General features: G+C 39.1%; 1 protein-coding gene across 2 annotated transcripts; it reads right to left on the bottom strand.

Annotated features, from left to right (window-relative positions):
- Positions 1-40,076: 40,076 nt before the first annotated feature.
- Positions 40,077-122,146, bottom strand: Sod2 (superoxide dismutase 2). Of its 2 annotated transcripts, XM_067136323.2 has the most exons (6): positions 121,989-122,124; positions 100,813-100,897; positions 68,307-68,500; positions 68,107-68,220; positions 45,269-45,448; positions 40,077-40,905 (listed from the first exon to the last, which is right to left on the bottom strand). In XM_067136323.2, exons 1-6 carry the CDS (start codon positions 121,996-121,998, stop codon positions 40,760-40,762), a joined length of 729 nt encoding a protein of 242 aa, XP_066992424.1. In that variant the 5' UTR covers positions 121,999-122,124; the 3' UTR covers positions 40,077-40,759. The 2 variants fall into 2 exon arrangements, with proteins under 2 accessions (XP_066992424.1, XP_066992426.1); XM_067136325.2 differs by lacking the exon at positions 100,813-100,897 and having other exon boundaries at positions 121,989-122,146.
- Positions 122,147-144,179: the final 22,033 nt, after the last annotated feature.

Here is a 144,179-nt window from a genome sequence, read left to right as displayed (position 1 = left end):
AAAAGTTTAACAGAACCTGAATCATTACCTACTACAGATGAAAAGAAAGGTTTCTTTAAGTCACTGCATAAATTTTATAAACCTAAGTCAAGATCCAGTGTAGAAACAGATGCCAGAAAGGTATCTGGAAGTGAACAAGATTATGGACATTCAAGTGATAAATCTCATGGCAGGGCAAGTAGAGTAGATAGACACAGTGATTCTATGAGGAATGATTATAACCAACCATTTGACTTACCTGCCGATGTTTACAGAAATGAATCTCTCAGAAGTAAAGAGGCTGAAAGACAACAGGACTTGATGCAAGACAATGAGGAGTCATCAGCTCAAGCATTTAGGTACAGACCAGATGGTGACCGATACGATACAGGTTATGATGATAGACATATCGTAACTGAGGAACGACACAGTATGCAGCGAAGCCGAAATACTCATGGATCTGAAGATACAAGACCTTATCATCCATTACCAGAACAAGATAGAACTGAGGAACAACATAGTATGCAACGAAGCAGAAATACTCATGGACCTGAAGATACAAGAACGTATCATCCATTACCAGAACAAGATAGAACTGAGGAACAACATAGTATGCAACGAAGCAGAAATTCTCATGGATCTGAAGATATAAGAACTTATCGTCCATCACCAGAACAAGGTAAACCGATCACTACTAGAAAGAGCTACCATGAATATGAACAAGAAAAGGAGTATGACCAAGAAATCTCTGAAGACAATGTTCAGAATGACATCACCCTTCTTGATGAACACAGTCGTCAGTCATCTCCAAGACTAAGGAGACGTGTGAATACTGAAGAAATCTTTCAAAAAAGTCAGGATATGGGATATGACCAAGAACCTTCAAGAATAAGAGCACACAGAATTAACTCAAGGGCATACTCACCCACAGTACACATCTCTGAGCATGGAAGTTACCAGTCATCACCAAGACAGACTAGAACTATTAGCAGAAAAGGAATGGAATATAACAGATCTCAGGACAATGCTCAGAATGATTATACTGATGCAAGAAATCACATTTCACCTCAGAAGCCTATTGCTTCTATAAGGAGCAATCAGGATGGTCAAGCTTTTGATTCTAATTATAACCGTGCCTCATATCCACTGCAACAAATACCACAAAGTCAAAGAGGTAGTCTTCAGCCTGCATTTCAAAAGTATGAAACTAAGGATTATGAGCGAAGAAGTCAGAGGCAGAGGTCCCGTAACGTTTACCCAGAACAGTTAGCTGAAGGCGATGATCTAGTTTCTTATACATCTCACAATGACAGACCAGAATCATTTGAGGAGAGAATCCATAACCATCAAAGTCATGACCATCAAATTGAATCACTTAATGATGATGTCTATGACCAACCAGGTTACAGATCAAGGGACAGAAATTCTTACCATCATCAAAGAAGGTTTGGATCAAAGTTACATGACAGAGATACCCACAAAAACTCACCATCCCCTCACAGACCAAATCAAAATGATGCAATGCTCTCCAGAAGGCATACACATTCCAAACATCACAGCAATGGTCCAAGGGGCTTAAAAACTCCACCATCAATGGCAAAATTATCTGAACATCATTTAAATCTCGAAATGACAGCTCGTGATGTGCAAGGTCATGATTATGATCGTCAAAACTGATTCATGTGCATTAAATCGGTCAATACCTATCTGAATATGAATATAAAAAAGGTATTGGATATCAAAATTGACAGTATGAGAATTAGCTTCTATTTCAATGAGTAAAATCAGGCAAAACAATGCAAGAAAAATATTCCTTATTCCAAAGGCAAATATGAGACTTGTGATAGAAGATAAAAAGCTTTTGATTAAAGAAAATAGTTTTTGAGCATCATTTTTTCCCCTGTATTACAAATTTGCATTCAGACTGATTATTGAAGAATCATGAATATGCCTGCTCTACGACATTAAGGAAAAATTGTTATACCAGTAGTGGAAGCCATTTCTTTTTGGTTTCAGCTTAGTTAATGTCAGGGGTGCCAACTTGTCAAAATTACTATAAAAAAGGTATTGGATATCAATAAAAATAATGATAGGAATTTTAAAAATAAATATCGAATGTAACTGTATAAAAAATGCTGCAAACTGATATTTTATCTTGACAGATTTATTAGAGATTCAATTCTCGCAAAACAGGGGACAAAATCATTGTAATCCATTGTAATGTCATTTGTCTGAAAAATAAACTAATAAACTGATGATGATTTGCTTGTTGTTTAAAGGGGCCTAACATCTAGGTCATCAGCCTCTAATGAAACAAGATGAAACTAAATGTAATGATAATTAGAATTTTAAAATTTAGCCACTGACTAGAATTTAAAAAATGATAATGAAAAATGAATATGGATTTAGAATAATCAGTGGATCTCATTTGCAATGCCTTACTTTCTTATAAAATTGATTTAAAAATAGGTTAAAATGAAGTGAAATCATTTTCATACAAATTAAAAAACACAAAAAGACAGACTAAAACAGAGTAGTTAACAATAAAATAAAAATTAAAAAATAGAAAATGCACTTTTAAACACGATAAAACAGGCAATTATCCCTCATAAAATGGATGACAAGTTCTGATGACTGCTTATTGTCTTGTAGAATGACAGAGATTGTACTCAGAAGTTTAAGACTACGGCGCAGATCAACCAGGTCCTTGCACTCCGTAAGGATGTGTACTATGCAAGTACACACTGCCCTTCAGTAAGTGGGAGTGAGTCACTATACGATGGCTGATCCGAAGACGACATAATACCACTGCTTCTCTCCAAGAAACCCTTTAATTGTTCCCAGCTTATTTGAAAGAGGAGTGGCCTGCCACTCTAGCTCCCAATTGGACATTACCATATGTCTCAGCTGTGAACAAATATCACTGACTGGAACCTTGTAAGGCAACAGCAGCAGTGTGATCACCTCATTGATAGCCCTATCTGTTAACTTGTTTCCCACTACACCCATGTGGCTTGGGAGTCCCAGAAATATAATTCTGGTGCTAGCACTCCAACACCCGGCCAGCAGGTCCTGGATCTGCTACACCAGAGGGTGCCGCAGGAAACATGCATCAACAGATTGTAATGAGCTCAACGAGTCAGTACACAGCACAAAGTGTTGACGTTCACTGGACAGTACGAACTGTAGAGCCTCAATGATAGCATATAGCTCTGCTGTGTACTCATTACAGGCTTCCGGTAGAGGAAAAAGAAAACTATTATTATCAACAATGAATGCACAGCCTACTTTCACTTCCGCCCTTGAAGCATCTGTGTAAGTAACTACTGAACCTGGATACTAGCCAACAACAGACAGAAAACGCCTCCGATAAATGGAGGGGTCCGTGTTCACCTTAGGCCCAGTATGCAGATCCGGGATGATTTGAGGTCGTCAAATGAACCATGGAAGTACCTTACTTGGTCATCTAACAAGACAAAGAACTGAAACATCTATGATCTATAAATGCTCTCCAAGTGTTTAGCAACTGGCTGCATTGCTTATGTATAAGCAGCATAGAGCCGATGGTTTGCATTGTCGAATACGCAGGGGTAGCTTGGGTGAAGTGACATCTGTCGCAAATTTGCAGCATAGGACAATAGTATTTGTTGGCGCCTCAGATGTAAAGGCGGGACACCAGATTCAGCGAGCAGGCCAACAACGGGGTTTGTACGGAATGCTCCCATTGCCAAACTAACTCTGCTGTGGTGGATACTATTCAGTTCCACAAGGACGCTTTGCCTTGTTGATCTATATGCTGCACTGCCATAGGCTAACCTGGATAAAATATGTGCCCTATAAAATCATAAGAGCACTGTGTGATCTTCCCCCCACTTTGTGCCGCTAAGAAACTTCAAAATACAGTAGAACCTCGATTACACGTTCCCGGAAACTACGTTTTCCCGTATTATTCGTTCAAATTACGTGGTCCCGCGAGCATCCTAATTAAATCACGTTGTAAAAATCCTGCATTATCTGTTCCTCGGAGAAACGATTTCCTGGATCAACCGTCCAGAAATTTCAGTCCCGTCAACACTAAATCCTCGATCATGCGTTTTTCAAGAAACTGTATCTCACGAAAGGACGGCTACGGCATACTTGCGGATCTTTGTGTTAACGTCCAGTCATTGCGCTAATTTGAGAAAGTACTGTACGGTACTGGAAAAGTGATCGGCGGTGAACTTGCATAAGGGACCATCTTAGCATCGAATTCGGGTGGTATTGCTTAGAGAATTCTTGGAAATCCTAAAGCAGAGTGTGTCCACAACAACTGGATGGAGACACAGCGCATTCTGACAGCTCAACATGAAGGAGGAACAAGTTTCATCAAATGTTCGTACTTTCAAAACGTCTACATTACGTTCAGGGTTACGGTATATATTTATTTTCTTAATTTTTTCGAGTGTATCACCAAACACATTTTCGGCATTTCCCTCAGAGCAGTGAATAGTCACTGGGCTTTCTGACAGGAATCGAAACTGCTCCTTCATAACCCACTAATGCCCACCGTATGATATATCATACGCAAAACGTGCTTTCCAAATTGCGTTATACCTTCGTCACCGTAACTGTTTTGGAAGTTTCAAAGGCATCATTTAGCGCGTCGGGGACGCAAATAATGTTTCCTATCTAATGGCATTGTTGTTTTCCTCCAGTTACGACGATAGTTGGCAAGAAAATGTGGGTAGCACAGCAGGCTAACAAAAATGACGCACCGGTGTGGCCAGTTCCTTTCCGCTCCTCTATTCCCTTACCCCCACCAACAGCGCGTGGCAACCCATCCAACTCCTGACCACGCCCAATGTTGCTTAACTTCGGAGATCTCACGGGATCCGGTGTTTCAACACGGCTACGGCCGTTGGCACTCGATACATGCATTTCTGAAAATTCGGAGAGAGTGTTTAACTGCAGCTGATGAGAATCAAATACCACTACAGAAGGCTCCTACAACTACGGAATCCATTGATGTATCTTCCGAATGAAATAAATCCACGAATCTACAAAAGAAAGTAAGAAAAGTAAGAAATCGGGTAAACAACGAGCTTAAGAAGTCGGCCATGTTTACAAAGAGAGATGTGCCAGAACCATCATGCATTCAAGGGTGGAGTGTCAGTAAGTTCACTCCAGTGCTTTGTTCAATTCCATATGATGAAGTGATTACTAAATGGTGATGGAGAGAATCATAAAAACAAACAATACAATGTTTTCTGTGGTTACTGTTACTAATAAGTGTGTTGAATTACAAAAACAACAGTAGGCTTCAAAATTCGTTTCAGATCATGCTGACACATCATATGATATGTAGGAAGTAGGGACTCTCCCCACGAGTATTCCTTGTCCCAGAGGGTTCTGAATTATTTAAATTCCATCTATGAGATCAGAATTCTGTTTTTAGTTCTAATTTATGTTGCAATAAATTTTGTTCTCAGTATATCATAAATATGTTTGGTGTAATATGTTACCCCCTACTGCCCAGCGTATGATATATCATAGCCAAAAAAGTGGTCCTTAAAATTGAAATATTCAGATTTTTTAAGTACCCTTGCTTCAAGGATCAGTTATAGATGTAATGTTGAAAAAAGTACAAGAAAACTCGAAAAAAATATTTTCTGGGCATTAATGGGTTAAGTAACACAAATTTAGTATTATCGTATACGATTATATGCTATCGAGACCAGAACAGATGTTGCACCTTACATACATAAAGCCATGAGAGGTCTTGGGATTGCGTATTACTGTTGTCGTTCTAATATAAGACTGGGAATTTCATGTTTTTGTGTTAAAATGTTATAAAAACCACAGCCGTTTTATTTGTGCACGTTACATTTAAAAACTTTGTATAATTTCGCACTTGTACCGACTTGTACAGCGAGCGCGCTTTCCAGCTGAGCTCAAGGTCGCAAATTCATAATTTCGGAAGTATTAATGATATTTTTTCTCATTCCATTTTGATTGTGATTAGTGACGGGCAGAATTGAATATAATGCATTCGAGAACTTGAGAATTGATACTTACATACGAAACCATATTCTCGAGTTCAACATAACCTTTAAAAGTTGATGTAGGCTTAATTTACACGGTACAAGATTTCCATAAACTCATAAACTGATTACGAACAGTATTGGTGACCAAATTACAATGAAAGATATTTAAAAAAAAAAAAAAGAGGGATTTCGCCATAATGTTGAGGGCTTTGGTATGTAATGTGCCTTTATTTTATTAGATTAGAGAACTAAAAACTACTTGTGGTCAATTGTTGTTTGGCTTGGCTTTACGGGTATTAGATTTTTTGAAGAGTTTGGCTGATTAAAGTTGCTGAACTGAAAGAAGTTTTTGGAGGACACTGAAGAAGTTTCCCCGGTAAAACTGAATGTAAAGTTTCAAGATTTTTAAGTCGCGTACCGGTAATTAATGTTTGAAGCCGGCCCTGCGGACTAACTTGCCTGCGTCTCACCCATAGGGCCCAGGTTCGATTACCGGCCAGGTCAAATTTTTTTACCTGGATGTGAGGGCTGGTTCCAGGTTCACTCATTCTACGATTACCTTTAATTGAGGAGCTATTTAATGGTGAGACGGCGACCCCGGTCTAAAGAGTCAGGAATAACGGCCGAGGGGATTCGTAACACTGACCATGCGTCACCTCATAACCTGCAGCCCTTCGCCTTCGGCGGTAGGTTGGTAGGCGGAAGGCCCATTGGGGCTATAGTTTGGTTTGGTTTAGGGGTGTTTGTAAGATTGTAAGTATACACGTTTCATTTTTGTGATGTTTAGGCAAATTGTTGATGGTTCATTCGTTCTGGGATTTTCCGTTTTCCCATGTTGTACTTTTTTTTTTTGTGGTCCCACCAAAAGCGGAGAATCGAGGTTCTACTGTATTCAGTTTCTTAGCGCATTTCACGACAATCTATCAAGAAGAAACCCAAGAAATCAGTATGTGTCAACACAGGAAGAGCGACCCCCACTAAATAAAGCTCAGGATGGGGGTGAAGAGTGCGCTTCTGGCAGAAGTGAACAACAGAGGACTTTGCAGTTGAAAACGGAAAGCCATGTTCTACGGTTGACTGTTCAACTCTCGTAATAGCTTGCTGTAATTGTCGCTCTGTGACTGCCATACTTTGTGAGCTATAATGCAGAGCAAAATAGTCTACATATAGTGACTGTATTACTGCTGAACCAGCAGCAGCGATAATACTGTTTATGGCAATCGCAAACAGAGTGACACTGAGAACCGATCCCTGTAGTGCAAATATACCCTCCTTACTCGGACATGGAATAGACAGGACAGAAAATTTGCAATAAAAATCGGCAAGTTACCTTGGGATTTTTTACTGATGCAGGACTTAAAGTATGCAATATAACCACGTGGTGTCATAGGCCTCCTCTAAATCAATGAAAACAGCCACCAAATGCTGTTTTCGGAGAAATCCATCCTGGATAGAACTCTCCAGGTGTACTAAGTGGTCAGTGGTGGAGTGGGCAGCTCGAAAACCACATTGGTACTTAGACAAAAGTTCTCTTTTCTCTAAGTACCACATAAATCGACGATTCACCATCCTCTCAAATAGCTTCGAGACAAATACATCTGTAACTTCCTGAATACTTAGGATCTTTGTCAGGGTTGAGAAGAGGAATTAGTATTCCCTCTCATCACTGTGATGGAAATTCACCCTGTGTCAGATGTGGTTGAACACCCCAAAAAGATATAAGGTGTTTCAACATCTGGTTAGGGACGTTATCTGGTCCAGGAGCAGTGTCCTTGCAAAGCGCCAAAGCACTGCGGAGTTCCCACTATGGAAAGTGTACGTTATAGTCCTCTGAAGCTCGAGTGGCAAAACTAAGATGATGACTTTCTGCCTCCTACTTCAGAGCCAGGACATCAGTATGATAATTCCCAGAACCAGACACATCTGCAAAATGACATGATAGATAGTTAGCAACCGTGGGTGGATCAGTGATGATACTGGCTGCAATAGAAATTTCAGCTACCGAAGATAGTCTTTGTACTCCCAAAATACATCGAAGTTAAGTCCACACTGGAGATGACAGTGCATGTGACATCATAAATGACATATTTTTCCCATGAAGCTTTCTTACTCCGTTGTAGAAGTGGAGCCTTAGCGTGCAGTTTTTAAAATATTACCAAGTTCGCCACAGTAGGCTGCCTTCAATAGCATTTATGAGTTTGATGACGATCTTTTATTGCTGCTGTAATTTCTTCATCCCACCAAGGAATGAGTTTTTGCCAGGGAGTCCCAGAAAACATAGAAGGCTGCAGCATATCTGTTAGTCTCTCTAACAATAACATCCACTAACGCTTCATCAAAATACAATCAAAAAATATCGTAAAACACTCGTAGTTACAGTATTAGGGCCACACTTACCCGTGAAAATTATTTTTTTAGAAGAAAATTCGAATCAGCAGGTGCCCATGCCCACTCGGGTGAGCATTTACTGATATTACTATCATTATTTACATCCTAACACTTTTATTATCTTTCAAATCATGCTCATCACTGCTTTCACCGAATATGCATTCGAGAGTTGCTTTAGATAAATACAGACCATGCGAAGATGCTGCCATGTTGTTTACACTGATCATCGTTGATGAAACAAATTCTTTTCACGCCAACACAAGGCCGTATTATGGTAGAAGATGTCCGACTCGTTGGCTGAATGGTCAGCGTACTGGCCTTCGGTTCAGAGGGTCCCGGGTTCGATTCCTGGCTGGGTCGGGGATTTTAACCTTAATTGGTTAATTCCAATGGCCTGGGGGCTGGGTGTTTGTGCTGTCCCCAACATCCCTGCAACTCACACACCACACATAACACTATCCTCCACCACAATAACACGCAGTTACCTACACATGGCAGATGCCACCCAGCCTCATCGGAGGGTCTGCCTTACAAGGGCTGCACTCGGCTAGTAATAGCCACACGAAATTTTAAAAAAAAACCGGTAGAAGATGCTCCCCTGCATAGAAAAGTACCCTATGCTGTGAGCTGTGCTAAAAGTTCACATTGGCAACCAACAGATGGTACGCAGAGGTATAATATGCAAACCTTTTCTTGAGTCTTGAGCTCCATAGTGCTGAATGGGAACTAGGGCTCAAGAAAAGGTTCGCGAACTATACATCTCTGACATCGCTAGCCTAGTCAGCACAGGTATACATCAAACCACTCCTTCAGCGGCGTATACTGAGGGCTACCGAGGCTATCAGTGAAGCCCGAACCTCAAATGAGGAAGATGGAAATAGAGATCACATTGTATTGTAAGCATCTGACACATCTTTCCATTTGCTAAACTTGAAAGCAATGAGAAAAAACATTGCTCGTATTTTTGAGTGCAAAGCATTGGAGACTGATATTGCAATCCAGGCTCTGCGTCCCTCTCCCCTTGCCTCACCTTGTGTGGCTCGCTGCTAAATGAATGATAGGTGCAGGAACTGAAGGGATAGGTGGCAAGTCTCCAGTCCTTCAGATCGCCACTCGCCCTGCCACTGCTAAGGAGGGAAAGAGCTCATTGACTCAAAGTTCTCCGGAAGACTCAAACAGACAAGTTTCACCCATGTACTGTGGTGTCATATGTTTGCTGTTGCATGAACAAGATATCTTACTGATTGTTTACAGTTGAGAAAATTATTTGTGTATTTTAGTAGTATTACTGTTTTCAGAACAATTTTACTTTATTTGAAGTTACTGGTACAGTGTATACCATGACTGACTGTATGGGGTTACTTTTATAAAAAGGCTGAACCGTATGAAACAGGTACTGGATAAACTTTTCTTGAAACTGAAGTATACAGATAAATTGTTGATAGTTTCAGATGGTAAGCCTACCCCATATCTTCCCGAAAATCAACCTGGCTTGGGGACTGGGTGTTTATGATGTCTTTTCAATTCATTTCATCCTTATTATGTCACCACCAAGCCTTTTCAGAAGACATTTATTATTATAAAATTAAAATGTAAATTTTTACAGTATTATCAACGGTCGTACCCGTTGTTCACGAGTTTATTATCTTCCGCGGTAGATCAGTGGTGGTCACCGACCCACAACCACGGGTTTGATTCCAAACAACCATGTCTTCCTCATCGTATGTACTTCCTGACCTCATACTTCTGAATTATATAGATAACAGACCGCTGGTATTTCACTTCCGTTTACTTCTGTACCCTTGTAGGAAGACACCCGGGCTGCTGTTATAGGAGTAATATAATTTTCTTTTTATTGGTCGATCTACTAAAATGAAATGCAATCTTTTAGGGTTAGTGTTCTCTTTTATTGTTTGGATCATGGGTCGGACACCACCACCGATCTACCGAGGAAGCTACTAAACCATTAAACAGCGTGTACGACCGCAGGTAATGCTATAAAATTCTACATTTGAATTCGGTGATTTATTGTTATTTAGCATATGATCCTTAAAGACGGTAAGAATTACATTAAATTATATTGTTACATAAATACATTTTACAGCATTAGGACCACTTTTCAAATATGGATAGTGTTATAGTTGTAAAATGGGTGAATTGATTTTACCCTCAATATTGACTGTGTGTGTGTAAAATGTGTACCCTCAAGACTGACTGTGTGTAATATTTTTTAAAATGAGCAAATACTAAATGAAAGTTTATTTGTTTGTTTTTATGTATGTGTGTTTTATGGGGAAAATGTTAATAATTTTAGGGTGGTTTGTTCGGCAATTTTATTATGTGTAGATCATTTTTTCTGTAAAGGTATTGTCTTTATAACATTCGGGGCACAGTGTAGTCGCACACGCCGGGTTTGGTAAGATGCTTTTGGTAGTTTCCGGTTGCATCAGAATGGAAATGACTCGAAGCTAGGAATGGTATTTTCTCACCAAATTCTCTGGGCCCTCATTGGACAAAATAAAACCCCTTTCTATTGGCGAATGTAAGATATGCGGGTGCGCTAATTGGTTATTTCTCGATTTCACCACTTCCGGCACTTGGCCACTTGGCCAGAGCCAAGCTTATTCCCTGTCTTTGTGGTTGAAACGGCGAAGGGAGAAGTTGTCTCCTCCATCTGATGGGTCTCCTGGCCCTTCGAGGTAGGCACTGTTTAGTTCATGTTTTGGGTTTTAACTTTCAAATGTAGTTTCTTAATTCAAATCTTCTTTACCCTCCGGAGTTTGCCTGGAATTTCTTCCATTCGCCAATTTTAATTTCAAATGACTCAGTCTTTGTGGCTAGTCATACCCATTTTGTTTTAGAGGCATTCCTCTTTTGCTTTGGAATTTATTTACTGTGTAGTAATTATGCAAAATTTAATTCCCCTTTTCTTTTGTTTTAATTGTGTAAAATATGTCAATTTTAAATTCCCCTCGGGTTTGCCTCTAGTAGTGCTGTTTTGTCTTAGCATACTCCCGTTCAGGATAAGCTCCTTATTCTGAAGAGTTTTAGAAAAGGTTGCTTCCTGAGTGGGCTCTGGGTTAAGATTTTAATTATTTACACTCTTTCTCTCCTTCTTTATATCTTAATATGTAGGTGTGGTTTGTTAACGTGTGTTCCTTCTTTTAAAACATATTTGGTTAAATTATTTCTGTATATTATTTTAAACTCACCGCCGTGAAACTTGTACTCTTGGTATTATGCATCTCTCTAAATTTGCTGTGTTAACCTTAACTTGCATCATTGCTGGTCCCGTTTGTAATATTATTTTCCAGTTGCTATCATTTTAGTAAATGTAATATTTAATGGGATTCACCGTTAATTTCGTTTTGGGCCCAAATCGTCGACCGGGGCTGGGAATCCATTTCCCAGCCCATCTAAACAAGAAAAAGAAGGGTGCTCCTCCACCCCTCCTGCGAATGGAGACACATGCCCTCCCTCCAGCGGGTCTGTATCAGCGCGAGAAGGTGCAACCGCTGAAAAACCTGAACCCCTTTGTATTAACGTTTTCTAATTATTCCTTAGAACACTTTTAATAATGTTTAAAAAATTGCTAACTTCTAAGCCAAGCCAAGCACAGCTGTCTCGACAATCCGCTCACACTGCCGCAATTCAGCTTCTCCAACTCGTAATTTTGTATTGAAAAGGTTGAACCTTGAAAAACTAATCTCTGTGATCTCAGTTCAAGACGGAAACAAAAATGAAGTTTATATCTTTGAATAATGAAACTCATCAAGCAAAATTCAAGGCCTGTCGTTATAGGAACCTTAAAATCAAAATTGTGAAATTGTGCAAGGACATATATTTCTTAAAGCAGTGCTTAAAACATAATCTGACGCCTAACTTCCTCAAAGTGAATGTCAAAACTCACCCCAGCACAGGAGCACTCAAAACAAAGTTAGTAAGATTTGGATTAAGAACAAAATTAAATTCTTATACAAGAAAAATTATTTTCTAAATAACCAGTTATATGCAACACACCTTGAGACAGTGTGCCTCCTTTCAAAAGCTCAATGGAACATTTTCCTTGATGAGGTTAATAGTAAATTGTTCGAAGAGTTAGCTCAAAAACAGCTCATATTAGACAAAAAGCTCAACACAAGGCTAATGCAACAGAAAACAGGGGTACAAAAAGGGAAATAGAAAATCATAACCATTTAAACAACTTGATTGAGAAATTTCACCCTTCCGTTATAAATTTGTCAAAAACAGTACTAACAGAGCAGGACAACAAGATACTAGAAAAAGTTGCAAAAGACAATTGGCCGAACACTAATATAATCAATGCTACTAATAAATTGATTATAGAGTCAGAAGTAGCTGTTAATAAAATGCCTCTGGAAATACAAGATTAGGTCAGATTCGATATTAGGAGAAAACTAAATAAAATCCATGCATCTAAAAGAACAACATTAGCTATGAGCAACAATAGAAACCAAGAACATTTTGTAGAATGGGAACAGGTAATAAACCTAAAAAAGAAAATTAAAGATAAGAACCTCATTATCACTAGGGCAGATAAAGGGAATACAACAGTAATAATGGAAAAAAACAGATTACACTGAAAAAACTGAAGAATTTTTCAAGAAGAGCTGTTTTATGGTGACTAAAAAAGATCCAACCCAACAGATACGTCTTCTAATATCAACCCTAAAAAATACGTCATTCTTATTTACAGAATAAGAGACGACAATACTAATAACTATATTATTATTATTATTTCGTGTGGCAAAACAAGGATACATTATAAATACATATAAATACATATTTCTTAAATAAGTATGTAATTTACAGGCCAGCATTCAAAACTTAATGTCCAGACTTTTCAGCCAGTCCACTGCTTCTGTAGAGGCACTATGTAATTCTTGAACAGATCCACTGAATCTTCTTTTTGGGCAGTCCATAGCAACATGCTGGATGGTCTGAGGCACATTATCACAGTCGCAGAATGGGTCTTCAGATTTTCCCCACTTGTGAAGCCAGAATTTACACCTTCCATGGTTTGTCCTGATTCTGTTTAGAGATGTCCATTCCCTTCTCGCTAAATTGAAACCAGGAGGAGCTCTACAAGGATAATGGATTAAACCCAGGTGGTCAGGATTTGAGGAGGTCCATTCATCATGCCAGATCTCATCAGCATCAAAATGTGTTTCCAGGAGCTTCTCGCCTAACTTCCATGATGGGTTTCTGGACTTTAATCTCTTCGGTTTCTGAGGGTTGCAGTCCTGATGTAAGGGCAGTTGAGGATTACTGCGACATTTCTGCCATTCTCTTACAAGAGCCAGTTCTCTTCGTATGTGAGGGGGATGGATGTTGGATAAAACAGGTAACCATTTTAGGGGTGTCGATTTGATGGTGCCTGATATTGTCCTCATGGTATTATTCAGTTGTGTATCAACTTTTGAAGTATACACACTGTTAAGCCACACAGGGCAGCAGTGTTTTGCAACTGGATAGATCAAGGCAAGTGCTGATGTCCGTAGTACCGTCGCGTTTGCTCCCCATCCTGTTCCACTGAGCTTGTTTAATATGTTGTTCCTTGTTTTTATCTTGGCTGCAGTGTTAGAGAGGTGTTGCTTGTATGAAAGTGTCCGATCCATTGTGACGCCCAGATATTTTGAATATGGGTTATACTTAAGTTTTTGGTTTTTGAATTCGACTTGAGGTACATAGTTGGCTTTTTTTTTTTTCTAGGTGGAAGCAGCTTACTTCAGTTTTCTTCAAGTTAGGTTTGAGTCGCCATGTACTGAAATATTTGTTCAGGTTATGGAGATCCTTTGTGAGTATAGTTTCTGCTGTTTTGAAGTCACTCGATTGGGCAGCCAGAGCTATGTCATCTGCATATATGAATTTCCTGGAAGTAGTTTCTGGAAGATCTGCAGTATAGATGCTGAACAGTAGAGGAGCAAGAACTGATCCTTGGGGTAAACCATCGTTTAGTATATAGGGCTTACTCTTATTGCCATTTAAATGTATTTTGAACGCTCTATTGCATAGCATGTTGTTCAGCAGTGTTGCAAGATTCTTACAGGGAATGATCTTCAAGAATTTCAAAATCATCCCTTGTCGCCATACTGTGTCATAAGCTGATGTCAAGTCCACAAAAACAGCAATGGTCTTCTTCTTGTCTTGAAATCCGTTCTCAATGTGGCTGGTGAGTGCCAAGACCTGGTCACAGCAGCTTCGGTTAGGTCAGAATCCTGCTTGTTCAGCTGGTATGTGTTGGAAGGCTGTGGTTGAGATTCTGTTGTAATAACTATGAACCCCGGACTGCCAGTAGCGAAAGATTTACTTAAGATTCATAAGGCTGGCGTCCCCATACGCCCCATCATCAGTTATAGGCCAAGCCTATTGTATAAATTAACACAATTTATCTAGAAATTTCTAAAAAATAATTATAATTTTCTGTCGAATAAGTCTGTGAAAAATACCATTGAGTTAATTAAAAAACTAGGTGGCTTTGAAATACAGCCTTTCCACTCGTTGCATTCTTTCGACATAACAAATATGTATCCAAGTATCAATACTAAGAAACTTTTTCCTATTATCCAAAACAATTTAAATAAATATAGCAACCTCAGTAAATTCGAGATCCAAGATTTTATGGAAATTTTGAAACTAGTAGATAAAAATAATTTCTTCCGTTTCAATAATTTCATATATCAACAGGATGGTTTGGCTATGGGGTTGTCGGCCTCAGGGATATTAGGGGAAATATATATTGACTATTTAGAGCACACGGCAATTAATAACAATAGAGACTTCGCGAACATAAAATTTTGAGCCAGGTTTGTAGATGATACTCTCGTTATCCTTGATGAAAGAATAATTGATGCAGTCTCCACTCTTAGCAACTTTAACAATATTGATCTGCAGATAAAGTTTACTCTGGAATCTGAGTCAAATGGAAGCATAAATTTTCTAGATCTCACACTAAACAGACTTCCTTCTTCTATAGAATACAATATTTACAGGAAACCGACACAAGGCAGCTACTACCATCAACAAAAAAATTTTCCACCCCAAAGCACACAAATGTGCTACCTACAGCAGTATGGTAGACCGGGCATTCAGTATACCGCTAAATAAAGAAAATCTAAATATAGAATGCATTTATAGAACGCATTATCAATAAACGCAAATATCACTTAAATACAACTTTAACTATAGAGAAAACTAAACCTGATCATTATTCACCCTTTACTTTCAATGAAGATATTTACAGCATTACAAATATTTTGAAGAAACATAACACTAAAATCGCATATCGAACTGATAATAGAAATACGACATCATATTACTAAAACTGACATTTATCAATAGGCGGGTGTCTACAGATTCCAATGTCAAAACTGTGAGTCCTCGTATATCGGACAGACGGGGAGGAGCTTCAAAATCAGGTACATGTAGCATGTAAATGCTATAAAACACTCGGCAGTCGCACAACACATTCAAGATTCAAAGCATAACTTCAGTAGCATAAAACAGGATTTAGAGGTTCTTATGAATGTAAACAAAGGGCCTGTTCTCGAGGTCACAGAAGAATGCTTCATTCAGTTGGATTAGTTGTTTAACTCCAATTCGAACCTGAACAAAATCTCAGAAAAAAACTATCATACTTTCTGATTTTTTAATTAAAGCCTTTAGGTGTGTCGATCTTCTGAATAGGCGGTCAGTATTTAGCGCGATACACAATACCCTATCACGTTACAAACCCCTACCACACCGTTCACAAGACCCGCCTTAAACCCCTCCTCCTACCCTCTCCTCCTCCAACCCGCTCCTTCTCCCCTCCCCCTCGATATAACCTAATTCACCACACTCCACCCATCAGCACTAGTCCGTACCTTCTCACAACTTTAGCCTCTCAATACGCTGTCCAAGGTGAGCCACATATACCGTATATTAGACACATTTTAGCTTGTTCAGGCCCATCATATTTTAAGACTTATAGCTCCTTTGTTTTGATTTTCCTTCAGGCTGATTCAAATCCTTCTGACTGAACTGAGAAAATTTTTGTTCACCTGTACTACATCAGAAGAGAAGACAGAAGGACAGCCAATTACCATTAACGAACACAACAAGCCTTTCGAGACGTGTGTAATGAGATATACTAATGCATAGTTTTACAAGTTCTTTACATGAACAAGGTGTTATCAACTAATACAGTAATTATGTTTTCACTTTGACAACATTTGAATAGCAAGTGTCTTAACGGACTGACAAATTATAGCCAAAGATTCAAATGCAACCGTAAATATGATGTGATGATTTGAGTATTAGCACATAAACAGACCAACAAAAACAGTGTATCAAGTGACTGCTATAAGTTTATTACTATTTTATTTAGCACATGGTGTGAACAAGCATTTCAAAAGGCTTTTATACATTAATAACATGTCAAAACTATTCATTAATGTTTTATTGTTAAAAAACTATGTATATATTAATGTGTCTTAACATCAATTTTAATTATCGTGTCATTTAAATGTCAAAACCGGCACCATTATTAAATAAAGATTGTAAATAATATCTTATACAATAAATATGTAGGACGATGGTCCACCTGGTCAATACTAAGTATTAATTATTTACATAAGTCTAGTACATGTTTCGAGAATCTGTATTCATTCCCTTCATCAGCTAGTCAAATTAAAATTCCTGTACACAAAAAGACCTAATAAAAAGGGGGGGTCACCATTAAAAAATCCAAAACTATTGCCAATACAATTTAACATTTTAGAAATCGAAGGGTGGATACAAAAATGAAGTTTATATCTTTAAATGAGTTACTGTAACAGTATTGCACCATATGTTGTAATATTTTAAAAGTAGTATTACAAATAATATATTCACATCTGATATTAGGCAGTAAGTCTCACTCTTTATTTTGATGCTAAAAAAAAAAAAAAAAAAAAAAACACACACACACACAAAAAAAATACAATGAAGCAAGCAATAATTAATACACAGTGAAATTATATTATAGAACAGAATCAAACAATAATAATAATAATAATAATAATAATAATAATAATAATAATAATAATAATAATAATAATACAGATAAATCTTTGCAACGGGATTTGAACCGTTACAATTTGCCTCCCTCATAAATAAATCGAAGAACAAAGAATCAAGTGATTTATGAACAACGTAATACATAACACTGAAATTGACACATACTGTAACAGTATTAAGTGTGTAGAACCTTCCCAGTAAACCTTTTGGACTGGTATTTTTACCATTGGAAATTCATATCAACCGGCTTTTAGCCAAAGAACTCTAATTAATTCACATAAAGTGGCATTCGCTGTCTCCTTGTGTTTTCTGCAACTGCCTCTGCACATCTGTGCACGCGCCACGAGCTCCTTGGCGAAGCTACTCTGCCTAGTGTGCTGACGCTTTAGTCCCAGCCGAGAAGCCATGATGTGTAGACATGTAAAGGTTTTCTACGCGATGGCGTGGGACCTTATGGTAGACCCTGGGTGAATTTCACCTTCCACGGGTATCATTACCCGTTGAGTTTGTGGTTGACCTCTGCTGCCGTTATGTTAAACTACCATTAGTTTTTATAAAATAGCTTCTTCTGCATTTCTTTGCGGGGACGGTAAGCTGAGTCACCTTGTGGTAACAACATCAACAATGGCAGGTTTGAACATTAGAACGGAATTCTATTCTGATATCAAGTGAAGGAAAAGGTGTGTTGTGTGTGCCAAATGTACTTCAACCAGGTCGAGTATAATAATAGTAATAATAATATTATTGAATTCTTACTTGGCGTTGTGAGTGCTCACGTGTTACTGAGTGGTGCTTTCTATTAACCAAATTATTCCTTGGAGCATGGAAAATGCACGGTGGACAGGTTGACAAAGTTTAATTTTACATTTAATAAATTTTTTTAGGCCAGAAATTGTAATGTTTTCTTGCTTTTCCAAGGTATTGCCCTTATCACGTTTTTACTTTACCTGTTTTTAATTTTGTGTGTATTTCTGCTCTGATTCTTACGTTTTCTTTGCCGGTCTGTGTATTTCAGGGCATATTTATCTTTTGTGCTGGGTACTATTCCTTTTTGCTTCGGAAAGGAGGCTTTGCGTTGTTTTTGGTTTGCCTTAGCAACGTGATGTTGATTTGATTGTTGTTAATGATTGAACTGAAGTGAACCGATACGTGTTGATTTGCTTGGTTTTCGGTAGATGTTAATTTTTTCTTGTGGAGTCTGTTGGTGATATTATTCTTTTAATTCATTTTCACCACCTATTTATCTTTCAATTTTTTTTTTGGTGTGTGTTTTAAGTTTGTCTTATAAGTAATTACCAATCTTGGGACGGCCCCTTGGTAATAATGGGTGTTAACTACACGAAGTTGCGCAGTTGAAGTGAAGTTCTTAGCATCTGATTAAACCTGTAGTTAAGTTTATTTGAATTGAAGTTTAATTTAAGTAACTTTTTATGAGGTGATCGATCACAATTTTATGTTAATTCTTTCATATTTTCCGAGTTCTCAGTAGTATTTTGTTAATAAGGTGTGGAGGTCAACATGTTATCTGTCTTATTGCAAATAATTTTTCAACTTTCTCAATTAATTTATGCTTTCCTAACCTAGTTGTTTTTATCAATTTTGAAGTTTATCAATCTTACATTAAAGGTTTTGAGTATTTAAAGAAGGTTGATTTTTATTTCATTGGATCAACGGAGCACTGTCACTGTTTCTTTTTTTAATTTTGACCACGTCCTTATGCAGCTTCCTCCCACCTTTTTAGGTAAGTGTGTATTTTTCTCCTATTTAGTGAATTTTGTAAGTTGATGTTTGTTTTACCTGACTATTTTTGGTGTCTCTCTCTTGTGTTCGCTTTAGCTCCCTTTTGGGGCGAATACGCTACCAACCTTCTCACCTGGGGGCCTCACTCCTAGGCGTGTAAGGTTATAAGCCCATCGTCCGATGGGTTGTTTGGAGGGCCTTAAGGACGGTGCCGGTTTGAATACAAACACTTTTAAATGAATATAGAACAATTTCTTTTAACACATTACATTTAAAAAGATCATTTATATGAGAACTTTTCTCACACACTGTCATCATAGATGACCGTTAAGTGTCCTGTTCTCTCCATATCATACAATTTACAACAATATAGCATTTATTTTTCCATGTACTGGAGTTCAGTGCACCAATACGACACTAGATTCACACGCAAATTCACAGAAGTTACAGTTTTTATGCCAGCTTGTTACAAAAGTTAGTCATCTTTCTAATATTTCAATAACTCTCACGTGACGTACTTCTTTATACTCTGATACAAAAGAAAGAATTTAGACATATTTCCCACCTCAGCTGATGAAGGAAATGGAGCCCTGAGTAGCACCTTGTCACCCAAACTGAATTTGTCCAATTTTGCCCTTTGTAACTTATATATCTTAATAGATCACTTCTTACATCTAACTTACTACTATTGATTACTTTATTAACTATGACTACGTCATTACTTAAAATATCTCACTTAATATTACTTAGGTCACAATCACAATGTTCTTTTAAAACCACTTTCACTACACAATTATTTATACTACTTACTGTTCAACTTCTACCTTCGGCCTGTCCACGTGACTTTCTTTATCCAATCCCCTGAGAGTTTCAAATACTCTGGCTCAATGACGACTCCTGAATAACATTCAATTTAGGCCTATCATTATCTCTCTGATAACTCAAGTTCACATGCCTCCCATCTTCGGATTGTCTCTGGTTACTCTGCTGATCCCTATCACCATTGAAATGAAATGGTGTATGGCTTTTTGTACCGGGAGTGTCCGAGGACATGTTTGGCTCGCCAGATGCAGGTCTTTTGAGTTGACGCCCGTAGGCGACATGCACACCGTGATCAGGATGAAATGATGATGAAGACGACACATACACCCAGTCCCCGTGTCAGCGAAATTAACCATAGATGGTTAAAATTCCCGACCTTGCCGGAAATCGAACCCGGGACCCCTGTGGCCAAAGGCCAGCACGCTAACCATTTAGCCGTGGAGCCGGACACCATTGAAATTACTATTAGTCCTCTGCTGATCGTACTTATTACCTCCCCTCTGATACTTGTCCGACATGTTTCCCCCTCCCTCTACTTCTCAATTTTTATCAAACATAATACGTTCTCTCTCATGACTTTGTATATTTTCATCCCAAAACTTATCAATAAACTTCTCTTTAAATTCTCCTAAATTTGACATATTATTCCTGTATACTTGAAACCATATTTAAATTTTACTGATAATAACATTCGGCAAGATCTCCAACACGTATTCCCATTCAATAATGTTATTCCTCAACTTACTTGCAAATCTTTTCTCAACTAGCTTTATAAATTCCATAGGATTTAACTATTTTCCAGAAAACTTAGGTAAATCTTGGTCCCTACTGAACAAAACACTTGTTACTACCACTTCTCATGCCGTGTGACCTCTAAATTCTTGCCATTGCACTCTATTCAAAACTTCTTCTTCTGCTACTCCCTCAGCATTCCACAGTTTCACTTCTTCCTGTAATTTTTCTTCTTTCTCTGTCGCCTGCTGTGATATTCACTGACCCCCCCCCCCCTCCCAAGCTTGCTTTCAATCTGTTCGATTCTATTAACCTGTTCCCTTGTCTCTTACCCAACTGCATTGTAAATCTTGCCTAATCTTTCCTCGACCACCTCATGAATTTCTTCCCGATTACTAGAAATCTTATTACTTAATGGTACGATATTATTACTGTCCTCTCTACATGTTTCCTTGACTTGCTCGGTCTGAATGTGAAGATCATTCCTACTTAACTCCATTTCACCCCTAAGTTCAAGACACTCTTTATTTGACTTATTTTCTAATTTTGATATTTGATTAGTTCCCTCTACTATCTTAGTACAGTTGAACCTGACTTATACGTATATCAAGGGGAAGAGAAAAACTACTTGTAACTCAGAATTACTTAGAAATCAGACTTACACAATATATCACATATTTACTGAAAAACCAATGGAATACACCAACATGTGTAAATCCTTGCAAATAATAAATACATTAAGACAGAAAATATTACTTTGAACGTGGTCCAGCCTTAAAGAAATCAGATAGTTGGCTTGTTTCACTTTTCTTGCATTAAAAGTATAAACCTCCTTTTGCAAACTCAGTAATGAATTTAAAGCATTTTTACTACAAATTTTCGCACTGATGTAATGCCTACACACATCGATTGCACTTAACACTTCACTCAGTTCAGGTGTTTCAAGATTCAAGTCGTTATCTCCATCTCCATCAGTCACTATCACTTGTAGCTGGTCTATCTCCACCGCGTTGTTGACATACATCAGCAATAATATCTTCATCCGGTAGTTCTCCACATACAGCCAGATTATCATTGAAATGCACAAAAGTATCGAATTCTACACGCTCTGGTAGCGTTAGCTCATTGCCAGACAAAACTTCGTCCTTTTTCATTTTAATGTCCAGTTTTTTCAACCACTGTTCCATTAGAAGCATAGCCGTCCAAGCATTTCTGTTGGATTCATATTCCATAGGTTTTGTTTTCACACCATGAAAACACCTCGGATTCTTCGATTTTCCTATCACAAGTGGAGAAAGTTCGTCAGATCCATCTACATTGGTGGCGAGAAGTACTTTTACACGAAGTTTACTTTTCTTCCCTCCATGGCATGAGTCACCTTTTTCAGCTAATGTTTTATTAGGAAGGAGATTGTAGAATAGGCCGGTCTCATCACAATTGTAGATGTTTGGAGGCTGATAATCGACTACGATACCCGGTAGAACCTCTTCTTTCCAGTGTTGCACCGTGGCGTCGTCCACAGCTTTTGAGTCACCACAAATTGTTTTCCCTGTGATTCCATGATGATCTTTAAATCCTTGCAACCATCTTGATGAAACCTTGAAATCAGCAGTGATACTCATCATTTTAGCTAAATCTATCGCCTTTGCCTTCAGCACGTCACCACTAATTGGTAGAGCTGCAGCCCGCTTTTGCTGGAACCACGTATAAAGTGCTTTCTCCAAATCTACGTGCCTTCCTTCTTGCTGACAGCTGGACTTTGCTGATTTTTAACCCGGTTTTAAGAATTCATCCAAAATAGCATTTCTTTTACTGATAAGTGTTCACAGCGTGGTATAAGCAATCCCTAAGTCTGAAGCAATTTCAGTTTTTGTTTTGTGTGGATTAGCATCCACTTCTCATATAAATTTTACTTTTTTATCTAGGGTATAACTTTTCCTTTTTTTCTGTTCTCCATGGCTAATCAATAGCAACTGAATGACAAAACTATTGTTCAACAGTAAACTTCTCCGTTGTTCCCATTAAAGAAATTCTCATATTCAAACAAATTTACTGTATTTTCTTTTGTTTCCGCACCAAAACCGCCCACTTTGCTTGTAATGTATCTTAATCTTTGATGGCATTGTGAAGGTCAAAAACGGCGAAGGTAAGAGTGAGATAGAGAGCGAAGGGGACTCTCTCGGTTGGCCTTTGTTAAGACGCCAGTAAGTAAGGGTCAACAGTGTCACTCGGCGAAACTCTTTGTGTTCTGTTTCAGCACCAAAACCTGACTGCTCTACTTCCGCCTACGCCGATAAAGAGGAAACTTCGTAAATACAGTAGTTTTTTTAAAACACACGTTCTCATTACAGTTACGCAAAACTCAGTTATATTTCACTGATACTTAATACGTATAACAGCTAATTACATTTAAACGGATTACTTATAAATAAGGTTTAATTAACACGCTTTTAAATTACATTTTGCCGGGACCTAAAGGAAATTACGTACGAAACGAATTACGCAGAACAGAGTTACATATAAAGCAGGTTCAACTGTATCTACTTTACAGTTTAGTGATTCACTTAACCCATCTATTTTATTATTGATCACATTAACATTTTCGTTACTACTGCCAATTCATTTTTGCATCTTACTGTTAATCTGTTTACTTATAGAGTTAATCTGTTTATTACAATTTTCATTACTAGTATCAATCATTTGTTCCATTTTGCTACTTATCTGTTTCTTACTATTTTCATTACTACTATCAATCTGTTTCTTACAATTTTGACTCCAACTACCAATCATTTCCCTGAGCTCGGTCATTCCATCTATCAGCAAATTAAAATGTTGTAAATTCATTCCCCCTGAGACTTCCTTTTGAGTTTCAACGTGCTTCTCAACTTCTGCACTTCCCTGAATTACCTCAGAACCTCCCATCATGTTCATCAGCTCCCTATTCTCAACTTCACCTTGGATGTCCGTAGAAGCAATAGCCTTCTCATCACGTGACTTGCTATTATCTTCCTTGTTCATCTTTGGTTCACTAGTAATAGTACATAATCTCAAATTAATTTCCCTCTTTAAATCCTTTGAGATGCCCCCAAAATACAAATATATAAGACAAAATTACACTCCTCACATTTACCGGTCATAATTCCGTTGGCTTATATGTGCATATTCTTTCCAAAATCAACCTATGGTATCAATCAATCAGTCACTACTGATCTGCATTTAGGGCAGTCGCCCAGGTGGCAGATTCCCTATCTGTTGTTTTCCTAGCCTTTTCTTAAATGATCGCAAAGAAATTGGAAAATTACTGAACATTTCCCTTGGTAACTTATTCCAATCCCTAACTCCCCTTCCTATAAACGAATATTTGCCCCAATTTCTCCTCTTGAATTCCACTTTATCTTCATATTGTGATCTTTCCTACTTTTAAAGACACCACTCAAACTTATTCGTCTACTGATGTCCTCCCACGCCATCTCTCCTCTGACAGCTCAGAACATACCATTTAATCGAGCAGCTCATCTTCTTTCTCCCAAATCTTCCCATCCCAAACTTTGCAACATGCTGTCATTCAGAACAAGTTCTGAATTATTCGAGTCCCACGTTGCGGTAACACTTTGTGATTACTCCTTAATAAATGAGACAATATATGAATGAAATAAAATATTCAATCGCTGGACTATGTCCTCACACTTAGTACTTACCTAATTACTTACAGACACAACTGTTGATGGGCGCCAGCTACAAATAAATGTAACGATAATAGAATGAGAATCTTGAATATCTCTAGGGTGTGAGGTAATAAGCTTACTTTGACAGCATAACATATACATTCTGGGAAAAGGACGTTGAAGTTTGGTTCCTCCATTAAAATTTGAGGTACTGGGCAAGTTGGCCATGCGTTTAGGGGCGCGCAACTGTGAGCTTGCATCCGGGAGATAGTGAGTTCGAACCCCACTGTCGGCAGCCCTGAAAATGGTTTTCCATGGTTTCCAATTTTCACACCAGGCTGTATCTTAATTAAGACCATGGCCGATTCCTTCCCACTCCTAGACCTTTCCTATCCCATCATCGCCATAAGACCTATCTGTGTCAGTGCGACGTCAAGCAACTAGCAAAAAATAAAAAAAATAAAAATAATCTGATTTACACTTGAAATAAAACAATTAATTGTATTTGATACTAAACAAAATATATTCTTTAAATTTATAATTGAAATGGCAAGACTTTTTGCAATAACACTGGTACAGATGATAATATAAAATTCTGAAATTACAACTGAAAGAAACTCTAGGCGATAAATTTGAAATCCTCTTGACCGGACATTTAAAAGTTGTACAAGAAATTTATCCCTCACTGGTTCACTTAATTGTACCTTGAACAAGCTGAGTGCTTTTACGACATATATTCCTTTGAAGTGGTATCAGCTGTACGTATCTCAAACCTAATTTGGTGATGTATCCTTTTAGTTTCACAAACGAGATATAGCATGGCTTGAAATTATATTCACACTTCACAATAAACTTTACAAGTAATTCACTGATAACTGTTAGTCTGCATTACGACAACTCAATATTTGGCTCTCACCGAACTGACACAAGAACTCGACCGAACACATACACGAAACACACTCTGAACATATAATCCATTTGGTCACTGACAATTACAGTACATATCACTGTTCACCATCCGTCTCACTGACCGACTCACTGAGAGTCCATTTCCATCTGACTACAACACTCCATGGCAAGTCTCTCCTTCCAACTTACTCCCTGACCAACTGTGGCCTCACTCTCCTTCCAACTGAACTCCTGCTATAGCATACACCTCTATATGTAGACACTAGCACACCCATGTCATCTCTCAAAGAGTACATGACATCACTCCCACCCAGCTCCAAAGTGTTCAGACTGTGATTAAATAGCCTCAGGCAAAGTAGGAACTCCCTAAATATTATCTCATCACTAACTGCATACAATGACAGAGCAATGACTCGACAGTTACTGTAACAGTATTGCACCATATGTTGTAATATTTTAAAAGTAGTATCACAAATAATATATCCACATATGATATTAGACAGTAAGTCTCACTCTACATTATTTTGATGCTAACACACACACACACACACATATACACACAATAAAGCAAGCGATAATTATTAAATACATAGCAAAATCAGATTATAGAATAGAATCAAACAATAATAATAATTACAATAATAGTAGTAATAATAATACAGATACAACAGCAACAACAATAATATAAATAAAATAATAATAATACAAATAACATAATAATAATACAGATACAATAATAATGATAATAATAATAATAATATAGATAAATCTTCGTAACGGGATTTGAACCATTACAGTGCTGATTGGCCGAAGTTCACATCACTAGCTGTCTTTAACAAAATGAATAGCCGGAGCGTAGATAGCAATATAACTTATATCATACAAATTATTCCTGCTGCAGCCTTCTATGTTTTCTGGGACTCCCTGGCAAAAACTCATTCCTTGGTGGGATGAAGAAATTAGAGCAGCAATAAAAGAACATCATCAAACTCATAAATGCTATTGAAGGCAGCCTACTGTGGCGAACTTGGTAATATTTTAAAAACTGCACGCTAAGGCTCCACTTCTACAACGGAGTAAGAAAGCTTCATGGGAAAAATATGTCATTTATGATGTCACATGCACTGTCATCTCCAGTGTGGACTTAACTTCGATGTATTTTGGGAGTACAAAGACTATCTTCAGTACCTGAAATTTCTATTGCAGCCAGTATCATCACTGATCCACCCACGGTTGCTAACTATCTAGCAAGTCATTTTGCAGATGTGTCTGGTTCTGGGAATTATCATACTGATGTCCTGGCTCTGAAGCAGGGGGCAGAAAGTCATCATCTTAGTTTTGCCACTCGAGCTTCAGAGGACTATAACGTACACTTTCCATAGTGGGAACTCCGCACTGCTTTGGCGCTTTGCAAGGACACTGCTCCTGGACCAGATAATGTCCCTAACCAGATGTTGAAACACCTTATATCTTTTTGGGGTGTTCAACCACATCTGACACAGGGTGAATTTCCATCACAGTGACGAGAGGGAATACTAATTCCTCTTTTCAACCCTGACAAAGATCCTAAGTATTCAGGAAGTTACAGATGTATTTGTCTCGAAGCTATTTGAGAGGATGGTGAATCGTCGATTTGTGTGGTACTTAGAGAAAAGAGGACTTTTGTCTAAGTACCAATGTGGTTTTCGAGCTGCCCACTCCACTACTGACCACTTAGTACACCTGGAGAGTTCTATCCAGGATGGATTTCTCCGAAAACAGCATTTGGTGGCTGTTTTCGTTGATTTAGAGGAGGCCTATGACACCACGTGGTGATATTGCATACTTTGAGTCCTGCATCAGTAAAAAATCCCAAGGTAACTTGCCGATTTTTATTGCAAATTTTCTGTCCTGTCTATTCCATGTCCGAGTAAGGAGGGTATATTTGCACTACAGGGATCAGTTCTCAGTGTCACTCTGTTTGCGATTGCCATAAACAGTATTATCGCTGCTGCTGGTTCAGCAGTAATACAGTCACTATATGTAGACTATTTTGCTCTGCATTATAGCTCACAAAGTATGGCAGTCACAGAGCGACAATTACAGCAAGCTATTACGAGAGTTGAACAGTCAACCGTAGAACATGGCTTTCTGTTTTCAACTGCAAAGTCCTCTGTTGTTCACTTCTGCCAGAAGCGCACTCTTCACCCCCATCCTGAGCTTTATTTAGTGGGGGTCGCTCTTCCTGTGTTGACACACACTGATTTCTTGGGTTTCTTCTTGATAGATTGTCGTGAAATGCGCTAAGAAACTGAATACAGTGGAACCTTGATTCTCCGCTTTTGGTGGGACCACAAAAAAAAAGTACAACATGGGAAAACGGAAAATCCCAGAACGAATGAACCATCAACAATTTGCCTAAACATCACAAAAATGAAACGTGTATACTTACAATCTTACAAACACCCCTAAACCAAACCAAACTATAGCCTCCGCCTACCAACCTACCGCCGAAGGCGAAGGGCTGCAGGTTATGAGGTGACGCATGGTCAGTGTTACGAATCCCCTCGGCCGTTATTCCTGTCTCTTTAGACCGGGGTCGCTGTCTCACCATTAAATAGCTCCTCAATTAAAGGTAATCGTAGAATGAGTGAACCTGGAACCAGCCCTCACATCCAGGTAAAAAAATTTGACCTGCCCGGTAATCGAACCTGGGCCCTATGGGTGAGAGGTAGGCAAGTTAGTCCGCAGGGCCGGCTTCAAACATTAATTACCGGTACGCGACTTAAAAATCTTGAAACTTTACATTCAGTTTTACCGGGGAAACTTCTTCAGTTTCCTCCGAAAACTTCTTTCAGTTCAGCAACTTTAATCAGCCAAACTCTTCAAAAAATCTAATACCCGTAAAGCCAAGCCAAACAACAATTGACCACAAGTAGTTTTTAGTTCTCTAATCTAATAAAATAAAAGCACATTACATACCAAAGCCCTCAACATTATGGCGAAATCCCTCTTTTTTTTTTTTCTTTTTTCTAAATATCTTTCATTGTAATTTGGTCACCAGTAATACTGTTCGTAATCAGTTTATGAGTTTATGGAAATCTTGTACCGTGTAAATTAAGCCTACATCGACTTTTAAAGGTTATGTTGAACTCGAGAACATGGTTTCGTATGTAAGTATCAATTCTCAAGTTCTCGAATGCATTATATTCAATTCTGCCCGTCACTAATCACAATCAAAATGGAATGAGAAAAAATATCATTAATACTTCCGAAATTACGAATTTGCGACCTTGAGCTCAGCTGGAAAGCGCGCTCGCTGTACAAGTCGGTACAAGTGCGAAATTATACAAAGTTTTTAAATGTAACGTGCACAAATAAAATGGCTGTTGTTTTTATAACATTTTAACACAAAAACATGAAATTCCCAGTCTTATTTTAGAACGACAACAGTAATACGCAATCCCAAGACCTCTCATGGCTTTATGTATGTAAGGTGCAACATCTGTTCTGGTCTCGATAGCATATAATCGTATACGATAATACTAAATTTGTGTTACTTAACCCATTGATGCCCAGAAAATATTTTTTTCGAGTTTTCTAGTACTTTTTTCAACATTACATCTATAACTGATCCTTGAAGCAAGGATACTTAAAAAATCTGAATATTTCAATTTTAAGGACCATTTTTTTGGCTATGATATATCATACGCTGGGCAGTAGGGGGTAACATATTACACCAAACATATTTATGATATACTGAGAACAAAAATAATTTATTGCAACATAAATTAGAACTAAAAACAGAATTCTGATCTCATAGATGGAATTTAAATAATTCAGAACCCTCTGGGACAAGGAATACTCGTGGGGAGAGTCCCTACTTCCTACATATCATATGATGTGTCAGCATGATCTGAAACGAATTTTGAAGCCTACTGTTGTTTTTGTAATTCAACAAACTTATTAGTAACAGTAACCACAGAAAACATTGTATTATTTGTTTTTATGATTCTCTCCATCCCCATTTAGTAATCACTTCATCATATGGAATTGAAAAAAGCACTGGAGTGAACTTACTGACACTCCACCCTTGAATGCATGATGGTTCTGGCACATCTCTCTTTGTAAACATGGCCGACTTCTTAAGCTCGTTGTTTACCCGATTTCTTACTTTTCTTACTTTCTTTTGTAGATTCGTGGATTTATTTCATTCGGAAGATACATCACTGGATTCCGTAGTTGTAGGAGCCTTCTGTAGTGGTATTTGATTCTCATCAGCTGCAGTTAAACACTCTCTCTCCGAATTTTCAGAAATGCATGTATCGAGTGCCAACGGCCGTAGCCGTGTTGAAACACCGGATCCCGTGAGATCTCCGAAGTTAAGCAACATTGGGCGTGGTCAGGAGATGGATGGGTTGCCACGCGCTGTTGGTGGGGGGTAAGGGAATGGAGGAGCGGAAAGGAACTGGCCACCCTACCGCACGTAAACTCCAGCTCAGGAACACCTCTGCGGAGGTTCGGACCTGCGCCTTCGGGCAGAATAACCCTTACCTTACCTTACGATGTATCGAGTCACTCTTCTAAGCCACACAGAGTTTCTTTACACCCCTGACATTGATAATCCTGTCTAAGTACACCCTTCCCTACGTCCCAAGCTGTAGCACAATAATCATCATAATCATCATCATCATCACTAGGCCCATCATCTTGATCACTGTCATTGCCATCAACAGCTCCTGTATCTCATCTGCTTCTGAAAACGGGTCATCATCACAATCATAATTTTCTAAGCTGTCTAGAATGTTCAGAATGGTCTCCCCATCTGTTATTGTATTTTATTTGAAATTGAAAAATTTCATCTTGCGAATGCCCAGTGTATGACATTTCATACATTAAAAGATATTTGTGTTTGAATGCCATCTCGATCAGTGAAGATAGTAACTATAATTATAAATACACACAGGTGCGTCATTTTTGTTAGCCTGCTGTGCTACCCACATTTTCTTGCCAACTATCGTCGTAACTGGAGGAAAACAACAATGCCATTAGATAGGAAACATTATTTGCGTCCCTGACGCGCTAAATGATGCCTTTGAAACTTCCAAAACAGTTACGGTGACGAAGATATAATGCAATTTGGAAAGCACGTTTTGCATATGATATATCATACAGTGGGCATTAGTGGGTTAAGAAGGAGCAGTTTCGATTCCTGTCAGAAAGCCCAGTGACTATTCACTGCTCTGAGGGAAATGCCGAAAACGTGTTTGGCGATACACTCGAAAAAGTTAAGAAAATAAATATATACCGTAACCCTGAACGTAATGTAGACGTTTTGAAAGTACGAACATTTGATGAAACTTGTTCCTCCTTCATGTTGAGCTGTCAGAATGCGCTGTGTCTCCTTCCAGTTGTTGTGGACACACACTGCTTTAGGATTTCCACGAATTCTCTAAGCAATACCACCCGAATTCGATGCTAAGATGGTCCCTTATGCAAGTTCACCGCCGATCGCTTTTCCAGTACCGTACAGTACTTTCTCAAATTAGCGCAATGACTGAACGTTAACACAAAGATCCGCAAGTATGCCGTAGCCGTCCCTTCGTGAGATACAGTTTCTTGAAAAAACGCATGATCGAGGATTTAGCGTTGACGGGACTGAAATTTCTGGACGGTTGATCCAGGAAATCGTTTCTCCGAGGAACAGATAATGCAGGATTTTTACAACGTGATTTAATTAGGATGCTCGCCGGACCACGTAATTTGAACGGATAATACGGGAAAACGTAGTTTCCGGGAACGTGTAATCGAGGTTCTACTGTATTTTGAAGTTTCTTAGCGGCACAAAGTGGGGGGAAGATCACACAGTGCTCTTATGATTTTATGCAGAAAGAAATTCAGGAATGCAGTCCCTTGAATAAAAAGTTTCAAATGAGATAGTGGAAATAATTGACAAAGGAAGAAATCCATGTATTTCTTGGCTTGTTTATGCTCAAATCGTATTTTAGTAGGGATACCTTACTTGAAACCTCAAGGAGAGCATCCACTGGTGTCCTGATTGTGAAGTAGGGCTGTGTTTTGAAATAAGCTTCAAAAAATTTCACACCCAACTGGATTTCTAAGAAGGTAATTAGGATTATTTTTAGCTTTGCATGCAAGGTTCCACCTTTTTGAATGCAGATAGTACATCTACATGCTATGAACTCTATATCCACTTAATTTGAACAAAATCGGACAAGTCGTATAGAAGTTAGAGCAATGTTTGTGACAGCATGTAAAATTGTGATATTTTTCTAAAATTTATTACCGTTTTAGGGTAAAACTTAGCCAACTTTTAATACCAGCTTGATGGGTTAAAGAACTGCAAAACATACCATCAATAGGGCCAGTTTTTATATGGTCTTTGACCTTTCCTTCATGAAGGGGCAATATTGGCAAACTTCGAATGTACTTATGGAAAATACATCTTACAGGCTATATTGCAATTTCTTGGTGCTATAAATTTCATGGCAAAAATTATTTAAAACGGAGGCAGACTCAACCCAGCAAATGGGCTTGAATCAGCCACCCATTTAAAATATGCAATAATACTACCCTCGCCTGTTTTGGCCACAATTGTAAAGAAATTACTTTTGTTTGTTTTCTTTGGTTTATTGCAGACTTTGAATTTCATTTTTAGCATGTTTTTCAATATAATTTTTAAAGTTTACTGTTTGTTATACACGAGGAGTTAACCATCAAAAGGCGTTTTCTCCACCAAATCACGTTTTTCAGAAAATGAGAAAAACTTATATTTCTTGGAAGAACTATGATACACGCACAATTATTTTAACATTTGATTTATGTTAACATATATTTACATTGTAACATGTTGAAACAAATCTAGAACAGGAGTATTTCTTGTAATTTAACTCAAAACTTTGGAGAAAACACCTTATAATGAAAGGAGTGGAGGAATTACCTTTTGATTGAAAGTGAAGTGGAGAAAACTCTTTTTAATTGAACGATACCAAAATACTTGAAAACTGAGTTACAATCTTAAGCATGCCAATTCTCTGGTTCATAAATTTTCTGATACTACTGGTACGTAACAAACTGGTTCATCATAGCAGTCAATCCCTACCCTGAGGCACTGATTGGAATGCGCAGTGTGTATGTTTAACGGAACAATGGCAGAGGAGTGTTCATGGCTGTCTGCGGCCTGGTCATTCCAGCACTGGAACTTTGGATTGTTAGATCGGCATCGTAGTACTGTTCGTTAAGTGAGAACATATGCGGTTTTTCATTTGATCGAGTATTTTATATGATAACATTGCTTTTAAACCCTACATTCCTACTGACGTTTCTGTAATGGCCTAAGTTAACTGTAGTTAGGAAAATCACAAAGACAGTCTTTCTGAGAATCCCGTAGCAAAGCACGGGTACATCACCTCGTATAATCATAAAGGATACGCATTCTGGCATTGTATGCAGTGATAAGTACACAAATGAGTAGGCCAAGTACAGAAACTGGTGACTACTGTAGGTACGCCTACCTGGATACTAGAGGCGTGCATTATTCAAACTCGAGACAGGGCAAGATGCGTCTTGTTGCATATGCAACCACCATTACACATAAGTGGAATGTGTAATCTAAAATGCCTGAGTTTGCTCCAATTCTTTTGACAGATAGGTGTACATCGATATCAGACCCCACATTCAATATCATATGACCACTGCTTGTGTTTAAGAATATTTTGGTGACGAAGGACATAATTCCTTGCAATGTTATTAGAGTATTCGCATCATAATTAGGTACTTCGGTATATGACGGTGCAATGTGCAATTGTGTCTAATTGTATATAACAACTTTAAAACTATGTCCAAAATGCAAAGTAGTTGTGGATGTAGGTTATTTTGAAGAGATGCCACATAGCACAGCCCGCAGTGTTGTTTATTGAAAAGAAGTAACACACATCGCAGCAATACTTCTGGGATGATCCGGAACTTAAAAACGTATAATATCGCTGAAGGGGAATCCTCACAGAGAACACCTCCAGCCTGGCCTGCATAACAAGAAGCTATCCTGTCGACAACTGTGAGGTATCCTATCTACAGTTATTCACAAATTAGGCAGGGTTATTCAGCTACAATGTCCACCACAAGTAAGTCGTGAACAGTTTAAGATACTGACATTGTGTTTTCACTTTTGTTAATGGTATTAAGGGATTCATAGTTGAACATGTCTGTAACAAATTTTTTGCCATTAGCACAAACTTCTTGCCGCCCATCTGAGTCAAAAAGAGTAAAACTTTCTTTCTCTGATACTGAGGTTAGCATTTATCTGACGGATCCAAGTCCGTAAAAGGCGTTGGAGTGGCATTCTTTATTTCCAATTTCCATACAATTGAATCATTTCATTTACCAAATAATTAATCAATATTTTCTACGGAATTATTTGCGATCAGACAGGCTCTTATTCACGCCAAGCAAAATTCTTACAAGAGAGTAAACTATATACACGGACGCTAAAAGCGTACTACAACCTTTAGCCTCTCACAAAACCTCCTACAATTGGTATCTATATAACGTGAAATACTTGTTGGAACTTGAACAATCTGGAGTGTATCTTAGAGGTGAAGCTTCTATGGTGTGTAGAATTAAGTTTACTTTCCAGGTTGAACCGTATTGTTGTTTTCTGCACATTATGTACATTTTGCCAACGTTTCGAATACATTACAGCATTCTTTGTCAAGGCGACTGAAATACCCCTACTCGATCAGAGGTAATCAGTCTCCTAGGCAGCAATCACACTACAATGAGTGGTTCCTGACCTTGGTCTATATATTCTAGCCTATCTGGCTATTGTAAGCCCCCTGGCCGGGTAGTAATAGAAGGTTCGACTTGTGTGTTTATGTTGTGGTCTGTATGTCTTTATGTATGATAGGCATCCAAGAATTACCAATTTTATATCCTTCTAAATTCATATTGTTCGGATGTTTCTTGATTTCGATAGCCTTGCGGATTTTCCTTTCCAGATTCCAAGGGATAGCTGCTAGGATCTTGGTCTTGTCAAATTATATTCCATGTCTTGTTTCGTAGGAATGCTTGGCTACCGCTGAAATATCTGAGTTTTGATTCTTGGTGTGACGGATATGTTCTTTTAGGTGGGTGGAGATCAGACATTTTGTTTCACCAACATAGCACTTTCCGCAGCTACATTCAATGTGGTATACTCCAGGAGCCTGTAGTTCTATTGTATCTTTTACTGGTAGTAAATAACGGGCTAGCTTTCGATGTGGTTTATAGATGGTTTTTATGTCGTATTTGTCCAGTATCTTGCCGATCCTGTCTGTAGTGTTTTTAATGTATGGAAGTATCACTGTTTTCTAGCAGGTCAGTTCTTGTTTCCTGTTTTCTCCTACGGTGGCCTTTTCTTTGTTTTCTCCCGAGTTTCTAGTGACTCGTCGGATGTTATTCAGCAAGTAGCCATTTCTCCCGAGGTGTTCTTTCTCTTCTTCAAGGTGTTCTGCGTCTGATATCACTATGGCCCTGTTAACCAGTGAGGTTAGAATTGCCTGCTTTTGTGATGGGTGGTGATGAGAAGAGGCGTGCAGTGCATTGGGGCTGCCGGTGGCTCGAAGTGGCCTCCACGCTATGCACTAGCCATTACTATCACTAACTTCACTAAGCACAGATAACAAATCCACATCACTAGATTCACAGGTAGAATTTTCCAATATATTATAATCTTCTTCACAATCACTATTCAGTAAAATATCCACGACTTCTCGCTCGGTAATAGCCTCGCGCGTGCTCATCTTTACTCACTGAACACCCGTGACATCAGCTCAATGCTATCTTCAATCTATGTTGTTAATCCCCTAAACATGACTCAAATACAGCGGAAGAGACTTCCTTCAGATATAAAGAATGATTGTAATGCCATCTGTTGAGTTTTTAACGTACTACCTTCCCTTTACCATCGATAAAGCAGGATACTGCACCTTCCCTTTACCAACGATAAAGCAGAACGCTGCATTATCCCGTCGATTCGATGGTTAGGTAAGCCAGTGGGTTAACGGAACCGTTGTTTATCATAGGAATTTGCATGTCTGGTTGTAATATTAGAAGTGACAGGAACAGAAAACCCAGCATTGCTTTTGAAAGGTAAGTTTTCTTCTCACAGGCTAGTACGCATCAAATCTAAACAAGCATGTTCTTTTTCACATGGAGAGAACGTCATTGTTTTAAAATATGGACTGATGCAGATTCTCTAACAACCTAGACAATTGGGCCCTGTGGACGAAGGCAGTTATGAGGAAGAACTGGACACCTGGTGTTCATAGCGTTATTTTTACGGAGCACTTTAGTCCTGGCCAAGTGAATAATGCATACTTATCCGGGCCCAGATAGAGAGAATGCCTTCCCGAACGTATTCCCTGCCTACCCAAGCTACTTACAGCCATCAGTGCCTTAATAATAATAATAATAATAATAATAATAATAATTTACTTTACATCCCACTAAATACTTTTATGGTTTTTGGAGACTGTAAGCTGCTGGAACTTATTCCTGCAGGAGTTCTTTTAGGTGTCAATATATCTACCGACATGAGGCTGACGTATTTGAGCACCTTCAAATACCACTGGACTGAGCCAGGATTGAACCTGCCAAATAGGTTTCAGAAGGCCAGCGCCTCAACCGCCTAAGCCACTCAGCCCGGCAGGACTTAAATGAAGATAGTTACTGATATGCTTTATTGTTCCATTTGAATGCCGGTCTAAATAATAAGAGTCCAAAAGGACCGGGCAACCCGTTGAACTTCCTTCGTGCTAGGGATTGGTGCTTGCAATTGTTCCCTGTGAACAAGGAATTCCCAGTACGGCCGAGTCACAAGCTCGCGTTGATTACGTCCCTGCCCTTTGTACCCACTGCCCATCGCTACTACCGATTGAATGATTTGGTGAGGTCTTCGGAACGGTGCGCAGGATCTGCTTTGCGCAGTTTCCGATGTGCCTGGAAAGATGACCAAACTTGATTATTTAGAGGAAGTAAAAGTCGTAACAAGGTTTCCATGACTCATATGCTTTATTGTTCCGTTCGGATGCCGTTCTAAATAATAATGGTTTGCAGAAAAGGAAGGTACCACAATCCAGCGATGTTGACACACCCGAGACAAATAATATCGTATTGTAGTGGACTACCAGTGCCATTAATACTGCTCAGGTGCAAAAGTTAAGAACATTTCCTATTTTATTACAGGAAGAGCTTTGAACACAGTATACTTGTATTATAGTTCGGTAGTCCCCATTTTAACTAATAATATTCTCGTTTGTGTCCATCTCTGTGGTGTAGTGGTTAGCGTGATTAGCTGCCATCCCTGGAGGCCTGGGTTCGATTCCCGGCTCTGCCGCGAAATTTGAAAAGTGGTACAAGGGCTGGAACGGGGTCCACTCAGCCTCAGGAGGTCAATTGAGTAGAGGTGGGTTCAATTCCTACCTCAGCCCTCCTGGAAGTGGTTTTCCACTTCTCCAGGCAAATGCCGGGATGGTATCTAACATAAGGCCACGGCTGCTTCCTTCCCTCTTCCTTGCCTGTCTCAATCTCCCCCACCCACAAGGCACCTTTCCAGCATAGCAGGTGAGGAGGCCTGGGTGAGGTACTGGTCATCCTCCCCAGTTGTATTCTCTGACCCAATATCTCACGCTCCAGGATACTGCCCTTGAGGCAGTAGAGGTGGGATCCCTTGCCGAATCAGAGGGAAAAACCAACCCTGGAGGGTAAACAGATTAAGAAAGAAAGGAAGAAATATTCTTGTTTGTTAATACAGGGTGTTCAACCCCAGACGAGGAAAATGGAGAAAACTTTGATCATGCACAAGGTCAAATATTTTTTTTCTATTTGCTTTACGTCGCACTGACACAGATAGGTCTTATGGTGTCGATGGGATAGGAAAGACCTAAGAAGTGGAAGGAAGCGGCCGTAGCCTTAAGGTGCCTGGTGTGAAAATGGGAAAACACAGAAAACCATCTTCAGGGCTGCCAACAGTGGGGCTCGAACCCACTATCTCCCGATTACTGGATACTGGCCGCACTAAATGACTGCAGCTATCGAGCTCGGTAGAGTGTCAAAAGAAAGATGACAAACTGAAATGGAGAAAACTTTGAACATGCACAATGTCAAAAGAAAGATGAGAAATTAAAATTGATAGTTAGAAAAATGAGGGCTTCATTGAGACGTATGAGAATGATCATTAAAAATTCACGAAGAAGGAATGTTAGAATGACAAAAAAGAAAGCTACAGGTATGGAAACTATTTCACAACTTGAAATCAAAAAGTTTGTGATTGCAATGTTGGTTGTCAATTTGTGGTCTGTGAGCAGGTTTACTTTGATCAAAAGTACAGTTTTATATGTTACAATTTTGTGTACAGTGTAGTATATTATCATTAGATGCCTTGTGCTTGAATAGGAAGCAAACAAAGTTAGTTTTAACTGCATTCTCCCTCATTTGGTAGCGCAAGGTTGTGCCGAATGGGTGTGGGCTCGAGGGTTTCCCCATCCTGTGAAGTGGGCCCACTTTCCCCACAGGCTAGCATTGGTGAGGGGCCACTCCACTACTCTTCTCACCTCCCTGCTTATACAGTAAACATAAGTTTAACAGGAACAATGTTATATACCCTCATGTTCATAAAACACACAACACAAAGACTAGAGATAGGAAGTTCATATTCACAGGACAAGTTCATTAGTATGTTCTGCAGAAATGATTAACATTTCAGTCACCTAGGTTCAACATGTTGCCTAGTAGGCAAGGGGTCCCGCATGGGCATCGGTACCTTGCTTCATGCATGACCAACGCGTATAAGGTGCGAATGGCATCCTAGGGTACAACCATCCATGCTGCATTCACCTGGTTCCACAGAACATCTTTGGGAGTAGGCACTGGGCCACAGCGCCGCATGCATCGATTCACCATATCCCACACACTTTCAATTGGCGACAAGTCCGGTGATCGGGTGGGCCAAGGTAACAGTGACATCCTGCGACAACAAGAAGGCACGTATTCGTGCAGCAACATGTGGTCGCGCATTGTCCTGCTGAAATATGGCGTCTGGGATGTCGTGCAGAAAGGGTATGGCTATGGGTCGCAGGATGTCATTCACATAGGTCAAACTGGTCACAGTGCCCTGAACACGCACCAACTGTGATTTGTGGTTGTACTCAATAGCACCCCCCACACCATAAGGCCTCGAATTGGCACTGTATGTCTTGTACAAATGCAGTCAATATGGTGCCTCTCCCCCTGTCTGAGGCGAACCAAAATGCGGCCATTATTTTCAAACAAACAGAACCTGGATTCATCCAGAAACACTATCTGCTACCATTCCTGTCCTGAGTGACATCGTTCCATACACCATTGCAGTCTAGCATTTTTATGCACATTAGTCAAAGGTAGGCGGAGAAGTGGACGACGCGCCGGTAACGCAGACCGAAATAAATTGCGACTACAGCCTTCTGTGAACCATTCTGTACCAACCCGTTGCTCTGCCAACACACTTCGTCCCACACGAGCAGCGATTTCCCAGATGGATGAATCAAGATTTCTTGTGCCAATAATGTGCCCTCTTTCAAATTCCCTCATTTCACGGTACAGTTCTTGCATACATCTGCTCAAAATTGATTATTTTCACCAGTGTCTGCTCAAGTCACACTGAACCATTACCTTCGGTTCATAGCGACAACGAGAGCATATTTTACCAGTCGGTGATGGTACGCTGACATATCGATGTGGACCTTGAAACTGAGGGCCGACATGGTTCAAATGCTAATAATTTCCTCAGAACATACTAACGCACGTGTCCTGCATATATGGACTTCCTATCTCTACGCTTTCAAGGTGTTCTGGTTTTTTATGAATATGAGTAGTACACACTCACTAAGGCACACAACAGCCAACTGGAGATGAGCAATGGGTAGTGACAATCTTGTCTTCATCAACTGGGTTGGTAGATGGAGAGGTGGAATGGGCTTGGGTTCTTTCAACTTTTCTTTGATGCAGATCCAGCCACCCTGCACTCTGTCGTATTGCTATATGGCAATTAGAGTCGAGAGGGCTGAGAGTGAACTTCGTCTGTGCTTTCTCAAACACACATTTTAAAAAACTACAGGTTCAGATTATCAACGATCTACGGTACTTTGCCAATGGCCGTAGCCGTGTTGAAACACTGGATCCCGTGAGATCTTCGAAGTTAAGCAACATTGGGTGTGGTCAAGATTTGGATGGGTTGCCACACGCTGTTGGTGGGGGGTAAGGGAATGGAGGAGTGGAAAGAAACTGGCCACCCTACCGCACGTAAACTCCGGCTCAGGCACACCTCTGCGGAGGTTCGGACCTGCCTTCGGGCAGAATACGCCCTTACCTTACTGTACTTTACACTACAATTAATGAATTAATATACTTTAAATTACTTTTCTTTACACCATTATTTCACAATACATAAGTGCGAGTTAATACTCACCTACAATGCTATCTCTCGTAGTCTGCATGAAGGTAATGAACCACTTGCGGCTCATGAAGCAGTAAATGTCCATACAATCGCATACAACATTTAATTTTCAAATTTCATTATATTTCTTACTACATTTTAAAGGCAAAAGGCAAATCACACTCTTCTGTACAAGCAACCGGCTACCTAATACAAAATTAAAGTTGTTTTCTTACCACCTGCCTACGCCACTAAGGAAAGAGTAGGTAATTTACTGCATTAGGATAGGATGTGAAATCATATGTGTACTCTCTGTAAACAAGTATTTTATTATAGTATGATCACATATCACTTCAAAGGTGTATAGAAAAATAACAATGTGTACATAGCCGCATTTAACACTTCAAGAAACCAATTGCTAACAACAGAAAATGCATTCTGTAGAAAATAATATATTACTTTTGCCCTAAAATGCCACCTTAATATTATACAAATGTCAGTTATAGGCAGCACATGATGAACACAAGGGCCTTTACAATAAGGACATTTCTTCATGCAAAATATATTCATGTTTTAAAGAATATTTAACCTCAAATTTCCCAATAACTGAAGCTTTCTTTTCAAGGAAAACAGTAGGTCAAAGATGAAGGCCAATGCATATATAACAATAACAGAATGTAGAATGAGAATGTATCCTGTTATTAATCAATTCCTTTTCTGAATTAATGGCTGCTTAAACTTGCCTTCTCTACTATCCTCTAAATTCCTGCACGATATAATTTCCTCCTTACCATTCTTTTCTTATCCTTCATATAAGGGTCAGTTATCGCTTGATAATTACTCATTCTATTAACCAAGTTTCTCTAGTGCAATACATAGTTTTCACCTTTACACAAAGGGTAAATTAAAACATTCACTTTCTTTAAATAGAAGTGTTCTACCAAGCTTCATGGAAACAAAGCATTTCACAATTTTAAGGTCTATTTTCTTCTTCAGCACTTAACCTTTGCATATCTTTCTGAAATATCCTTCCAATTGGCAACATCAAATATTGCCTTGACGTAGTCAGGACGCACATTCTTATACTGCAAATAATAAGCGTGTTCCCACACATCAATTCCAAACAGCGGAATTAAACCTGGAAAAGAAATCATTCATTAAGTACCTAGGCTAATTTGCTTTATGTCGCACCGACACAGATAGGTCTTATGGTAACGATTTCATTAAGTACAATGAAAAGTAAATTATAAGCTAAACATTAAAGTAAATGATGGGCTGAATACAAAAAGGATTATTTTAATTTCTCACATTCAAGCAGAGCTGTAAGAACGATCAAAAAAATATTCACTAAAACAACACATTTTTCATAATCTCTTTACAAATAGAATTTGGATAAATTTGTGTTCCTAGGTTGGTCAAAAAATATTTGCTAGGCAATAAATAATTCTTTGGTATTTTTTGTTGATACTGTTTTGAAAATACTTCAAGATAAATATTCTTGTTTTCATAGGCTATATAATACATTCAATCATCCTGCTTTGTACACGTGAGATTTCAATGACCACAGGCAAGCTTGGGGATATGAATTTGAAGACAATGTGTCTACCTAAATAATTGGATGGAAAGTCCGACTCGTCTGAACGGTCAGCGTCCTGGCCTTCGGTTCAGAGGGTCCCGGGTTCGATTCCCGGCCGGGTCGGGGATCTTAACCTTAATTGGTTAATTCCAATGGCACGGGGGCTGGGTGTATGTGTTATCATTTCATCCTCATCATGACGCGCAGGTCGCCTACGGGAGTCAAACAGAAAGACCTGCACCTGGCGAGCTGAACCCGTCCTGGGATATCCCGGCACTAAAAGCCATACGACATTTCATTTCATTTCATTGGATGGAAATAAACTCCATTCACTCTGGCAGACAGCAAAAAGAGCTTTCTTCTAACCTGTGCATATTGTCCCATTTTTTACTTGTGCACTTCTGGGAATCAACCATGGTGCAACGAAAGGTCGTCAAATCAAACCACTGTCTTCAAACTGACACAATCTCTACGGCAAAGATGGATAAGGACTGTTAGGAAACAACTAAGAATTAAAAGATAAGACCTTGACACCCCATCCGGAGTATTGCCACAACTTCAGTACCGAGGAGCTGGAAAAAGCCTTAAGCAAAAAAAAAACTGCGGGTCTTGGAATCTATCCTTAGTTTCTGAAAGTCATAGGACCTGGAACAAAACAATAGCTGGTCAAATTATTTAATGAAATCTTACCAACTGGTAAATTACCAAAGTTGTAGAAAGAAGCCAAAATAACTGTAATCTTAAAACCGGGTAAAGACTGAACTAATACTTCACATTATCAATCAATTCCACTCCATAGTATAATCTACGAGTTGCAAGAAAGAATGACACTCAACCGTATCCACGAAGCAATTGAAAGAGCCATCCCAAATGAGCAAGGGGTTTTCAGCAAGAATCAAAGTTGTAAAGATTAGGTACTAATGTTGACAAAAGAGAGTGAAGCAGGGTTCCAGAAAAAGCTAAGACCATTGCAGCTATTGTCAACTTTACATCAGTGTATGACATGGTCTAAAGCGAGGGTTTATTGGTCATATTTGTTCAAGTCATACCTCATCAAAAGCTAGCATGTTTACTGTACAACATATTCTCCAACCGCTGTATTTCTGAATGGTATAAGAATTAGATTGAGATCTCTAAATACCCTGCCTGTTGTAAGAGGCAACAAGAAGAGGGACCCAGGGCTCACAACACAGGAGCGTGGGTGGTAACCACAGGGCCCAAGTTGAGTTTGGCACTGTTTCCACTTGCGCCAGTATATTTCCTATCCAACCCTCCCGTGGACAACTCGTGTTCCCTTCCGACCTTGAAGGAATTAGGTTTGCAAGGCCTAGGGAGCCTCATTTTCACACCCATTTCATTTGCAAATACCCCTTCCTTTTTTCCCCTCTGATTAGTGTTAACATCAGATGATTACCCAGAAGTACTTCCTCTTACAATAATAATCACCACTACCAGAATGAGTACTAGCTCCCATTCCATTCGTACATCAATGACCTGCAAAGAACGACTTAAAGGATGATACAGTTTGCAGATGATCTAGCTTTAATCGTAAAGAAAATGCATACTGTGAGGATACACTTCAGGAGGTCGTGGCTACCATGAGTGATTATTTCCATAAATGGAGACTTCAGCCAAATCCAAATAAAACTAAAGTATCAGCATTCCATCTGCATAATATGGAAGCTAATCGAAAGCTACATGTGCTTTATAAATGAACTGAAATCTCCAGAACTTCTTCACCAAACAACTGGGAGTCACACTGGACTGATCCTTGCCATTCAAACAGCAGTGCCTGAAGCTGTCGAAGAAGCAGAGTACACGAGAATCTGCTACATAAACTAGTGCGCAGCAACTCGAGAGCAGATGCTAACACTCTTTGCACTGTTTCACTTGCTCTTGCAGACTCGGCTGACGAGTACTATACTCTTGTGGGAAAACAGCATGCATGCAACCAAGATTGAGGTGAAGCTCAATGAAGCCATGAAAGTTGCTATGGGCACAGTGAAATGGACTATCCAGTGACTGCCTGTGAAGGAGCAATTAATGCCTTTCTGATAATGGACACAACGAGTCAGGTTTCAATCTTCTTTTACACAAGTAGTCAAACCTCAACCAGATCACAACAGGCCACGGCACATTATATGACGAGAAAGTAGGAAAATTGTGAAAGTGAGGAGTGTCCATGTGCTGCTGAGGAACACACTTTGTTGAGAACTATCCACTGCCAGCCTTTAAGAATGGATTCTCCTAGTTCTGCATGAAGCGACAACGAAGTGCGGTGGACTGGTTGTCGAAGTTGGACACCTCCATTTAATGTACATATTTTATCCTGGTATATATGGTGTATATGGTGTATAATAGGTCTATTTTATATTATGCTTGTTTATGCCACACAATGACTGATAACGATCATATACTTTAAATACATTCTCCAAAAATTATCAGAAATGTGCTATCACATCACAAATTGGAATGTTTAGATTCTTCTGGAGAAAAGGTTGCAGTGTGAAGAAATATACTTGGTAGAAGATGATTAGTGGTTAAGTGTTAGACCAGCATCAAATTATTACAAGCAACTCAGGACACAAATACTAACCTCTAAGACAATTCTCACTCAGGATGACCATTGCACACAGCTTAAAAAACAGCTACTTGCCAGCAACTGTGAACTGTTGACAAGCCTTCATATCCACTAAGGTACAGTTACTATCCATCTGAACTCAACATAGAGTAAAAGAGCTACAATCATACAAAACCTTTTCTAAACAAGTAAACAACTACACCTTTTTTGACAGAACAATGTGCTCATTTATTTCAATTTGTACAAAAAATGATATGGTATAGCCTAGAATCTGTGTAGCATGTGTGTTAATCAACACTTTTTTTACGGTTTTAATCGCCCAAGAACTTTTTAAGCAAGCAAGCAAAATTTTTTATAGAATAATGAGCCTAATTATTTTATTTGTACACAAATGTTTCAATGTGCATATCGTGTTTTTAATAAGTCACTGTCATGTGATTTAAGAGAACAATGTGAGGATGGCCACAAGAAGGCCAAAACATGTTCTAGTTTTAGGTATGACTTTTTAATTATTAAATGCTAGAACAGGTGGAGCATTTATAATAAATTCTTTTTAAGTAATTTTTCCACACAGCTTTATAGGCGTTTCATTATTTTGTACTACTACAGTGTATCTTTAAAGTTTCCGGAATATAATTCTGAAAGTTAATCTGTCATTAACTTGATCACCACTAATATATATTTTTTTTTTTGCTAGTTGCTTTACGTCGCACCGACACAAGATAGGTCTTATGGTGATGATGGGACAGGAAAGAGCTAGGAGCGATTAGAAAGCGGCCGTGGCCTTAAGGTACGGAAAACCATTTTCAGGTCTGCTGACAGTGGGGTTCAAACCAACTATCTCCCGAATACTGGATACTGGCCGCACTTAAGTGGCTGCAGCTACTGAGCTCAGTACTAATACATTTAGAGGAAAATAGCCACTGGAAGAGCTGCTTGCACCATAAACCTCAAACCTACAACAGTTGTGATCAGAAGAGAACAAGATTTGACCAAGAGAAGTTGGATAGGAAAAGTGAGGAGCCAAATGTAAGTAGAAGCAAGATCAGGCTCAGCTACAGGCTCATGGTTACCAACCCATTCTCCCAAATTGAGAGCCCTGAAATCCCCCTTATGACAGGCAGGGTATGCTGTAGATTATTCAATGCCTCCAACTACAGTAGACTGTATATTTACTGTATCATTGACCTCTGTTTTATGCCAAAACACTGCCACTATCCAGGAAAAAAATTCCCTTCATGAACATTTGCTCCTTTGATTTGCATAATTTGTCACAAATAAAACTGATAAGTGCATTTTATTCATATTTAAATAAAATGAAAATATTTTATAGAAACACAGTACCTGTAGTGGCTTCCAAAGGATCCTGGTTAGCACATGCTGCTAACTGCAGTCGTTTGGTCTGCTTGTTGTATCCTAGCCATCCCCATCCAGAACCCTGGACACCCACACTGAGAGCTGTCAGTTGTGCCTTCATATTTTCCAAGGAGCCAAAGTCACACTTAATAGCTTCCTCCAAGGCAGCTGTGGGAAGTTACATAGTAGATAAAAATATTTCTCTCAAAAAACTAAGTGATATCTTTTAAGGAGTACGAAATATATATAAAATTTACAATAAGCTAAAATTTCCTATCTTTATTTGTAAAATTATATAAACTATTTTCAAATATTCCATATTACTTGGTACAGTCTTCCCCCTAACCCAAGTTGTCCTTAGAATTTGTCTGCTAAAAAATGAGGGGTTAAGATGACAAAAATTAAATTGTTTGAAAAAAAAGAGAATGATAGATTTAAAATATACTCAGTCACAATGCTGAAACTGGATTAACACTTTTTCACTTAAGACATTAATTCATGCACTGTGAAGCATCTAAAGAAGTACAGAAATTTCCAAAGAATGATGAAGACAAATCAAAATAAATGAAGCAAAATTCCATTCCTATACATCTAATATAATGCAGGGGACACACTCTTAACTGGCCTGGAGTAAACCATCCGATTAACTGGGCGACCCAGTGAATAATGCCACTTCCTGTTTTCCATGGTCACGAGCATCTGCCTTCCACCTCACCTTGGTCAACAAAAAGATGCAACTTGCTTAATATGGCTTATTGCTTACAATAGCAGATGATGTTCATAGTCAGCTTATAAACCTAATATGTTTCAAAATATTGTTTAAAACATCTAAATCATGTACTATAAATGACAGATACATCCTTTATAATAACATTGTCTGTTTCATTATCCAATCACAGGAGTCATCCTAAGCAGCCTGGTTAAGAGGACATTCTCTGTATGATTTATTATTTTTAATGATATTACCATACACTACAATTGGGATATTTCCCATTACCCTAGTAACATTTGCTTAGAGAAGAATAACAAATGACTTTAAATTTAGAAGTCATTTGTTATATCATTAGAACAATACCCTCCAGCTACAACAAATCACACATAGAAACATTCACAATATGAAAAGACTAAAGACCAAACATTATATATTATTTAAAACCAAATATAGGTTCGAAATTGACGAGATAAAACTACTCCAAACAGCAGCAGTTAATCATGTTCATAAAAACCAGAACACCTTCAAAGAGTAGAGATAGGAAGTTCGTATTCACAGGACCTCAGGTTCAAGATCCACATCGATATCTCGGCGCACAACCACAAACTGGTGAAATGTGCCTGCGGCTCTCGTGCTCGCTATAAACCGAAAGTAACAGATCAGTGTGACTTGGGCAGACATGCAGGATGTCCTGCAGACATATGCGAGAACCATACCGTCAAATGAGCGAGTTTGAAAGAGGGCGCATTACTGGCATGAGAGAACGCGATTCATCCATCCGGGAAACTGCTACTTGTGTGAGACAAAGTGTCGGCAGTGCAACGGGTGTGTACAGAATGGTTCACAGAAGGTCGTACAACATGACAAGATGGGTCTGGTCACACCCCTACCCCCCCCCAAAGATCGAAACCTCATCCGAATGGCATTGCAGGACAGACCTGAGTCGTCCTCAGCTCTGGCACAACAGTGGAACAGTGTAAAACATCATACAACACTATCAGGAGTGACAGTCTGTCGCCGTTTATTCCAGTCTGGTTTACCAGCGTGTCATCCACTTCTCCGCCTACCTTTGACTAATGTACATAAACATGCTAGACTGCAATGGTGTATGGAATGACATCACTGGGATCAGGAATGGCAGCAGATAGCGTTTTCAGATGAATCTAGGTTCTGTCTGTTTGAAAATGAGGGCCGCATTTTGGTTCGCCACAGACAGGGAGAGAAGCATCACATCGACTGCATTTGCACAAGATATACAGCACCAACTCAAGGCCTTATGGTGCGGGGTGCTATTGGGTACAACCAAAAATCACAGCTGGTGTGTGTCCAGGGTACTCTGACCAGCTTGACCTACGTGAATGACATCCTGCGACCCATAGCCATAACCTTTCCGCACGACATCCCAGACGCCGTATTTCAGCAGGACAATGTGTGACCACATGTTGCTGCACGAACATGTGCCTTCTTGTTGTCACAGGATGTCAATGTTGCCCTGGCCCGCCCAATCACCGGACTTGTCGCCAATCGAATATATGTGGGGTATGGTGAAACAATGGGTGCGGCACTGTGACCCAATGCCAACCACGAAAGATGAACTGTGGAACCAGGTGAATGCAGCATGGATGGCCAATCACGCCTTACACGCGTTGATGCCATCACGCATGGAACAAGTTATCAGTGCCCATGGAGGACCCAGTGCCTACTTAGGCAACAGGACACAAGCTGTACCTAGGTGACTGGAATGCTAATTGTTTCTGCACAACATACTAATGAACATGTCCTGTGAATATGAATAGTCTTTCAAAGTGTTCTGCTTTTTATGAACATGAGTATTTCCATCACAGAACATTTGTATTGTTTGTAGTAATCCAATTACTTCCATAACATTATTATATAGGAATCCTGATTACTGTATACGAAACTCATACTATGAAGTTCCTACGAACTACCCTCCAAAAACCACAAAGATAATGTAAGGAACGATGACATCAGAATGGAACTGGAAGTTGACTCGATAGAAGAGAAGCTAATGACTTCAATACTAACATGGTATGGACATGGAAAGCAAATGCCTGGCACAAGAACACACATGCATACCTAGAAAAAATGGTTGAAGGAAGAAGGCTAGTGGAAAGACCTAGGAAGAGATGACTACACCAACTGGGAGACGATGTGGAGAGAAGAGGAGGGAAATGGAAGCATGTGCTGAGAGACAAGACATTTCTGGACAGACAACAATGGCAAAGGCTCGTTCAACAACACGCTACCCAGCATGCTGGGGGGGTTCTACAATGATGATGATTGCCCCAACTGCATCAGAGTTTAAGTGTTTGGCTCGACTATCACATAGTGTCGTGCTCGAGTGGTATCTGGATTAGCCTGGAATTGCATGAAAGCACTATTCTACATGACATCACGAAACACATGTGGCACTCCACAGCAACCGAGTGGTACGACCCGATGCTACATGATTATGAACAGGCAGTAGAACACTAGAAGGCAGTTAATATTTATCTGTCTGATATTATTCTTAATGCCCTCTGTGGATCAGTGGCAGAGTGTCGGCCTCCAGATACCAAGATAGTGGGTTCAACCTCTGCAGAGGTAATCAGATTTTTGAAGAACCCAAATCCCATGGTAATATAGCCCTTGAAGGGCATTGGTCTACCAAGCAATCGCTGCTCAGCCCAAAGACCTGCAGATTACGAGGTGTCATGTGGTCAGCACGACGAATCCTCTCGGCTGTTATTCTTGGCTTTCTAGACCGGGGCCGCTATCTCACCGTCGGATAGCTCCATTCTAATCACGTAGGTTGAGTAGACCTCGAACCAGCACTCAGGTCCAGGTAAAAATCCCTGACCTGGCTGGGAATCGAACCCGGGGCGTCCGGGTAAGAGGCAGGCACGCTACCCCTACACCACGGGGCCGACTCAGATTTTTTGAAGAGCGGAAAAAATCCATTTAACACTATGTCGTACAATGTCGGCATGAAAAAGATCACTGATGACACATTTGGTGTTTACCTAGCAACATTCACTAAAACTCAAGTCATAGACACCGAAGAGAGCTTTGGTTTACTCTGCCAACAGGCCTAGAGTAAAACACAACGTCAAAACTGACGAGCAAGCAGCAAATTGGCATCAAATTAAAATGCTTGCACACTGAAATTATTATTATTATTATTATTATTATTATTATTATTAATGTACCGGGCGGTACACCTCCACTCCGCTAATTCAAACCTTGCGCCAGTTGAAACTCCTCTACTGGAGGAAGCCTGAACTTTATCCACAGTGTTAATTCTCAAGTTTCTCAGAAGATGTCCCTACTTGTAAATTCTGAAGTTTTCTGAACTGGGTCGTTTTTGATGTATTTTTGTTTTGCCTGTAGTAAGAAGTGTGGACATTCTCTTCTAGATGGCACTACTGAAGGACTACAATTATGCACCCTAGTGCGAAGTGAAACAACAGTGTTTTTGGAGAAATTTTGGGTTCATAAGTTTGTTCTTTGTTAAATTTCTTTCAGTCATTGTTTAAGTTGGCAATATTAACCCTTTCTTTCCGCTTGTTTTGAATTTGACCAATAAGGAATTTCTGTAATTAATTTTCCACCAATAAGGTGTTTCTTCTTCATCTACTGTAGTAGTTTTTGCCATTATCCAATAAAATGCTTGTGGGCTGGTGGTATCATTCACGAAACGCCTCGAACTTTCCACGAGGGTATATATAAACTGCTGATTTTCGGGTCTCCGGGCCACTTCAGCAACATCTATCATTGTGTAAATTATGTAGCAGGGGGCGGGAAGCGCCTCTTTCTTCGGGCAGCAGTTCAACCACCAGGTAATGACCTTGAAATAACTTCTTTTCTTGCTAGCTCAGCAGTTTAACTCTCGGGGCAGGTCCGAAGCCTTTTACCATGTAACTTTCCTCTAAAATGTAAAGACACTTGGTATCAATTCTATCTTTTTAAACTACAAATTGGGATAGAGAGTGCTTAACCCTCTCGAGCTCCCACTCATATTGCTTTGAGGTGAACTTATTTTCACAACCGTTTCTTCCCTTCTAATGTAATGTAAATCGTTTTCTTATATAAGTCACCTCTTTAGTATGGGATTAGCCCTTGCAATAGCGGCCTAGTGCCAAGTAGGTTTTAGTAAAGTATATTAGGAGTGCAGTTTCGCCTCCTCTCAAGTTGGTATTTTGGAGGCCACGTAATTGTCCTGTTTCTTCACTGAATAGGCCTCAGTAGGGTGGGTATTTTTACCCCTGTGTTATTTGTGTTTGGAGGTCAACTTGAAAGTGGAGTTTGGTGTGGCCTTTGATAGGCTTGAACTTAAGAGCGGGTTGCTCTTCCTTAAAATTTGTTTCTGCGTGCCTCGAGGAGGCTTTACTGTGTAATTGGGAGCAAGAGCTCCTGGGCATGATTGGGGTCTTTTGCCCCTTTGTTGAATCTTGTATATCGTAAGGTTGGGCTTATAGCTCAAGAATTGTGTGTCTGGCTCTCGGAGCCCAAATCCTGTAACACTGTAATTGTACACTCTCAATTTGTTGTTTAGCTACTGAGTACCTGTTATATTTGTTATTTCTTGCTCTTGAAAAGAAAATATAACCTTGTTAAATTAACTTTAATTTCGTATTTTGAGACCTGTTCACCCCAGCACCTTCTTTCACCTCTGCACATCCACAATACTCCGTAACAATTATTATTATTATTATTATTATTATTATTATTATTGATGCCCTGAGGGGAATATTAATTTTTTATGTAGTATTCCTCGCCCAGCTATATATTTCTTCCACCTGGCTGACGAAAATTTCTGGGAGAACAAGATATGTTTAGGTTAGGTCATTTCAATTTTTATACTGTTAGTATAATTTTAAATGTTGAAATTCCTAAATTGTAAAATTGATATTGTAAATTAGGTGCTCACATATGCACACGAAGTGGTTAAGTGTAAGAGAGGGCCAGGAGCCCAACTTCAGCACAATAAAGTTGCTTTAATAATAATAATAATAATAATAATAATAATAATAATAGCCATACAGAGGATGATGGACTTCTCGGATTAAAATCACTAAGAGTGAGTGATCATCTTTCCCCATACTAACTTCAGTTCATTGATAAGCCTCATTTGATATGGACTCAATATGATAGCTCCATATACAAGACTGGTTTTGCAAATGAGATAACTTTGGTACAACTGACCTTTGACATCACAAAATGCAGCAATTTGTATGCTTTTGTAATTATTTCATTTATTTCATACCACCAACAGACATGTTTTGCCAGTTACAGGTAGCTTTGTTACTATACATTAATTATTGAAAACAACAAATGTTAGGAAGAACTAAATATCTAAAAGTATACACAAGCATTATTAAGAAATAAAGCAGCAATTGGAATTCATAGTGCATTAATACTTTTCAAATTCAAAAAGGATTTCTCATCTAAAATAGTATCTAAAAAGAAAAAAATCTAAGAGAAGAAATAGAGAAAACATCAGAGAAATTAACAATTAGTATCTACAGCACTCTGCACTATGCTTAAGACTCAGATTATTACAGACTACCAAGGGAATATCATCACAAATGCAGCGGGCATCGCCAAAGTATGGAGAGAATACTCCATCAAGGTGTTCAGTGATGACCCGCAACCAATGTCAGGTCACCAAAACCCAACAGACATTGAACCAACGATCCTTAGAGAAGAAGTGGAACGTGCAATAAAAAAAGCTCCAGAACTGCAAAGCACCAGGCCAAGATGGAATCGCTGCTGAAATTCTAAAGAACATGGGTGACCTAGGTGTCGACATCCTCCACAAGTTATGTCAGAAGATATGCCTATCTGGAAATTGGCCGGACCAGTGGTGCCACTCCATCTTCGTACCACTGTTCAAGAAAGGTTCTCCACTTGACTGTGCAAACTATCGAACAATAGCCCTCATCTCCCATGCCAGTCAAATCATGCTCATGGTGCTGAATGGGAGGCTGAAGACCTTACTTTCACAAATATCAGTTCCAGGCAAAGGAACTTGTGAGCAGATCTTAAACATCCGGCAGCTCATAGAGAAGACAAGGGGGTACAATATCAAGATGTTCCTGTGCTTCGTGGACTAAAGGAAAGCCTTCAACAAGGTAAAATGGTCAAAGCTCTGGGCTATACTCATTGAGATGGGGACACTGAGACATTTAATGTACCTAATTTAACTACTGTACTCTTTGAATACAAGACAGTGAGAGTTAATAGCAACTTCTCAGACATCTTTTCTACTACTGCTGGAGTGCGACAAGGTTGCATTCTCTCCCCTCCCTCCTATTTAATGTACAGCGAGTGCATTATGAGGGAGATTCTTGAGGATTGGACTGACAGTATCACAGTTGGTGGCAGGAAAATTAACAATCTCAGATATGCAGATGACACTGTAATATTTGCAACAGATGATCATGAAAAAGAAAAAATCATGTGGAGGTTAGACGAGCGAAGCAGAGAATATGGTCTTGAAATCAACATAAAATGACTTAAGTCATGATTGTAGATCATTTTGATAACTACAGACCTGCCACAACAAGAATTGCCGATTATGAGGTTGTCAGTCGCTTCGAGTATCTTGGATCTATTGTCACAAATACCACAGACTGTTAACCTGAGATCCATGAGCACATTGCAATTGCGAGAAATTGCACTTACTCGCCTCTGGAAGGACCCCTCCATCATTTCCAAGACAAAGCTCACCCTCATTTGAACTCTGATCTTCCTTATCGCGACCTATGCAGCAGAAACTTGGACGATGAAGATGGCGGATAGCCACAGGATTGATGCTCTAGAAATGTAGTGCTCTTGGAAATTACTGCGAATTCCATGGACAGCACACCGTATTAATGAATCAATCAATCCTGCAATAGCTTGGCATCGGAACAAGACTGTCGACCCTTATCAACCAAAAACAACTGACAGAAGACAGGAGGCAATGGAAATACTTATCATGAAGGGAAAAGTTGACGGCCGAAGACCTAGAGGACGAGCACCGCTACGATGGATGGACCAGATCAAGAGCTTGACCAGGATGAGCTTACAGCAAGCAAGTCACCATGCCCAAAGCAGAGACTCCTGGAGGCAGATCAGCAAAAAGATTGTCGTGTGATGCCACTACACCCTTACGATGGGTTGGACTCTGAGATCTACAGCAAAAAAGCAATAACTCATCTTAAATTAACACCAGTTAAAGCAACTGACATATAAACAGAAAATCCTGGAAAATAAGGTATGAGATAGATATGTTTGATAATGGCAATCGGTATTAACAGCATATAAAATCGTAAGTACAAACAGATGCTAGAAATGGCATTTTTTGCAGTTTTCCTTATTTTTGTTTATTTACATTTAAATAAATATTCTGGTCTTAGTAACACGTTCATAAAATAATTCCTTTAGCAATCGAATATAAACATTATGATTAGCAGAAAAGTCAAGATCAGAATGGTGGGGTTATTTACAAGCAAATTAAATACGTAGAACATTTCTTGAACAGTGGGGAATTTTTATAAAATAACTTCCTCGGAATAGTGGTTACAAAGTGACTTCTAAAGCATAGCTTTGATTTATTAATGTTAAACTGTAATTGTGCAAGTAGTTTAGCACTATTATATTATTTAAAAGTTTGTGTAAAAGGTTTGCTGTGAGATTTCCTTCCTGTTGGTTAATGTTATATACTCAAATTCTCCTCGCCTGCAGTACCTACTGGGTGGATTGATTAGCTCAGTAGTGGCTGTTGTCGGTCGCAAGCCCGGGAAAATGAGCAGGGTTGGCTCAATGCCGTAAAATGACAGCTAGAGAACATCTTGAGGCAACCTCTATGGTTCACAACCATAGTTGTAACTCTGAGCTTGCTCCATCCAAGGCTATATGCCTTTGACAGTCAAGAATGGACAGAAATCTTTTCGGTAAATTTCCACTGCTTGGTACTAGCCAGGGAAGACTGCATTCGGATACGGTGGGCAGTCGCTTGAAAGATGAGTCAGATGAGTCCGAGCATCTGGAAATACCCAAGACAAACCAACGACTAAACCAAAGACTAAAATTGAAACAGATAAACTATTTAGCAACATATAACATCAACTCTGGCACAGGTGGGAAAATTAAAAATCCTAACTAACGAACTAGACAAACAAAGGATCCTTATAGGGACCGTGCGAATGGCGAGTGGTGCGCTCTTGCGACTACCTCAGAAAACGTTTGCTGGGGTAAGCTGCAAGCCAGCGCTCGAGTTAGTTCATGACGGTGTAAACTGAAAGAATGGAGAGTCGAACGAGTAAAAGTAAACGAAACTTTCACTCATCTCCCAGCAAGGAATTGACATTAACATTTATTGTAGGGGACTTCTCCTTCAAATTAAAATGAACTAGCCTCGTTGTGTTAACCCTGTTTTATTATGAGACATAAGGTGGGTTTTACAGCATGGTAAGCCTCTCAACGTTAGCCAAAAAAGAGAAAGCAATATCTCCTCAACCCCTGATAGCGTTTGGGACCGAATAAAATGTATCTTTGTTACTGTTAGTTCTCTGCATTGAAAACTTTGAAATACGTCAGTGAGCAAAATAAAAAGATAAAAGTGCATACACGTGCCCCTCAATGTGACACTACCGGTACCCGTAACGACATATTCCGAATTAATGGCAGATAATACTGAAAATAAAACCTTTCCAATAAGGGAATGGCAGTACTCAGGAATTGCTCATGCCTTGAAATTTTCAGTGATACTTCCTTTAGGAGAATATACAAACAGTTCACATAAGTTGATGTTCAAAACATACATGGATATTTGCACTTGGGTGTAGTAGACGTAACTATCTCTAATATTAATTTCACCTTGTTGTGTCGCATACGAATACGGTACACTGCTCCGTTTCTCTTGATTAATAGGCTTTCCTTTACACGAAAAAGGACACTTAATTTCCAGGAGAGAAAAGCCATTGGGATGAAATACTATCCGCCTGGACTCGAACACAGCAATGGGTGCTCTACTCTGATGCACACTCCCACCTGTTTTACAAAACGGTCATTGAGTTTGCAGTACTCAGCCACCGCAAGTTGTTCAGTGTTCCTACCGTACCTCATCGCAGGTGTGTTAAGGGATGTGGAAATTAGAAATGACCTTGCAAGCTGATCATAAACACCACTTCTCAGTGTCTTAATCTGATCAGCTTGCTGGCTGGCAGATAAGCGTAATTTTCTTTGTTTGAACCATGCAACACAGCGATATTGAAACCTTGTGTCAAATGCAATTTTGTACATCTGTTCTGTTGTAACTGTAACATTTGCGATATAAAATAGTTGCACATCTTGAGGCAAGAAATTGAGATAATTCACGGGTTTGATTGATAATTTAACAGCGGACATTTTTGCAACAAAATAGCACCTATGGACTGCATGGGTATTCTGATTTTGTACTTCGTTCAGACACTTGATCAAATCCTCAATTTTGCTACGTTCTACAGCATCATCTATAACTTTTTGTAGAATGGAACTTGCCACCACGTAATTTTCACTCTCACATTCGGCTTTAAGCATATCAGTGAGGGCACACTCAATATGTTTTTACTCGTTGGTACAAACATGTTTTATTGAAAGTGGTTGATTCTGTTTGTTCAGCAACGTGGACGTATGGTTTCAACAGTTCTGCTATCTTCTCTCCTTTCGAATATAGATCCTTACGAGCACACTTAGGTTTATTTTTTCCATTGCTGCACTATGGTTGTTTTGGAGGAGTCCCTCTCGGAGTTAATAAAGGAACACAAAGCAGCAATGTCCTTACAGCGTTTCGACTGACCTGCTTTGCAGCCACAATCACCGTCAACAATGTTCCTGTTGCTATCAATGTGAAAATAAATAAAAATACTTATAATGAGGAATTATTTATCGCATCACCTTTAGGAATTAAATATTTTTGTTATAATCTTTGAACCATCTCATCATAATTCACAGCTTATCCCGCCTGCGCAGTGAAAGTACACTCAAGGAGAAGTTGTCGCCTTGAATTGCGGATCGGTTGTCCTTCCTCACTCATTATTTATAAAGTGAAAATCTGTCGGGATTTGAACCACAGTCGCCGGAACTTGAAGCAAGCCGCTCGCTACCTCCTTTATAATAAAGTAGAATAACTGAGAAAAATTGGCTTGCTTTTACTATGTTAGCTTAGCCGCTAGCCTCTGACTTTAGTGACCGTGGTTTGAACCCCAGTGACACTGAAGTGCAATTTTCAGTTGAAAGAATTGTGTTTCAGGAAAGGCATCCGACTCTAAATTCATGATTACAACTCTTACAGGACTCAGTGTATATAATGGCCCCGCGCAATGATTCAATAATTTATGACTAAAGTTATTGTGAATAAATAATTAATTAACAATTTCCCGAAATAGGAATAAAATATAGTAAATACCTTAATTTCAACGTTGTACAGTGACTGATTAATACTCGTTTCCCTTAGACATTTGAAGTATATTTCTTGCCCTAACCTTTCCTTCACGTCAAAGACATGGTTACTGCTATTTAAATCTGCACCTTTCTTTAGCGTGGATTCCCGGAAATAATCTGAGTGTTGCACTGTCTGAAACCCTACATAAATTATAGCGGTCGCTGCTACAGTCGAACCATTACTGTCCGGCTTTACCTATTTATTTTACAATCACAAGTCAAAGCTTACTGCCCTGGTTGTAATGAACTGTACTGTCAATGGTCTCGTGAGTGCCCCATCAAATGACTGCAGCTGCTTCCGTTAGGGGCGCTAGCTACTAAAAATCTCGTGCGCGCACGGTCCCTATAGCAGGACTACAAGAGATGAGGAATTCACACCAGGAACCCATGGAATCCCAAGGGTACAGTGTGTACAAAGGCATCCCTGGAGAAAGAGTGATGAGGAATTGTCCACAGTATGGTACAGGATTCATAGACAACCTGAAAATAATTGATTCGATAATAGATTTTCAGGCACAATCCCAAAGACTCGTGACGCTAACAATAAAGGCATTGAATAAAATGTACACAATAATTAATGCCCACGCTCCTACAAATGATAAAAACAATAGGAGAAAAGCCAGGGAAGAGGTGGATGAATTCTGGGACCTCCTGGATCACACAGTGACAAATATGAATAAAAATCATACCAAAATTTTAATAATCTATCAGCTTCATTGTCTGTATTGATGAATTAAGAATGCAAGTATGAAGAATGAGATTTCCACCTAATCAATACTTTATTACAAAATGTTTAAAGTTACCTACATTGAAACAGTACTGGTTTCGACCTGTAAAGAGGTCACCATCAGCTGTTGGTGAACCTGCTTAATAGCGATTGTACGTAAAACATTACTAAAACTAATTTAACAAGAATGCCTTATTCTAATATAATATTACTATTAAGATATATACATATGGTACAATATGGGGCTTGGACTCTGAGTTCCATTAAAAAATCTGTGCTGTTGCCAACATTATGTCAAACAATATACATATGGTGCAATAAAGGGCTTTGGCTTGCTGGAGTCCCTAGAATGCCACACACTCCAAAAATTGTATAACAGAGGTTGAAAATACAGTTCCTATAGAATAGAGGATCACTGAGGTTTCGGTGTCAAGTTGAAACGTCTATGCAGCATTTCGGCACTGAGACCAACCGTTGTGAATACACAATCAAGGTGCTTTGTTGGGCCGCAATTTTGCGGGGAGCGTAATCGAATGAGGTTCTGTAGCTTTTTCATTCTTAGTGTATGATGTTGCTGATAAATACTAGTTTCCAGGTTCCTTGTTGAGGCATGTCATGCTATGGATGAAGTTTTGAAATTAAAGAAAGGTTGATAGAGTTCCCCTCTTCACACTTGCATTTGTGCTCAGGTAAATTCAAAATCTGAGAAAGAAAAAGGAAGTGGAATTCGAATAACTGATAGTGAGTGCCTGCTAAATGGAAGTAGGAATTAGAATAACTGATAGAGAGTGCCTGCTAAATGGTTTGTGTGCTATAGAGTGTGTGTTACTTACGTGTGGGCTGGATATGTCTTCAAGTGTAGTCGGGAGTGTGCTGCACCTTGTTGTGTGTGCGTCGTGTTGCTGTCGTAGTGTTCAGATTGAGAGGTGATGGGGAAGGGGAAGCAGCTTCTGGAGGGGGTGGGGTGGAGTGGATTGTGTTTTTTGGGTTTTGTGTGGGTTTGTGTCTGATTCTTTTTAAATATGTGTCTTTTAGAATGGGAATGGCTGTGTTGAAGAGGATGTTAGTTTTATCTGTGATTTCATTTAAGTTAAGGTTGGGATTAGCGTATTGGTCCATATTGATATAAAAATCTTCCATTATGTTGAGCAATGGGCCTGTGGGGTTCATATTTAGAATTTCCATATCGTTCTCGATATTAGTGAACTTATGCTTGTGTTCTTCGACATGTTGCCCTATGGATGAAAAGCGGTTATATTTAGTGGCATTGACATGTTCGCTGTAGCGAATGGAAAAGCATCTGCCGGTACGTCCGATGTAGCTGGCTTCACAATCGTTTCATTTCATGCGGTACACTCCTGAGTGGCTGTATTTGTTGTTTTCATTGACAGATTTAGTGTTATGTAAAACGGAAGCATTATTACGTGTGGTTCTGTAAGCTATTCTTAGATTGTGTCTTTTGAAAATATTAGTTATGGGGTGGATGTGGGTGTTGGTAAAGGTAAAAAGTGCGTAGTCTTTCTTAGGTTTGTTGTTTCTACTTAATTTGGATTTCGGTTGGTGTTTTATTTTGTGAATGATATTGTTTATCATGTTTCTGCTGTATCCGTTATGCTCCGCTATTTCGTGAATTAGGTTTAGTTCCTTGTTCCAAGAAGAATTCTTGGAACAAGGAACCTGGAAACTAGTATTTATCAGCAACATCATACACTAAGAATGAAAAAGCTACAGAACCTCATTCGATTACGCTCCCCGCAAAATTGCGGCCCAACAAAGCACCTTGATTGTGTATTCACAACGGTTGGTCTCAGTGCCGACATGCTGCATAGAAGTTTCAACTTGACACTGAAACCTCAGTGATCCTCTATTCTATAGGAACTGTATTTTCAACCTCTGTTATACAATTTTTGGAGTGTGTGGCATTCAAGGGACTCCAGCAAGCCAAAGCCCTTTATTGCACCATATGTATATATGTATATTGTTTGACATAATGTTGGCAACAGCACAGATTTTTGAATGGAACTCCAACGAGTCTAAGCCCCATATTGTACCATATGTATATATCTTAACAGTAATATTATATTAGAATAAGGCATTCTTGTTAAATTAGTTTTAGTAATGTTTTACATACAATCGCTATTAAGCAGGTTCACCAACAGCTGGTGATGACCTTTTTACAGGTCGAAACCAGTACTGTTTCAATGTAGATAACTTTAAACATTTTGTAATAAAGTATTGATTAGGTGGAAATCTCATTCTTCATACTTGCATACAAAATTTTAATTGGCGACTTCAGTGCACAATTAGGTAAAGAAGAGAGATACAGAGACATAATAGGAAAACAGCCAGCTCAAAAACAACATCAAAAAAGACCAATTTTAGGAATTACTATAAAATATTTAGTGAACAACTTCAAAAATATGAACCGCCAACACTTATGTTAAAAGATAAGAATGGAGAAATGGCACATAATAATAAAGATAATACACAAATTCTAGCAGACACATTCAATAAATTATTGAATTGTGAAGAACCAAAAGAACTACTTGATATAAACACAGACATGCCCATCAAAACTCCACCAGAAAATATTGATCCACCCAGCTTTGATGAAGTTAAGTCATTAAAGAACTGAAAAAATTTAAAGCTTGTGGGGAAGACCAAACATATGCCGAGTTGTGGAAAAATGCAGTGGAATCAATTACAGAATCACTTTACCAATGCTTGATTAAAATTTGGAATGATGAAAAATTACTGGACCATTGGACAAATGCAGTAATCCACCCTTTACACAAAAAAAGAGAACAAATCCTGATAACTATAGAGGAATATCACTCCTGGATTGTACTTATAAAATATTCTCGAGAATAATTTACAATCTGTGCAAATATCAACTGGAAAAAGAATTAGGGGAGTACCAGGGAGGATTTCGATCATGGCTCAGTTGTCCAGGTCAAATAACACAAATTATTAATGGACATCTACAAAAGAAGACAGAAAAAAAAGATTATCACTTTCGTAGACTTTCGGAAAGCTTACGATTGCATTCACCGACCTTCAGTATTAAAAATATTACGTAATTTTGGATTACATCCTAAATTAGTTAAAATGATAAGCTTAACATTAACAAACACTTAAATCAAAGGTGAAGTTTAGAGGAGAATTATCCAAAGTATTCACAATCAGAACGGGACTAAGACAAGGTGATGTACTATCACCACTTTTGTTTAATTGTACTCTGGAATACTTGATGAGAGAATGGTATAAAGACAATAACAAAAATATAAAAACTGGATACACTAAAGATGAAATTAACCTAAATTGCTTAGGATTTGCAGATCTGGCACTACTAGCTAATAACCTTAATGAAGCTCGGAATCCAATCACAAGTCTCCAAACTATTGCTGGAAAAATAGGAATAACAATTTCATTTGAAAAAACTAAAATGATGGCACTGTATCCCCTTTTAATAAACAGTGTTCTGATATGTGGGAAAGAAATATAAATTGTAAAATAGTTAAATACCTTGGAGAAACTATAACATATAATTTAAATGAAAACATTTCTTGGACAGAGAGAACTAATAAATTATCCAGAGCTCAAAAAGTAACCAGAAATACATACAAGAAATGTTTGTCAGTAAATACAAAATTGAAACATTATAAGACTGTAGTCCAACCTGAAATAACTTACGGAAGTGAAACATTATTTAAACTAAACCAAAGGAATAACATACACAAAATTTTAAAAATAGAAAGAAGAATAGTAAGAACATGCATTAATAAAAAGTACCAAAAAGGAGAATGGCATATCATCCCAAATTCAGCAGTATATCAGGAAATAGAACCTATAGCGGATTTCATGAGAAAGAAGAGAATATCATTCTTTGGTCATCTGTTGAGAACACCTCAAGACAGGTTAATATGCAGAATTTTGGAAAAGCTTTGGAAACAAAAGCAACAACCTGTCTGGATAAAAGAAATAAAAGAAGACATGAAAGAATTAGACATTACACTGGAGGATTTAAAGAATAAATCGAACAAAGTAAATAAATTGAAGAACAGTAAAGTTAGATTCCTACCAAAATGTGACAAAAGAGAAACTAGAAGGGTATTTTCAGAAGAAGAACGACAATGAAGATGAGATAGAATGAAGAAATACAGAAAGATCAGAAAATAAAACAAACAAAACGACATAGAAGACCGGACAGAAATTGACTACAGTGGTCCAATGCGGCCGTATAAGCATAATAATAATACTCAAATTCTTTCATCAGGTCTGCATAATGTACAAGGCCACGTGGTAAGAAATTGCAATGCTTTTTGTAGTAAAGTCACTGTAGTAACCTTTTCTGAACTTTTTCAACTTTCTTCTGATATGATTTGTGATAGGGAGACTATACTACAGATGTGTATTCCAATTTTGATCTAATGAGAGAGTCAAATAATAACAATGCTTTAATGCTGTGATAATGCTTTGTCTTTCTGATTAAGAAACCTAGTTTTTTGTATGCTTCATTAACTGTATACATACTATGCGATTTCAAAGACAACTTACGGATTATTTTTACATTGAGATCACTTACAAATGTTACTTGTTTTAAGTGGTGTTCTTTAAGCTTGTACTCCCCATTAGGCATGGATTTATTATATGATATTCTCTGAAAATAGCACTTTTTGATATTTAACTCTAGCAAGTTTTGTTTGTTCCATATGTACAGCATTTCCAGATCAAGTTGTAGTTTTACCATATCGTCGGTACAGTTTGACATCATCTGCGCAGAGAACACAAACTGAATGACTAATTACAGCTGGAAGATCATTAATGTAGAGTAAAAAGAATAGTGGACCAAGATCTGAACCCTGAGGCACTCCAGAATTTACATTATAAACATACGAGTTGCATTGATGGTATGATATATATTGCTTTCTGTCTGAAAGATATGAAGCAAATAATTTTAATACACCAAAAGTCAAGCCGTAATCTGAGAGCTTCCTTAACAATATACCGTGATTCATTTTATAAAATGCCTTAGAAAAATGTGTGTATATTCTCCTTGCTTATGCAAAACATCAAAAACATACCGACAGTGGATCTCCCAGGTACAAAACCATGCTAGTTTTCATTAATAACATTTTTGACATGACCAAATATGAGCAAGTATAGTATTTGTTCTAAAATTTTAGTGGATGTTCACACAATCAAAACTGGTCTAATGTACGATATCAATAGGGTCTCCCACTCTGAAAACAGAACATACACTAGCTGTTTTCCAAATACTCAGGAAAGTCTGTTTTTCCACTATAAGATTGTATAGAATCAGGAGAGGTAATTTTAATAATTCCGAAAATGCTTTTAGAACATAGGGAGGAAATTAGTACCACAAGATTGTTTTGGCTATTTTGTATGGCTACTTCGTATTCATCTTCATGAATACCACAATATTAGAGGATAATTTACCAGCAAATATAACGATTCTGATAATTCATATGTAGGTGGGGATGGAGAATAAACTGAGCTGTACAAAACTATCCAATATACTCTGAGCATAACCAACGTACTGTCATTTAATTTCACCACCTGAAAACAGCTATTTTTGCTGGTTTTTTTTTTTTTAATACTGCTGATACAACTCCAGAAAGATTTGCTATTGTTTGAAATGTTTACCTCAATCCGAGATATATACGCTTTATACTTCAGATTTTGTTGTTGTGAATGTTCTTACATATTTAAATTGCAAGTCACTATGCTCACAGTGACTCCTGCACTTTCTGTAATGATCTTTCAACTTCAGGCTTTCATTATTTCTTTTGTGAACCCAGATGGATATTTCTGCTTTAAGTTGTACTTCTTTTTGAGTATTGTGGTATCAAATGTTAAATTAATTTTCTTATAAAAGTACTCAATGGCCCCTTCTACATGTGTGATGTCTTCTAATTCAGTCCAGTCCCGCAGGCTCCTATATAGATTTAGGAAGTCTGTATCATGAAAATTAAATGTTTTGATAGAAAACTGTTTAATAAACCTACGCTGAGCCTTAACGCTTAGTGTGAGCTGTAAAGCTGGATGATTCAAGTTTTCTGCTACTAAGGGATAACAATCTTCATTGACAATGTACCTGTTGACAGTAGTTAGAACTAGATCTAGCATTCAACCGTTACCGTTTGCTACGTCATTACATGAATATAAATAGTACAGTGAAGTACAGTATGCTAAAAATGTGTAACATGGTCCAGAACCTAGGAGATCAATGCCAATACCAGTTATCAGCGACTAGTTAAGGTCGCAAAAAAATAGTATTTAGTAGTTAAAGGTGGGCAGTATACTGATATGATATAATAGGAATGACCATGTAACATAAAAAACACACACACACACACACACACACAAAAGCTCAGTATCTATAAAATGTAATGGAATTTCTTTTGATAATATTTCTTTTCGAACTGCAATCAGAACACCACCTCTTTTTTCCATTATTTCTGTCTATTCAATAGGCCATATACTTGTCAGGAACAAACTCATTGCTACTGACACCATTTATGCAATCAGGTTTCAGTTAGTAAAAAATGTCACAGGGGGTTCAATACAGTTTAAATAGAAGTAAGGAAGTTTTGTACATAATCCTCTTAAATTCTGATAATAAAAATATTATCTAAACTTATATCAGTATTAAAAAGGCACTACTAGAAAGGGATCAGTTAAAGTTTTTCAAATATTCCTGAGTTCTAAGGGTATACACATGTCAATCACCTTCCTTTTGCAAACCATCTACTGTGACTGAATACGGTATCTGGACAGTGACATCACTGAAGAAGATGAAGGTAAAATAAATCAACCTCCACCAGTGATACGAAGAAAAAAATAAGTCATTTTTTTGGACAGCTGGTAAGTTTACCGGTACTTCACAATTTCTGTTCATGCAATTCAGGTGTTGTAGACAACACAGCATGCAACAGTTCTCTAGAAATATATTCTTTTTCTGTGTTTGTTCAGTTCTGCACTGGTTCAGGTTATTGTGGAGGCTACCAACGAATATTACAAGAAGGTCTTAACAGTTTAGCCAACATCTCCGAATAGTAGACTTCAGAAGGAGCGAAATGAATGTGAACGAAATTTTTTTTTTCACTTACAATGTTCGTGACACGTATGAAAAAACTGGCAATTTTGGAATATTGGTCCACAAAGGCCCTGCTTCACACCCCTACTTTTTCTCAGATTATGACAAGAGGCAAGTACTTAATTCTTCTCAATGTGCTTCATTTCTCCAACCTCACCCCTACAAACAAAAATGACAAACTGTAAAATCTGAGAGCAAAAATATACTGCAACCTTTCCAAAATCTGTGTACTGAATCCCCGGTAGCTTTCAGAGGACGGCTAGCATTCAAGCAATACGTCCCTTGAGATGTAGAAATAGGCTTTATTTTAGATTTTACTAGCTGCTGTACCCGTGCTTCACTACAGAATTCTATATTGTACACAGAATTCTAGAGGAAGTTGTGTAAACGTTGTGAATAAGATTTTATTAAATTGTTGAATAACATAGGTATTTAAAAATTAAATTTTAGGTGCCTTCTCCTAAACTACTATTTCATTCAGTGTGAATGTTATTTACAGTCTAGACTGTAGTGCCTTATTCCCCTTCTTTACATAGCAATTTTCATTACATTCTCTTCAGCAATTTTTTCCTGATGCACATGCATAAGTTACATGACAGAAAATTAAAAAAGTGCATTTCCTTGTTACTATGGACATGACCGATATAGGAATACTATTTTTATATTCTGAGCAATGTACAGGCAAATCTCTTATTTCATATAATTATACGGATTGAGTACTGTGGGGAAGGAACAGATTTTGATGACATGTATTTTTTTTTATTTTTTTTTTGCTGTTTGCTTTACGTTGCACCTACACAGATAGGTCTTATGGCGACGATGGGACAGGAAAGGCCTAGGAAGGGAAAGGAAGCGTCCGTGGCCTTAAGGTACAGCCCCAGCATTTGCCTGGTGTGAAAATGGGAAATCACGGAAAACCATTTTCAGGGCTGCCGACCGTGGGGTTCGAATAACTGGTGATGTAACTACACTCCTGGAATGAGGCATTCACTATTTGTGGACAACTGGTATTCCAGCCCTTCTGCGTTTCATTTACTACATGAAAATAAGAAATGCTTCTGGCACAATGAAGCAGAACAGAAACGGAATGCCTCCACCACAAAAGAAATTGAAACGAGAGGAGACAATCATCCCATACTGGAAATATGATTGCAATGAAGTGGATGGATCACAGAGAAATACAAATATTGACTACAATGCATGATGGAATTACTGACTCTGGAAAAGAGGACAGGGAGACTAAACAACCCATACTCAAGCCTATGATCATACTATATTACGACAACATGGGCCCTGTGGACACGACTCACAAGATGATTAGCTAGCTAGACAGCATGACGAAATGTAAAAAAAAAAAAAAAATCCTACAAGAATTTCGGCTTTCACTTTATAGATTTGATTCTTTTGAACACCTACAACTTGGAGCTCACCAAAACAAAAATATAAACGACCTATTGCAGACTTCCATTTGCCTCTCATCTATCCGCTTATTCGAAGATTCCATACACCACCCACCAAATCTAACAAAGGAAGACCATTAACGTTTCAGGACAATCCAGCATGACTGACTGCTCGACACTTCGCCCCCTGTGGCATGCTACTAACGAGAATATAAAATATATTGCATTTTTAATAAGAGTTAATTATCAATACAGGTACAGTAGAATCTCGACAATTCGAAATCAGTCAATTAAAATTCCCGTCTAATTCGAAGAACCTCTCGTTCCCGGAAACATGAGAGATAGTTTTGCATGTTATTTAAAATGTTTAATTCGAAATACGGATAATTTGTAATTTGAAGTACGATGTCCGCCCCATTACCGAAATTCAAACTTTTAATTCAAAACTGCATTTACATTTTAAAACAGTATGTTACAGATAATTTAAATTCAAAATTTATCCGCATCATGACGTCTTCCAGAACGTGCAGAGGTAGCTTTCTGCACTTTCACACACTTCAGTGTGTCTACACTGTGCTTCATAATTGCTAAGTTCCGAGTGAAATCTGAATTCTTCTGTATTCAACATTTGTAAGGAATGCCGTAATATCACGCAACAGGCAGTGTGCGGAGAAAACAGAATCCGTGAACACTGGCGATGTCGACAGTTGACGAAAAAACGTGGCTCACATAATCAATTCATAGGCACCGAATAATATTGTCATTGCCGATGAAACTGCATTGCATTCTTTTAATGCCGAGCCCAAATGGTCTTATGGTTTTAAAGGGAAAAGTGTCAGCGAGGAAATCGTACAAGGCTGGGGGGTCATTGTACTGTGTTGAAATGCACACGGAAGCGAGAGAATTCCTCCTCTTGTCATAGTTAAATTCGATAAGCCTAAACGTTTTAAGGGTGTTGGGTAATTTCTGAGTAAGTACAAGGCATCTAAAAATGCAAACAGTGCAATAATCCAAAAAATAATGCATCTGCACAGGGGAACCATGATCATTTATCCTCATTTTTGAATCATGGGATTTTTTCCTTTCGTTGCATGAGGTTATGTGTCAGTGATTTATCCAAGTGCACCTTGTTGGATACATTTTGGAAATAGTTTTTTCCATGGCATTTGAAAGGTTTAAACTGTGAATCAAGGTGATTGCATGCATTAATGGGTCTTAGAATACTTTGTGATGCAGCAAGTGTTTACATTTCTGAAGTACAAGAGAAGTGCCATGGCAGGAAATTATACAAGGATAGAGTGACTGTATTGTGTTGTCATGCAGAAGGAAGCGAGAGACTTTCTCCCCTCGTCATAGGAAAGTTCGATTAGCCACAATGTTTTAAGGGCATCGGGTACTTTCTGTGCAAGTTCAGGGCATCGGAAATGCATACAGTACAGTAATCCAATGAATAAAGCACTTGAACATGGGAGCCAGCATAGATTACTCGTTTTTGAATCGTGTTTTTTCTTTCATTGCAAGAGGTTATGTTTGTCAGTGCGTTATCCAAGTGCATTATTTGAGTACTCTAAATGCACCTTCTTGGACATATTTTGGAAACAGATTTTTTTTTTTCATGGCATTTGAAAGGTTCAAACCATAAATCAAGGTTAACTGCAAGCAGTAACGGCCTTAGAATATTTTGTAACGCGGCAAGTGTTGGCACTTCTGAATTACGAATTGGTGGCTAATTCAAAATCACATAATTCGAAGTCCGATTTTTGAGTCCCAACGACTTTGAGTTAACGAGGTTTTACTGTAATATGAAATGTATATCTTGTGATGTGTGTAGTTTGTAAGCAGACAAAGGTGAAGGACAATAGGAAAAGAAAGTAATCACATTATATGTGTCAATGTTGTGATGCAGGGATGTGTGTTGTACCTGACTTTGAACAATATCACAGTGTCATCCATATTTAGACTTTGATCATCATTACCATCATCATCATCATCATTTGTAAATTTATGCTTAATTTAAATTTATCTCAAAATGTAAGTTATATTCTTAGGGAAAAGAAACCAGCACAGGAATACATATACATGAAAAAAGAAGCACAGAAAGGGTTAAAGAACAATCACTAATGTGTACCTACTACAGGCTTCTAGAAAGCAAACTTGTTTTATGCTACTGTTGATATCACTATCACAGCCATTGCACATCCAATTTTATGTGGAATCCAAACCACAGGGCATTACTTTTCATTTCAAATACTCCACATGCTTTGGCCAGGTTTTGAACCGTGGTCAACTTGCTGAGAAGCCAGTGACTACATATATGGGCTTATACGTGGTGGTGTACAGTTTGTAGACCCATATAATACAAATACCAAAATTTAAGAGATAATTTGAACCACTTACGATCAGGAGATCCTCCACAAGGAGACAAATTCTGCCAGAAGATGGTGTGATTAATGTGGCCTCCTCCATTGAACTTTAGAGCAGGACCCAGACTAATCATTGCACTAACATCATCTAGAAAAGCAGAGGTTAAATATTACTCAACAGTGTTTGAATAAGATCAACTACAGTGCACAAACAGTTGAATTACCCATACTCACTTTTTGCTTTGGCCTCAGCAAATTTCTCTTCAGCAACATTCAAGTTTGTAACATAAGCGGCATGATGTTTGGAATGATGAAGCTTCATTATTTCACTACTAATGATGGGTTCAAGAGCATTGTAGTCATAAGGCAAATCAGGAAGTGTGTGTTTCTGATGACTATCAATGCTAAGAAACTGGGCTGGATTCAGCCTGAAACAAAAGGTCAAATTACTGGATCTGGCATATCTGAAACTATATATTTTCACTGGTTAACATTTAATTGCCCAATCATTGAAGAAATGCCAACAGGATAATTGTAAGGGGATTTTAATATTTAAATTATTAAAATGTTATGTAGTTGGAAGTTTACACGCTCCTGTCACAGCAGAATCAATCGTTAATGATAGCTCACTAAAAAAAAAGATGTCTCATGACAAACTTTTACAACTAGGCAGTATATATGACTGCAGTAACTACTGACCAGCAGTTAAATGTGTCTAGAAAGGAAAAGGATTATAGGTAAACACTGCTTAAAGCAAAACTTGAATAAAGCGGAAACTTGTCCACTAAAGAATTTTTTTCTTGGTCCTGACGAAGCTTATGGCATTATAAAGTTCATGTGTCAGTTCTATACGCAGTGAACTGGATAGGACTGGCTGTAAAGCAAACTGAGGCAGAAACTGTGACGAAGTGTTTCATCAAATCAAAATTTTGAGAGAGCGATAATACAGATGGCGGAGGGAATGAAGTGTTTGAAAACATATTCGCAATATCCCACGTGTCAAGGAAGAAATGTCCCCTACAAAGCAGAGAACTTTATTCAAAGTGATGAAAAACTTCCGACACATCAAAAACCAAACCAAATCCCATGGCATTACAGCCCTTGAAGGGTCTTAGCCTACCAAGCGACCACTGCTCAGCCCGAAGGCTTGCAGATTACGAGGTGTCGTGTGGTCAGCACGACGAATCCTCTCGGCTGTTATTCTTGGCTTTTTAGACCGGGGCCACTATCTGACTGTCAGATAGCTCCTCAATTCTAATCACGTAGGCTGAGTGGACTTCGAACCAGCCCAGAATAATATAATATAAATATATGATTCTTCAGGAATAGTTTCATTATAGTAACTTACTATCCTCACACAAGGCAGTATTATATGTAGCTTGCCATTTATCATGCCTGCAATTTTATATCGTACCCACTGAGCTCACCAGTGCTTATCACTGGAAAGCGAAACACACTAATCCCACCAGTGTTCTTATTCTGACAATTTGGTGTAGTGTAGTATCCCATTTTTCTTAAAAATTCAAATATGTTTTGTATTATCACAACGTGCTCACCCACATCATAATGCTTAAGACTCAATATGGTCGTCATCGCAAAGGATTGTGGTAACATGTCCAGACCTTCCTAGACTGGCCTTGACAGCTGTGAGCTGTTACGCTCGCTTAATATCATAGTGTGCTTATCTTCGGCAGCAGATGTTCTAGGATGTCCACCACATACAAAGGAAATTCATGCCGACTTTCAGAACACACTGGGGCTCCTTCATTTTCAACTGTTGCCAAGTGGACCAGCGAGTTTAAATTTGGTCGGGAGAGCTTGGATGATGATCCGCGTAGTGGACAGCCAAAAAGTGTTACGATCCCAGAATTTATCGCAAAAGTGCATAAAATGGTCATGGAGGATCGTCGACTGAAAGTGTGGGAGATTGCTGAAGCTGTAGGGATGTCATCTGAATGGGTATATTATATTTTAACCAAAGAATTGGGTATGAAAAAATTATCCACAAGATGGGTGCCGCAGCTCTTGACATCGGACAAACGCACCAGATTGGAAATGTCCGAACAAAGTCTGGCCCTTTTTCAGTGCAACCAACAAAATTTTTTGCGCCGGTTTGTGACTACAGATGAAACTTGGGTCCACTACTATACCCCAGAGACAAAACAGCAGTCAAAGCAGTGGAAACATGCTGATTCACCAGCACCAAAGAAAGCAAAGGCAGTACGTTCGGCCGGAAAGGTCATGGCCTCGGTTTTCTGGGATGCAAAAGGCATTCTGCTGATAGATTATCTTCCTACTGGCCAAATAATTACGGGGCAATACTATGCAAACCTCCTAGACCAACTACCGGAAAAGATACGTGAAACAAGGCCTGGTTTGGCAAGGATAAAGGTCATCCTTCATCAGGACCACGCTCCGCCTCACACAAGTGTTATTGCCATGGCAAAACTTCATGAACTGGGGTACGAATTGTTGCCACATCCACCTTATTCACCTGATTTGGCACCATCAGACTTTCATCTATTCCCCAAGCTGAAAATTTTCCTCGGTGGACGGAGATTTTCTACAAGGGAAGAACTGACAGACGAATTGGAGAGGTATTTTGCAGGCCTGGAGGAATCTTATTTTCGAGATGGGATCAAGGCACTGGAACATCGCTGGACCAAATGCATTAGTCTACAGGGAGACTATGTTGAAAAATAAAAACAGTTCCACCGAGGTAAGATACTTAATTCTAGTACATTCCGAGAAGTTTTCAAACCACCTACGTAAGTAGACTGTCAATAATCATCCGAGGATGCATCATCTACACTGCGTTCAAGTTCGCCTTTCTTGTCCTCAGTAACATATGCTTGCCTATATTTAAGGAGTTTCAGTTTGAACTTTCTATTTGGAGGACAAGAGGTATTTACTTAGGGTTGATCTGAATTGGAGGCTACAGCATAATCTACAGATACACAAAACACAGTTACACGAGAATGTACAGTAATATGCATAAAAAATGAAGGATGACAAATGCATAACAAGGAAAATTATACACCTCCAATATCAGTATATAATGTTTTAGAATGCTCATACTGAGCAAGTTGGCCGTACGGTTAGAAGTGCGCAGCTGTGGTATTGCATCCAGGAGATAGTGGGTTCGAATCTCACTGTCGGCAGCCCTGAAGATGGTTTTTCGTGGTTTCCCATTTTCACACCAGGAAAATGCTGGGGCTGTACCTTAATTACGGCCACAGACACTTCCTTCCTATCCCATCGTCGCCATAAGACCTATCTGTGTCTGTGCAACATAAAGCAACTAGCAAATTTTTTTTAAAAAACGCTCATATACAGTTGTTTGTTCCTCAGCAGTGGGCCTATTTACATGGTGGAAAGATGACCACAGATATGTTGCAATTTGATGCAATCTGTTCATTTTTACTTTTTCTTTAACATAGGAAAGTGCCCAATCTGGATTTTTGAAAGTAAAATTAAACAGTCTCATTAAAGGATACAACAGTATGTAGAAAACAAGAATAAAAAACAGTACAATATTTTAATTATTCTCCAAGAACATACTATGTTGTCTGCTTGAGGCAAGCAGTGGTCCTTAACCCGCGAGTGGTCGCTAGCCGAATTGTAACACGAGTGGTCACACACCAGACTCTCTCTCACATTAAACTTAATTTAAAATTAATATATCTTCTACAATTTTGCAGGATGTAAGAGTGAAAGGAATTATGGAAATGAGACGTAAAGACTGCGTTATTACAGTTTAGATTTTTAAAAAATACATCAGCTATAGCTTTACTGGCATGTGAAAGAACTCATGTGGGACAAAATTTCGGCACATTGTCATCTGCGAAAACCATAAAAGTAGTCACTGGGACGTAAAACCAATAACACTGTTAATAATTTAGAACTTCCTGACAGTCGCAATACAAATGCAAGAATAAAGTACAATATGCCTTCTAACATTTGAGTTAGCTGGAGTTTGTAACAGTGTTTATTTCCCGGCATTCCTCCTCGACTAATACTTTTTGAAGACTCGTATATAAGTAATTGCAAATGGAGAACATTACGCGCACAACTTAAGTCAAATACTAATGCCTACAACAGGAGAAAGTTCCGCTATCGACTTCAACATAACACAAATGCCACTGGTCACACGATGAGAGAACCTCTCACACAGGGCGCACGGACTCACACGAATCTTTGTTTTGACTACAGGAGGGTATGTTTACCCTTCAAATGTGAATCGCCTTACTCACGACAGTTATCAACTCAACTAGAAGAGGGAACAGTCACCTCCCTTGCATCGCTGAGAAGTAAACTCGCAATACAAAATTATGTGAGAGAAAATCTCGTATAGCAACCACTTGTGGGTTAAACTGATTACGCCAAAGCAGATGAGATGCTAAGTAGATCCTTTTTCTACTAAATCGAGTGTTGCCTCATTGAATTCACAAAGAAAATCACAACCACATAGCTTTTCACTCTCACTGTCCTCAGTAAGTAGATCTTATTACCTTAAATTGTGAATGTACAGAATACATCATATTTTACACAGTACTCCATCTGGTGCTACATTCTGGTTTTAATTATGTTGGGTAACAAACTATAAAATGACATATTCTTAAAATATCTGACAATGGTTTTAGATGTCTTCAGTGATGTGTGTAGCTCTATTAATTAATTTTTCAAAAAAGTTTCATCTAGAGAATGTTTTAGAGCTGTGTTGATACAGTAGGCCGGCATGAAGGAGAGCTAAATTCCAGCAGGGACCCAGTCTCACAGGGTATAACGTGGAACTCATGCCCAGGGTTATGGGTGAAGACCTTAAGAACATGTTAGGCAGAGAAGGAGACCTTCAGAATGGCAAAGATTGTGGATGAGGCAAAATTAGAAGAGGAAACCACTGCCTTGTGGAGAAGAGGGATCTTCAAAGGCTAAGGGAGTAAACCCAGAAAGAAAATCTAGCTAGTGGCTTTACGTCACACAGACACAGATAGGAAAGGCCTACGAGTTGGAAGGAAACGGCTGTGGCCTTAATTAAGGTACAGCCCCAGCATTTGCCTGGTATGAAAATGGGAAACCACGGAAAACAATCTTCAGGGCTGCCGACAGTGGGATTCGAACCCACTATCTCCCGGATGCAAGCTCACAGCCGCGCGCCCCTAACCACACGGCCAAATCGCCTGGTGAAAGAAAATCCTCAGATGTGTTAGGCCGCGTTCACACTAAGGCGATATAAGATAAGTGATATATCGTAAGCGATATACGATACGCGACACGCACAGACAGATACTTGAAATCTAAAGGGAGGCGATAAAAAAGGTTCAGCTGCGCGATTGCACAACATATCGCAAGTGACATATCTCTCAAAGTGCAGCTTGCTAGTCTCTTCAACGATTAGTATCGTACGATATTTCGAGCTGTGAACATGACGGGAAGAAGAGAAGACAATTCTGTAATACCTTTCATTAATTTAGTGAAACTGATTGGTACAATTTGTAAAAAAAAATATGTAAAAAATATCAAATTAAACTGCTAAATTTTATTAATACTGCTTTTTATATTCATATCTACTTACCTTATAGTAATCAGAAGTTTTTTATCTGAAGAAATGGCCTTCCTGAAAGGTGTATCTTTTTTTTCAAGGGTTCGTGACACTAGGCTTTTCAGAAAATGAAAATTATCAGGATTCATTTGATAAAAATCCCTGAATTTTGGTTCATGTTGAGACAGCTTTCCAGAAACAACAGCCGAGGTATAGTGCAGGTTGGTAAGATTGTAGGGATGTACCCAATATTTCCATTTTGTTCTCATCCTACGCCTGAACCATTAAGCCACTAGAACATTTGAACTCATATTTGTAACTGATGTAGTGAGAATTGTGTTCCCACCAAATTTTTATCGCCCAGAGTCATGAACCTTCCTAGCAATATATCGTTGCAATATATTCCTTACTATATATCACTTATCTTATATCGCCTTAGTGTGAACGGCGCCTTAGGCTTAGTAAGTCAGCAGATTAGTAAAGTTGTATTTGCTTTCAACTATAATACAAGCTTCGGATGGAAGTTTAAAAATTGAAATGGAATTGACAAGTCTCTGGTTACAGTGGCACAGTATGATGGTAATGCTGATGTTTGTGCAAGTGTTAGATCAGAGAACAAAACCCAATTTGGAACAATAAATATTTTAACAAGGAATGGGAAGTAAAATGAATTTACTGACCTAATGGAGAGACGAAAACTTGACATCCTGGGATTAAGTGAAGTAAAATGGAAAGGGAAAAGAATGAAGAAACTAAGAAAGGGTACTGGATGGGTAACAGTAAAGAGAAAAGAAATGGAGTGGGATTTATAGTGAATCAGAATGTTGAACCAACAGCCGAAGTTGAGTATGTAAATGAATTAATTATAATAATGCACATACAGTACATGTAAACAAGGAAGTACTGAAGATAGTACAGGTGTATGCTCCAGAGACAGGATGTAGCGCGGAAGAAAAACGACGATTTCCTCAATGAACTGGAACACACATATTGTTGGAGATGGGATCATGATAATGGGAAGATCTGAATGCTCATGTGGGAACTGATAGAATAGGATACGAGAACGTTTTGGGGCCCACATGGTTATGGTGACAGAAATGAAGATGGACAGAAACTGTTGGGCTTTTGTATCAGAAATAACCTGATAATAAAGAACACATGGTTTATGAAGAGGAATAGTCATAAGATCAGCCGATCGATATAGTTGGGATGGACAGTATGGAACACTCATTGATTTTGTAATAACAGACCGAGAATGGGGAAGATATGTCAAGAAATGAAAGAAAGGAACAAGGTGAAGAAAGAAATGGATAAGCGAAAGCCAAAAAATGTATCAGAGGGATGAGAATAAGATAGAAAGGTTACATGTGGAATACAAAAGATTGAAACTACAAGTAAAGAGGAGTATCAAGGAAGAGAAGGAGAAATGTTGGGGAGAGTTTACCAACAAAAGTAAGCAAAGATAGTCTAGGAAAGAAAAACTTTATAATGATGACTGCTCAGAGGAAGGAGATAGAAAATGGAAGTAATAGATGGAGAAAAAGAAGAGAACCCAATAACATGGTTGGAACTTGAAAGGGCAATGAAAGTAATGACCAAAGGTAAAGCAAGTGGAAAAGACGAATTCAATGCGGATATGATTAAGGCAGCAGGAAGCATTGGACTACAGTGGCTATATCGAGCACTCAATGCCGTATGGAAGTATGAAAGGTTACCTGAAGATTGGCAGCATTGTCACCATTGTTCAAAAAAGGAAATAGGATAAAATGTGAAAATTATAATTATTATAAAATAATAGAGAAAGTAAGTAGCCTCCGTGGCTCAGACGGCAGCGTGTCGGCCTCTCACCGCTGGATACCGTGGTTCAAATCCTGGTCACTCCATGTGAGATTTGTGCTGGACAAAGCGGAGGTGGGACAGGTTTTTCTCCGGGTACTCCGGTTTTCCCTGTCATCTTTCATTCCAGCAACACTCTCCATTCTCATTTCATAGCATCTATCATTCATTAATAATCACTTTGGGAGTGGCGACCCCATCGTACTAACAGCCTATATCTGCTTCATTCATTACATCTCTGACCCGGTCAATGACTGAAAAACAGGTTGTAAGTTTTCATTTTCAATACAGAAAGTAATAGACAAAAGACTGAGGGATATAATAGAAACACAGAGGAAGAACAATATGGCTTTAGACCGATTAGATCAACAACAGACTTTATATTTACTGTGCGAACGATAATGGAAAAACATCTAGAAAAGAACAAGGAAATCATTTTCGTATTTGGAAAAAGCTTATGATACAGTTAAGAGAAAACATAAATGGGAATACCTACTGAAAAGGAATGTACCAAAATCATTAACAAGATAAAAACATATCATGAGAGTAAAAGCAGTGTACAAGTGGGGAGTGGAGACTCTGAAACTATATATATATATAGTCTCAAGCAAAAAAGTACACTGTCGCTATTATTGTTTATTATATTGATGGATGAAATCATAAAACGTGTAAAACAGAGTATCAGTAGTGATAAAGTGAATGCTTTGGTATTTGCAGATGTGATTTCAGGAAGGGGAGAAAAGGGAGTATAAATGAGACTGGACATATGAAATGAAAATCTGAAGGTGTATAGAATGGTAATTAGTAAAAAGAAAACTGTAGTCATGCACTGTGGAAAAGAGAAAAAGAGAAGCCAAGTGAACATAGATGGAGAACAGTTAGAGAATGTAGAACAGTTTGCATATCTGGGTAACATTATTAATGGAAGTAATGAAATCAACCCTCAAATTAATAACAGACTAAGTAAAGGTACAGCATTTTATCAAGTCAGAGAGCTTTTATGGGATGAAAAGTACCCAAGACAATGAAATTAACATTATATAAACAGTATTTCACACCAATTGTAACATACTGACTAGAAACGCTAGTAAGATGCAAGCAGCAGAAATGATATTTTTATTAACATCGGTTAAAAATAGACGATTCCAACAACGGACCATTTTACATTGGTATTATCGGTTAAAAAGACATGAAATAGAATTCAAAATATTAAAATCAGAGAAGAGCTAAATATAGAACCATTAGTAAGAAGATATAGAAAGCAAGACTGATATGGTTTGGAAGTGTAAAAAGAATGGGAAAGGAACGGGTAGCAAGAAGTGAATTGGAAAGAGAAGTTAAGGGAAAGACACCAGTTGGAAGACCAAGAAGGTGGATAGATCAGATTTGGAAGGACGTTAGAGAAGCTGGATTAGATGTGGCGGAAGTAATGGAGCAGGAAAAGTGGAAGGACAGAAAGGAGTGGAGGAGGCTTGTTAACCACACCCGGGCAACTGGAGTGGTGCATTGATGATGACGTTGATACAGTATGCTGCACAAGCTAAGCAGCTGTTTTCTTGTAAGGCATGTACCACATTTGGACCATAATCAGCAATAAAAAACTTTTTAATAGGAAAAATGTAAAGTTCAACCATCTGTAAGTTAATTACTTGCATTATATTTTCCTCTGTGAGCAATTCATCTGGGAAGGAAGCACACTTGGGAGCATAATGTTGCACAGACCAGTCTTTGTCAGTGGTGGGCATGAGTATGCCCACGTAGCATAACTCCTTGTAATTGTCAGTCCACAAGTGACGTGCAGGTCGCCTGGGGTGCATCAACTGAAAGAACTACACAAGGCCCCTCCGGAGGCCACATGCCATTATAGCCCACAAGTTGGTAGTAAGACAGCAACTATCATTTGTAGCCTCCTGAATAATTAGTAATATTTGCAGCCTAATTTTATCAGCAGTATCTGTAATACAGTGGAGCCTCCGTGGCTCAGACGGCAGCGCGTCGGCCTCTCACCGCTGGATACCGTGGTTCATATCCCGGTCATTCCATGCGAGATTTGTGCTGGACAAAGCGGAGGCGGGGCAGGTTTTTCTCCGGGTACTCCGGTTTTCCCTGTCATCTTTCATTCCAGCAACACTCTCCATTCTCATTTCAAAGCATCTATCAGTCATTAATAAATCACTTTGGGAGTGGCGACCCCATGGTACTAATAGCCTATATCTGCTTCATTCATTCCATCCCTGACCTGGTCAATGACTGGAAAACAGGTTGTAGGTTTTCATTTTCATCTGTAATACAACGAGCGACTAGAGGGCTAGAGCATATCATCTTTAATGTTTACATTTGCATACGTTGCTCCAATAGCAGTGAGCTTTAGTCCCACCTGCAGAAATTTCTCTTCTGCAATAGTATTGTAAGGCCGATATTCTTTGGCACACATTTATACCAGTTTTTTTTTCCAGAGAGATCTTTCTTGATCTCGGCCAAGACATTTGGTCTGACTTGACATGCAGACAGACATTCTACAATAGTGTCTTTATAAGCCAACTGTTTTGAATGAAGATCAAAACTACATCACATGCAATACATTTCACAAATCCTACCGCATTACTTGTAGTTGCATTGCAAATTATGTGGAATTTCTGACACATAGCACTTGCTTTTTTTTTTTTCTATTTGCTTTACGTTGCACAGAGACAGATAGGTCTTAAGGCAACGATAGGACAGGAAAGGCCTAGGAATGGTAAGGAAGAGGCTGTGGCCTTAAGCTACAGCCCCAGCATTTGCCTGGTGTGAAAATGGGAAACCATAGAAAACCATCTTAACGGCTGCCGACAGTGGGATTCGAACCCCCTATCTCCCGGATGAGAGCTCACAGCTGCGCGGCCCTAACCGCACGGCCAACTTGCCCGGTATAGCACTTGCAACTGGGCTCCATTTGCTCCTCTTTTCTGAAAAGAGACACTCCTTGTTTAATTTCTCAGTTACTTCATTCTTCAATAAAGCTGGTTCTTTAGCCATTTTGTGACTGCAGTGCTCCGAGAGTCCTATTTTAACTGTACCGAGTGAGTACCAGTGTCATTCCGTCAATATTCGCCACATGAATAATAGACTAAGCCTAATGTCAGCCCAAGCTTACGTCCATGCTTGTTACTCTGTAGTGGTACTTCCAGCACTTTGACAGCAGGAGGCACGATAGAGAGATCTTGCACAACACTACTAATCATAATGAGGAAATAAAGGTCGAGCTAGCAATGAACTCAATAGACGAAGCTGTGCGCATGAACTGACTTTGGTTCATGAGAAGCGAATGGAGGGTAGGTTACCTAGGAGAATAATAGAAATCGGTCATGGAAAGTAGCAGAGGCAGGGGGAAACCACACAACAATAATTAGACTTATCAATGACATGAAGGTAAGTGGAGAAAAATTAGATTGCCAGGGACCCACCAAACCAACCCTAGAAATATTCTCACTGAAGTCATATTTAACCATTTTCTGTGCTGCTATTGGCTGGCTGTGATGAAGGCAAGTTTGCTATCGTCTCCAAAAAGATCTCGTGTTATGTCTGGCCTCAAGGCTGCCACATTCACTCAAAATAAGAGAAGCGTCCAGTTTGAAATTGCAGATGAACCTAACATAAGCAGACCTATGCTACTGTCCAGGGGATACTAGACACTTGCAGGTCGCTTCGCAGCTCTACGCTCTTTTGCTTGCCATGCAATTAATGGTCTTGTCACTGTCTCATGACAGGATAATTCAACTTTTGTCCACTGTCTAAGATAGAATGCACTGCTGTGTTTCAATTCACCAGAATTTTCTATAAATGGCGAAGTTGCTAGTCGCCATCTTTGAAATTATGTCACTAAATTACTTCAAAAAGACTCCAGATTGCTAGAGTTGGCAACTTAATTATAAGCTATAAATTTCATTTTTGTTCCATATTTAAGTGCAATGTATATCAGAAAAAGACAATGTTGCAAGAAGCGAATGGAGCATGGACGTAATTAAAATTGTTGTTATATATATATTTTAGTTATCACAATCTCTTTAATTTTTATTTGGCTGAAGATGGCCACTAAGTGGCTGAAACTAGTCCCAAGACTGATGTAATATTTCCTTGATAAGGTCGATAACCTTCGATGTTAGGCCCCTTTAAACAACAAACAACAAGCATCATTTCCTTGATATATTGTATTGAAAAGGTGGACCCTCTTGTCAATTTATTTCTTACAGAGTTGACAACACTGATGACGATGGTGATATTTTGTGACAGTAGTTCTTTCTCCAACCGAGAAAATGTGTAAATGAATACAAATCAATAAGGGTTGAAAACAATGAAGGAAAAGGTGGTGGCAGTGATTACTGTTTTAAGAGAAAGTACAACTGGGTATTCATCCTCTATTAACCCTAATAAGAGGGGGAAAAAAATGGAAGGCATTTGACACTTTGGAAAGAAAGACAAAGACCATGAAAGGCGTGAAAATGAAAGACTCCCTAGGCATTGTAATTTTTTTTTCTGCAATTGGCTTTACGTCGCACCGACACAGATAGGTCTACATAAAATCAGCTTCATGGTCCGTATCGCACTTCAATAGATTCACAATTAAGTATTTATTTATTTTCCACCTAGTCGATACAATGATTGCTTAAGGCAATTTTTAATGGTCAAAAGTGGTACATGTTTCGTATATTATCAACATCTTCAGCCACATAACACTGTTTAGATGAAAAATATATAAAATTGACAAAGTAATGCTTTAGAGGAAGTGACCTTAAAATTAACATAAGATTGACAAGATTAAAACAAACAAATAACTCAAGAGAAAATATATAAATTATTTCTACAATAGAAAGCAGTCGTCAAGGAAACACTTGTACAATATTCCATAGAGAAATTGTCCTAATAAATATTCTTTTCTTAATAATTCATGAAAAAAGATCAATTTATAAATTAAAAAAATTATACAATTTATAAGTAATTATCGAAATGAAGAAATCCTGATATCACAGTGCGGCTCTTATTATTAACATAGATGAAAATATAACTACTAATTCCTAGTTGTCAAATCTTATTAAGCCTGCTTTCCTTTGGAACAGTAACTCCTGTCATTCTTTCACAGTTTTGCGCCGGGTGTAATATTGATGATGCGTTCTTCCTTGCTCTTGCACCTGAGGAGGTGGAGGAGCGGGGATATAGGTGTGTCAAGAATTTCCTTGCTGTCACCTATAGCTTCAACTGAGGAGGAATAAGTTGTAGGGCTATATGTAGGTGGAGAAATTCCAATTCTTTTTTCTTGATCCTTCTCAAGCATTTTCAAATATACTAGAATTTGATAATATAATGGATTCTTATATTCTACAGCCTCATTAAGGTTATCATTTTTCTTTACAAGTTGGTCTAGATGAATGTACAGGTCTTCATATGTGTTCATTAAGCTGCCCTTTTTTTCTTTTTTATGATGGTCAGGTCTTGTTCTATGTTGGTAAATTTATCACCTGTGGCAGTCATGTGTGATCCCATTGCTGAGAATCTTCTATGTTTTTCAGCATTCACATGTTCCAAATATCTAACTTTAAAATTGCGGCCAGATTGTCCTATGTATGTATTCTTACATTCAAAGCATGTAAGTTTATATATACCGGAATCAAAAAATTTATCTTTTTCCGAGAGATTTATTGTATCATGGTTGAAAATACTATGTTTCATGTTGTTATTGGTGGAAAATGCAATTTTGAAATTTTTTCTCTTAAATAAATTTGTTATTACATGAATGTTTGGATTATTATATGTGAACTTGATATATTTTTCAGTTTTACTAGGTTCGACTGCTAATTTAGATTGTTGCTTCTCCGAAAATTTATTAATTATTTTATCAATCATGTTATTGTTGAAACCATTCAAGAGGGCTTGTTGTCGGATAAACAACAGTTCTTACGGTGACGATGGGACAGGAAAGGTCTAGGACGGGAAGGAAGTGGCCGTGGCCTTAATTAAGGTACAGACCCAGCATTTGCCTGGTGTGAAAATGGGAAACCACGGAAAACCATCTTCAGGGCTGCCGACAGTGAGGTTCAAACCCACTATCTCCCGAATACTGGATACTGGCCGCACTTAAGCGACCGCAGTTATCAAGCTCGGTCCTAGGCCTTGTAAACATAATACCGTCGGGTTTGGAAAAGAACAAGATATGGCTAAGGAAGGTGCAAAAATGTTGGATGCCCTGTTTATTGAATTCTAAAGTCATCCAAGCTGCGCTGATTTCCAACCTATTGCAAGCACTTCACACACAGAGGCATATAGCCTGAATGCCAAAGGCATAACAGTCTATAATGAAGATATATGCGCGCGTATTACATATTCAAAATACACTGTATTAGGGGGAAGCCGCACAAGTGCATATCACAGTGACTAGGATAGTAAGGCGAGATGCTGGCATGTCAGATGTCAGTTGACTGAGAACATCATCACATGAGTCTCTCATTACCATAGGAGAAGATGAATTTTAGATAATCTGAGAGAACTATAAAGGAGAAAACAATAAAAGGAGTTCAGAAAGGAATGTGTGTTGACTGTTCATGGGATAGCAATGTAAGAGCAGAAGGAACCACAGTTATCACCAAGGACTAACAGAGTGAGTAGTCAGATTTGACACTACTGTACCTGGCGACAAAGCACTGGACGTAAACAAGCAGTAGTTTCCAGTATGGCCAAGGTCAATCATATTTTGAACATATGTATGAATGTATGTTTTAAGAAATTTACAATGACTAAGGCTATGGTACAACAGAAATGCAGTGATGGGATAATCAAATACAAAATAAATGCCTAACCAATCATTTCATTTTACTATTCATTCAAAATTCCATTCGAATGAATAAGGCAATTTAATAGTGAATGATTTTGAAATAATTGAATGAAAAGTGATCCAAATGTCATCAACTCATCAATTCACAGGTAAATTAAAATGAAATCGGTCTCTGGTAAGCCTTCTGAAAATACGAATTCGTGCTCTACATATATGAATGAGTCGTGCATTCAGACGTCATTACTTAAAACGCACAGATTAATATATTTCATCACACACCCACGCGAAGTGCAATGCTAGTGTTGACTACTTGGTTCACCAAATTTATCAAGCCATAAATTCAAATTAACCAGAATTTTCTTTAATTGCCAAAGTTGCTAGTCGCTTATCTTTGAAATTCTGTCGCTAAATGACTTCAGATCACTAGAGTTAGCAACAATGATGATGATATTTTGTGACAGAAGTTCTTTCTCCTACAAGAAAATGTGTAAATAAACACAAATCAATAGGGGTTGAAAACTGTAACCTTTACTACAGTGGTTACACAAAACAAAGCACTAAACACAATAAGGGGGGGGGGGGGGGAAGTACGAGCAACTACACAATGTCAAAACACTACACACTCAGCGAAACATCAGCTGGACTACGCGGATCTCCGCCAAGAACATAATACGTAAATATCAGTAGGGCCAACTAGTGGACAATAAATAAACCAGGAAGGTGGAAGGAACTACGACCTACTGAGGGTGTGGACATGGCTTAGGTTGCGGTTTCCGAAATAATTTGCCGTGATCCTTAAATTTGAAAAATATCATTTACAAATGAAATTTTACAAATACATTCTGAAACAAAATCCACGAACTTGCAACTTACAAACTATAAGCTCTGTGATACACATAACTTTTTTCTTGGATAATGCTTTTCTGCAAGCTCAAAATTTCAAACCAACTATACATCTAGTTACCAATGCAGTTGTACAATGCAATTTAGAGTGAAGTAAACGTACTCTCCAAAACTCTAGCGTACATCAAGTGACACTGAACTACCAGAGGCAAACCCCAAGGTAAATATATTAAACTACAATCTACATATTTCGTGAAACAAGAAATGGGAATGCCTCGAAAACAAACCGGCAAGCCCAGCTGAAAAGGTAAGGCGTCATAAAAAATTAATTTGGCGAATTTAGGTTAGGCTAGGGCAGACTCCTATACGAAATAGCAACCGAACATTACGGAAATTTTAGCCGGAACGGAATTCAAGAGTGCTTACCCGAAGGGGGCCCATCCCGGAAGCGAGACGTCGAACACGACGTAAAACTTCAGACAGACCAAGACAGACTAAGGCAGACCAGGCCAAAACAAGACAGACCGAATTATCACAAACACAGCTTCGCTCTCTATATATAGGTAAACCCTGGCCTTGGAGTAGCCAATCAGAATGCATAAGTCTGCCCATCCCCACCTAGTTTCACCAATCGCAATTCCTACTTTCAGTCACGAACTTTAAGTAAACTTCTCGAATACGCACGTTCGTGAATCTTCCATTTCCAGAATAGTTAGAAAATGCCTTCTAGAACACATAACCAACGAAAGGCAACACACCCTGTTCAAAATTTCATGTAACTTTCTGGATACCCTCATTAGGTACAGAACTGAAATCTACTTTTTACAATTACATATGTTACAAATATTACACTGTACAGGTTAGATCGTTTCAAGTAAAACATTACCACACTTTACAAATAAAGGCTTCAATAAGCATTTTCCACTTCCACTACATTGTTCACCTGTGACAAAAACAATGAAGGATATGGTGATGATGGTGGTGATTACCATTTTAAAAAGAAGTACATCTAGGTAACCATTCTTTATTAATCGTAATCAGAGGGAAGAAATCAAAGGTGTCTGACATTTTGAAAAAGACTAGGACCACGAAGAGCATGAAAATGAAAGACTCCCTAGACTTCGCAAACATAATAGGCCTACCGTCAGGATCGGAAAAGAACAAGATGACTAAGGAAGGTCGGCTAGGATAGATCAAAGTGAGGAGTCCGTCAAAAGTGAGCGGAAGAAATGCTTGGAATCAGATAAGGGCCCTGTGGTCACCAACCCATGCTTGCTCAATCAATCAATCAATCAATCAATCAATCAATCAATCAATCAATCAATCAATCAATCAATCAATCAAACAATCACCACTGATATGCACTTAGTGCAGTCACCCAGGTGCCAGATTCCCTTCAGGTGTTTACCTAGTCTTAAATAATTTAAGAGGTCCTGGGCTCCTTTTAATCGCCTCTTACAACAGGAATGGGATACTGTGGATGTTATTCTACCAGCCCAACCCACAGGGGAAAATAATGGTTGGTGAATGAAACAGTCATAGTTTTATAATAATATATTATTATTATTATTATTATTATTATTATTATTATTATTATTATTATTAAAATACTTTCCTGTGATCTTAAAGCTAATAAAATTTATTTTTCTCTTTGACATAAAATTGAAGTAGGTATATTGCCTGTTGCTAGTTAAAAGAAATTGTCAATTTGTAGTACATTATGTGGTTGGAAGACTGCATTTACTTAAACGAGGAACTGTATTTTACAGATATTAAAGACTGATGGCCGGTTTCTGGTACATCACTGTTACTGTGAGTTACCTAAATGCACTTTTAACTTTAACTGCATTGTTAACTTTAATGAATTTCTGGAAACTTAAATCCAGATTTAAGAGCCCTGTCAAACAGTACAGATATCGTCATGTTTACTATCTCTCGTTCTCCAATAGATGTCTCTATTCAAATGTTGAGTGTTTTTTTGTAATATCTAGTTACTTTTAATAGCAGAAGTTTTCTATGATGAAAATTGGTTGGCAAACATGGACACAAGATATCTCAATCATAACGTGGTTATAAGAAATATTCTAAACGTGACAAAAATTTCAGTCCTTTCGAAAGGAAGTTGTTAATAGACCTCGTTCTTCAAAGAAAAGAAGTGATTGAGAATAAGAAGACTGATGAGGCAACAATAGCTCAGGAAAAAAATCTTGGGAGGACTTGCATCCAGCCAGACAGGACGGAGTGCAAAAGTTAAAAGAACTGTATTTCATTATGAAAAGGAAAGCAAGAAAGCACAATAATGAAGACGAGGCAAGTACTGATAAATCCTTTTTAACTGGTAACTTGCAGAATTCGGAACATAACTGGTGACTTGAGGTCTGAGACCTCTGACAAATAGAGTTAAGTAAGAAACATTCAACATTTTATACATCTTCCCAGCACTGAAGTTCTGTATCGATGATTTGATATTCATTCATCCCCGATGCGACTGGTGCAATTTTTTTTTTTTGGTACACTGCGAACAAACTGGCAACTTCCACTTAAAACACTCAGATGCAGTTTCTCTCTTCAAGGAAGCTGGTCATGTACTGTACAGCAAGACTGCTTTTTTTTTTCTTCCAGTTTTCCTTCCGTGTCTCAGTGCTGAGTGTTGCGTGCAAAATGTTGCTTACTCCTGCTCATATCTCACTGGGAACTCATTTATAATTTTCCTTTGATAGCTCTCAAACCCTTCAAGAAATCCCCCAGGTTTTCAGGGTACAACTTTAATAACATGAAAGTGTTACAAACTGTGATCTACAATGTTGTATCCACAAAGACTCACACAAAATGCTGTCAATTGTGTACACTGTTTTATTTACAAGTTATTTACACATATTCCACACACATGCACCAATAAACTGCGATCTTGAAACAAAACACTACTACGAAGAATAAGACTGGAGACTGCAATACTTGCATGTCAACCTACCTTCCGCTGTAACAAATTCACATACTCTATTAACGACTTGCGCTCATAACTCTTGCTAAACAACCACTAAACAAGTTGCTTGGCCAGGCTTCTAGAAGAATATGACAAAACATGTTTTCTCGTAATTGCGAGTCTCCAATAGCCTATTTATAATGTAAGGAATTTTCTACACAATATTGCAGTGGATTTTTACATCATATATACAGGTAATAATAAATTATATACTATTAATTGCATGTTCTTACATTAAATAAACTCATATTAATATGCAAATAGCAGATGTTTCATGACATAACCTCACATATAATACGACCACGATTTATACCAAATTAAGTTCGTACATAACTAGGTGAATAATAATAATACTGATGATGATGATGCTTGTGGTTTAAAGGGGCCTAACATCGAGGTCATCGGCCCCTAATGGTACGAAATGTTGACCATTTAAAATCAAGAATCCTCCACTGACCAGATTCGAAAACATGAGGGCGAAGAACGAATGGGTGGATATGAAGTTAAAACAATCAGTGGATCTGACCCACAATGTCCCACATTCCCACATAATATCACTGACCAAGCGATTGAGTCTTAAGTACAATACCGAATCGATGATGCTTGTAGTCGAAACGGGTCCAAAATCCAGGTCATCGGCCGTCTAAATGGTACTTATTGCTAGGAAAATAGAACCATGCTATTTGTCATGTTGCAGTACTAATCAAAAGTAGCGTAGACTCGCGGTATTCCACACATTATGGTACTACTCACAGGTAATGAAATTCGCAAGGCAGACCTATGGGGTTTCGCACACTGTGGCGCTATTTACAGGCAACATAAACCTATGGCGTTCCTCACGTAAGTGGACTAACCACAGGGACCCGCACTATCCCGCGGTGTTCCTCACATAGTGGGTACTAAGCATAGGCAAGGCAGAACCATGTGTCACTAATCCCATGGTGTTGTGCATATAGGGGTACGAATCACAGGTACTGTAGAAGCCGGAATGTACTCTATTGCTACTAATCACAAACCTATTTGGTACCTAATAATAATAATAATAATAATAATAATAATCGTATGGCCTCAGCTACCGTTTGCAGACATTTCGATTTGACGCCATCTGGCTGTCTGCTCGTCAATTTCGACGTTCCGGTTTACTCTGTCTGCCATCTAGCGGACCTAGAGTAAACCGGATCTCTCTTGGGCGTCTATGGCTGAGATTTAATTAATTTTGTCGGGTAAATACCAAATGTATCACCAGAGATCTTTTACATGCCGACATCGTACGACATGGAGTGTCGAATGGACTTTTTTCCGCCCTTCAAAAATCCGACTACCTCTGCCGGGTTTGAACCCGCTATCTTGGGATCCGGAGGCCGACACTCTACCACGGACCCACAGAGGCAGCTTATTTGGTACCTAACATAGTGGTACTACGCGGAAGTAAAAGCAACCCATGGTGTTCCACGCGTGGTGGTAAATTACACAAGTAGGTTCGTGGTCCTAATAAAATCATCCCTTGGTCGCCCCCTTTCAATCGCCTCTTACGACAGGCAGGGGATACCGTCTGCGTTCCCCACCCACAGGGGGTTGCCTGTCTGGTCCGCGACAGGTATTTTATTTCCCTCAAGTCCGCTGGCAAGCCGGTTAGGACCCCACTAGCCGCCACCTGGGACGCGACATGTGGGAGTATCACCTCCCCCTCCTACGCCAGCGTAGTAGGTTCGTGGGATAATAATACTAACAGATGTAAACAACTTCATAGAAACACCTCACAAGTCATAATAATAGACGACCCGCGCTGCTCTGAAGCATTAGTTATAAATAGGTCAGATAACTCATCTTGATATGACTGCCATAGTCATATTGTTTTTCCTGTCCTTTTCAATGGTTTTATGAACACTTAATAAGAAGCGCATTATGGTATGCCACAGTTCGTAGTCAGATTTCACCCATTCTGACGTCATCATGCCATCTTTGATGAAAATCTACCCATATATTCTCTTTTTTATCCTAGTTCTTGATGCAAAGCTTGGTATTGTGTTGTAGAAGGCAAAGGTATTTTTAATCCAATTGTTCTATATTTCACGGATGTCTTGTGAGCTAATAGGTTAGTCTCGAAAGATAGTTTCTTGCTAGGCAGAGAACTTTTTTAAGATACATGACCTTCATTCCTTCTAATGCAGCTAGGTTATCCTTCCCAAATAATGTCTAAGGCGTATGTTATGATGGTATCCGTTTATTAGTAGATTTTTTTTCTCTTCATAGCTTGTAAGTTATTAGGAACGCTCTGCCATCTGTTGAATATATTTAGAAGCTGGGAAAGGAAACAAAGAGTATCTATCAGGGAATAGTATTCTTTCATGTCAGAGGAAGTGTATACTCTCTGGCTTGACAGGTAGTTATCAAACATGACTGCATGCAATGACATTTCTAAGGTGGTGGTGGTGATTGTTTTAAGAGGAAGTGAAACTAGGCAACCATCTAAGGATCAGAATATTAATGAAAATGTTAGTCGCTTAGCAACCTGCTATGTACAGAATGTATTGCGGGTTAGAGTAAGCCTTCGCCTGCCATTATTGGAGTGATCATTTAATGATTTTATTTTATGATTATCCAAAGTTGGTTGAACTTGGAGACCTATCAATGTCTTATGATTCTCCGGCAGGTAATCCTGGAGAGAATAAAACAAAAATGAAGCAAGTTGGTCCAGTAGAATGGATGGACGGATATGTCAAAGCTGTTTTTAGCAAACTCTTAATGTTACAAGTGAACTATGTAGCATGAGTGGAATGTAATTTTTTTTAAAGACTTTATTGGCGAAGTACTATATAATGTTTTATTTATCATGACCTAACCTGTACTGTTATTTGTAGAGCATAAGATAATTTAATGACCTAACCTCGCCTAGATTCACCAAATTAGTTACTTATGACGCCTTAGTTTTTCTGCTTGACTTACCTGTTCGTTTCCGAGGCATTCCCATTTCTTGTTTCACTAAAATATGTAGAATGTAGTTTAATATTATTTCCTTGGGGTTTGCCTCTGGTAGTTCTGTATCACTTTAGGTACGCTAAGTTTTGGATAACCTTTTTCACGTCACTGTATATTGCATTGTACAACTACATTGGTAAATAGATGTATAGTTGATTTGAAATTTGAATTTACACTGCTACGAAATAACCTATGTATATCACTGAACTTATAGCTCATAACTTGGAATGTATTTGTAAAATTATCTTGTAAATAATATTTTTAAAATCTAAGGATCACGGTGCTTTATTCGGAATCCGCTATCTAAGCCATGTCCATGCCTTTGGTAGGTTCTCTTCCCAGTTTGTTGTTCACTAGTTGGCCCTACTGATGTTTACACGTTTTGTTGGAGACCCGCGTGATGCCAGCTACTGTTTTTCCGAGTGTGTAGTGTTTTCTTATATTGTGTATTGTACTCTTACCTTCCCTTTTAACCGTGTTTGTGCCTTGTTTGTGTTACCACTGTAGTCTGAGGTAACACTTAATATATAGATAATACTCGTCGAGCTTGATATTTCCATTATTTATCCATGGATTAGAGAATATTGTTTCCAAGTTATACTAGTCCCACTACACTTGCATCAACAATAGCCGAAAGAAATTAGCTAACCATATCACTATATTTTTCATTAGTAGTTCCCTAATGTACTCCTCGAACTGAGGATTTGTAGGTCTTAATAACTGCAATGGACCAGCCATTTGAGATATTTTACCTACATTGACCACACAACATGCAATGACAAAAATATTCTCTTAACCTCTTCAGTGGCACGCCTGAGAAATTCTCGGGTGGCGCACTCTAGCCCATAACATCATTGCCCAAGAAATTCTCGTTTAGCTGCAGTGTTCATTTCGTGATCGCCCAATAATTTCTCGAGTACTGTAATCTCTTTGGAAAATGTTTTCCAGCATTCTCAAAAGATGGCGGGAGGGCTTCCAGCTGTATTCATGAAGTCTCTGGCCTAAAATATGCCTTATCTTCTCTCTTTACATACATAATTTCTGGCGAGCTGACGAGGGGGTGCGAGACGGAAAAGATGTTTGAAGACAAAATAAGGAACTACATCGAAGATGAATCTCTAAGCGACATTAGTATTTCTGATAGTAGTTATAAGGATTCTTTTGATTCATCGGATGACAACCTTCTTAATATTTCTAGTGAAAGTGAAGAAGATATGTCGTCAGAAGCTAAGAGGATGGTAGGAGATGTTGAAAATACATTTGTGTGGAAAAAGTGTAAGCCTGGGGATAGTGTGCGACCTAATACACGAGGGCCATCCGGAAAATAGTACACATTAGCGACGCATGAAGCGCTGACGAATCTGGTAGCCGCTGGGCAAGGTCAGACAGCATCAGTGGCTTGTCTGCCTGCTCTGTGTGAGGTTGCATGACTCTAGCATTGCCTGTGTTGTGTCCGTGATCGTTTAAAATGTTTAAACGAATTGAGAACCCCGCCAGTTGTGAAGTGAGGGCCGTGATTAAATTTCTTAATGCACGAAACGTTCGACCTTGAGATATTCATCGCCAATTAACGGAGGTGTATGGAGATAATGTGAGGGACGAGTCGTCTGTTTGGCGCTGGTGTCGCAACTTCAACCTGGGGAGGGAGAATACACACGACTAGGAGCGTTCAGGGAGACCATCTCATTACAGACCAAATGCTGAGCGCAGTAGACGAATGCATGAGGAACGATCGGCGCATCACAATGGATGAACTCTGAACATTTTCCTAATGTGTCTCGAACAATTGTTCATGAAATTGTCAAAGACCATCTGCATTATTCAAAAATCTGTGCAGGGTGGGTCCCTCGCATGCCTACAGAGAAGCACAAAACTAAGCGTACGGCTGCAGCACTGATGTTTCTGGGACGTTATTCCGATGAAGGAGACTCTTTCCTCACTCGCATCATTACTGGGGACGATACATGGGTTTGTTATGCATCACCTGAGAGCAAATGACAGTCAATAGAGTGGCATCATGCTCATTCACCAACCAAACCAAAAAATTTCAAGACAGTTCTGTCCACCAGGAAACTCATGGCAACCATTTTCTGGGATCGCCGAGGTGTAGTGCTCATTGATTTTATGGCTCGTGGAGACAATTAATGCTAATGCGTATTGTGAAACATTCAAGAAATTACAGCGGACAATACAAAATCGACGGCGAGGTCTATTGTCTACAGGAGTCATGCAGCTGCGATAACAACTTTTGCAGCAATTCAAATGGGAAACCTTCGACTATTCCCCGTATAGCCCGGACTTGGCCCCTTCAGATTTTCATCTCTTTATGAAGCTTAAAGACTTTCTGGCGGGAAAAAGATTTGACAACGATGAAGAACTTAAACGAGCCGTGACTACGCATCTCAATACGCTGGCGGGGGAGGACTATGACGCTGGAATACAAAAACTCTTCCCACGTTGTGACAAATGCCTAAATTTGTTTGGAGATTACGTGGAGAAGTAGTGTAAAGTATGCTCTTTCCAATAAAAATTTGTATATTTGTTAATATTTACTCCTGTGTCTTTATTGCGCAAACGGGTACCACTTTCCGGATGGCCTTCGTAATTCCATTTATGTGAAATCCTGGTGTGAGGGTTGGATTATTACCGGAGGTGAATGGGATTGACTGTTTTGAACTGTTTCTAACAGGTGAAGTTGTAAATTTGATAGTGACTGAAACAAATTCGTATGCTAAAAAGTGCACTGAAATACCTATATATAGACAGGACTACTGTAAAAAAAAAAGTGTAAATAGAGTGTAAAGTAAGTTTTTACTAATCTTGAATAATATGTGAATGTGTTCCCGCAACAATTGTTACTCATTCCTTGCTTCCTAAAAATAAATAATTTCCTCCGAAAAAAACTCACCTTTCTGGCATAGGTCTGCTAGAACCCGTCACTGAAGGGGTTATCAACTGGTGACGTGAGCTCTGGCAGTTCATTTGAGAATTTTAATCGAACGTAGTGAGTGAACCCTGACCTAGTGTATGAAGTGTGTTGACACAGATAAGAAGGTAAACTAGAGCTCCCTGCATGATTTATAATTAAAGAAGTCCAGATGTTTTATGTTTCTTGGGAGTCTATGAGACCCCAAAACACCAGTTAAAGGATAAACTAAAATTAAAAGAGCAATGAAAAATCTGTATTATTCAGCAGGCATGTATTATATGCATACCAGTAACTAAGATGTTTATTATTTAGTACAAATGTAAATATTAATGGTAAATGTTGCATAATTTCTGACTGGGTGTTCACTAACAGACTCATAAAACAAAGCCCGACAAAATAGATTTTATGATTATAGCTGCACTGAAAGATCAAGAGCTTGATGAAAATCTGGTTGATTCGAGTTCTATTTTATTTGATGATTCAGTTCCCGTATTGGAGGACATGTCTAACAGTAGAGGTGTCATGCTCTGAGGAGGTTGTAACTGAAACAGCTGGGACAGATGACACCATACAAGTGGAATCAGTGACCGAAGCCAGTGAAAACGTGGAAGTAAATGTACTGAACAAAATTTTGTTGACACCAGCACACCCTAGGCCTAAACCAGCACCTAAAAACAATCAAAATTTCCACAGCATCGGTGAAAGCATAGTGAATAGAAAGCCAAAACTGATATAGGTGAAGAACTGGAAATAATTAAAGAGAAGGAATTTGAAATGAAGGAAATAGAGCATAATGAAAAATGTGAATTATTAGACATTAAAAAGAAAATTGCTCTTAAGCAGTAGGAAAAACATGAATATGAACTTAAAATTAAGGAACTTTATTACAAAATAAAATTAAAACAATTTGAAATTATGTAAAAACAATCAAAAACAAATATTACTCTTTTCCTTTTTTGTGTGTCAAGTTTTAATCTGAAAATTAGCCTATGTTAATATATTATAACTTTTAATATTCTATAGGAGACTATAATACATCGATTTATGTTAAAATATACATTTTCAAATTATTACATTATCTGAAAATGCATAACTGCAGCACGAACAGCATTACCCTCATTATCAAGTAGGTTTTCTGTGTGTACTGGGTCCTCTTAATCCGCTTCCATTTCCACAACAAGCATATCCTCTTTCTTCTATCGCTGAGTTGTGTAATACAGCATCTGCCACTATAGCTGTTAAAATTGTTTAGTGTGAAATCCCAAAGCCAGGATAGGGAAACGTCTCTTAAGAACTCCAAAGCACCGTTCAATGCAATTTCTTGTTCATCTATGTGCTGAATCGTATCGTTCTTGTGCATTATTTTGAGGACTTAGAATTGGCGTAAGAATGAATTTCTGCTGGTATGCACTGTCACCAAGCAGAAAAGAGTTTGGAAATTCTCCTCAAACAAATCTGAGATTCAGTGCAGATGCACTGAATATTGTGCTGCCATGGGCTGAAGCTGGCCAGTGCGCAACAATATCCATGATGCGCAGATTGTTATCGCAGATTGTTTGTACATTATGGAAAAGTAGGATTTTCTTTTTCAGTACCATTCTGCATTTTCACCCGGAGAATGAATCTTCACGTGTGTCCCATCAATGCATCCTATTACAGAGGGAAACCCAGAAATGGCATGGAAGGGTTTTTTTTTTTTTTTTTCCTGCAATTTCTATTAGGTTTCTTGGCATGTAAATAAATTCGTCCTGCAAAACAGGAATTTGAGGGAGCACCTTCTGCAATATGCAACATCACCTAGTAAAATTTGGAAAGCCCCGTCGCCAGAAATCTTAGCATAATCAGGATCTGATTTAATGAACTTACAGATTGGTTTTGGTGTGTTTCAGGGCCAATATTTTGATCAATTTGATGTTCTAACTTCATCACTGTCTGTTTTCTTAACCTGTACCTCACCTGAAATTCGGTTTCATTAAAGTGATCGAGTGAATTTTTTTGATCCCTGAACACTTGTGGCATTGGTAGAACACTCAAAATAGCCAAATCTTCGTCTGACAACACAGAATCTAAAAGATGACGAGGAAGATAATTCCATATTGCTGATATAAACTAGTATTGTAATACCATCTACAGTACTATAAACGCAGGATATTTACCGTAAAGTAAAAAATAAAAGAAAGAGTGTAAAACTTCAATGAATGACTGTAAATATGTTATATCTTATGCCTAGTCCGGATTCCAATCCATCAGCTTTCTTGCGTTCCAGTATAGTTGAGTGAGATTTCCTGAAGTTCTGGTTGTCACATCAAGTTTGTTACAATGTAGCAGGTGTTCTTTATCCATTTTGCTTCCAGAGTCATGGTAAAGTGTGCATTTTTCAGATCTCAGGATGTCGATTTGTTTCAGATGAGCTGCAAGACAGTCATGGCCAGTGTTAAGTCTGAAGAAGGCTACAGTTTCTCTTCTTGGCTTTATTTTATACTGATCCCATTTACCATCAATATCCTTCCATAATTTGGTTTCTGCTGTTTTCTTTGCCATTTCTTCATGCCTGTTTTTAATAGTATCTTTCAGAATTGAGTGTAAATATTTTATAATCAGTTTATTATCACTTACTAATGTTTACGAAACTAATATAAAACCTTGTACTAAACAGTAAGAAAGTGGTGCCCCATAGAGGTAACTACAGCACTAGCTGCACTTATAAGTCGTTCCGCAGATAACTGTGAAGAAGTCGGTAACGGTTGTTTCGGAAACTTATTTTAAACATATCGTTAAATCACTGATAACTACGCATCTACTGGTAAACATCATTCCAGAAACCGGCCATAAGACAGTTCATTCACTCATTTAGTTTCAGTAGTGAGCTGCAACTCTCACCGGGCCCTTACACACGTCACTCCACCAGACCACAAGGCATTACACTTGAGAAGTATCTGCCTCTCCACTTTTAGAAGGTTACTTACCGCACAACATTTCTGTCCATATCTGACAGTAGAACTAAGCTCAATGTCAAAAACAAGGAATATTGACTTCTAATTTAGAATTTGGGATCACGAACTGTACAAGCAGCATTTTGCTATTCATATTTTCAACAGCACACGAAGACTATATTTTAACAAATCACATAATTTTAATATCAACAATGAAACTTTTTTTTAAAGGTGACTTTTTACTTTATCATCTTGCTAATCATTCAATGTCTCAATATAGACACTGAACACAAACGTAAATTCTACAAAGATTTTTTAGCTTAATCAAGTTTTAATTATTTTTATGTCTTAATATATGTACTGATGATGGCCCAAAAGGGTCGAAACATGTCTACAATGTTTATGTAAGTAGTATCAATTTTACAGATTGAATTGTAAAGTACTGAATAATTGGATAAATAAACTTTTCTTATTTGTGTACTACCGTCAATAAAGACCTACAAGATGAATTTCATCTCTCGTAACAATTTAGTTTCAACATTTAAAAAATAGCATATTTCTATTTTTTGTAAAAAATTAATCTATTCACTTATTTCGATCAATTATCGATACAACACACTTAATCCAAAAACTTTATTCATGATGTATCCGATTATTCTATGCAATACAACTGAATAATATTTGAAACTCATTTGTTTAATTTATTTGATCATCCCAGAACTATAGAAATGTTATTTAACTGATTGATGGATTTTGTAGTGTGCTCAATGGATAAATGACACCTGCACTATCTACTAGAACCCTATGCTGTTAAAACTTGACACTTTTCCAGAAAAAGACTGGCAATTTTCCGGACAGATGAACGCCCCTGCGCAGTGACCTTTAATGTAGTTTTCACTAGCCTTCTTTCAATTATTCTTCTCATGTCAGACACATCTAGAATACACAGTTATAATTACACTCAGTTTACACACATTTCGACCAAACTTTTGCCACATCAAGTGCATTCTGTGTGCCTAGAAAGAGTTCATCTGTACAGGAGGATGGGCACAGCGGACATTGAAGCATGTGATGAGTATGGTCTTCTCCGCATTCACCCTTGATCTTGTTGGCATAGATGTATCTTCCTTTCATGGCTGATCCGATTAGTTCCTGTGATGTTCATAAAAAAAAAATTATTTTTTTCTATGTCTTCCTTCAATCAATAGGTACACTTACATGCAGAAAATCTGATCTACTGTGTATAGAAACAGCAATTTAGGTTGGTAATGACATGTCTAATAACTGACTTGTTACTCCAAAAGGGTAATGCTGCCAGCAAGTTGTCAACGTTTTTAAAATACTTTTAAAAAATATGTATATTGCTCAGAATAGGGATGTAGGCAGAGAAAGTTTGCGCCAGATAGCGCTCGTGTACTACTGGGTAAGCGCAAGGCGATCGTCTTATGTTTCCCCCAGTCAGGTGCGAGTAATGTATAGAATGTGACCGAGTTTTCTGAGCTAAAGCCAATTATATCTTTAATTTTACTCCAAGAATACATTAATTAATCGTATAGGTATATCCCCTAGAATATTACGGATGATCTTCAGCGTTTAAGCCTTAAACAGCTGCAAAATGAGCTACGGATCAGAAACGCTAAAACTAGTGGGAGGAAGGAAGAATTAGTATAGCGGTAATTAGAAAATTATAACACGCTTTATTATCCAAATAATGAATAGGATTCACCATGCCTTTTCCTGAAGATTACAATTACTTGAGTATTGTACATTGATAAATATATAAATGTACCTCCACAAGACTTAAATCATACATAGAGATTTAAATACCCACTTGCTCCCCTTGCTTATAGACCTCGATTCATGTATTTTTTTAAGGTTGAAGACTTTCATGAAACTGCAAATACAGCCTTGTCCACCACCAAAGGCATGTGAATATTCTTGAGTTTCCCAGTGCCGGTTCCTCTGAATATTTGGCCATCAGCCATAAGGTGAAGATCACTATCACAAATATACACCTGATGGATTACTTCGTATTTAGAAAATCGGAAATATATGGAGCACCTGTTTCCAACTACAAATCATTGTGTTATGCTAGATACAGACTTTTCAGTGAAAAGTGTTTTGTTTACGAAAGGTTAATTTCAATCGGGTGAAATTCTACAATGCAGTGCTGTGAAATCCGAGAACACAAAACATAAGACCTATAATGTGAAGCTTATTTTAGGATTACCTGGTGACATTATAGGAGGGGAATGTGAACGTTTTGCTGAAGCAGGCCCCAAGGCATATTGTAAGCATATGCTGCTGTAAGCTACGCATTAGAGCACTTCCCCTAGACTGGTATTATTCAGTGTTATGCAGCCAAAATGTATAAACTTTTCAGCATCCCTCTACCAAACAGTTGAGGCCAGTTAGCCCTATGAAAGTGGAATGTATGTCCTTGGAACAAGTTTTGCTATGTATAATCTCAGTTGCACCAGTTATAACTCTAGTCGAGGGGTATTTGTCTAAAAGCAACTCTTTAAATTGGCAGTACATGAAATTAATCCAAACATTAAATATTCTCCCAACAGTAGTTTTATGGATTCCGAAGTTAAGGCCTGGTTCCTTGTCAGATTTGTTGGTCCTTGGCTTCATAACGGTCAAGAAGAAACAGTCTGGGTTCAAGAGGGAATATCAGTAAATTATATCTGTTTTCTCCCAGAACAGCAAACGCCAGCTTACAATGTTGGACGTCTACAAACCGTGGATAAAGCAATATGGCATCACGATTACGCATTGTTTGCTCAAAAAACAAATTACCTGTAGTAGTTTTCGATTGCTGATGTCTTTGAAAATGGGAGTCACAAATGTAACATTCACTTCTTCGGGTATATTCACGATTTCTTCCCGTACTTCAAAGGAGGTTATCTCTGCATATTCCGATATTGTAGGTTTATCGTGGTAATCCGGCAATTTTCTGGTGTATGGCCTCTTCCTTGTTTTTGTTATGTTCGTGGTCCACGGAAAAAGCGATGGAACAGCGCCCGGTTTTAATCTTGCTCTCTCACCTTTAAATACAAACGCATAAATTCGCTGGTTATCAAAATGCCTAATCAGTTTATGGGTTGAAAATAGGAATTATTTCCCTTCGTAAATCGCACTTACCCAACAAAATTTTCGTGAAATCACTGGTTTTAAAATAATGGGAACACACTTTAATATTTTCAGTCAGATTCTTCTCACTGAAATTTTTCCTTCTAATAGCATGTAACCATTTCGCCCTCATTTCTTTATTTTGTGGAAACTGGTGAAACGAAAAAGAATGGGCTTCCCTGATTTTTTTTCAAAGAGGAACACTGCAACAGCTCGGCATAGTCACGAAAATAACAATTTAAGCAACTTAAATTCGTGGATATTTAGCAGCATGAGTACCGAGGAGACAAATGAAGAGTGCATTGCGCTTACCCAGTATAACAGCAGTGCGCTCTATCGGTGCTAGTTCTATACATCCCTATTAAAAAAGAATGATATTTCTGTATTAGTCATGTCCACAGTGAGAAGGATAGGTAATTTATATTTTTCCATCATATCTGTGTGTGTGTGTGTGTACGTATGTACGAAGGAAAGTCAATAAGTATCTACAATCAATTTCTATATTACAAAAAGAGCACATGCATTTTATTGATATTTTTCAACATAGTCACCCTGCTTTTCAATGCACATGGTCCACAATTTCACAAGCTTTCTGATACCTTCTGAAAAAAAAGGTTTATGGTTGCGCAGCAAGCCACGTATGCACCGCTTCCTTCACCTGTTGATCGGAGCTGAATCGGCGGCCTCTTGGAGCATTTCTAAGTGGACCAAACAGATTGTAATCCAACGGGGAGAGATCGGGACTATGCAGGATGCTCCAACACCTCAAAACGCAGCATCTGAAGAGTACGAGCGGTGGGGGCGGCGGTATGTGGCTGCACATTGTCATGCAACAAAAGCACTCCTTCCGACAACAGACCTCTGTGTCTATTGCGAATTGCAGGTTTCAGCTTGTTTATCAGCATATCACTGTAATGTTTACTGTTTCCCCCTTTTCCGGGTAATGTTCCAGGATTGCCTCTTGAGAGTCCCAAAACACTGAGCATAACTTTTCCTGCAGAAGGTTGATTCTCAATTATTATTATTATTATTATTATTATTATTATTATTATTATTATTATTATTATTATTATTATTGACTGGGGATCCGGGATGCTTCCATTCCATGCTCTTACGTTTGCTCTCTGGTTTGAAGTGGAGAACCCATGTTTCATCTCCAGTGATGATCCGTTTCAGAAATGTTTCACCTCTGTTAGCATGACGGTCCAGTAGGTGCTGACAGATACACTGTTGCGCTTCTGCTCTTCATTGAGTTGTTTTGGAACCCATGTTGAACAGACTTTGTGAAAGTTCAGCCTGTTGTGCACAATTTCATATGCAGAACCATGGCTAACATGCATATGGTTTGCCATGTCATAAGCAATCACTCGCCTGTTAGTCAGGATCATATCACGCACTGTTCAATATTGGCATTGGTTATGGTTGCAAATGGACGCCCGGATCTTTCCTCATCCTTCATGCCCGAGTAACCCCTTTTCAACTGTTCAATCCAATCGCTGTGGCAAAATCTGGTCCCCATATTGTGCTGAAAGTCTTCTAAGACCATCTTTACGTCGCAACACCACAAGCTGTACTGATTTGATAATGCTGAAACCTACCATAGACTTAGACAACAGTGCCATCTAGTGGCTGGTGAGCACACAACGCCATTGAGCCAACCTAAAGACAATTAGAGCAAAATTGTAGTTACTCACTGACTTGCCTACGTATGTATGTACATCACAAGAAAATGGATGAACAGAATTTAATGAAAATCTCTATTTAAAATTGGGGAATAAGGCACTACACTTTAGGCTATAAATAATTTTATTCATGCCAAGTAAATGAAATGTCTTATTGCTTTTAGTGCCAGGATATCCCAGGACGGGCTCGGCTCGCCAGGTGCAGGTCTTTCTATTTGACTCCCGTAGGTGACCTGCGCGTCATGAAGAGGATGAAATGATGAAGACAACACATACACCCAGTCCCCATGCCAATGGAATTAACCAATTAAGGTTAAAATCCCTGACCCGGCCGGGAATCGAACCCGGGTCCCTCTGAACCGAAGGCCAGTACGCTGACCGTTCAGCCAACGAGTCAGACTTCATGCCAAGTAAAATGGTAGTTTAGGGGAAGGCCTTAGCTTTCTTTTTTTTTTTCCCCTTTCTTTTCACACAATTTACTTTATATCACACAGACACAGATAGGTCTTTTGACGATGATGGGATAGGAAAAGACTAGGAGAGAGAAGGAAGTGATCGTGGCTTTAATTAAGGTTCAGTCCCGGCATGTTCCTGGTGCCTAAAAATTATTTCTCAAATATCTGTCAAGTTAGTTATCCTATCGACAAATACTACATACCAAAAGTTATATAGTAGATAACTTCCAATTATGTCTTCACAAATTTTACCATAATGGCTACGATAACAGACATATTAATAAATTTAGACTTTTGTTACATAGTCCATATCAACGCAGACTCATGGGGAAATGGGCGGACAGAATTTAATGACAATCTGTGTGTAAATTCAGGGAATATAGCACTAGTATAGGCTGTAAATTTTCTTCATGCTGGCTGAAATGGTAGTTTAGGACGGCTAAAAATATATATATATATTATTACACGTTCTATAGATAAATACTAGTAACAAAAGTTACTAGAGAATACAATTTCCGATCATTTACGCCTTATAGGGATTTATCATACAGGGTATAACAGAGATATTCATGAACGAAGGCTTTTGTTGCTTAGTCCATATCAACACCAAGCATTGCTAACATTGAAATACTGTTCAATCTTGTTAACTGGCAAAGGTAGTGGTTTTTGTCATGACTGAAGGTGAAGAATCCTGTGGTCATCAGCCCTGCAAAGAAAAATTGTAAAGGTGACTATCAAAATGAGATAAAAGTCATGAAGGAACAACTGCTTGAAGAATAAGACAAGACGGAGTCATGAAAGGAGAAGGGCTTCCCTATACGTCAGATGCTCTAATATTACGGAGTCGGAAGAAAACTAAATGTGAAGGCTTACAATATCGAAAGCCCATAAAACTGATCAACAATAAAATTAGATTGACTACTGTTTGTTGTAATGTGCTTAGTCTCTTCTGCTGCCTCTTATCTCCAATAGAATGCATTACTGCTGCATGCTAAGGGAGTTACCTAACCAATTACAAAAGTCTGTCTGAATACTGACAGGAAGTTAGAACACAATTTTTTAGCTTGCAATTCCTCTGGTTCATACTTGTTCTGACAACTAATGGTATGTTGCATACTGGTTTATCATAGTATTCCAGCAATTCGATCCCTGCTATGAGGCGCTTAATGGAAATGAACACTTAATGGAAAACAGCAGAGCAGGGTTCACCGCTGTTTGTGGCCGAGTCATTCCAACTCTGGAACTTGGCACTATTAAAATGCCAGGATAGTACTGTTTGGAACAAGTGAGAAAATGCTGTTTTTCATTTGATAGAGCATTTCATATGACAGCATTGCTTTTAACCATAACATTCCAGTCAGTTAATATTGTATTCTGACAAGAATACTAGTATTATTAGTAATGATCTATGTCAAGTTCAGTTTAAAATTTGTCTGTGTGTTACAGCTGTAACAGTTCAAATCCCGTTACAAGATAATATCTGTATTATTATTATTATTATTATTATTGTATCATCATCATTATTATTATTATTATTATTATTATTGTATTATTATTATTATGTCCGTATTATTTTATCTGTGAGATTACTATTATTTTGTTATAATTATTATTCAATTCCATTATGCATTGCTTGTCGCTTGCGTATTTGTAATTGAGTGTATGCATATATACGTATATGTAGATTAACATTAAATACCTGTACAGTGAGAGTTTCGATATATCAGATGTGGATGTGACGTTATATTTTGCACTACTGGCGATTCTGCCAAGTCATGGCTACGTCATCGTGAGCTTTTAGTAATTCGCTCAGAGACTCAGCCGCCCCAGGGGATTTCACCATTACATGCAACGGTTTGAGGCGTTGTGGGAGTATGTCATTGTTATTTCTGGAGATTATGTAGCCGTGTCAACCAACGTCTATAAAAGGTGGAGGCATATTGTAGCGTCAGTCATTATTTAAACGGAAGCAGTACAGTGAAGAAGTCAAAATGGATAAGCGTCAGTCATTAGTTAAACGGAAGCTGAACAGTGAAGAAGTTGACGAGATGAAGAGGCCTCAGTCGGTCAGTCAACGAGTGTGAACGAGAGATGGAGAAGACTCAGTGAGCCATTAATCATTGGTCATTGAGAGAGTGAGGCCAAAGTTAGTTGGTCCATTACTTAGTTGAAGACACGGACGCAAGGGCTTACCATGGAGTCAGAGAGGGATACCACCTGCTATGAGGTAATACCATACTGACTTACAAAGAAGTCAGATGATATGGAGAAGAAGCAGTCACAAGGAAGTATCACCAAGTTAGGCGTGACATCTACAGTAAACACCAGATCAAAGGAATATGTCGTAATTACACTAAAAGTGTTGAAGGTACAGTCAAGTGAATCAGCGAGGGAAATATTTCGTATAAATTGTTAAATGTCCGGTCAAGAAGAATTCAAATTCATGCCTAGCTTTCTTTCAGTTGCAATGTCATAATTTCATACTCTCATCTGTTTTATTGCAACAAGACTCACTATTTTTTATATATGATTTAAAGAATATATTTTGTTCTATCAAACGAATTCATAGTAAAATATCTTAACCTCAAAATTAACGGGGAAACCGAACGCCAATCTCCTTTTCCCAGAACTTATATGGTATGTAGTCAAAAGTAAGCTTATTACCCCACACCCTGTTAGTTTTTAGTATTAAATATAGTTTCAAAGTGTCGACGCAACGTGGGACTCGAATAAATTCAGAATTTGTTCTGAATGACAGCATATCATAGGTTAATTTTGGGAAGAGTATGTGCATTTAAGCCAACAGAAATTATTACCGGTAAATGTCAGGAGTGTAATTTTGTGACATATATTTGTATTTTGGGAATATGTCAAGGGATTTGAAGAGGGAAATTAATTTGAGATTGCATACTATCACTAGTGAACCAAAGATGGACAAGGAAGACAATAACAAGTCAAGTGACGACGAGGTCATTGCTTCTGCGGACATCCAAGGTGAAATTCAGAGTAGGGAACAGGTGAATACGATGGAAGCTTCTGAGGTAATTCAGGAAAGTGCAGAAGTTGGGAAGCACACGGAAACTCAAAAAGAAGTTGCGGGCGGGATGAGCCAGGATCTTTTTAATTTGCTGATGGCCAAAATGGACGAGTTCGAGGAAATGATGAATAGGAGTTTCGAAAAGTGGGAGAAAAAGATTGATACTAGTAATGAAAATAATAATAAACAGATGGAAGAAGTGATTGGTAGCTGTAGCAAAATGGAAGAAAAGATTGATACTAGTAGTGAAAATAATAAAGGGATGGAAGATATGACTGGTAGTTGTAACGAAAATTTTAATGTGATCAATGAACAAATATCTAAGTTAGAAAATAAGTTAAATAAAGAGTATATTGACCTTAGAGGAGAAATGGAGTTGGATCAGAGCAATCTTCATATTCAGACCAAGAAAATCAAGGGAATATGTACAGAGGACAGTAGCAACATTGTACTGTTAAGTAATAAAATTTCGAGTAATCGGGAAGAAATTCATGAGGTAGTCGAGAAAAGATTGGACAAGATTTACAATGCAGTGGGGCAAGATATGAGGGAATGTGTCAGTAAGGTAGAAACGTTTGAAAAAGAGCTTGGGCAGGTCAGAGAACTAAAGAACAAGCAAGAAACTTTGTCGCAGAAGGTTACAGAGAAAGAGGAAAAATTACAGGAAGAATTGAGAATAATGAAAGAGAATGCGGAGAAAGTGGCGGAAGAAAAGGTTTTGAATTGCCAGAGGGTACTACGGCAAGAAATGAGAGGTCAGATTACAAGAGAAATAGTAGTAACGAGTGGTTTATACAATAGGGACCAGGATTTGCCTAAGTTTACTGGAAAACAATTTAATCCTATGGAATTTGTAACATTAGTTGAGAAAAGATTTGCAAGTTGAGGAATAATGTTACTGAATGGGAATACGTGCTGGAAATCTTGTCGAATGTTTTTATCGGTGAAAGTAAAATATGGTTTCGAGTGTACTGGGATAATATGTCTAATTTAGGAGAATTTAAAGACAATTTCACTGACAGGCTTTGGGAGGAATGCGTGGAAGGGCGCGCGCGCGAGAGAGAGCGCATGATGTCTGGGGAAAGTAGTATAGTAGAGAGAGGGGGGAAAATGTTAGCCGTGTATCAGAGGAGAGGTAGTGATCATGAGCAGAGGATTAGGAGTTATGTCGATGGTGATAGGGGTCAGATGAGTAACCAGAGAGAATCGGCAGAGGTAGTCGGATTTTTGAAGGGCGGAAAAAAGTCCATTCGACACTCCATGTCGTACGATGTCGGCATGTAAAAGATCTCTGGTGATACATTTGGTATTTACCCGACAAAATTAATTAAATCTCAGCCATAGACGCCCAAGAGAGATCCGGTTTACTCTAGGTCCGCTAGATGGCAGACAGAGTAAAACGGAACGTCGAAATTGACGAGCAGACAGCCAGATGGCGTCAAATCGAAATGTCTGCAAACGGTAGCTGAGGCCATACGATTATTATTATTATTATTATTATCGGAAGATGGGAGGCATATGGATTTGAGTTATGAGAGAGAGGGTCAGAAGAGTAACCAGATAGAATCGGAAGATGGGAGGCGTACGGATTTGAGTTATCAAAGAGACTGTGATAGTCTGAATATGAATGTTATCCAGGTGTCTTTATCGAGCCAGAGTATATCAGATTCACAGAGAATCGGGTAAGTTAAGTGGACAGGCAGAAGGTAGAAGTTGAACATGTATGTAGTATAAGTAGTTACGTAGTGAAAGTAGATTTAAGAGTATAGTGTGATTGTAACCTAAGTAATGTTAAGTGAGATATTTAAGTAGTGACGTAGTAGTAGATAATGAAGTAATTAATGGTAGCAGTAAGTAAGACGTAAGAAGTGATCTGTTAAAGTGATGTAAGTACTTGTAATACTGGGAATGTGATGTAAGTAGTGAGGTGGTAACTCCGATGATGGAAATTGTGAGATGAAGAAGGTAAGTGAAGGTATTATTAGATATTATAACAGCCGTTGGGTAAGTCATAGTGAGTAAAGAAGATGATAGCGGTACCAATCATAATTGAAGATAATTGTGAGTTTCAGCTATGCGCTGTACCAAATCTTGCGTATTCAGTTATCTTAGGAGCGGACGTGGTTGCGAATTATGGAAGTAGAATAGACTTTGATTTAGGTAGTGTGTGTTTGTTCTGGGAGGAAACTAGCAAAGAATTACGTGTTAATTATGATGGTCTGAGGTAAGTGTGTTGGTAACGTGTGTTCTTTAAAGATATATGAGAGGTAAGTGAAGGTGTTCCTAGTGAGAGGAAATGTGCTGAAGTGTGTCAGGTGTCTATAACGACCAGGATCTGAGGGATCGTCGGTATGAGGCAGTGACGTGAAGTAATTTGAGTGAATTACAGGAGGAGTAATTGTGTTCGATGTTAGGTAAGCATCGAGATGTATTTAGTGGTGAGGAAGAACACTTATATGAACATAAATTTGTTGTACATGACCATTCATCATTTGTGGGAGGTAAGTACCCCATTCAACTTAAAAATGCTAGTGAAGTCTAAGAACAAATAAACATTATGCTGGATTACGGAATAACTGAACCATCTTGTAGCCATGGTATTGATCCTTGAATTATTGTTGCCAGGAAGGATGTGATCTATTGAGATATATAAGTTTACAAGGGCAAAAATGATTCAGTTTGGGTGACAAGGTGCTACTCAGAGTTCCATTTTCATCATCTGCAGAGGCGGGAAATATGTTGAAGTTATTCTTTTGTATCAGGGGTATTTCACTTTTGTGAACCGTATCGGGGAGTGTGCATATTCTTATAAATTCAGGAAGGGGATATTGTCGGTATTTATAGTATTATATATGTAAAAAAGTACTTCACGTGAGATTTGTTGAGGTAAGAATAAGATGATTAATTTTTGTGAGAAACTGGCAAAATAAAACTAACATATATGAATTTGCGTGTGAACCAAGTGTCGTATTGGTGTATTGGAAGAATAAGTGCTACATTGTCATGTACTGTGTGACAAAGCGGAGAACAAGACATTGGACAGTTATCTGTGATGACAAAATGCAAGAAAAGTTCTCATATAAGTGAATTTTCACAAAATGTTTTGATGTGTAAAAAAAAAAAAATGTAGTATAATCAATTAAAAGTATTTGTATGTGTAATCAAGTGCTATACTCTTGTGAATTGTATGAGAGAGACAGAGAATGGGAAACTGGACAGTTATCTACGATGACAATGTGCGAGAAAAATTCTCGTACCTTTGATATTTTATAAAATGTATGGATGTAAAAAAAAAAAAAGTTGTATATTCATTTAAAGTGTTTATATGAGTCAGTGTTTTATATATATATATAATTTTGTTCATAAATCAATTGATTCTTTGTTCTTTGATTTATTTATGAGGGAGGCGAATTGTAACGGTTCAAATCCCGTTACAAGATATCTGTATTATTATTATTATTATTATTATTATTATTATTATTGTATCATTATTATTATTATTGTTATTATGTCCGTATTATTATTTTATCTGTGAGATTACTATTATTTTGTTATAATTATTATTCAATTCCATTATGCATTGCTTGTCGCTTGCGTATTTGTAATTGAGTGTATGCATATATACGTATATGTAGATTAACATTAAATACCTGAACAGTGAGAGTTTCGATATATCAGATGTGGATGTGACGACGTTATATTTTGCACTGGCGATTCTGCCAAGTCATGGCTACGTCATCGTGAGCTTTTAGTAATTCGCTCAGAGACTCAGCCGCCCCAGGGGATTTCACCATTACATGAAACGGTTTGAGGCGTTGTGGGAGTATGTCATTATTTCTGGAGATTACGTAGCCGTGTCAACCAACGTCTATAAAAGGTGGAGGCATATTGTAGCGTCAGTCATTATTTAAACGGAAGCAGTACAGTGAAGAAGTCAAAATGGATAAGCGTCAGTCATTAGTTAAACGGAAGCTGAACAGTGAAGAAGTCGACGAGATGAAGAGGCCTCAGTTGGTCAGTCAACGAGTGTGAACGAGAGATGGAGAAGACTCAGTGAGACATTAATCATTGGTCATTGAGAGAGTGAGGCCAAAGTTAGTTGGTCCATTACTTAGTTGAAGACACGGACGCAAGGGCTTACCATATAAATCCATCTCATTTAAGCACATTTAAATGCAATCTGTCTGGATTGAGATCAAATCCAAAACAATTTCAGAAAGTCAGCCCTCGTCCAACTACACAACCCAGCCTGGCACATAATAATTTACCTTCTCCATTTACATACGAAGATATGTCCAGTATTATTAAAAGAATTTGAGTCCACCAGAGAAGGCTTCAACCACTTCCAGCACATTCTCATGAGAAATATTACACAATAACAAAAATATTTTAGTATATTTGCTCTTAAGCATACAAAGCAGTGGTTCTAAAATGTATTTGGCCACGGACTCCTTTAAAGACCTCTTGCTGTCAGGACCCTCTAAATTTAACTTCAAGCTTAAGGTTAAAAATCTAAATAATGTTCATCACTGGTTTACAAAAGTTAAAACTATAAACAAATAAATGAAGCAACACATTTTAAAATATTTTCCTCGCCATTGGAGTATATCCTTATTCAACAAACCATAGACAATTACCGGTATGTAGTAGCTCTTGTACTTTTTAATGATACAAGTAACAAGTAACTAATTTCTCACCCCTCCCTTTACAAGGTTGAGTCTCTAACCACATTACACTGGGCTAGCCATAGCAAATTTCATTAGCAGAATTTTTCGGTCGCCCCTCATCATTTTGCATGGAAATAACATTTTCACTGGTTCACTGTTTGCCTCCATAGTGTAATGGTTAGTGTTATAAGTTGCCATCCTCTGGGCACAGGTTTGATTCCTGGGACTGCCAGAAATTTAAGAATGGCAGGAGGGCTGGTATGTAGTTGAAAAGGTACATGCAGCTCACCCCCATTGGGGGTGTGCCTGAAAAGAACTGCACCACCTCAGGATGTTGACATGAGTTTACTTACTGGTTCATTTATGTTTCTTCAGACCACTTCCAAGCCAGTCATAGAGAGAATTACGAAGATCTGGGTGGAGTGGAATGTCAGTTAGGTAAGTATGAGAATCTTATGGAAGAAAAAAGAAAATATACTATTGCAATTAAGCAGAATGAGGTTAGATTTTCTACACACAAGTGTACAATAAGCGAGAAATTTTGTATGGTGGGACTGTACCTTACTTAAGGCATAGTATCCTTCCTTCCCATTCCTAGCCCTCTCCTATCCCATCGTCACCGTAAGACCTATTTTCTGTGTTGATGTGACGTAAAGCAAATTGAGAAGAAGAAAAAAAACATTTAGGCCTACTCTCCCTCTTTGATACTGCTTTAAATATAATTCATGGCTTAAAAAGTTCATCCCCTAATCTATGGACAAATAATCTAAGAATACTAATGACTAAAAAAGGCAATGTCAAAAACATATCAGATGTAGGGTTTTTCAGGTGTTTGCTCTATAAACCAGCGTTTCATCCTAGGTCTGACACTAGACTCATCAGAGTGGGATGTGTCAGACCCTACCCACTGACTCAGAGCAAAGTTCATTAAACAGCATATCGTAGTTAAGTCTCCTAAGAACATTAACCTGCCGCTGATCAATTTTCTTCCCTCCTCCTTCATGAACAATTTAAGTGAGCACTTCGGACATACCATTAATTTCCTAAAATAATGTAAGGAGTTATTTGGTTCTTCTTCCGGGCTGAACTGTGTTATTTTCTGTACATTCTGTACAGTTTTCCAACGTTTCAAATACATTGCAGTATTCTTTGTTAAGGCAACTTAAATACCCCGACTCGATCCGAGGTAATAAGTCTCCCAAGCAGCAAACACACTACGAGAGTAGTTACTGATCTTGGCCTTATATATCCTACCCTCTGAGGCTGACATAAGCCCCTGGCTGTCTCATGAGAATTAGAATTAAATTAGAATAAAAATTAGAAGATCCGAAGACAACATAAGTTTAAACTGCCTGAGATTTGCTGATGACCTTGCTCTCCTGTCCCACAACGTTCAGGAAGCCCGAAAACAAGTAAAATCACTAAAGGAAATAGTGCACGGAGTATCCTTTGAAGACAGAAATCATGTTAACTACCCCCCTCCCCCACTCGTAAATACAATCACAATAGACAGGAAATGAAAATCATTGACAAATTTAAATATTTGGGAGAAATAACATATACACAAGAACGAAAGGGAGACATGGTATAATACAGTAAACTGACCAGCGCACAATATATCACCAACACAAAAAGAAATCTCAACAGCCACAAAATTAAAACTCTATAAAACAGTTACACAACCAGAAATAACATATGCAAGTGAAACCATTTTCGAAACAACTACCACTGTAGTCAGAATACACAAGATTGGAAGAAGAGGCATAAACAATAACTACTAAAATGGGCCCTGGAGACCAGCTTCTAATCAAACATTCTACAAGGAAATGGAACCGGTAATGAGCACAATCGAGAAGAAATGAATCTCATTCTATGGACATCATCTCAGGACACCAGAAAACAGGATCAGCATTTGCCTGGTGTCAAAATGGGAAACCACGGAAAACCATCTTCAGGGCTGCCCCAACAGTGGGGTTCGAACCCACTATCTGCCGGATGTAAGCTCACAGCCTGCGCACCCCAAACTGTACGGCCAACTCGCCTGGTAGTTGAGGAATGGTAACAATAAAGGAATGAGATGTGGAGAAGTACTGATATTGTCAAAAGAGTTAGATGGTATTACAGAGATCCAGTACCTCAATGAGAGGATTATAAAGGCAACAGTTCAACTAGGGAAAGAGAAACTGACGCTCATGCAAGTGTATGCCCCTCAGACAGGTTGCAGTCACAATGAAAAGAACAAGTTTCTCGAAGACCAAGAAGAGACCAGTGAAGAGAGGGCAATCGCCATCGGGGACCTCAACACACAGATCGGGGACAGACGGGAATGGCTATGAGAAGGTGATGGGACCACATGACCATGGGAGAAGGAATTCAGAAGGGGACCATATCCTGGACTTTCTGCACAAAAAACTGTTTGGTAGTACAAAACAGTTTGTTTAACAAACGAGTCAGTCACAGGATTACCTGTTACAGCTGGGATGGAATGATCAAGACAGTCAATGACTAAGGGATTACAGATAAAGAAAGAAGTAGACTTGTGACTGATGTCAAGGCGATTCCAAGTGAGAACCTCAATACCGACCACAGGTTATTAGTAGCAGATCTGAAAGATAATGTACCAAAGATAACTACCAGGAAATTACCTAAGATTAAGGTGTGGGAACTACAACAGATTGGAAAGAGGACAAACTATCAGGACCGCATAAGAGGCAACTGCCTACAGAAGAAGTGGAGAGAAGAGAAGTGAAAAGATTTAAAAACACCTTGATAAAAGAAGCAGTAGAGGTTTGCAGAAAGACAAGTGCAAGAGTAAGGGAAAGAGACACCCTGGTGGAATGAAAGGGTAAGATCGTAACATAACACAAAAAGAATGAGATAGACAGGAATTCAAGCCAGAATAGGCAACAGATGAGGGGAAGATCAGAGACCTTGGAAAAGTTTACTGGGACAAGAAGAAGAGTTAAAAGGGTAGTAAAAGAGAAGATAAAGTGCTGGGAGAAATTTACTAAAAATACTGGAGGAAGACAGCAGAGGCAATATGAAACAATTGTTCAGAATGATCAAAAACAAAAAGAATTCAGTTGAAACCATCAAAGCAATTGAGGATCCTAATGGAAACCTGGCCAGGAAAGAAGAGGACATCAGAAAGGTTCTGAGGAATCATTTTGATCCACCTACTGAACAGGACAAGAGCAGATCAGAGAACAAAAGAACCTGCTGTTTGAAACCTACATAGAGGAACCTCCCATTACATGGGCAGAAAAAGAAGCAGCCTGTAAGAAGATGCTGCAAGGGAAATCCCCACAAATCAATGAAGTCAGCACAGACATGACTAAAGTAGCAGGACTCCAAGGTTTTAAAGTGGCTACACAGGGTGCTCAACGCAGTTTGGAAAGATGACAAGATACCTACTGATCAGAGCAAGGGTGACATTATCCGCTTGTTTAAGAAAGAAAATTGCTGAAAATGCTCCACCTACCGGGGGGGAAAAACTCCTTTCTCACAGGCTTAAGATTCTTGACAAAATCTTAGAGACCAGATTGTGAATCATCTTAGAAACACAGAAGAGGAACAGTATAGCTTCAGGCCTAACAGACCTAATCTTCCAGTGTCTATATGTTAATGGAGAAATATTGGGAAAAAGGCAAAGATCTGTTTATGGTTTTCCTTGATATTGAGAAGGCATATGACAGCATTGCAAGAGAGAAGATATGGCAGTGCCTGAGAAAAAGTAATGTGCCAGAGGGACTGGTGAGAAAAGTTCAGTTGTATGGGCACTGTACGGTACCAGCTATGTGCAATTGGGTGATGGACATTCATCCTGGTTCCACACCAAAAGTGGAGTCCAGCAAGGCAGTGCACTATACCCATTACTGTTTATCACCATCATGGATGATATAATGAAGAACATCAAGAAAACCTCTGGTGAACTAAATGCAATGCCTTTCGCTGATGTTATGATCTGGGGGGAAAACTGAGGAACAAGTACAGTTGAGACTCAATGAATGGAAGGTTAAGTTCCAGGAATTCAATCTCAAGATAAGCAAACCCAAAACGGTACCGGTAGTGGTGGCAATACACAGAAGTACGACCAGCGAACATGACGCTAGGAAACCATCCACCAGAAAGTGTGGAAAACTTTACATACCTCAGCAGTGTAATATCTCGAGATACACTAGCCACAAAGGATGTGGCAAATAGAGTGCAGAAGTGCTCTCACTTTTACCAGCAAGTATGAACAATCCTCTGGGATCTCAAAGTACCAAAAAAAATCAAAGCTGGTGATGTTCTATCAGTACTTCATACCAATCTTAACCTGTTGAGTCATCAGTCCATAGACTGGTTTGATGCAGTTCTCCATGTCACACTATCATGTGCTAAACTTTTCATTTCTACATAATTGCATGCATCCTACATCTGCTTGTCATATTCATACCTTGGTCTACCCCTACCATTCTTACCACCTATACTTCCCTCAAAAACCAACTGCACAAGTCCTGAGTGTCTTAAGACGTGTCCTATCATTCTGTCTTCTTTTGGTAAAATTTAGCCAAATAGAATCAGTATCTCTTCATTCGTGATTCGATCTGTCCATCTCACCTTTAACATTCCTCTGTAACGCCACATTTCAAAAGCTTCTATCCTCTTCCTTTCTGAGATAGTTACTGTCCATGTTTCACTTCCATACAATGCCATGCTCCAGATGAGTCTTCAAAAACATCTTTCTAATTCCTATAGCAATGTTCGAAGTGAGCAAATCTCTTTTCTTAAGAAAGGCCTTCTTTGCTTGTGCCGGTCTGGATTTTATGTCTTCCTTACTTCTGCCATCGTTGGGTATTATACTACCCAAGTAACAATATTCATCTACTTCCTTAAGACTTCATTTCCTAATCTAATATCTCCATCATCTGACTTTGTTTGGCTGCACTCCATTACTTTTGTTTTGGACTTATTTATTTTCATCTTGCAGGCCTACTCTTTAGCCATGACTGCCCATACCATTCAGCAATTTCTCCAGATCTTCTGCAGTCTCAGATAAAATAACAATATCAGCAAATCTCAGGGTTTTGATTTTCTCTCCTTGCATTTGTGATTCCCTTCCCAAATTCCTCTTTGTTTTCCTTTACCACCTGTTCTATATAAACATTGAAAAGGAGGGGGGGGGAACAAACTGCAACCTTGCCTCACTCCTTTCTGGATTGCTGCTTCATTTTTATAGCCCTCGATTCTTACCACTGCAGACTGACTTTTATACAGAATGTAGATACTTCTTCGTTTAATAAATGTAAGAAATGTATTTCACTTTTATTGAATAGGTGGAATTGAAATAAATTTCTTACATTTCAATCAATCAATCACTACTGATCTGCATTTAGGGCAGTCGCCCAGGTGGCAGATTCCCTATCTACTGTTTTCCTAGCCTTTTCCTAAATGATCTAAAAGAAATTGGAAAATTATTGAACATCTCCCTTGGTAAGTTATTCCAATCCCTAACTCCCCTTCTTATAAACAAATATTTGCCCCAATTTGTCCTCTTGAATTCCAACTTTATCTTCATATTGTGATCTTTCCTACTTTTAAAGACACCACTCAAACTTATTCGTCTACTGATGTCCACCCACGCCATCTCTCCACTGACAGCTGGGAACATACCAAGCACGCATCAATTTTTGGGTAGTGAGACAAAGTCTCTCATAGTGCGTTGGCACTGCTGGTGGCTTCAAGTAGCCTACGCAGTGGCCTCCACGGTATGCACTAGCCATGCATCTTGGTAGGTGTGCTAGGTACCAACTGACGAACCCAACCTAGCACACGGGGGCGAAACGCAGGCAACCAGGAATGAGTTAGCCGGAAAATGTATAATGTCCTATAACGGACCATTTATATTGGTATTACATACCACTTAATCGAGCAGCTCGTCTCCTTTCTCCCAAGTCTTCCCAGCCCAAACTTGGCAACATTTTTGTAGCACTACTCTTTTGTCGGAAATCACCCAGAACAAATCGAGCTGCTTTTCTTTGGATTTTTTCCAGTTCTTGAATCAAGTAATCCTGGTGAGGGTCCCATACAATGGAACCATACTCTAGTTGGGGTCTTACCATAGACTTATATGCCCTCTCCTTTACATCCTTACAACTCCTAAATACCCTCATAACCATGTGCAGAGATCTGTACCCTTTATTAACAATCATATTTATGCGAATACCACAATGAAGGTCTTTTCTTATATTAACACCTAGGTACTTACAATGATCCCCAAAAGGAACTTTCACCCCATCAACACAGTAATTAAAACCGAGAGGACTTTTCCTATTTGTGAAACTCACAACCTGACTTAACTCTGAAAAGTGGTGGCAAACGGGCTCTGGTTAAGACGCAGCAGGTAGTTATGCTACATAGGTTCCAAAATGGGTAAAAAAAAAGTAAATAAATGCAATGTAAATTTTAATCTTATACCAGTTGTACAGTATAATATTATTTGCAGTAATTCCACATACTGTATATGAGTTGACTATGTTTGCAAGTACAGGTGATATTATAAGTAGAATTTGGTAGACAGTATAATTTTATTAAGGATGAGCTGTGTGTTTAATAGAAATAATAGTTAGCGTAAATTGTATAATATTGTATTCTAGGAAATTTTCTTCTTCTCTTGTTAATTTAAAATTTAGTGCTTGACAATAATGTATTTTAGTGTACCATTTGCCACCGAGGTAGACACCCCATTTGCAAATAAAGAGATTTTGATTCATCATCATACCATTGCCCACTGTCCATCTCACAACACTATCAAGGTCACCCTGCAGCCACTCACAATCTTGTAATCTACAAAATGACATCTGCAAACAGCCTTTTCTCCAATTCCACTTCTTTACACATATCATTGATATATATATATAAGAAAACAAAGGTCCAATGATACTGCCTTGAGGAATTCCTCTCTTAATTATTACAGGGTCAGATAAAGCTTCGCCTACTCTAATTCTTGTAGTTCTATTTTCTAGAAATATAGCAACCCATTCAATCACTCTTTTCTAGTCCGATAGCACTCATTTTTGCCAGTAGTCTTCCATGATCTACCCTATCAAATGCCTTAGATAGGTCAATCACAATACAGTCCATTTAGCCTCCTGAATCCATATCTGCTATATCTTGCTGAAATCCTACAAGCTGAGCTTCAGTTGAATAACCTTTCCTAAACCCAAAACCGCTTTCTGTCAAACCAGTTAATAATTTTGCAAACATGTCTAATATAATCAGAAAGAATGCTTTCCCAAAGCTTACATGGAATGCATGTCAAAATGACTGGCCTGTAATTTTTAGCTTTATGTCTATCGCCCTTTCCTTTATACACAGGGGCTACTATAGCAACTCTCCATTCATTTGGTATAGCTCCTTCAACCAAACAATCAAATAAGTATTTCAGAGATGGTACTATATCCCAACCCATTGCCTTTAGTATATCCCCAGAAATCTTATCAATTCCAGCTGCTTTTCTAGTTTTCAACTTTTGTATCTTACTCTAAATGTCATTGTTATCATATGTAAATTTTAATACTTCTTTAGTATTACTCATCTCCTCTATCTGGACATTATCCTTGTAACCAACAATCTTTACATACTTCTGACTGAATACATCTGCTTTCTGAAGATCCTTGCATACACACTCCCCTTGTTCATTAATGATTCCTGGAATGTCCTTTGAACCTCTTTCTGCCTTAAAGTACCTATACATACCCTTCCATTTTTCACTAAAATTTGTATGACCACCAATTATGCTTGCCATCATGTTATCCTTAGCTGACTTCTTTGCTAAATTTAATTTCCTAGTAAGTTCCTTCAATTTCTTACTTCCATAACCATTTCTAACTATTTTGTTCCAACCTGCACCTCCTCCTTAGTCTCTTTACTTCTCTGTTATAATATAGTGGATCTTTACCATTCCTTACCACCTTTAAAGGTACAAACCTATTTTCACATTCCTCAACAATTGCTTTAAACACATCTCAGAGTCTGTTTACATTTTTATTTACCATTTTCCAGCAATCAAAGTTACTTTTTAAAAACTCCCTCATGCCTGTTTTATCAGCCAAAATGTACTGCCTAATAGTCCTAATTTTAATACCTCCCTTTCTTTCACATTTATTTTTAATGACAAAACAGCTTTGTGATCACTAATACCATCTATTACTTCGGTTTCTCTATAGAGCTCATCTGGTTTTATCAGCAGCACATCCAAAATATTCTTCCCTCTAGTTGGTTCCATCACTTTCTGAATCAGCTGCCCTTCCCATATTAACTTATTTGCCATTTGTTGTTCATGCTTCCTGTCATTTGCATTACCTTCCCAATTGACATTTGGTAAATTTAGATCACCTGCTACTATAACATTCCTTTCCATATCATTTCCAACATAGCTGATTATCTTATCAAATAATTCTGAATCAGCATCAGCGCTATCCTTTCCCGGTCTGTACACTCCAAAGACATCAAGTTGCCTATTATCTTTAGAGATGAGCCTTACACCCAGAATTTCATGTTTTTCATCCTTAACTTTTTCGTAGCTTACAAATTCTTCTTTCACCAGAATGAATACTCCCCCTCCTACCATTCCTATCCTAACTGTACCATACACACTCCAGTTCCGTGAGAATATTTCTGCATCCATTATACCATTTCTCAGCCATGATTCAACTCCTATTACCATATCTGGTAAGTATATATCTATTAAATTACTTAATTCGATTCCTTTCTTTACAATGCTTCTACAGTTTAGCACTAACATTTTTATGTCATCCCTACTTGCTTTCCAGTTCCCTGTTCCATTAACACCACTCTCTAGGCCACCCCGTTTCCCTGAATGTACCTGCCTATAACCCTTCTAAACAAATTTCTTAACTTACATGTACATGTTTAAGTGAAGGCCATCTGAGTGCAGATCCCTGTCTCCTACCCAACTATTAGGATCTACCCAGTCTTACCATAAATACTGTCCCAACTTTTGAGGGTGGCTGTACTTCCGCCTGAATGAGGGAGCGGCTACAAAACCGGTATCATGAGGCATGAGTCATCGTTGGTTGAGCTGCAGAAGTGTACAGTTGTCAGTTTGAAGTTTTCAAGATGGAATGGGGGGAGTATGAGAATCGTGTGGCCGTGATAGCGTTACACAAGGTAGGGCAATCACCAGGGGAGATTTTCAAAACCCTCCAAAAGCTGAAAATTAGTAAGAAATTTGTTTACCGTACTATAAATAGATTTGTTGAGGTTGGAACTGTGAGAGATCGCCCGCGGCAAGGAAGACCACGCACAGTACGAACGCAGTGTTCTCCCTAGGATACTTTTAATGGGCGCACCACCCTGCCAGTTTTACAGACCGCCCGGCTAACATAACCTAGATAAGTGCTAGTTACATAATATAATAGGCCTACATACTGGAGTCATTGGATGCTCCAAATTAAAATGTAAATACTGTAAATCTGTCTATTTAAATCATAAATCTTCATAATTGTAAGCATAATTTGTATCACATCTGAGTTTAAATGTTTACGTTGACTACCACGTAGAGTCCTGCGCAAGTGGTGTCTGGATTAGCGTGGAATCACATGCGAGTCACAAAGCCGTAGGGGACTCCACAGCAACCGAGTGGTAAGCCCCTGTGTTACATGATTATGAAAGAACAGTAGAGTTCAAAATACTCGGTTGCGTCTTGTTTGTGATAACACTAAAATAATTCAATTTTGCAGTTAATGTTTAGACGTCTGATATTATTGCCAATGTGCTGAGGGGAATAAATTTTATCATATTCATTTTTTACCCGGCTACTCATTTCTGCCACCCGGCTGACAAAAATTTCTGCAGAGAACACTGCGAACGCCAGAACTCATCAAAGCAGTGGTGGCTCGTGTGCGTCGAAATCCGGTAAGGAGACAGTCAGTGATTGCTCGCAAGTTACCGATATCAAAAATGTCTATGTCTCGCACGTTAAGCATTGACCTGGGACTCCATGCTTACAAACGACATCTTCTGACGAATGAACTGAAGCGCCAGAGGCTTCTAAAATCAAAGCGCTTACTTAAACGTTACGCGGCTAATGGTCATCGTCGAATCCTATTTACGGATGAAAAGATTTTCAGTGTTGAGGAGACTTTCAACGCCCAAAATGACAGGGAAGCTGGTGAAAAGGCTCCAAGGATCCAGAGGGGTCATCATCCCTCATTAGTTATGGTGTGGTGGGGTGTGAGCTTCAAGAGCACAACGGAGCTCCATTTCTGTGAAAAGGGAGTCAAAACTTCAGCTAAAGTGTACCTGGAGACAGTGCTTGAGGGACTGGTCAAGAATCTCAACAACACCCTCTTCCATGGACGGAACTGGAGCTTCCAGCAGGACTCAGCCCCAGCGCACAAGGCACGGGCAACTCAGCAGTGGTTGGAGGCCAATGTTCCTGATTTCATTTCCACTTCAGATTGGCCGTCTGCAAGTCCAGATTAAAACCCTTTGGACTACAAATTGTGGTCCAAGCTCCAGAGATGGTTTGCAAGAAAAGACATTCCAATATTGAAAGCTTAAAGCAGTCTCTTAGGAAGGCAGTTGCAGAATTTCCAGTTGATGTGTTATGTAATGCCATTGATGAGTGGCCACAAAGACTTAAGGCCTGTGTGCGTGCAAAAGGTGGCCATTTTGAATAATTATTTGTGGTTATGGTTCATAATGCATCTATGTAACACTTGTTATTAGGATATTAAAATATCTCTAACCATTTTGTTACAATTTACTTAAACATTTGGGACAGTATTTATGGTAAGATTATGTAGAAATCTCACTCCCAGTTTTCCACGTACCCACTCCATAGTCTCATTTAAATCCCCACTTTCAATACGGATTTGCAATGATTTTCATTACTTATAATTCTTCGTTCTCGGTATCTGATCCCCATCACCTTCAGAATCTCAAATAGCTTGGTTCAATCAACATTATCAAATACCTTTTCAACATCTACAAATGCCATGTATGTGGGCTGTCCTTAATTCGATCCTCTAAGATCAGATGTAAAGCCAAGATTGCTTCACGTGTTCCTACATTTCTTCTGAAGCCAAACTGATCTCCCAATTCAGTTTCACCTTGTCTTTCCATTCTTCTGTAAATAATACGTGTTAAAATTTTGCAGGAATGAGATACTAAACTAATGGTGCGGTAGTTTTCACACTTGTCAGCAACCGTCTCTCTAGGGAATAGGTGTAACAACATTCTGCCAAAAATCGAAAGGCTTCTCCTGTCTCATACATCTTACACGCTAAATGGAATAACCTTGCCATGCTGGTTTCTCCTAAGGCAGTCAGTAATTCAGAGGGAATGTAGTCAATTCCAGGTGCCTTGTTTCTGTTCAGGTCTCTCAAAGCTGTCAAATTCTGACCTCAAAATTGGGTCTCCCATTTCAACAGCATCAAAAGCCTCTTCTTGTTCCAGAATCACATCATCTACGTCTTTACCTTGATACAACTGTTGGATATGTTCCTGCCATCTTTCTGTCTTGTCTCCATCTGAGCTCTTAATATTCATATACCTAGTTTTCCTTTCTCTGAAAGTTTCCTTGATGTTCTTGTATGTAGCATCTACCTTTCCTAGGACCATACAACCTTCAACATCCTTGCACTTCTTCAGCCATTCTTCCTTACTCGTTCTACACTTTCTATCCACTTCAATCTGCCTTCATTTTTTTCGTTCTTGTACTTTAGTCGTTCTCAATCAGGTCAAGTATCTCCTGAGTTATCTGTTGATTCTTAGTTGATCTTTCCTTTCTAACATTTCTTCACCAGCCTTACTGATCCCATTCTTCCTCTATTGTGTTTCTTTCAGCCTTTTAATTTAGGACTTGTGCAACATGTTCCTTGAAGCAGTCCCTACACTCTTTTCTTTCAATTTGTTTAGATACCATCTCCTTGCATTCCTTCCTTTCTCCAATTTCTTCAAATTCAGACGACATTTTATAATCTACAAGTTGTGGTCAGAGTCCACGTCTGCTCCTGGGAAAGTTTTGCAATCCAGCACCTGCTTTCTGAATCTCTGCCTAATCATAATAAAGGCTATTTGATAGTTTCCAGTGTCCCCAGGTCTCGCCCACGTATACAGCCATCGTTTGTGGCGTTTGAGTCAAGTATTAGCAAGGACTGAATTATGATCAGTGCAGAACTCAACCAGCCGACTTCCTCTTTTATTCCTTTGTCTCAATCTGAATTCTCCTACTGTATTACCTCCTCTTCCTTGGCCTACCATGGCATTCCAGTCTCCTATCACAATTAGATTCTAGTCACCTATTACATATTGTATTAAATCTTCTATCTCTTCACATATTATTTTGATTTCTTAATCTACTAAACTAGTAAACATATAGACCTGCACAATTGTGGTAGGCATTTGTTTGATGTATCTTGACAACAATAATCCTTTCACTATGCTGGTCGTAGTAGCTGACCGGCTGCCCCATTTTCTTATACATTATTAAACCAACTCCTGCATTTCTCCCCTGTCTGATTTTGTGTTGATAATTCTGCAGTCAACTGACAAAAAATCCTGCTCTTCCTGCCAACGTACTCATACCAACTACACCTAACTTTTCTATCCATGTCCATTTTCAGATTCTCTAACCTACCACAACGATTCAAACTTCTAACATTCCATGCTCCGACTCGCAGAATGTCAGTATCCATCTTTCTAATGATTACCCCCCCTCCCATGTAGTCCCCACTCTGAGATCTGAATGGGGGACTATTTTACCTCTGGAATATTTTACCCGGGAGGAAGCCATCATCAGCACATCATTCATACAGAGAGAGCTGCTTGTTCTCGGGAATTAGTTAAGACTGTAGTTTCCCGTTTCTTTCAACTGTGTAGCAGTATAAACACAGCTAAGCCATGATGAGTATTATTACAAGGACATATCAGTCAATAATCTAGACTGCCGCCCTTGCAACTTCCGAAAGACTGCTACCCCCCTTTCGAAGAACCATTAGTTAGTCTGGTCTCTCGACTGATACCCATCCGATATGGTTGATACCTGCGGCTCTGCAATCTACTTCTTTGGGACATGCAAGCCTCCCCACCGCGGCAAGGTCACATGGTTCGCAGGGGAGGAATCTTAACCTATGGTATTGAAACCTGCACTCGCGCTAAGGAGGACTCATCAAGGTTGCTGGCATCTGAGATGAAGTTCCTTCAGTCCAAAATTTTAAAACAAAACGGGACAAGGAATTACGTGGTCAGAAAGGCAGCTGGGATTGAGACATCATTGTTAGATCGGGTCAGCATATCCCGAATGAGGTGGTTTGGGCATGTAATAAGTATGGAGCCAACAAGGACAGCTTATGCTAACTTGGAGAGACCTGTGGTTGGAAAACGGATGGTGGGAAGACCAAGAACCCACTGGATGGACATTGCAGATCGGGGAGGGCCACTGGAAGACGTCATTAACAACAGAATGTATATCAACAGACAGAATGGAAGAGGTTCACCAACAGTACCTACCCGGAAAACTGGAATTGTAAAATAATAATGATGATAAAACTGACTTAAGTGGTCCAATGAGGGCCATAAAATGTAATCAAATAATAATTCGGCAGTGCTAATTCAATTGTAATTTGAACGTCCATCACACCCCTATGATGGACTGCCATTACTTGAAACATAAATGTTCAGAAATCTCCTAATTTAGGCAAACTCGTCAGATGATGCCGGACATTCCCCGAGATATACAAAGTTATTTTTAAATACGTGCCTGTCAATGTCGGTACAGAAATCAACCGTCTAAATTGAGAAATGTAAGTCAACTAAAGAAACCAGCACTCGTTTTCGATCGCTCGTGTGATAGCTGCCAAGCCCCTCCTCAAGTGCCAAAATTATCCTGTAATGTAATTATTGTGTCTCCTTAACAAAAGTATGCACTGCACTGTCCCTATCACCAGCCATAGGCTCATGGGACCTTCTGTCACCAATAAACAAATCCTACAAGTTCATAGTCTGATAACATTTTCCGAAATAACAATTTATATATTCCACTAAACAATTCTAATTCTAACCATTCAAATATTATAAGTTACCTGAGAACATAAGTCCATCTTCGTCCACAAGCAAGCATTTTGTGAAATCAAAATATGTACTCTCTATATATTACAGTTCTATCCCTTCACTCAAGTACTAACGCAGCCGGGCCTCCGCACCAACTCCGCACATATGATGTGCGAGAAAACGCACAGGGTTGCCCAACGTCGGAATTGGTCGGAAACGAGGAATATATATCAAAGAGTAATAGCACTGACCAAGGCCGACTTGATGCGACGCTCTAGCTAGCTTGTCTTGTCTTGTCTTGATCGTATAATTTGATGGGCTTCGCTTGGGAGCGGTATACCCAGCCACGAATCCTCGAAACAAACCCAAAAGATGGAGAAGATGAAAAAGAATATGTAAAATGTAAAAAAGGGAATACGGAATTCAACTACATATCTACCACACAGGAAAAGCACAAGGACACAAGGTACTAGACTTCACGCCAGAGTGACCGATACTTGGCGACTTCTACCAATCACAAACAAGACCAGGTCGACACATAAGGGGAAAAGGAAAAACAACACCACCGAACCTACAGTAAACAATTAGTGTCATGAAGGAAATTCGAGAGGGCAATTACCGTAGTAGGCGTGGGATCGAGTATCCAACACGTTAATTGAGTGGGTAACGCGAAGTGTGTACGAAAAAAAGGTTATAACCATTTACGCCTACTAATTTCGAGTAACGGACATTGAAAAAGTAGATGATTAATGGTAGCAATCGACGTTCGACACTGACAGAGGTTAGACGCGACCAACTTCATCCGAAATAATTGATCCGGCGTGCACATGTGGTTAAGCCGCAAACGGACAAGATTCGTAATATGACGTCGAGTATAAGGATGTTTTGTAAACCATGGAGAACGTGGGACATTCGGGAGAAGTGTGAATAAGTTCCGTCCTTTTCGACACGCGGGGTTACTCCACTCAGTCTGCCAAATCTGTCGTAGAGTCTCGCAACAACCGCTCCAAAATTCCATGTAGGGCAACATCAAATAAAACGCCACACCCTGAACATGCGCAGCAGCCTGAGCTAAGCGATCAGCCTGTTCATTACCAGTGATATGGGAATGACCCGGAACCCAGATAAATTTAATCTGTTTACCTCGTTGATGAAGATCGAAACAAATTTTTCTGAGATTCTGAATGTACCAATGAGAGCGGTAATTGGGATTGCGTAATGCCTGAAGTACACTCAAGGAATCAGAAGCAATAGTGGCAGTTTCGAGGCGGGAGTACTTAACGTATAAGAGGGCTTGACGGATGGCGAAAGCTTCAGCCGTAAAGATAGAAGTCTCCGACGGGAGTGAGAATTGTTTACCTAGAACAAGATCTGGGGAGAAAAAGGCCGCCCCCACACCTGGGGGGGTGCAACTTTTGGACCCATCCGTATAGAAGACTGGTGCTAATGTGTGAACATCCTGTGCCAAAATGTGATGGACATATTTCCGAGCACTTTGTGTCCGGGCCGGGCCAAAAGATGGGACCTCCCCTGACGTGGGGAGTATCATGTCAGGGACATAGTAGTTTGCCTGAAAGGGAAAAATGTAGTTAGCTGTGGACGGGTTACGCAGAATAGAGTTGCGAAGATAGCTAAATTTCCAATAAGCCCAAGCCAGCGCGGGGAAGCTGTGTAACGGAGTACCCATATCTTGATAATAGCGAACGAGCAAAGATAATTTAGGGATGAGAGGGTGAGAGTTTAGAGATAAAGTCCGTAGAAGAAACTTGGTTGCTAGCAATTTTCGCCGCAGATTTAAGGGGAATTCCGCAGCTTCAACCAGGGTGGCATTGTTGGGGGAAGATGGTAGAGCCCCAAGACAAAGTTTAACAAACTGTACTTGCAGTGAATCCAAGTGATTAAGTTTGGTCTTGGCCGCCGTGTCGATAAACCCCGAGCCATAATCCAAAGACGATCGAAGAATGTTACGATATAACAGAAGCATCGTACTAGGATCGGATCCCCAAGATCTATGTCGTAGGGCAACAAAGAGTGATTTTTTTGGAAAGGACTTATCCACCAGGTATTTGATGTGAGAGTGCCATAGTAATTTCCGGTCAAGGTAAATACCAAGATATTTAGTAGACTGGACTATCGGGATCGAAAACCCTTGGAAGCGAATAGGCGGGTGATCTGTACGCCGAGCCCAAGAGAAAATCATCGCACGACATTTGGCGAAAGATACCTCTAAGTTATGATCATGGAGCCACTTTCCAAAATCCAGTAACGTCAAATGTAATGACTTATAAACCTCGTCAAGTTGTGGAAGACTGAGATATATCACGAGATCGTCAGTAAATTGGATCATACGTGCTCTGCGTGTAATAATGTTCTCGAGGGACATCGAATAAATTGAGAAGAGAATAGGACTTAGGATATCCCCCTGAGGGAGCCCCGTAGAGGTCAGACGTGCTGAGATTTGTGGGAAGTGTTTGAGTTGAAGTGATCTGTGCCTTAGCATATTCAAAAGGAGATTAATAAAGAGCGGCCGAAAATTATAATTTAGCAATTTTTGGAGTAAAATTTTTAGGTCAACATGATCATATGCTCCCCGTAAGTCAAAGAAAATTGCCAACAAAGGTTCCTTCCGACAGCGTGCTAAACTGATATCTGTAACCAAAAGATGAATGGCATCAGAGGCAGAACGACCCGGGAGGAAGGCAAATTGATATTTTGGTAACAGGTTATAAAAATCGAGAGACCATTTGAGGCGTTCCAGAAGAATTTTTTGGAAAAGTTTCCTAAGGCATTGGCCCAGGTAGATACCCCGGTAACTATCAGTAAGGAGAGTATTTTTACCTGGTTTCAACAGGGGTACTAGATAAACGTCATTCCATGTGGAAGGGGTTCGAGCCGTCTCAAGGCAATGATTGAAAATGTGAAGTAAATGTTGCCTAGCTAGAAGGGGGAGTTGCTTTAATACGGAATACGAAATCGCATCCCGTCCAGGTGTCGAATTGTTGGAAGTATTGATAACCAGATTTAATTCTTCTATGTCAATTGGGCTCATGAGAGACGAAAAAGTATTGGAACTAGGAGGGATAACGAAACCATACTGAGGGTCTACCGAATCCGGCGTGAGGTGATGAAAAAAGGTTATCAAAGCATCCATATTGAAATGTATAGTAGATGGTGGATTAAGGAGGCGGTTCGATAGACCAGCTATTGCTCTCCATATATGTTTGGACGGTGTCTGCCTATTTAACGAGGCAATGAATGTTTTCCAAGCTCGGCGGCGTTTATCATTAAAAACCTTTTTCGATTGTGCTACTATGACTTTATAATGTAAATAAGATTGGAACGTACCCAAACGTCGAAAAGAGCGCAATGCTGCTTTCCGGCGTGATATTAAGGCGGTGCATTCCGCATCCCACCAGCGGGCATAAACGATAGATTTAGGTGGGAAATATGGTTGTAGTGGATGGTAGAGATCGAGATATTCAGTGATAATAGCTGTGAAGGAACTGTAGGACACCGGTTGACCTCCTAAGGCTGCAAACTTGTGGACTAAAAAATGTTGAAACTGAGAAGAATTGAAGTTGCGCATTCGTCTGCTTACTTTAACCGGGGGTTGAGCGGCGGGGAGACCGTCAGCCAACCCAATAAAGATAGGGAAATGGTCACTGGAATGGGTGTCCTTGACGACCTCCCATTCCACACGGTGCGCCAGATTACTCGAACAGATAGTTAAATCCACAGCACTTTTATTCGTAGAAGGGGGCGTAACGCGAGTAGGTGACCCATCATTCAAAATCCGTAAATTATGTGATGCCGCTAATTTAGCTATTTTATTGCCCTTAGGGCACGAAACGTCACATCCCCAACTCCGATGGTGCCCGTTTAAATCGCCCCCCAGAAGAAAGGGGTGCGGCAGGTGTGAGAAAAAAGTCGCCCAATCAGCATAAGTGCCTTGAATTCTCGGGGGGCAATAGATGGAAATAAAATGGATGTTGTCGATCACAATGGCGACCGCCTGTGTACCAGGTATTTTATACGTTAATGATACCGACGAGTATGATAGGCTGTTATGGACCAAAATACACGCCCCGTCAAAACCATAATTGTCATGACGAATAACAGTATAATGGGGTATATGAAAATGTTTGGCCGGAGCCAACCAAGTTTCACTAAGGAAAATGATATGAGGTTTGTAAGAATCAATGAGTAAGAATACTTCATGTCTCTTGTGAACTACGCTCCGTGCATTCCACTGAAGAATGATCATGTAACGATATAAATGATACTAATGAATGGAGTAGTGACTGAACTTCCTCTTGCACGGTGAGGAGCATTTTAGACCATTTAGCATCGTTTTCAGCCGCCCGGGCATAGGCAGAGAGTTTGTTTGAAATAGCTGTAATGGCAGCCGATACCGGGTTCGAGGCCCGGGAACGGTCTTGCTTTGAATATACAGTAGAATCTACATGCCTGGAAGTGGCCGGGAGGTTCGTCCCCGATATGGAAGGTATAGGATGTATAGCAGTGGTGACAGAGGGAGGCTGTTTGAGAAGAGCACGATATCCCTTAACATCGTAACCTGGCGAACGATCCGGACTAGGTGGAGGCGATGAAACGACCGCCGTAAATTTTCGCTTTCTCGGCGGCTGGGGTTGAGGAAACGACGAAGTGCTCGGAAGCGGAGGAAAGTTGTGTAAGGTCAAAAGGGGGTTGAATCTATTGGCTGTCGGAGTAAAAAAGGACTCTGAGGATAACTGAGGGACGGCCAACGCCTGCTGTTTTTTCAGTTCCTGTTGCCGTTTTTGTTCTGGGCATTGAAGGGAACCTACGGAATGTTCTCCTGAACAATTGAGACAACGTCGGGTAGAATTCTTACATTCTGTAGTTTCATGTTCATGCGCGCAATTAGCGCATCGAGGGTGTTGAGTCCTACAGTTTTTTCTGGTGTGGCCGTATCGTTGGCATCGCCGGCAAATCGTCGGCTGGAAAACAAATGGTTCGAGCTGGGTACGAACCCGGTAGATGGAAATGAAAGCAGGGAGAGTCTGGCTGCGAAACGTGAGTCTAATGGTACCAGTTGGAATGTAACTGACGCGGCCATCCTGAAAGTAGCGTCGGTTCATTCTCTGTGCTTCGACTAGGGGGGCAGTTGATTCAGCAACCTTACAAAGTTCCTCGACCGATAAATCTTTATCAACCCCTCGAATAACGCCTATCTTATAGATTGACGCGGAAGGAATAAACGCTTTAAGGTTTTTTTCCTTTAAAATAGGGTTGGTGAGAAAATCGTTAGCTTTTGTTCGTGAATTAAACTCAATTTGGATCCTATGGCGACCTCGCCGAGCAATTTGAGTAACACCCTCAAATTTACGATCATAGAAATTTTTTCCCAAAGCCATGGGATGGATGCTGCCCAATTTCTTACCGTCAGCAATGGCCTCCACAAATACTACGTAGGGTCCCGTATGTGTCTCATCATATGTCTGTGTGTCAGGTTTCAGAGAATACACATCGACTTTAGGAGAAGGAGCAAGGTTACTATCAGGTGGGGGTGGGTCATTTAACACGAGGGTGTTATCCAAAGAGAACTCACGACTATCTACCTCGATTGACTCCTCCTCCATACGCTGTCCCCCACTCGACTCCGCCATAAGGTTCGGAGGGAGTTGAGAAATTAATACATATAGTTACTCACAAGACTCCCACACCACTCCCAAGGAAGCGAAGAAACTTGAACACCTTACCAACACCGAACCTACTCACACACTATACCGATTAATACGCTAGCACCGATAGTCACGTCCACTCGCCACCGGGAACCAGCGCGAACTGCTCTAGCTAGCTCAACGAGCTAGAATAACATAGAGAGGCAGAAGCGCTGCCTGGGTGAAGCCAATAGAACGAAAGTCCGCCATGTTTCCTGTTGTCACACAAGCAAGGGGGCATGGCCTTTAAATGACGAAAAGTTTAGAAAATACGCATTTTAGAATCACTGGGGAAGAATTAAAAACCGCTGCCGATAGCTTGAAGCATTAAAGTGAATACCACCACTTCATCATATTGCGGCACGAGGCCAACATCACGATCAGTTGATTGTAGGGTAGTTCGAAATCATCGCACAGTGACATACGAATAGGCCTCGAAATCGGAACAAGAGCGTTACCCTGCTTGGCTGTTGTGGTTAAGCGTAAATTAGAATAAAAACGATGGACATAAATATTTATGACAGGAAGCCTTAAAATCATAGGGACCTACAATAGGTTACAAACTCATTCTGTTCATATTTTTGAAATTATTTCATCCTCATGAGTACTGTGTTCCTTTCTTAATCTGTTTACCCTCCCGGGTTGGTTTTTCCCACAGACTCAGCGACAGGACAGTGTTCTGGAGCGTGAGACATTGGTTCGGGGGATACAAATGTGAGGGAGGGCTGCACCTGCTATGCTGAACAGGGGCCTTGTGGGGGGGGAGAAGGAAGCGGCCGTGGCCTTAGGTTAGGGACCATCCCGGCATTTGCCTGGATGAGAAGTGGGAAACCACGGAAAATCACTTCGAGGATGGCTGAGGTTGACCTCAGTTGACCTTCCCAAGCTGATAGAATCCCGTTCCAGGCCTCGTGCCCCTTTTCAAATTTCGTGGCGGAGTCGGGAATCGAACCCGGGCTTCCAGGGGTGGCAGCTGCTCACGCTAACCAGTACACCACAGAGGCGGCCCATGAATACTTTACCACAATAATCGTTTAGTGTAATTATTTATTATAATATAGGGGGGATATCATGTTTCTCCCATTACCATATCATACTGGGATTACTAGCTGAAAGGTAAGCTTGAAAGTTGTCCATTATGAAGTGTGGCATAGTTTTAAAAACCAAGGCAACAGACATCTACAATAAAGGCCGTATACATTTCAAAAATAGCAGTAAAATACTGTATTTACCGTACTTAGTGTACGTTTGAACGAAATAAGTGTTTTTTTTTTGTGGTTACGTTTTCTTGGTTGTGGGCGCTCCATTTCCTTTATTTGTAAATGTGAATGAAAATTAAATAGGGCTGGAAATGTACAGAACATAAGCAACTGAATTGAGTGGGATACCATTTATCTCTTTTCGCCCTCACAACGCATTGTGCCGTTGATTCCTTGTTCTTTAAACGAAATCTGAAACAAAATTCGACAAATAATTACCGTGGCTATCCGTACTTTCGCTAAATAAACAATAAAATGGATTTAATTACAAACAGAAATTACAAAAAGGAATCTCGGCTATAATTCAGTAATACTTACTTAAAGTACGATATATCCTTGGTTTTATTACTCCGATTAGAACAACCATACGCTGGCATTTTTGAAAGCGAGAATCTATGTTTTCACTTCTTAAAATTTAGGGAATTAAATTGGCATGCACGATCTCCCTGTCACCTCAACATATGCTCTCGCGCTAATTCGCTTTGTTTTGACAACCGTTAACATGGCTGCCCCTTATCAACTTGCTTCAAGAAGGGAGCGCTGATGACAGGCTTACTGCCCCTCTATGTTATTCTAGCTCGTTGAGCTAGCTCCTTACCGGCCTTGAAAATCGGGTCCACGCACTGTAATCGGAGTAGTTACACAGTTCGACACGTGGCGCTGGCGGCATATCAATCAAAAATCAATAAATACTGATCTGCATTTAGGCAGTCGCCCAGGTGGCAGATTCCCTATCTGTTGTTTTCCTAGCCTTTTCCTAAATGATTTCAAAGAAATTGGAAATTTAATGAACGTCTACCTTGGTAAGTTATTCCAATCCATAACTCCCCTTCCAATACATGAATATTTGCCTCAGTTTGTCCTCTTGAATTCCAACTTTATCTTGATATTGTGATCATTCCTACTTTTATAAACGCCACTCAAACGAGCCCCTCTACTAATGTCATTCCACGCCATCTCTCCGCTGACAGCTCGGAACATACCAATTAGTCGAGCAGCTCTTCTTCTTTCTCTCAGTTCTTCCCAGCCCAAAATTTGCAACATTTTCGTAGCGTTACTCTTTTGACGGAAATCACCCACAACAAATCGAGCTGCTTTTCTTTGGATTTTTTCCAGTTCTTGAATCAGGTAATCCTGGTGAGGATCCCATACAATGGAACCATACTCTAGTTGGGGTCTTACCAGAGACTTATATGCCCTCTCCTTTACATCCTTACTACAACCCCTAAACACCCTCATAAACATGTGCAGAGATCTGTACCCTTTATTTACAATCCCATCTATGTGATTTCCCCAATGAAGATCTTTCCTTATATTAACACCTAGATACTTACAATGATCCCCAAAAGGAACTTTCACCCCATCAACGCAGTAATTAAAACTGAGAGGACTTTTCCTGTTTATGAAACTCACAACCTGACTTTAACCCCGTTTATCACATACCATTGCCTGCTGTCCATCTCACAACATTTTTGAGGTCACATTGCAGTTGCTCACAATCTTGTAACTTATTTATTACTCTATAGAGAATAACATCATCCGCAAAAAGCCTTACCTCCGGTTCCACTCCTTTACTCATAGCATTTATATATATATTCCACTGAAGCTCAACTTGTAGGATTCCAGCAAGATATAGCAGATATCTTGGATTCTGGAGGTCAAATGGACTGTATCGCGATTGACCTGTCTAAAGTATTTGATAGGGTGGATCATGGGAGACTACTGGCAAAAATGAGTGCAATTGGACTAAACAAAAGAGTGACTGAATGGGATATATATATATAAGAAAACATAAAGGTCCGATAATACTGTCTTGAGGAATTTCCCTCTTAATTATTACGGGGTCAGATATTGCTTCACCTGCTCTAATTCTCTGAGATCTATTTTCTAGAAATATAGCAACCCATTCAGTCACTCTTTTGTTTAGTCCAATTGCACTCATTTTGCCAGTAGTCTCCCATGATCCACCCTATCAAATACTTTAGACAGGTCAATCGCGATACAGTCCATTTGACCTCCAGAATCCAAGATATCTGCTATATCTTGCTGGAATCCTACAAGATGAGCTTCAGTGGAATAACCTTTCCTAAAACCGAACTGCCTTCTATCGAACCAGTAATTAATTCCACAAACAAGTCTAATATAATCCGAAAGAATGCCTTCCCAAAGCTTACATGGAATGCATGTCAAACTTACTGGCCTGTAATTTTCAGCTTTATTTCTATCGCCCTTTCCTTTATACACAGGGGCTACTATATCACCTCTCCATTCATCTGCTTTAGCTCCTCCGACCAAACAATAATCAAATAAGTACTTCAGATATGGTACTATATCCCAACCCATTGTCTTTAGTATATCCCCAGAAATCTGATCAATTCCAGCCGCTTTTCTAGTTTTCAACTTTTGTATCTTATTGTAAATGTCATTATTATCATATGTAAATTTTAATACTTCTTTGGCCTTAGTCTCCTCCTCTATCTCGACATTATCCTTGTAACCAACAATCTTTACATACTACTGACTGAATACTTCTGCCTTTTGAAGATCCTCACATACAGACTCCCCTTGTTCATTAATCATTCCTGGAATGTCCTTCTTGGTACCTGTTTCTGCCTTAAAATACTTATACATACCCTTCCATTTTTCACTAAAATTTGTATGACTGCCAATTATGCTTGCCATCATGTTATCCTTAGCTGCCTTCTTTGCTAGATTCAATTTTCTAGTAAGTTCCTTCAATTTCTCCTTACTTCCACAGCCATTTCTAAATCTATTTCTTTCCAGTCTGCACCCCCTTCTTAGTCTCTTTATTTCTCTATTATAATAAGGTGGGTCTTTACCATTCCTTACCACCCTTAAAGGTACAAATCTGTTTTCGCATTCCTGAACAATTCCTTTAAACCCATCCCAGAGTCTGTTTACATTTTTATTTGCCGTTTTCCACCGATCATAGTTACTTTTTAGAAACTGCCTCATGCCTGCTTTATCAGCCATATGGTACTGCCTAATAGTCCTACTTTTAAGACCTTCCTTTCTATCACATTTATTTTTAACTACGACTGAGGTAGAAATGCATACTACTTCTTGATTGAAAAGATATTGACTTTGATTGCCGATTTATCGTAGTTTAGAGCTATGGAGATTGTTACATACGTTAATACTGTTAAAAACTCGACGTCAGCCCCAGACGGGACGTACTACGCCTCCACTCCGAGGCCTTACGGAGCAAGCCGAAGCTTTCCGAATGGTGTACTCCGGCTTCAGGCATCGGGTAGTTCAGACAGGGAGATGCCTTGGAGCTCTGAGAGTGAAGCCCAATGACAGTCGTCTACATAGGGGGCGTGGCCGTAAATAGGCGCGGGAACGCATGCTCTTTTTTGATAGTCAAATCTATCACAGTTCATTGAAGTGAATACGGTGTACGCAAATTGTAATTGCGGGAATTTTCAGATGCATAATACTATAGGACACGCTAAAATGTAAAAGAGATACTAATATTTAGTTGATGTAGCTCATACAATGTCGTGTTGTGCATACGGTTGCAAGATTCGGAAATCCAAAAATATTCCTGGAATAACATTTCACAGGTAAGATTCTAAGTATGGCTTTTTTAAATATGTAGTACAGTACATTATACTACCTCAATTGTATTTCGGAGTCTCAGAAGCACCGTCCACTTTTTGTAAGAATTTTTAGGTTAGACTTGTTTATCGTCAATTTTTCCTGAGGTTTCCTGTTCATTAAGAAAGGAGAGCGGAGTGCATTAACGCCATTTGAAGAGAAAATTGGATATCTTCTCCTTACACCAGAATATGTTCAGCACATTTCAAACCGGAATTATTTGATCGATCCATGAAGAAAGTTGTTTGGAAGGTGAATGCAGTACCTACTATTTTTTTAAGAATCAGAGCACTCGAGGCGTAGGGAATTTTTATTTTCACGCCTTTCGTGGCCATTGTCTTCCTTTGGCCGATACCTTCATTTTTCGAAGTGTCGGATCCCTTCCATTTTTCCTCCTAATTAGTGTTAATAGAGGATGGTTGCTCAGTTGTACTTCCTGTACGGTAGAATAAGGCCCACGGTATCCCCTGCCTGTCGTAGAAGTCCCTTGGGAGGTGAGGGTAGAAGGACAACACCCACGATATCCCCCGCTTCCCGTAAGAGACGACTGGAAGGGACCCCAGGAGCTCTCAGTTGGGGAACATGGGTTGGCAACCACGGGGCCCTTAGCTGAGTCCTGGCATTACGTCCACTTACTTTTGCCAGGCTAATTTTAATCTATCGTGTCCGACCTCCAATGGTCAACTCTTGTTCTTTTCCGACCCAGAGGCTATAAGTCTTTCGTTTTCTCGCCCTTCATGGCCCTTGTCTTTCTTTGACCGATATCTTCATTTTTCTCTGATTAGTGTTAATAGAGGATGGTTGCCTAGTTATATTCCCTCTTAAAATAATAATCACCAGCACGTGTCGTAAAAGGCGATTAGGGGCCTAAATGTCTCTTAACTTCGGAGCGTGGGTTGGCGTCCAAGGGGCTCTTAGCTGAGTCCTGCATTGTTTCCACTTGTGTCAGAAGATGGTTTACTTGTTGGTTTTACTTCCAATTAAAACAATAATCACCTCCACTACCACTCCAAAATATGTAGTAAACAATGTTGCTAAGCCCAGTTTGGTGATATATTGCGCATTCCCCTAAAGCATTCAGATTGCGGCATGCCATTATTAATAGCCTACTCCTTATCTTTACTGATATCTGGTGCAGATTTGCATTTTTTTTTTAAATATATTGGATTTTTAGTACCGATAGTCAATTGGCGAGAGGGTAGATTTAAGGCTGCGGGTCATGAGAAACTCTTTCTTAGAGCTTAGTAAAAACAGCATTAATAAGTCTGTTTGCCAGAAAATTTTGTTACAGATAATCGCCGTGCTATTTTGAACCGATTCTACTTAATTGAGCGACTCGAAGTTTCCCTACTCCCGAGAAAATGTCTTAGTTTGAATCGTTGCCTACGTTATAATACAAGGCCTGGAAATAGAGCCCGTAAAACGCTATGGAAGTGGTTACACTGAAGTTCAATGCCGGGCCGCTAGGATCGCTATCTTGCCCCCTGTCACTGCCTTCGTGATGTCCAGGCCGTACTGTAACGAGCGCGGGAAAGCAATCAGCTGATCGTTAGGGGGGAAGTTAGCACTTGAGTTAGTAGAGTTAAACATGGATTTTCGCAGTTTTATTGAAATTTTTAACGATGGCCACGTGTTCACTCAGATATATGTGAGAATGAGTCGTCATCGACTGCATTATTAAGTGGAAAGTCGTTAATTAGTGAAGAAAACTTAGTGTGAGCGTGTATTTATGTGAAGCTATAGGTTAAGAAGATCGTTCTTCAGTGTATTAATTTCGTAGTTTATTTGTGTAAAGTTATATTTATAGTGTAAAATTAATTGAGTTAGTGCATTCTGTGTTTTATTATTAACCACGAATTGTATATACTTAAATTAAGATGATCAGTGAGGGAAATCACCATGCCTAAGAGTTGCTGTGTGCCTGGCTGCAAAGCTAATTATAAACAAGGAGAGTACACTCCGGTATTAGTGTTTCCTTCTGATGAAGAACGAGTTATGTTACGGAAGAAGGCTATTCCCAGGGAGAATTTAATAGTTAATCACAACACAGTTGTGTGAAAACACATCCTGAGAGAAATAAGAGTGTCCCGTCCAGATGGTGAGTTAATATTTTTTATTATGTCATAAACATGGGTAACATTAGGTAGGCCCTATATTTTTATGTAATCAGACCTACGGCTTATCTGAATTTGGTGTATTTGAAAATGCAAGTCTTATTTATGAGTATCACCGAGCTCGAAAGCTGCATTCGCTTAACTGCGGCCAGCATCCAGTATTCGGCAGACAATGGGTTCTATAACGTGCTCCGAATTTTTCTACTGTTTTATGGATTCTACGTTTACTACGCTGCATATGCCGCTACTAACCTGCCTGTGCTCTCTTCGCCCGTCCAGTTTCAACTGCTCGTGCGGCTTACCCTCCCTCTTTCCTTCCCCTACCGCTTCGCTGCGCATTGGGTACTGTATGCTCTCGTCCTTTCTGGACGCTTCTACCTGAATATAAATTGGCCTGCTCTGGGCTTGAGCAGCGAGTTGGGATGAACACGACGATTTGTGTGGAGGGAGGACTTGGTTTTATTTTGCTACCAGCTGGACTGTGTGCAATGTTTCTTTTAAAATGTGCTTTTGTATACCATTGAAAAGCTACGACTGCTGGACGGGTGAGCGAAAACTTTAATTTATTTCATTTCCATGTTGTTCTTTGAACTTCCTTTTAATGCTGCACTTCCTTAATTTTCAAATTGCCGTTACTGGCTATCAATGACAGTTCATGTTGATAATAAGCTAACTGCAGCTATTAATAGCGGTACCTTACTTTGGAATTACATTACCATCTTACTCCGAAGTTGGACTTTGTGATACGTCAAGTGATTGCTGCGATATGAACCATTGAAATTCAACTGTTTTCCCGAGCAAACGCATGAATAGAATCAATTGAACTATCACCTAGCTTCTGTTTGCTATTTTGGAATTTCATCGATACTGACTGATCCTATTTTTCCAAATCCCTGTTGGCAGCCATTGGTACTGTTTTCTTTCACGTCCCTCCCCTTTCCCCACCTTCCTATTCCGCATCCCTTCCGCTTTTTTTTCTTCTACACGTATTATTGTACAGTGGCCCATATGTCTTTCAAATTTTAATGTTTTTTCGTGTTCATACGTAAATTTTTGTTTTCCTTGTGTAGGACACTCCTCATGTAAAAGAGGTTGTATTATTATTGAAGGTTTCGAGTCTAGCTGTTCTCTTTGAAAAACAAATCTGAAAATTAATATGGTCGTCCCAACTGTTTTTTCTCTTTTGGAAGTCAGAACTAACTGACCTTTGGATGATTGTTGTTTTCTTTGGCTTGTAAATGTTTCTTCTGGGTGTTTTTTGCTAATATATTGTTATTATAAAAAAACTATTTCTTCATTGCCCTTTTTTTGTTGTCGTACGCCTTTCCTTGCCCTCACAAATTTTGTACCTACCTCGGTTCCTCTGAATATATGGACTCAGTGAAAATGCTTCCATTTATGCGCTCTGCTGAAAACCTTTCACCTTGAAAATTGAAAACTACCTGAGAACTTGTGCACGGACGGACTTATATTTTTTTTTGGAGTGTTGTTACACCCCTTTTGCTACGCCATCACGTGCGTTGATTGGTACTGCGTCAGTTGGATTAGTATCCTGGTTTATGCCTTGTGTTTTTTTTTGGTGCATTGTCTTACCATTCCCATTCTGGTGCATGGCGAGATCATATTCTGAGCGTACATACTTTACCTAAAATACGACACAGACCTACCCAGACCAACCGTCGCGTCCCGTCACACCCACACTTACTCCCACCCCACAAATGGTAGCAGACCTTTCTCTCTCATTACTCCATTTCTTTTAGTAAATTTTCCAATATGGCATGCTTCTCTGATAATTTCCCTTTGGGTGACGACAATTCTTCTCCCCCTCCTACTTATCATAATCTTTCTTTGCCTAACCCTCCCGTCAATGACTTGATTTCTTTTTCTATTTCTACTCCTCCGAGTTCCTTCTCTTATCCTTCGACTCCTTCATCCACTAACCCGTTTTCTGATCACAAATCTTTCCCGTTTTCTCACCATCACAACATGGCTCCGGATCTAGGCCCCCATTCTTCTCCATCCACTCCCCAACTTAGTGCTGTTGACAGTTCCTTGAATGTTCATATTATCAAACAATCTTTACTTCAGGTTCCGCAGTTAATAGCGACTGATCCTCGTAACCTTACTATGTGGCTTTTCTCTGTTCGTAAATTTCTCAATCTCAATTCAGCCTCTTTTCCTCAAATGCTTGGTTTGTTATCCGCTAAGACCACGGTTTTTTTTTTGGTTGGATAACATGTCTCATTTTTCCACCTGGTATGAGTTACGTAATGCTATTCATAATTATTTTTTGCCTTATGAGATACGTTTTAAACTCAGTACCGAGTTCATTCGTCGTCACCAACTTCCGACTGAATCCGCACATGATTATTTAGATTCTATCACTGCTTATAGTGATGTACTAAATATTGCCCACAATGTTGCTGAATTAATTTCGATTGTTCAGTTTTATGCTACTCCCTCCTTTCGACAACTTTTTAATGCACTGAACCCTCCAACTTCTATGCTTCAATTATATAATCTGGCTCAATCTCATGCTTTGTCTGCGTTAAGCGATACTTCTTATTATTCTTCCGTTCCACCACCGCCTATTCCGTCTTCCTTTTCCTCCACATCATCTTCTGCTCTGCGTCCTTTTGATTTTCGTTCCCCCATTGTCTGTTTTCGCTGTAAAGGACCGGGTCATATTTCTAAGTTTTGCACCACTCTGCCTGTGGGAAACGCCTTTCCCCCTCGCCGCTAGGCAGTCGGCGTATTCATGGGGAAAATCTGCCTTCCCACTCTCTTCAGACACCTCGTCCTACCTCTGTGATTTCACCCATTCCCTTCACCTCTTCTTCCTTTTCGCCTTGTTTTACCTCTTTCCTACCTCCGACCTCTCATGTTCTCGTCACCGTTAATAACCTACCCTCTCTTGCTTTGTTAGATTCTGGTGCTGCTGTTTCTCTTATTAGTTTGCCATTTTTTCAATCTTTGCAATCTTTATGTCCCCAGCTCTCCTATTCTCCCTCTACTGTATGTTGTCTTTCTGCCTGCAATCAACCTTTAGAAATCGTTGGTGCTATTTCTTTGAACATTAAGATGCAAGATTTTTCTTGGCCTTTTACCTTTTTGGTTGTTCAGACCTTATCATCACCTATTATTTTAGGTTTTGATTTTTTTCCCATACTGGACTTATATTGGATTCGGTCAACTCTACGGTCTCCTTTCATTTTTCCTCTAAGTCTATTCCATTGGTTCATAGTTTTGACTTCCCTCTTTCTCATCCCTCTACATGTTTACCTATAAATTCTGTTCATTCTGACCGCGTTCAGTCCTTACTTGAAGAGTTTTCCGATGTCATTACCCCTACTTTGGGCACCGTTAAAAATTTTTCTGCTCACATTGATCTTACTGATCCTACCCCGGTTCGTTCTTCTCCTTATTTTTTGAGCCCCCCTCGCATGAAAATTTTGAATGCCTTAGTTGACCAAATGCTTCAAACTGAGACTATTATTCCATCATCTTCTAATTATGCCTCTCCCGCTTTCATCGTCGATAAACCCGATGGATCCTCTCGTTTTATAGTGGACTATAGAAAATTAAATTCTCGCATCCTCTATGATGCCTATCCCATGCCAAAATTGCAATCTGCTTTTCAACATTTTTCAAATGCTCAGTTTTTTACCATCTTTGATTTAAATTCGGCTTATAATCAAATTCCTTTAGATGACGTTAGTTCTCGCTATACGGCTTTTATTACCCCGAATGGACTATATCAATTCAAAAAAGTCCCTTTCGGTTTGAATCTTGGCTCACAAATTATGCAGCGGTTTGTGGATTCCTTGTTTGCTGATATAAAATATAAATACTTATTTCCTTTTATTGATGATATTCTTATTTATTCTTCAGATTTTGAAACCCATTTACTCCATGTTCGTGAAGTGTTGACTCGCCTCCGCTCAGTCGGCTTAACTGTCAACCCTTCTAAGGTGCTTATCGCCCAGACATCTATTAAATTTTTGGGTCACATCTTAAGTTCACAGGGTGTGACTGTCGACCCTGAAAGAGTTTCTGCCATTCACAAAATACCTCCTCCCTCTAATCTTAAGCAATTACGTTCTTTTCTTGGGATGATTGGTTTTTATGCCAAATATATTCCCAATTTTTCTTTACTTTCCGAAACCCTCAATCTGCTTAAACGTAAAGGTATCAAATTTCATTGGTCTTCTCTTCAACAAACCGCCTTTGATACGTTAAAATCTAAACTCTCTCAGGCCCCTCTTTTGCAAATCCCTGATTTTGATTTTAAATTTGAACTTTCCACTGACGCCTCCGATGTTGCCATAGGTGCTGTTCTCCAGCAGACGAAGAACGATCAAACTTTACCTGTTGCTTATTTCAGTCGTCTTCTTACCCCCGTTGAACGTAAATATTCTGTGTATGAAAGGGAGGCTTTAGCTCTCATTCTTTCCATTGAGCATTTTGCGGAGTACTTAGACCATCGCGAATTTTTAGTTAGTACTGACAACCAGGCCCTTTCTTGGTTATTACATAATGCCCCCAAAATTGGACGTACCGGTAGATGGTTGCTTCGCCTATCCCGTTTCAAATTTTCTCTTAAGTTCGTTTCCGGGTATCATAATTCTGTTGCTGACGCGCTATCTCGGCTTTTTGATGATACTTCATCTCATCTTTCTGAGCTTAATCAACTTCCTATCAACTCTGTTACTTCTATTTCTTCCCTTATCAATTTTCCCCTTTCCTTTCAATCATGTCTTGATCATCCAAAACTTGATCCTTATTGTCAACAACTTTGTCAAGATCTTTCTTCTCCCGATTATTCTGGCCCCTTTCGTCTCCACAATCAGCTTTTAATTTTCAAACCTACTCCGCGCGCCACTCCTCGTCTCGTTCTCCCTTCCAGTCTCCGACAAATGGTTTTTCAGTATTTCCATGGATCCCCTGTTGGGGGTCACTTTGGCATGTCTAAAACTTATGCTCGTCTTGCTTCTCAGTTCTTTTGGCCTCAGATGCGGAAAGAGGTATATTCGTGGGTCCGCTTATGTGACTTGTGTCAGAAACATAAGCCCCCCAATCATCAGCCCTATGGTAATTATGCTGCCTCCCCCCCTACTTACCCTGCTGAGAAATTCTATGTTGATATTGTGGGACCTCTTGTAAAATCCTCGAAATCTAATTCTTATATTTTCACCTTACTCGATGGTTTTTCTAAATTTATTGTTCTTCGTCCTTTACGAACTATTTCTTCCCAGATAATTATTAACTTACTTTCTACCCAAATTTTCCCCATCACTGGAATTCCTAAAATGTTGGTGTCTGATAATGCAACTGTTTTCACTTCTAAACTCTTCTATAATTTTTGTTTTTCTCATGGGATTAAGAAAATCAATATTTCCCCCTACCACCCTCAAGCTAACATCGTTGAGCGTTATCATCGTAATCTAAAATCCCTTCTATCTACTTTTCATTCACATGATCACCGGACTTGGGATGCCGAATTGCCTTATTTTGCCTTGGCATCAAACGCTACTGTTCATAATTCAACCTCTTATACTCCGGCTAAATTATTTTTAGGCCGTGAATTACACACCCCTCTCTCTTTGACATGGGATTTGTCCTCTTTACTGAACACACCACCTCATCTTCTCACCCCTGATCATTTGCAACATGCTCTCCAAAAGTTGTTTCAAGACAGAGACCTCCATAAAAAAACTTACAATTCTCGCGTTCGCTCTCCCACCTTCAAACCTTTGGATTTAGTTCTCTTCAAAAACCATCCCATCAGTTCCTCCTCTCAACACTTATCTGCTAAGCTTTCTCCCCGTTGGCTTGGGCCCTTTCGCATTCTTTCCTTTCCGTCCCCTGTTACAGCTTTGTTGCAATCCTTGGACAATCCTAATGATATTCGTAAGGCTCATTTTTCCCTCTTAAAAGTTCTCCGCTTAACCCCTTGGCTTGCCGCAGGGATGGACAATTCATACTTTCATTTCATCTTTTTTTTTCCTAGTCTACTATTGTTTTTTCTTTACTTGCGTTTGTTCACCCATGTCCCCCCACTTTTTTCTTTCCCTTTTTTCTGTGGTTCATATCTTTGCTTTTTTCTTTCGCTCACCCGGTCATGCTCCCTCCACACACTTCGTCACTTCCTCCGGCTCCCCCATCGATCATTTCCCCTGATGGGTTTCTTTTTTTTATGGGACACCATCTTATTAAATACTCCTCTGTCATTGTACTTTCATTAACTTTTTTGTAAAATTTTTGTACGGCCACTTATATATACATATTGTAACTTTTATTGTAAAACTTTTTTTTGTAACCCCTCTCCTTTTCTTGTCTCATCCCTCCCTTTTTTTCGATCCGGATCGTTCTTTCTCTTTTATCCCCTCCCCTCTGCCCCTCCTTTTTTTCTCTTCTCTTCTTACTTGTAACTCATGCCTGTTCTTGCTTTTTGTTTTTGCCTCCTCAACGACGACACTCTCTTCGTGTTCCTGAGTTCGGCGCCCCTCTGGAGCATCAATGGACTTTCGTCGCTTCTACACCCAATCCTTCGGATTTCTCCGGCTGCTGGGAGTATATAACGTGCTCCGAATTTTTCTACTGTTTTATGGATTCTACGTTTACTACGCTGCATATGCCGCTACTAACCTGCCTGTGCTCTCTTCGCCCGTCCAGTTTCAACTGCTCGTGCGGCTTACCCTCCCTCTTTCCTTCCCCTACCGCTTCGCTGCGCATTGGGTACTGTATGCTCTCGTCCTTTCTGGACGCTTCTACCTGAATATAAATTGGCCTGCTCTGGGCTTGAGCAGCGAGTTGGGATGAACACGACGATTTGTGTGGAGGGAGGACTTGGTTTTATTTTGCTACCAGCTGGACTGTGTGCAATGTTTCTTTTAAAATGTGCTTTTGTATACCATTGAAAAGCTACGACTGCTGGACGGGTGAGCGAAAACTTTAATTTATTTCATTTCCATGTTGTTCTTTGAACTTCCTTTTAATGCTGCACTTCCTTAATTTTCAAATTGCCGTTACTGGCTATCAATGACAGTTCATGTTGATAATAAGCTAACTGCAGCTATTAATAGCGGTACCTTACTTTGGAATTATATTACCATCTTACTCCGAAGTTGGACTTTGTGATACGTCAAGTGATTGCTGCGATATGAACCATTGAAATTCAACTGTTTTCCCGAGCAAACGCATGAATAGAATCAATTGAACTATCACCTAGCTTCTGTTTGCTATTTTGGAATTTCATCGATACTGACTGATCCTATTTTTCCAAATCCCTGTTGGCAGCCATTGGTACTGTTTTCTTTCACGTCCCTCCCCTTTCCCCACCTTCCTATTCCGCATCCCTTCCGCTTTTTTTTCTTCTACACGTATTATTGTACAGTGGCCCATATGTCTTTCAAATTTTAATGTTTTTTCGTGTTCATACGTAAATTTTTGTTTTCCTTGTGTAGGACACTCCTCATGTAAAAGAGGTTGTATTATTATTGAAGGTTTCGAGTCTAGCTGTTCTCTTTGAAAAACAAATCTGAAAATTAATATGGTCGTCCCAACTGTTTTTTCTCTTTTGGAAGTCAGAACTAACTGACCTTTGGATGATTGTTGTTTTCTTTGGCTTGTAAATGTTTCTTCTGGGTGTTTTTTGCTAATATATTGTTATTATAAAAAAACTATTTCTTCATTGCCCTTTTTTTGTTGTCGTACGCCTTTCCTTGCCCTCACAAATTTTGTACCTACCTCGGTTCCTCTGAATATATGGACTCAGTGAAAATGCTTCCATTTATGCGCTCTGCTGAAAACCTTTCACCTTGAAAATTGAAAACTACCTGAGAACTTGTGCACGGACGGACTTATATTTTTTTTTGGAGTGTTGTTACACCCCTTTTGCTACGCCATCACGTGCGTTGATTGGTACTGCGTCAGTTGGATTAGTATCCTGGTTTATGCCTTGTGTTTTTTTTTGGTGCATTGTCTTACCATTCCCATTCTGGTGCATGGCGAGATCATATTCTGAGCGTACATACTTTACCTTAAATACGAAACAGACCTACCCTTACCAACCGTCACACGTCACACACACTTAGATACCCCACAGTTCGAACCCCACTGTCGGCAGCCCTGAAGATGGTTTTCCGTGGTTTCCCATTTTCACGCCAGGCAAATGCTGGGGCTCTACCTTAATTAAGGCCATGGCCGCTTCCTTCCCATTCCTAGACCTTTCCTGTCCCATCCTCACCGTAAGACCTATCTGTGTCGGTGCGACGAAAAGCAAATAGAAAAAAATATGAGTATCAAACAGCAGTGTGATTTATGTAAATCTTATCTTCTGACAGATTCAGATCTTATTTATGAACTGTCTCCAGAAGTAAGATATCTGAATTTCCTAAATCGAGGGGGCTTAAAGTATCCATGAAATGAAGTGAAATGTCGTATGGCTTTTAGTGCTTCGGCTCGCCAGGTGCAGGTCTTTCTATTTGACTCCCGTAGGCGACCTGCGCGTCGTGATGAGGATGAAATGATGATGAAGACAACACCTACACCAGCCCCCGTGCCATTGGAATTAACCAATTAACGTTATAATCCCCGAGCCGGCCGGGAATGGAACCCGGGACCCTCTGAACCGAAGGCCAGTACGCTGACAGTTCAGCCATCGAGTCGGACAAAGTATCCATCAGACATGTTAATAGAACTTGGAATTGAGGTGTACAAAGTATTTTGTGTGTTGGTGTCAGATATATATATATATAAGATGGTATTGCTAAATTCAGACGATCCTAAGTGTGTCACAAAATCCCTGGCTTTGGAGTCAATGCAGTTGGCTGATTCCCTAGTCATTTGTGACTGCGGAAAGAAATTGGAAGACCTGGCCGGACCGTGTAGGCCTATATATATTTGGGTGAATATATTTTTAAATAACTTTTCCAAAATTCACACCGACTTGTGTATTCAACAAAGTGCTTCAAAGAGAGCAGACCTACTCCATACTGGTGTAACTTCCTGTAAGAGGTCCAGGAAAGCTGCAGTGTTCATGGAGTGGAAACAGTGAGGTACAGAAATAATTTATATTTGTAATAAATAGTAATGGTAATTGGCTGCATGTTTTCTGTCAGTGTGTATGATGTGAATGTTCCAGTTGACCATAAAATGGATAAAACCGCAAGAATATGTCTCAAAGTGTTAGGCTGTACTCACGCAAACGAACGTATATACGCGAGAAATAGAACGTTACGGAGAAGGATATGTATTGTATGTCAGAATTAACAAATATTTGAGGATAGGTTTTGGTTTTATTAGGTGTTAACAGTTCTTTAAGTAATTTAAACGAGTGTGTTATTCAAGCGGAGCGTATGCGTATCGCCTTCAAGTCCCCCCAAAGCGTGACGTCATCAGAGGTACAGTACGGCCTGGACATTACGAAGGCAGTGCCCCTGTCTACCAGGCTCGCGCCTTTAAACGTGTTCATTAACTGAGTTGGTTGTGAATGTATTATGTATTTGTCTGATGTTAAGCATTCG

This window comes from Anabrus simplex, chromosome 1 (genome assembly GCF_040414725.1).
Source record: "Anabrus simplex isolate iqAnaSimp1 chromosome 1, ASM4041472v1, whole genome shotgun sequence".
NCBI lineage: Eukaryota > Metazoa > Arthropoda > Insecta > Orthoptera > Tettigoniidae > Anabrus > Anabrus simplex.
The sequence above is the reverse complement of the archived record's forward strand: the minus strand, read 5'-3'. Positions and strand labels throughout refer to the sequence as shown.

Coding starts and splice junctions, on each gene's coding strand:
- Sod2 (XM_067136323.2), bottom strand. Junction 68,501..100,812: donor AGATTGAACAGTATTTCAAT/GTTAGCAATGCT, acceptor CTTTTGTTTCAG/GCTGAATCCAGCCCAGTTTC. Junction 45,449..68,106: donor TTGTGGAGGATCTCCTGATC/GTAAGTGGTTCA, acceptor AACTTCCCACAG/CTGCCTTGGAGGAAGCTATT.